Genomic DNA, 144,179 nt, shown 5'->3' on the forward strand with positions numbered 1-144,179 from the left:
GGAGAAGCTGTGGCAAGGACAGGAAGCAGGGCCAGCGAGGGAGCCGGGTAAGTATTTTATTAACAGCGGGGGGGCGCACAAGGGGTGGGAGGGGGTTGGGGACAGGGATCTTTATTTTAAACACCCAAAAAAAAAAAAGATTTTTCATATCTTCTCTCCTGCGAATGATGCTGGAGAGAAAAAAATGAATAGCGGCTTCAGCACCACGCTGGTGGGACAGCGCTTACTGTAGCGCTGTCTCCTGCACAGCACACGGACTGCACACGGACAACATCCGTGTGCGGTACGTGTTTTACACGGACCCATTGACTTTAATGGGTCCGTGTAATACGTGCGCTCCCACGAACACTGATATGTCTCCGTGTTTTCCAAACGGACACACGGTCCATGAAAACACGCTGACATGTGCAGAGACACATTGATTTTAATGTGTCTACCTCACGTACAGGAGCCACTGACGTGTGAAACCGGCCTTACACTGTAAGATAATCGGTAACAAGCAGAGATTCAAGATCATCTTGCCATGTAAACAGGCTTTCCATCTCTGACTGAACGAGCAAAAATGATAAAATGATCTTTTGCACAGTGTAAAAGATCATTGCAATCTAGTATAGATCTAGTATAGATCACTTAGAACCCGTCACTCACTTTGGTCTGCCTTTTTTTTTTTACCAATCTGCAGTAGTATCATGCCATTGATTGGGATCCCACCTAAAAGATTGCTACTAAAAATTAGAATGATGGGACTAAGGGAGGATATGGATTTACATTTGGATCAGTGATAAGAAACCAAAGATGATTTTTAAAGGGATTGTCACGCAATGAAATAATTTTTTAGGTATTTATTTTTTTAAACCATTACATTTGTGGATCCAGCATAGGCCACACCAAAGTCCTACCCCAGCTCTACAAGCAGTATCTACTCTGTTGAGAAGTCAGCAGGACCACTGTAGTCTGAGATTGGTTTTCTTTGAAACCACAGGATATTATTAAAATTTGATCTTGATAGAATTGTGTCCTCTTCAAACTTAATAACTACGTAACTTCATTGAAACAATACTGCTCTACCTAGCACAGCCACTATTGTATTGGAACACAGCACCTGCAGCGGATGACATTGGATATTTTGAACCTGGAAAATTCTTTTAATCCCTTAATGACCGCCAATACGTCTTTTAACTGACCTGAGATATAAGAGACTAGCCTCTCCATACAGGAGACAATCCAGCAGCTGTCAGCTGTACTCTATAGCTGACAACTTGCTGCATCAGCCATGATCAGTGTTTGCACCGTCCAAATCTGTTTAACCCCTTAGATACTGCTGTCAATAGTGACTACATCATTATAAATGGTTAACAGAGTGTGAGGGCTTCCTTTTTATCCCAATTGATGCCCTCAGATCTTGATTTTGTGGTCCTGATGTTTGCCATGGCAATTCATGACCAATTAGCGGCCTTAGAGTCTGACGGCTGTTGTAACCTGTTCAGAAGTTAGCGACATTAAGGTGGTAAAAATACACATTTTCATTTCTGTTATGCCACTTTGCATTCATTCCTGAAAAGCACCTGAAGGGTTAATAAACTTCCTGACCGCAGTTTTCAATGTGTTAGGGGGTGCGGTTTTTAAATTGGTATAACGTTTGGAGTTTTCCCAATACATGGCAACCCTAAAGTCACTTAAAACATGGATAGGTCCCCCAAAAAATAAATTTTGCAAATTTCCTTGAAAAAATGAAAAATTGCTGCTACATTTTTAAACCTCCTAAAATGCTATAAAAATAAAATAACATTTTACAAATGGTGCTGATGTAAAGCAGGCATGAGGGAAATGTTATTTATTAATGGTTTGCAGTGGTATGACCATCTGGATTAAAGTGATAATCATTCAACGTTTGAAAATTGCTAATTTTTTAATTTTTTCTCAAATTTCTGATATTTTTTATAAATAAGCACAAAACATATCGACCTAAATTTATCAATATCATAAAGTATAATATGTCACGAAAAACAATCTCAAAATCACTGGGATTTGTTGAAGAGTTCCAGAGTTATTACCACATAAAGTGACTCTGGTCAGATTTCAAAAATTTGGCTCCGTCACTAAGGGGTTAAATGTCCTCTGCAGTACCGTAATCTATTCATTTAAAAATATCTGCACTGGTTGTTTTTATGATCTCATCAGCTAGAACTGCACTAAAAGGTGTGTTGTGATATGGTCACTCCGATAAAGAATCAGAGATATTGTCATCAGATCTGTAGAAATGCAGTTACAATTATAGGTAGTCAGTATAAAAGGGAATTTCCAGATGTGAACGCTAAAATAGGAAAACATATTATGAATATACTCAGCAGTGTAAACACAATCTCATTTCGCAAACAGTATGTGTCATACGGTAGATAAGACAGACAGTGTTTATTGGTCAGATTTATGATGTTACCAAAAATGTGACTAATAGATTAGGTTGTTTGAGAATTACTCATTTTTAAACACTGCCATTAGGCACATTAGAGAAAATATCCATTGAAATGACCTCTGCCAGGGAGATTAACATTATGTAGTTTCAGGCCACGTTCACACGTTCAGTATTTGGTCAGTATTTTACCTCAGTATTTGTAAGCCAAAACCAGGCGTGGGTGATAAATACAGAAGTTGTGCATATGTTTCTATTATACTTTTCCTCCGATTGTTCCTCTCTTGGTTTTGGCTTATAAATACTGAGGTAAAATACTGACCAAATACTGATTTTGGGAACATGGCCTTAACTTAAAGGAAAACTGTCAATTCAAAATAAGAATTTTAACCTGCCTGTTAGGCTACTTTTACACATGCCAGATTTTTTGCGGCCCATTTTTTTGTGGCCGCAAATAACCTTCTCAGATCGCAAATACAGTGTACCGCAAAAACAACCTTCTGTCGTTTTTGCAGTACCATAGTTTTAAATGGAGGCCGTGTCCGTGAGCCGTGAAATCGCAATATTTTTTCACGGCCATACCGGACACGGCGCTACGACGTACTTCTGAGGGCTGTTTTTGCAGCCCCATAGAAATCTATTGGGGCCCGCAAAAACGGCCCACAAAAAACCCGGCAGGTGTAAAAGCAGCCTTAGGGTATGTTTCCACGTTCAGGATTGCATCAGGATTTGGTCAGGATTTTTCATCAGTATTTGGAAGCCAAAACCAGGAGTGGAACAATTAGAGGAAAAGTATAATAGAAGTATATGCACCACTTCTGTATTTATCACCCACTCCTGGTTTGGGCTTACAAAAACTGATGGAAAATCCTGACCAAATCCTGATGCAATCCTGAACGTGGAAACATACCCTAAGACTATGGTCAGGGCATGGTTTAACAGGCTTCTGTTAGTGCAGTATGGACAGGTATAATGGCATTGCAGTGCTGGTGCAATGCATTGATACAGAGATTAGACTAAGTTCCATAGAGGGACTAGGTAAAAATGTAGAAAAAAAAGTTGTAAAAAAAAAAAAATTAAAATAATTTAAAAATTAACCCCTTCACGACCCCAGCTTTTTACAGTTTTGTGTTTTCATTTTTCGCTCCCCTCCTTCCCAGAGCCATAACTTTTTTATTTTTCCATCAATATGGCCATGTGAGGGCTTGTTTTTTGCGGGACAAGTTGCACTTTTGAATGACAACATTGGTTTTACCATGTCATGTACTAGAAAACAGGAAAAAAATTCCAAGTGCGGTGAAATTGCAAAAAAGGTGTAATCCCATACTTGTTTTTTGTTTGGCTTTTTTGCTACGTTCACTAAATTCTAAAACTGACCTGCCATTTTGATTCTCCAGGTCATTATGAGTTCATAGACTCCAAACATGTCTAGGTTGTTTTTTTATGTAAGTGGTGAAAAAAAATTCCAAACTTTGCTAAAAAAAAGAAAAATTGCGCAATTTTCAGAAACCCATAGTGTCGTTATGTTTCGTGATCTGGTGTCGGGTGAGGACTTATTTTTTGCATACTGAGCTGACATTTTTAATGATACCATTTTGGTGCAAATACGTTCTTTTGATCACCCGTTATTGAATTTTAATGCAATGTCGTGGTGACCCAAAAAACGTAATTCTGGCATTTTAAATTTTTTTCTTGCTACGCCGTTTAGCGATCAGGTTAATCCTTTTTATTATAGATAGATCGGGAGATTCTGAAAGCGGCGATAGCAAATATGTGTAGATTTGATTTTTTTATTGTTTTATTTTGAAAGGGGGATGATTTAAGCTTTTATATATTTTTTATTTTTTTCATATTTGTTAAAACTTTTTTACTTTTGCCATGCTTCAATACTCTCCATGGGAGGCTAGAAGCTGGCATAGCTTGATCGACTCTGCTACATAGGAGCGATGTTCAGATCACTCCTATGTAGTAGAATTGCTGTAGTGCTATGAGCGCTGACCACAGGGTGGCGCTCACAGCAATCTGGCATCATCAACCATAGAGGTCTTCAATAGACCTCTGGATGTCATGCCGATGCATCGATGACCCCCGATCACGTGACAGGGGTCAGTGATGCACGCATTTTTTGCCCGATGGCCAGAAGTGCTAGTTAAATTCCACTGTCAGCATTTGACAGCGGCATTTAACTAGTTAATAGCGGCGGGTGGATCGCGATTCCACCCGCTGCTATTGCGGGCACATGTCAGCTGTACAAAACAGCTGATATGTGCCGGCTTTGATTCAGCTCACCGCCGAAGTCCGCATGAAAGCGGGGGTTCTGACCTTGGACGTACTATCCCGTCAGAATGGGGTTAAAAGGTAAAAATTTAAACCAATACATAGGTATATTTATGTTAAAATAATATACTTGGTAACGACGCATTTGGAATGACCTGACCTATAACACTTTCATATTATTTAACCTCTTCAGTGAACTCCGTAAGAAAAAAAAGAGGCATAAAAAATGTGATTAAAAAGTCATGTGCCCAATAAAAACATCAACTTATTCCGAAAAAAACAAGCCCTCACATGAGTTTGTTGGTCGAAATATATAAAAATTAGAACTCTCAAAATATGGTGATACAAAACTTTATTTTGTAAAAAAAAGGTGTATTTTAGTGTGTCAAACATAAAAAACTATATGAATCTGGTATCACTGTAATCACACAGACCCAATGAGTAAGTCTGTTCAAACACTTATACAGTGGGAAAAATGAATAAAACAAATCTTGACCTGCTGTTGATAAGTTTATCACAAAAATTGCAGTAATGCTCAGATCACATTTATGCTAAGCTCTGCACTGAGAGAATACATTGGGATTTCCAAGTAAATCTCTGAAATATGTGATTCAAACAAATTCTATGACAGAAGATTCTTTAGAATAAGGCAAATACAGACACTTTGAATACCATCTGGACTATGATCCTGCAGTGTTCATCCTTTTAACTGTGCATAAAAGCATGCTAGGCCATAGTTTTGTGCAGCTCTAAAAAGAAGGACAACGCTGAACAGAGGCCAGATGGAGTCCATAGTGTTGTCTGAATCCCATCATTAGGAGAGTTAGATGGAAACCTTGATGCAAGTGCTCAGTGTAGAGTACAGGATAAATGTGATCCAGAATGTGACGTAAAATATTGCCAATAAAAGCTTCAACTCAATCCACAAAAAAACAAGTCCCCACTCAGGTCAATCATGTGTCAATGGAAATATAAGGAACTTCCACATTACTGATAGTAACTGGTACTAATTATCTATTTTGTGTAATATAACTATCTGGTTTCAGGGCATAAAAATAAAAAAAATTAAATTGCTAAATTTTCGACAAAATTCTGATATTTTCACAAATAAACAAAAAAAAACTGCCTAAATTTACCACTATCATGAAGTACTATGTGTACTGAAAAACTATTTTAGAATCACTGGGATATATTGAAGTGTTCCAGAATTATTCTAACATAAAGTGTAAAACGTGGCCTGATCAGGAAGTTGAAAACAGGCTCGGGGTGAAGGGCATAAAAATAAGGTTTTTTTACGCATTTGCTAATGTGTCATCCAGGATATTTATAAATGTATATACAATTACTGGTAGTTTGGAGGGCATGGGGGATCGGACATATTCCCTTTAAATTGTTTACTTTTGCCCCTCATGGGGAGAATCAAGGCAAACTTGAACAAGCTGTGTCCTTTTCTCTTGCATAATCCGTGTCTGGAGAGCGAAGCCCAGATGACTATAAAACAGCCCGTGTTATGGTCGCTTTCGCAAGACACATGGTTACATAACTCTTTAAATGTTAAATACTGTCTTCTACAGCAGGTCTACTGCTAGTGTTGTGCAGTGAATGCTTTGGGTTTACAGATCAAAACAGTGTGGAAATGTAATGTTTCATCATTTTCTGGGGAGCTTTCATGTTTACAATTTTTTTTTTATTTAATTTAGATGCTGAAAGTGAACTTCATCAGCTGATGCCAACAATTTTAGTTCAATGCCCCAAAAATCTGATTTCTATAGGCATCGACATATAACTCCACTGAAGGTCTTGCCTGATCAATTCTTATAAAGAATATAATCTGATGAAACTCAAGTTTATGTATTGTAATTTCAAAAAAAAATATTCATGTAATGAATTTGCACGATAACCTCTTACTCTTTTTCTGCCTTTAGCTAAAAGTTTACTATCAAAGTTATACCTTGTTATTTTTTTATTACATTATTCTTTCATAAATCAATATTATCTTAGCTATATCCCTAAGCCCAACTGCAGCGCTAAGCCCAACCATAGCCTTAAATCTAACTCTAGCCATAACACTAGTAAGGTTAAAAGAGTGTAAAAATGAAACAAGCAAATCAGTTCTTAGTAAAAGAATGAAGTCAATTTTGAATCATGAACTGCACAGAAACTTTTACTCCCCCTTGGGAAACTGCCCCATGGCTTCCCCGATGCTATGCCAATGCTGTAAGATTTTGTATGAACGTATTTATTTGATCTGCTTTGTTCTCATTTTGGTGTTTTAAAGCAGATTTGCCCAATCCCTTATAAAGCTATCTATGGGCAACACAGGATCGCATGAGACACTGAAGGCCTCCATATATATTAGATGAAAGACAGCTGAACAAACCAATTTTCACAGGATGGATGGTATTTATGGGACCTCCTGACTCTCCCCAGACAGATGCTGTTGGGGGAGAGAAGGATCAGGCTATTGAAATTTCAACAGCTCATAGTTTTGTTTTCAGGGTACTGAAGCTGCTGTCAGAGGTCTCCTTCAGCATTTTTCTCCTCTCCACCCATGAAAACCACAAGAACGTTTATAGTCATGTTTATAATAGGGTTGATATCTGTCTGCTGAACAAGTATTTGGCCAACAGCTATCTCATATGTATGGCCAGATCAACTTAGAAGTGTAACGTTTCATATTAAAAGCTGTTTCCATGCTATAAGGGTTAGAGAAAGCCTGTCAGCGGGAGTGCCGCTACTCAGGTAAATGCCCTTATATTCATATAACTTGCCCTGACAGCGCTATTACCCGGCTGTACTCTGACCCTAACAGCATGCCTACCTTTTATATCCACAACAGGTCACCAGCATTTCTAGCAGCCAGCGTTAAATGTATATAGTCCGTCCACGTAGGTGCTTCAACGTAAATATCTGGATCATGTGCATTAATTCCACTCTTTTCTACAGCATCCCCTCTGAGGGTCATCTAGTTGTGGTTGGATGGAATTTATGCTTTTATCACCAAATGATAACTAAGTACCTCCTGTTTTTTACACATGTAGCAATAGTGGAATTTATGCATGCATTGTTTGCAGTGTGTAGATGCAAAGTGTATATATACATATATATATATATACATATATAGATATATATATATATATATATATACCATATATATGTTTGTATATTGGCAGCAGTGTATTTGTGCACCTGATTATTAACTTAATACTAAAGGTGTACGGGACCCTTTTTTCCACAATGAGAATGGCTTCATGTTAACAAAAGTCCCTAAAAATCTACCAGCAGAATACTAATAAACATGATATTGTTAGAAGAATCTCTGCGGCAAGAAGTCGTGTATACTTGTGTATCACTTCCTGAATAGTTGTTTAGAAACTTTGTAGCCATAATATGTTTTGTTACTCCTTTTGGCTGCATGGAATGTGGGGAATTCTACCATCTTTCACAGACTCACTGCTATATGGAAGTTGTTGTGAAGCACTATTAAAAAAAAAGATTTGTTTAATTCAGTCTTTTTATTGGATTTACAGCTTTCTTTGACTATTAAAAATGAAAAGACAGATGTAACTCCTATAGGGTATGAACTGGTCAAAGATGAATCATTGGCAGATGTTTGCACTGGGTGGATAATCTCTTAACGGAGGCTCATTTCGCTGCTATGTTGCAAAGCAGGATTGATCACCCTGGTATAAAAGGTCATGCAAGAAAAGATTAGACTTCAAAAAGGTTTTTCTAAAGGCCACCACTAAACTAGAGAAATAGCCATTTTCACAGAACATATATTATTTACTAAACAATAAAGCACAATTAATATTCATAAACCATATGATTACCCTAAGTCAAAATCTTAAAGAGATGCCTTATTTTTTCCTCTCTATTCAATTAGCATACATTTGAATATTGTCATAAATATACATTTAAATCTAATGTGGACATCTAACAAATTAGTAACTTTATTCTTCCTTTATGGTGCAGCTGGTAAAGCTTCAACTATGGCCATAGGGGGAACATATTGTACAATGACCAAACAAGGGAACATTTTACTGTATTGAAGCCAGAATAGAAGATATTATAATATGGAGGCTACAAAGGGGCACATTGTACAGTGTGGGTGCCTTTGAGAAGAAGGATATTTTTTGTTTTTGGGCACAAGACGGACATTACTACTGTACAAAGGCCAAAAAGGTATTTTACTATTGTACGGTGACCATAAAAGGCAACATATAAATTCAACCTACTGTATTTTCTGGCGTATAAGACAACTTTTTAACCTTTGAAAATCTTCTCAAAAGTCGGGTATCGTCTTATACGCCAGGTGTCGGTATATGAGGGCCACAGAGGAAGCTATTTCTGACGTGGTGGGTAGAAAGGGGAACATACAGTGACTTGCAAAATTATTCACCCACTTGGCATTTGTTCATTTTTGCTACCTCACAACCTGGAATTTCAACGTTTTTATTGAGGGTTTACATCAGTTCATGTAAAGAATATGTCTACAACTGTGAACATTTGTTTCTTTTTTTGTGAAACAAACAACAAATAGTGCAAAATAACTGTGTCCTGCACTCCCTCATAAATACATACCTCATCCTCCCTTCTATGGGCACTGCATTCAGGGAACTTCTGAGCACCTCCGGTGTGCATGACGATAAGGTGCTCTCCCCTCTTCCTCCCTGCATAGCCATCGCTATGTACACATGATTCTAGAGATGACTATGCAGGAAGTAAGTGGGTAAAGGATATAATTGATGCACACACTGGAGGTCCTGCGCCTGTGTCCTGCACTCCCTCATAAATTCATACCTCATCCTCCCTTCTATGGGCACTGCATTCAGGGAATTGCTGAGCAGGTGCCGGTGACTTCTGCTCCAGCGACCGCCGGTGTGCACGACGATAAGGTGCTCTCCCCACTTCCTCCCTGCTTAGCCATCGCTATGTACACATGATTCCAGAGATGACTATGCAGGAAGTAAGTGGGTGGAGGATATTATTGGTGCGCACACTGGAGGTCACAGTGACTCAACGGCACTTGCACAGAAGATCCCTGAATGCAGTGCCCATAGAAGGGAAGAAGAGGTATTGATTTTTGAGACAGTGCATGACGCAGGCATGGAATTCCGAAGCCATAACTGACGTGCATGGTAGGGGGATAGTATTACAGGAGGCACAAATTTCTTCCAGGTACCGTATGCCCCAAAGCCTGGAAGAAATCATTAGCATACAGAAAAAATATAACATTTCTCAACATCAAGACCATTAATATGAGGCATACAGGTAGGACTAGTGTAACCTTTCTATTACCTGTATGCCCATATTAATAGGTCATATACGTCCCAGGGGTGAAAGATTTTCTTTAAACACAGCTTGTAGTTTAACAAAATAGGTAAAAATCAAGGAGGGGGTACTTTTTGAAGCCACTGTACATCCATACTTTCATATTAAAATAGTTCTCAACATAGATTGTTGATATGTACAACATAACAGCGTACTTTTCATAACAACTAGTGGGTGAGCTAAAGTTTCTTAGTTCTTACAAATTATTTCCCATATTACACATTTTACTGAACACATCAGACTGTTTCTATAATATAATCTATCTCTGTTTTCTGTACTAGGAACGGGCTCCTGATATGTTTCTCAATATAAATAGCAAATGCAACAAACCATATGAAAATAAGAGCAACTTTGACACCAATCCAGAAAATTGTAATGTTCATTATCAAGTTAACTGGCCTTTGGCATGAGATGATCGTTGGTTCGTGTCCAGGTCTCGAAATCCTAAGACACGGCAACACAAACAGCTTTTGTTTATTGATGTTGAACAAATTCCTCTTAGCAAACATCATCTGCAATCCAGATAAAATAGATTTAAAATTGCATAAAGATGGACCCGTGCCTCCCGTATGTGGGGAAAACAATTACTACAGGACAGAAATGCATGACAGTAATATTTCAGTTATTTGTACAGCTGTAAGCATCGTACGGAAAGATAGGGATGATCCAGTTAAGAAAATAAATCTTAATATTGTATTACCTAGGTAAAATATATACTAAATTCATCTTCTCTGTGATTTTGACGACTATAAGTGGGGCTAAGGCAAGATTTTTACACTAGGATTTGCTACTTCTTGGAATCATCCAGGGCCTTAATGCCTAGCACAGTTCTTCCATTATATTTTTTTCAAGCACTGATAAAACACCTATAATTTTTTTAGACCTTTACATGATTTTTCCATCTTTATTTTCATAATAATTAGGATATTTTTATTTTTTTATTACAATTTTAACCATATCGCAGATGCTTTACATTGAAACATTGACATTTTGATGTAAGATTTTTTTTTTTTAGGAATTAAAATAAAGATCCTAAAGTAAAACTTGGGTAACAGGCAAAAACCTGATACACATTCTCACGAATGCGCAGATCTAGTATAAGAACCCATAATTACTGCCAAAATGTAGCGTGGTCATTAAAGGATTATTTATGGTGTTTTCTTCAATGTTCTACCTAGTCAAATACCTAGAAAGCGGCTAGTTGGTGTTAAGTTGTTATAATAAGAGGAAGGCAATCTACTGTAGTCTATAACAATAACCTGGTTACATCACGAGAGAAAAGTCATCCATCATTTTGTCATTAGTCTATGGGGCAGATATAGATCAAGTGTTGTGAAAAACATTATTCAGATATAGGTTACTCATTAATCAACAGGTATCTTTAGGAAAATACGGTTCAGAAACATTATCTTACCAAATGGTTGTGCAATATATGAATACAATAACTCCATTCACTGCTTTCATCCTTTATGCTATTATATACATGAAGAAATGCTGTCAGTGCTTGTTTTACTCCAGATAAACAGGTTAGTAGACATTATCTATAACCTTACAAAGCCATAAAGTGCAGGCACACACTGTATCATGAAATAAACAACATTCTCCTTCTCCAGGCTAAAATGTTGGGTTCTGGCCAGCAGATTAATATCTTAAGATTTCCTGGCAAAACCTCTTTTTTGATTGTTTCTGGCCAGCGACACTGTTTCCAATAGAAAAGCTATGACAAGAGCAAACAAAAGTATCACATGTAAAAAATAAGCTACAATGAACAGTTTGCACTGCAGGTAAACTGTTCCTTTAGGTTTACATTTAATTGTACTAACACTCTAAACCTTTCATAGGTAAATGGATTATAAAGCTCCAAATTAGGGATTCTTTCAAATTTAAATTACAGAATGGGGTTATCAGAAATACCCTAATACAGGCACATAGTTTGAATGAGAATCTGATGATATGCGAGACAAAGTCACTGCAATTTGCTGTAATTAAAGGTGCTGAGTGTATTTGAAACACGACAGCCTGTAAAAAGCATGTGATCCAGTTTGTGTAGATTTCAATTGCACTTCTTTAATAAATAACTGTGAAAAATTGAAATACTTAAATAGATTGACCAGAACTATGACATTGATGACCGATCCTTGGGATAGGTCATCGATGTTAGATTAGTGGGGACACTGGGGAGTGATGAGCGAACATGCTCGGATAAGGTATTAGCCAACCATGCTCATGTGCTAACCAAGTGTCTTTGACATGCTCAAAAAATATGTCTTACAACAGTCAATCCATTCATGTGTTGTGGCTCGAACAGCCGCGAGGCATGCAGCTGCGGGGACTTGAACATTGTTTTCGAGCACGTCGAAGACACCTGGTTAGCACACGAGCACGCTCAGATAACACCTTATCTAAGCACGTTCCCTCATCACTAATGGGGATCCAACAGACAGCAAGCACCCTCAACTGTTAACAGCTCAATACAACTTAGAAGTTGGATAGAGCAATAAAATGATTGTGAGCATCAATCTTACTTGTGCATTTACAGTGGGTATGGAAAGTATTCAGACCCCTTAAAATTTTTCACTTTGTTTCATTGCAGCCATTTGGTAAATTCAAAAAAAATTATTTTTTCGCATTAATGTACACTCTGTACCCCATCTTGACTGAAAAAAACAGAAATGTAGAAATTTTTGCAAATTTATTAAAAAAGAAAAAACAAAATATCACGTGGTCATAAGTTTTCAGACCCTTTGCTCAGCCACTCATATATGTCACATGCTGTCCATTTCCTTGTGATCCTTCTTGAGATGGTTCTACTCCTTCATTGGAGTCCATCTGTGTTTAATTAAACTGATAGGACTTGATTTGGAAAGGCACACACCTGTCTTATAAGACATCACAGGTCACAGTGAATGTCAGACCAAATGAGAATCATGAGGTCAAAGAAACTGGCCAAAGAGCTCAGAGACAGAATTGTGGCAAGGCACACATCTGGCCAAGGTTACAAAAGAATTTCTGCAGTACTCACGGTTCCTAAGAGCACAGTGGCCTCCATAATTCTTAAATGGAAGAAGTTTAGGACCACCAGAAGACTTCCTTGGCATGGCCATCCAGCCAAACTGAGCAATCGTGGGAGAAGAGCCTTGATAAGAGAGATAAAGAAGAACCCCAAGATCACTGTGGCTGAGCTCTAGAGTTGCAGTAGAGAGAGGGGAGAAAGTTACATAAAGTCAACTATAACTGCAGCCCTCCATCAGTCGTGCCTTTATGGCAGAGTGGCCAAACGGAAGCCTCTCCTCAGGGCAAGACACATAAAAGCCCGCATAGAGTTTGCTAAAAAACACATGAAGGACTCCCAGACTGAGAAATAAGAATCTCTGGTCTGATGAGATGAAGATAGACCTTTTTGGTGATAATTCTAAGCAGTATGTGTGGAGAAAACCTGGCCACTGTATATGTTGTGTTACAGTTTATTGCAATACTATATATATATATATACATATATATATATATATATTGTAATGTGACTACCGGACAGATAGTTGATGGGAAGTATGTATCATGGAGGTGGTGTCCTTTAAAAGGCTTTTTTTGTGCATGTGGGCCAACTTTACTGTCATAAACTAAATAATAAGTTTTAATATTAATATATTTGCAATATGAGGCCCTCAAATTGGTAAGACAAAACTAACACACACAAAACAAAAAAACATATAGTATTGTCAGCGATAATCCAAGCACACTGGTTTATAAAATCAATAGCTAGACATATTTAAAGTATAGACAATTGATAATCAGTATACCAGAAGTAATATTATTATTATTATTTATTACTATAGTGCCATTTATTCCACGGCACTTTACATGTGAGGAGGGGTATACATAATAAAAACAAGTTCAATAATCTTGAACAATACAAGTCACAGCTGGTACAAGAGGAGAGAGGACCCTGTCCGCGAGGGCTCACAATCTACAAGGGATGGATGAGGATACAGTAGGTGAGGATAGAGCTGGTCGTGCAGTGGTTTGGTCGATCGGTGGTTACTGCAGGTTGTAGGCTTGCCGGAAGAGATAGATCTTTTTGAAGGTTTCAATGGTAGGAAAAAGTCTGATATGTTGTGGTAGAGAGTTCCAGAGTAGGGGTGATGCGCAAGAGAAATCTTGTATGCAATTGTGGGAAAAGGAGCTAAGAGGGGAGTAGAGAAGTAGATCTTGTGAGGATTGGAGGTTGCGTGCAGGAAACTACCGGGAGACGAGGTCACAGATGTATGGAGGAGACAGGATGTGGATGGCCTTGTATGTCATGGTTAGGCTTTTGTACTGGAGTCTCTGGGTAAAGGGGATCCAGTGAAGGGATTGACAGAGGGGAGAGGCCGGGAATAGTAGGGGGACAGGTGAATTAGTCAGGCAGCTGAGTTTAGAATAGATTGGAGGGGTGCGAGAGTGTTAGAGGGGAGGCCACAGAGCAGGAGGTTAAAGTAGTCGAGGCGGGAGATGACGAAGGCATGGACAAGGGTTTTTGCAGATTCTTGGTTTAGGAATGTACGGATCCCTGAAATATTTTTGAGTTTAAGGCGGCAGGAAATGGAAAGGGCTTGGATATGCGGTTTGAAGGAGAGATCAGTGTCAAGGGATTACCCCGAGGCAGCAAGCTTGTGGGACTGGGGAGAGTGGGCAGCCGTTTAATGTAATGGATAGGTTCATTGGGGGGGTCACTTGAGATGGGGGAAAGACAATGAATTCTGTTTTGTCCATGTTACGTTTTAGAAATATAGAGGAGAAGAAGGATGAAATAGCGGATAGACATTGAGGGATTCTGGTTAGTAGGGAGGTGATATCTGATCCAGAGATGTAGATCTGTGTGTCATCAGCATAGAGATGATACTGAAAACCGTGAGAATCTTTGAGCTGTCCCAGGCCAAAAGTGTAAATGGAGAAGAGCAGGGGTCCTAGAACTGAACCTTGTGGGACTCTGACAGATAGGGGGAGAGGTGAGGAGGTGGTGTGTGAATGGGAGACGCTGAATGTTCGGTCAGTTAGGTATGACGAGATCCAGGATAGGGCCAAGTCTTTGATGCCAAGGAATGAGAGGGTCTGTAGTAATAGGGAATGGTCCACTGTTTCAAAGGCAGAGGACAGGTCCAGGAGGAGGAGGATAGAGTAGTGTTGCTTGCTCTTAGAGGTTAATAGGTCATTGGTGACCTTAGTTAGGGCAGTTTCAGTGGAGTGGTGTGACCGGAGGCCTGATTGTAAGCGGTTGAAGAGGGAGCAGGAAGATAGGTGGGGGGATAGTTCAAGATGGACGTGTTGTTCCAGTAATTTTGAGGCATAGGGGAGAAGTGATATAGGGTGATAGCTAGATACAGAGAATCGGTCAAGAGAGGGCTTTTTGAGGATAGGTGTGATTGAGGCATGTTTAAAGCTTGAGGGGAAAACACCAGTTGTTAGTGATAGGTTGAAGAGATGGGTTAGAATTGGGATGAAGACTGTGGCGAGGTTGGGGATGAAGTGGGAAGGGATCGGGTCAAGTGCACAGGTGGTGAGATGCGATCTTGAGAGTAGAGTGGAGAGTCGATCTTCTGTAATGGTGGAGAAGTTGGTTTTGAAGGTGGAGGGCTGGGTAGTTGGGAGGAAGGGCTCTGGGGGTTGTCGACTAAAACTGTCTCTGATGTTCTCAATCTTCTGCTTGAAAAATGAGGCAAAGTCTTCAGCTGAGATGAGTGGGGAGGGAGGAGGTTCTGGGGGACAGAGGAGAGAGCTGAAGGTGTTGAATATCTGTTTAGGGTTGTGAGACAGGGAGGATATGAGAGATGAAAAGTAGGTTTGTTTTGCTGTGGCGAGTGTGGTCTTGAAAGTAGTGATGGACTGTTTGAATGCGATGAAGTGCTCGTTGGAGTGGGATCTTTTCCATCTCCGCTCAGCAGCCCTGAAAGCTCGCCTCAGTTCTTTGGTCAGGCTGGTGTACCAGGGCTGTCTGTTGATTTTGCGAGCTTTGGTATGTGTGAGAAGGGCAAGAGATTCCAAAGCAGCAGCTATTGTGGTGTTATATAGAGCGGTAGCGTCATCCGCATTGTATAGGAAACTTATGTCTGTGAGTGGGAGGAGGGATTCAGAGAGTGAGTGTAGATCAAGGTGTTTAAGATTTCTGCGAGGGTGTGCAAGTTTGTGGGGTGGGGATTGTAGACAAGGAGTGGAGTAAATAGAGCATGTCATAATATAGTTTTTGCTCATTAAATATTAGGGTCCCAATAATCATACAGTGGTAATGTAGTTAAGATGTGTGAAATGGAACGATATCACCCAGTTTAGATGTCCAGAAAAGTTCCCTTCCTATGGGTTTCATGCCACACATGACCCTACCAACAAGAAGACTTAGTATGATCCATGTAGTCTGTACCCCTTATTGCTTATTGGGAGACAGTCCTCAGACAGTCATGGCCGAAAGTGTTGGCACCCTTGAAATTGTTCCATGAAATTGAGTATTTCTCTCAGAAAATTGATGCAATTACTCATGTTTTGTTATACACATGTTTATTTCCTTTGTATGTATTGGAAAAAGCACAAGAAAAAAAACAGAGAAAAAAAGGCGAATTGTACATAATTTCACACAAAACCTCAAAAATGGGGTGGACAACTTAATATTTGGTTGCATACACTTTGAAATAAATAACTGCAATCGCTTCCTATAACCATCAGCAAGATTTTTACACCTCTCAACTAGAATTTTGGACCACTCTTCTTTTGCAAACTGCTCCAGGTCTCTCATATTTGAAGGATGTTTTTTCACAACAGCAATTTTAAGATCTCTCCACATGTGTTCAATGGGATTTATATCCAAACTCAATATCCTGTTGGAAAGCCCATGACCTAGGACACAAACCCAGCTTTCTGACACTGGGCACTACATTGCAACTGAAAATACTTTGGTAATCTTCACATTTCATGATGCTTTGCACACAGTCAAGACATCCAGTGCCAGAGGCAGCAAAACAACACCAAAACATCTTTGAATCTGCACCATATTTGACTGTAGGTACTGTGTTTTTTTGTATGCTTCATTCAGTAGAAAGATGTACTTTACCAAAAAGCACTATGTTGGTCTCTTCTTTTCAAAAGATGCTTTCTCTGAAAGATTTTGCCTTACTCAATTTAGCTTACTCACAGACATTTTGGCAAACTGCAATCTAGCTTTTTTTGTGTGTGGCAGCAGTGGGGTCCTCTTGGGTCTCGTACTGTAGTGTTTTGCTTCATTCAAATGTCAATGGATAGATAGTAATGACACGGATGCACTTTGAACCTGCAGGACAGCTTGAATTTCTTTGGAACTTGATTGGGGCTGATTATCCATCATCCTGCATTGCAACCCTTCATCAGTTTTCTCTGCCGTCCATAGAGATTAGCTACAATGCCATGAGTTGTAAACTTCTAGATTATGTTGCGCATCATGGACAAAGGAACGTCGAGATTCCTGGAGATGAAATTGTAACCTTGAGATTGTTCCTATTTTTCAACAATTTTGGTTCTCAAGTCCTCAGAAAGTTCTCTTCTCCTCTTTCTGCTCTCCATGCTTAGGCTAGGGTCACATTGCGTTATGTGACTGCGTTTAACGGACTACGTTACACCACGGCATAACGCGGTGTAACGTAGTCCGTTAATGCTGCCATTGCCTGTAATGGCGAACGCATCGCTAGCGCACACCGACATTGGGCGTTCGCTAGCGATGTGCTGTCATTTGCAGCATTCGCGGTCCGTTCCTCGCTAGCGCAGATCGGGGATCTGCGCTAGCGGGATCAGCTAACGCGATCCCTTTTGGGACATTGCATTAGCGCAGTCCGTAGCGCTATGCGCTAAACGGACTGCCCTAACGCAATGTGACCCTAGCCTTAGTGTGGCACACACACACAGACACACAAAGCAAAGATTGAGTCACCTTCTCTCCTTCTTATCTGGTTTCAAGTGTGATTTCCATATTTTCCTCAACTGTTCCTTGACACAGGTGAGTTTGAACGTGCATCTTATGCTTGAAACAGAGTGGTTTATTTACCAATATTTTTCGAAAGGTGCCAACAATGTTGTCCGGCCAATTATTGGGAGTTTGTGTGAAATTACACAAATTACATGTAATATTTTGTATGACCCACATGATTTTTAAGGACAGTGCTATGTTTTTCAAGGCGTGGAATAAACAAATTGGCGACATATTGCAACATCTATCTTTTCCATTTTTCAAGAATGACCTCTTTTAAAGCCTGGATGCTGGATGGAGAGTGATGACAACTTGTCTCTTCAAAATTCCACATAGGTAGTGATGTGTGAACCCAGACACCCATGATCCTCACTGTTCAGGTTTGGCAGCCCAAACAAAGCTTATTGAAAGACTACAGCAGAGCCAATCAATTGTTTTTCCTTTTTGGCTACTTCTAGCCAAATCACAGCCATGTAGGCATGGAATTTCTCATGCTCGTGTCTGCCGCTGACCGCGAGCAACCCTTTTGAGCCTCGTTAGGAGAAAGTACTCAGAATGAGACTCCATAGAATCTGATGGATGGTGTGGGACATTACACTCTTGGATTACTGTTGGAACTTCCTTGATTTATACTTAGTTCATAAATTGGTAAACAAGGGAATGGGGGAATCTTTATTCCTTATTGGATTTCCGTCGGAGCTTCGTGGAATGTGGTATTTTTTTTTCTGGGTGTATATTTATTTAACTATTCAATCTTTATTCATCAGTCTGGCACTCGCTCTGCCCTTGTTAGAGCCAGCCGCTCTGAACTGAGGTAAACTTATTGACATCACCACTGTTCACATCAGCTGGGCCTCGCATAGAGCAGCACGAGATCCGTCAGTGGCTGCTGCTCCAGTCTAAGCAGTTGCTTTCTCTGAATGGAGCTCCATACACTGGATGAGGAAGACAAAGAATGCCGTTGGACCTTCATTTGGATTATGGCGGACCCTGTGGATTATTTATTTTTAAAAACAGGGCAAAGAGGGAAATTGTTGTTGGGGAGTTTTTTTCAACTAAATACTTTTTTCTGTGTTTATTCTTCTCTTTTTACTTACAGACAGACACCTCTCCATTCTAATCTGTGGGCTTGATGTCCACAGACATTACACAGCTTACATCAACCCCACAATCCCATTACCGATTGCCAACGCACAAGGGCAATCGAGAAGAGCCGAACCTAAAACTGAGGGCTGGTCTTATTAGGCTGGGAAGTAAATGTAGATGGCCCTTCACATCCTATTATTATCAGCCCCCAGCTGTCTGCTTTTCCTTAGTTGGTTATTAAAAATAGGAGGGACCTCATGTAATTTTTTTTAGGGTCCCCCATTTTTAATAACCAGGAAAGGCAAAGCAGACAGCTGGGGGCTGATATTAATAGGTTGGGAAGCTCCATGAATATTGGCCACTTCACAGCATAATAATAACATCTCGCATCTGTCTGCTTTTCCTTGGCTGGTTATTAAAAATGATTTTTGGGCCATTCCCAAACTACAAATATCAGCCTGCAGCGTCCCCAGAAGTGCTGCAATATATGTGATGCACCCATTCTGGCACGTAGCCTCAGCTCTCCCTGATTGCCCTGGTGGCAATCAGGGTAATTTTGTTTGGGGTTAGTAATGGAGAGGTATCATTCAGACACCCCCATTGCTAAACAAATAGTAGTAAAAATAAATGAACACACACTCACACAGAAAAAACCTTAATTTGAATAAAGACTCCCTCACACTAGCACTCGCTCACCAATTTAATAGTGAAATGATCCCACAAAGTAATCCATGTTCATCTTCTCGGTCTCCGGCGCCTGTGAATAGCAGTAAAGTTACTACTATGTACAGGCGCCGGCTGATGACTACTTTCATCAGCGACACCTCTTCTTGCTGCTATGAGCTAGACAAAGTGCAGGATGAGCAGGATGATGACAGTAGTAGTCATCAGCCAGGGCCTGACCGGCGGTAACCTTGTCACTGCCGCTCACAAGCTGTCCTCTGTGTGACAGTGTGGGAACCCACAGCAGTCCTCGACTGTCACAGGCAGTGACTTCAGTAAGGTTACTGCTGGTCAGAGCTGCTGTTTCCCACACTGTCACACAGAAAACTGCATGGGAGCCACCGGCTGTTTGAGCCACCCACTGACTTGAATGGGGTTCAAGATTGGGATCAAGTTCAGGTACCGTTCTGATAGCTGAACCAAACATTTTTCTAAGGTTCGGCAGAACCTGATGGACCCTAACATCCACAGATTTACCCATCCCTACTCATAGGTTTTGATTGAGTTTAGATCAGGAGACATACTTTGCCACTGAACAACTTTCATCCAAGAAAACTGCCACCCCCATGTTTCACTTTAAAAACCATGTATTTTTCTTAATTCAAGGTGCTTACATGGAAACATGGTGGTGGCCATGTCCTTTTGTGGATCTGCATGAGTACTGCTGGCTTTGGGAAGCCATATTTCATTGATGGCATTATGCTTTCACAGATGCACAGCTCTTTATAAAACTATGCTACCATCACTCTGCAAGCATTCTTACTTTGAGGCATTATATCCACAACTGCCTAAAAAGTTTGCACACTACTGTTCATGTCAAATTTATGATTTGAACAAAACTTGCTAACAATTGTTGCTGTTGTAAATATAAAATAAATTGCTCAGTAAATAGTGAAGTATGAGGTCTGATCCCATTGTTGGTGTGTGCTATAGGAACATGCAAGAAAAAACAATAACACAGTGTGTTATACATAGGAAAGGGAATAAAATGGAAGTGAAGTCCATGATTTCTATGATCTATATGTTATTTACTGGATGATGAATATTGTATTAAATTGGTATCATGACAGATTGTAAAACTTATGCTTTTCACCACTACATTTTAAAGCCTCCATTTAACTTATATCCTGGGTAAAAACTGCAGAAGTGTATGTAATTGGAGGGTTTGATGGGTGCCTAGACTGTTAAATCAATTTAACAGATAAAATATTTGCTTTCTTCCGGATGCATTAAAAAAGTTATCTATTTCATGTTTTTCCATTGTGGTTGTCCTGAAGAAGAAGATTATATACTTCGAAACACATTGACAAATAAACCACTTATACTTGGATTGGCATTCTTCATCCTTCCTACATGACAGCGCAGAATTAACCCATTTGGTTCTCCATTAGCTGCACTTTTATCCTTTCGTGGGCCTGCAGCAGCCTTAAGTGTTACTACTAACCAGTAGTTGTGTGCACCCAACTCAACCAGATGAGCAGCACCATTATGCAAGTCCTTTAACATTGTTACCCAGATAAGACCCTATTTTATGCTTTGTGTCCTTCCAGTCTTTCTTTTCTATGGAAATGAAGTGAGCATGATAGTGCACGAGCCATTGGTCATGTCCTTTTAATTTGAAATTAATCTTTTTTTTAAATATAGCAACTAAACCACAAAACTCTGTACTACATGTGTACATTCCCTGACAGAAGTTATGTCGCTTATCCATGTTATGTAAATAAAAGCTTATAACCTGACGTTAAATTCATCCATTGGTTAAGTTAGTTAATAGACACAGAATGGTCAGATTTTGGCAAGACAAAAGTTTTGTCTCTTGGTCATATAATGCACCCAATCCTAGTTTACATCCTCTTTGTGCTCAGTAAATGATCAGTTAATTAGTGTGTGTGTATAAAATGAAATCCAGCACCCCAGACCCCAGACCTTCACTTGAACTGCAACTTGAGCTCTGGCAACATGTCAAAAATCCACCCTGCGACCAAAGCCTGGATTATCAAAAGGCTGAAGACCAGATCCACTGCCGAGGAGGCTATAACCTTTAATGTGTCTCAGCGTCAAATACAAAGAATTAAAAAAAGATTTGAAGAGACTGGAGATGTGTTTGACAAGCCCAGTTCTGGCAGACCCCGCAAGACAACTGCTCAGGAGGAACGTTTGTTGGTTAGAAAATCCAAAGCAAGCCCCTATTTCACTGCAGCAGAGCTCCAACAGGCCTGGTCACCTCAAGTCCCTGTGTCAACGAGAACAGTTTGTAGGATTCTGTCTCGAAATGGCCTCCATGGTCGAATCAGTGCTCAGAAGCCACCACTAAAGAAAAGGCAAATAAAAATATGCGTGGCATTTGCAAAGTCCCACAGCCTGGTAATCAGATGGATGCTGGAAGAGTGGCAGAAGGTGGATTTCTCTGATGAATCTTCAGTAGAATTACACCACAGCCGCCGCAAATACTGCAGGAGACCTACTGGAGCCCGTATGGATCCAAAATACACCCAGAAAACAGTTAAATTTGGTAGCGGAAAGATCATAGCCTGGGGTTACATTCAGTATGGAGTGTGCAAAACATTTGCAAGGTGGAAGGCAATATCAATAGCCTAAAATATCAAGAACTATTAGCTACCTCTTATATTCCAAATCATAAAGGGGGTCAAATTCTGCAGCAGGATGGTGCTCCATCTCATACATCCATCTCTACAACAAAGTTCCTCTAGGCAAAAAAGATCAAGGTGCTCAAGGACTGACCAGCCCAGTCACCAGACAAGAACATCATTGAGCATGTTTGGGGTAGGATGAAAGAGGAAGCTTGGAAGACAAAACCAAATAATCTAGATGAACTCTGGGAGGCATGTAAGACTGCATTCTTTGCTATTCCTGATGACTTCATTAATAAATTGTATGAATCAATGTTGAACCGCATGGATGCAGTCCTTCAAGCTAATCGAAGTCACACAAAATATTAAATATGACTCTAATAGCACCACAACCTCATTCACCAATGTTATGCAACATATATTTGTATTTTAAGTTAATTATTTATATGAATATCACATTACTTTCTGTGGGCGACAAAACTTTTGTCTTGCCGAAATCTGACCATTCTGTTTCCATTAACTGATCATATTTCTGCATTGATGCCAATTTATTTTCTTAACCTATACCATATTTCCAAGGGTTTCAGCTGTCAGAATAATTTATACAACCAATGGATGAATTTAACGTCAGGTTATAAGCTTTTATTTACATAACATGGATAAGCGACAAAACTTCTGTCAGGGAGTATATTGTTTTAAGTTCCCTACACACTTGTATAAGTGATTTAGTTAGTGTTATGGGGGTGATGGACTCCCTTTAAAATAACCTTTCAGCTCAATATAAAAAATTTGAAAAGTGCTGGCATAGGGAGTCCAAAATACCCACATCTAAGCACTGTTGACATAATTCAATGCCTGTATCCTGACAGAAAGCTGTCCTGACATACCAACAGAAACAATGGAAAATACAGATGCCACTGATGCATATCAGTATAGCCTATTCGTAGGGAAACACCCTATAATGGACATGAACAATAACAGGGAACAACTCCACTATGCGATAAATCCTACAGAAAAACTACGGAGTATCAAAGAACCCATCAAACGTAACAATCTAAAAAACGTAACAAATTTTATTGAATGTCATAATCACATAAAAATAACAGATATCACAAACAAGGGACACGTATAGTACATGTACGACAGACAACTACCACTGCAAGTAACACCTCGGGTATAGAGAGGGCAATAGCTCAGCAATGGCTATAAGAAGCACATAAGTCCATAATTAACTTGTTAATAAAGTGCATAGTGCTCCTAAAGTGCATACATGTACCTCATATCGCCATATACATAAGTATTAATCAAACCTAAAATAGGTGAATATAGAAGTAACCAAGGCTCTGCCCATCTTACCCAAAAACAGGTGGTGCCACGGGCACCACCTGTTTTTGGGTAAGATGGGCAGAGCCTTGGTTACTTCTATATTCACCTATTTTAGGTTTGATTAATACTTATGGATATGAGGTATATGTATGCACTTTAGGAGCACTATGCACTTTATTAACAAGTTAATTATGGACTTATGTGCTTCTTATAGCCATTGCTGAGCTATTGCCCTCTCTATACCCGAGGTGTTACTTGCAGTGGTAATTGTCTGTCGTACATGTACTATTCGTGTCCCTTGTTTGTGATATCTGTTATTTTTATGTGATTATGACATTCAATAAAATTTGTTACGTTTTTTAGATTGTTACGTTTGATGGGTTCTTTGACACTCCGTAGTTTTTCTGTAGAAACAATGGAAAAGTTGAACTTTTAAAATTATAGTAAGTCAGGCATGAGCAAAAAATCAAGTTGGCAAATAGTTCTCAAGAAAAGGAATTCTTACATGTAACTGTTGGGAGGAGTATGAGTTTTGGATCAATCCTTCTGCATGTTTCTTACAGCCTGGGGGGATTCAGGTTATCACATGCAAGGTTAAAATCTAAGGTCAGTCACCTTTTATCTAAAGGCAAAGACACAATGGCATTTTCGTATCATAATTGCTATGATCTCTACTTTAAAGTACCTTTATCTGTCATTTACAAATTCTTTGCATTACTTACTACCATGATTACTAAAAATGCCTTAATTTATCTTAAATAATAAATGTGGCATGTAGACCCCATGGGACTGCTTTTCCCTACCTAGAGTTATGGAAAAAATGTGCAAAAAATGAATGCACAAACAAGTAGAACCTTAATCAGGGCCAATCATAAACACCTGATATACAAACAGGAAAACTCTTCTGTAGCCTGACATTGGTGTACCTGCTGTGGGCGACATATGACGTCACTGCCATGGGCCATCTGCCGACGCCAGCTGCCGGTCTTTGATTGGTCGGCCGTGTGTACTGCATTGCTGTGACCCAGTGGGTCACTAGGTTGCAATGCATTTCAAATTACCGTATTTTTCCGACCATAAGACGCACTTTTTTTCCTCCAAATTTGGGAGGAAAGTGTGGGTGCGTCTTATGGTACGGATGTAGCATGTGGGGAGGGGGGCAGCAGTGAGTGGGATCGCACTGTTATCCCACTTCAGGATGTCCCGACTGCCCAGAATCAGTGCTGGGGAAACCATGTGGTCCCGATGATTAAGTGCAGTGAATATTCATTAGCGGCTCCCCGCCCACCTATCAGCTGAGCTGTGAGCCAGGAGCAGCAAATGAATACCGCACTTAAGCAGGGACACACATGGCTTCTCCAGCGCTGATTCCTGCTGCAGCTGGGGAGGTCTGTGTGTCCGGGGGAGAGGAGGCAGCAGCAGCAGGGTCCAGAGGAGAGAAGAGATCGCTGCATACCTGCCTGCCATGCCTGGGCAGGAGCTGAGTGCTGTGCACAAACAGGACCTGTTTTATGTCAGGAGTGGGCGGGCTGGAGCATCACATGGCAGCTCAGAGCCCTCCCTCTTCTTGACATCATCACAGGTCCTTCAGGCTCTCCACTAGAATCTGCAGCTTCCTCATAACCTGTGCTGTGGAAAGGAAACGAGGGAAGGCTCTGTGTACAGTCATGGGATGCTTTTACCTCACCACAGTGTGGCTGGCTGCCACATTTAAGAGGTTAGTCTTTACAAAACACAATAAAGCACTCTGCCACTCCTTTGGTGAACTATAACTCCCAGCATGTCATAGGATCTGCAGGACATGCTGGGAGTTATAGTTCTCCCATGGTATTTTAAAGCAGCACTCCAGTTTTATTTTGCAGTGCTGGAGTGGTGCTTTCAATATAAGCCCTGTGCCCCCATTCTTATACTCACCCTCCAGCATCTTCATATAGTACTGTACAGACACCACACTGGTCCCGCAGCTTCCAACATAATAAAATAATATTACATATAATAACACCACATATAATAGTATGTTATTTATGTTATTAAATATTTTACCACATTTTTTTGCTTCAAATATTTTTTTTCCCTATTTTCCACCTCTAAAACCTGGGTGCGCCTTATAGTCCGGTGCGTCTTATAGTCCGAAAAATACGGTAATGTGCGTCTGCGGACACACATCAAGCTACGATAGCAAATGATCCAAGCATAGAAAAAGACCCCCAAAACACTCAAATGCAAAAACAAATATCTTTATTTTTACATATAACAATACCTAAAAACAATAGAAACACATATACAGGGATAATGAATCATAAAAGAACAATATGCTGGATAAACTATACCATCCCATAGGTGCGGTCCAGTTTCTGGTTTCTAGTCATATATATATGATCCTAATTATGTAGATACATCAAAACAACTTCACGCACTGATGCACATACACCATAAATTCATGTGCCACAAAATGGTACAATAGTAAGATGCAATATTAGATCAATGCTGATTCCAGATGTGGTGTAGGGGAATCAGTGCACAATGATCAAGGATATCATCCATGATGGTGGGAAAAATACAGCTGCAAAAAGAAGCCTAGCTCATAAATGTAAGTCAAAAGCAAATATGCAGGTTTATTTTGTGCTTTTTTGGCTATAGTTATTTTACAAAAGTGCTGTGTCTTTGCCGTCCATCGCCACCAAACTCAAGGCTTGATATCATTTCATCATAGCTGAAACTCTGCAAATGAGACCTAAAATGTAACATTATTCTGAGCTGTTAATAAGAGATTTGTTATAATTGTGATCAAGTTTCACATATTTACAACCCTCAGTTTCCTGAAAACTAGTATTCAAAATTCTTTTAATTGGGTGCAAAGCTAAAGCAGTGCATTTAAGGGGTTATCTGGTCCAAACTGATAAATCTGCAGTCACTCTGTGTGATTACAGATTAATGAATCCCCCCAACTCATGCATGGACCGGAGCGTATGTATGAGCTTTACATATTCCCAGGCATACTGATTAGTGTGAGTGGCCTCGCTCCATACACTTGCGTAGAGCGAGGCCAAGCCCCATTTCGTGATGCACCTTGTAGTTGACGTGGCCGAGTTGAGCAGCCTAGTAGTGGGCATGGCCTCTCTCAAGGCAAGTGTAAGGAAGGGAGGCCGCATCCAGTGGCCAGGAATATGTATAACTCATACATACGCTCCAGTCCCGGCTCAGAAAAGTGCGTGTGCTTGGGGAGATTCATAAGTATGCAGTTACACAGAGTGACTGCAGACTAATTAGTTTGGACCGCACAACACTTTTAAGACATTATTAAGATGTCAGTGATTATTCCCATACACAATTAATTGTCTGGATTTTCCTCAGTGTTTTGGATCCAATTTTCAGCAGTGTTTGGTCAGAGTATTCATTTTTACCAGCAGTGTTTTAGCTGAGATTTTTTCTTATGCAAAAAAATGCAAAGCCTCTCATAGTCATTGCACTATTAAAAACAAACAGCACATGGATTTCACAGGATGCATTTTCACAAATCCTTAAGCTGTATGGAGGATTTTTATCTGTGACTTGGCTCTGAAGCAGTCTTGTCATCTTGATTTTTATCTAACAACTGAATGAGGCATAAGACCATTTCCACACATCCGTGAAACACTGATGGTTCTTGGATCTGAATTCCCAGTCAGGGTGGCTAACACGACTTTTTATTTTTTCTCGACAGCTTATCAAAAAATCACAGACAGACAATATTTTTTTATGGACCCATTGGAAAACCTATCCTAAAACTTAGGACCAGGCCCAAGTGCTGGGTCTCTTGACGTGAGCTAGTTGCCTTTGAAGCCATAAGTTAAGGTCGGGAGACTCGCTGATCAGGCCAGGTTTTCTAATGCTAAAGAGGTCTGGGTATAATGAATGTGTGAAATTTACCTAGGGTTGAAGTCAAAAGTATCCAGAAGTAAACAAATCTGTCTAACAACTTGCCTTTAAATACAAAGTATTTGCCTAGAGCTGCACAGATTAGGGGGTCAATCAGATTATGTTTACGGTACAATTATTGGTTTTCAATATTCTTTGCGCTGCTTTTGTCGAAGATTCAGGCTAATCATTTGGGGCTGTGGTCATTTACTGATGGCGTTGTTATCAGGGGTGGATTAAGGGTAGCTACGGCCCCGGGCTGTTCACACACTGTGGGCCCCCCCGGTCGTGTGACGGGGGTCGTGTGACGGGGGTCGTGTGATGGGGGTCATGATATACCCGAACCAGATTATTCCAGAAACATGGCCGGGCCCTACTCTACTGTAACCTATTAAATATTTGTTAAAATCTGCAATACAATTTAGGTATATCTTGACCAATAATATCACATACAAGGAACAAATACCACCGCACCATGTCAAGACCACATATTACCACTTGGTGACCAAATAGCACATACAAGGGACAAATACCGCAACACCATTTCCAGACCACATATTACCACCACATAGTGACTGAATACTACAATACTGATCAGCAATAAAAAAAAACAAAAAACACAATACTATCACCATAAGTGCCAGTATTCACAGGAGATCTGTATTTAGTATGCAGTGTCTGTGTAGAGGTAATACAGTGATCACTGGTTACATTATACACAGGAGCTCTGTATATAATGTATAGGTAATACAGTGATCACTGGTGACATTGTACACAGGACCTCTGTATATAGTATACAGTGTATAGTGTCAGTGTATAGGCAACACTGACTCACCAGTGACATCTCTAGGTGAAGTCCTTCATCTTTCATCCAGCACAGACTGCCATCATTTCTTCCAGCCAGGACTCGTTTCTGCAGGAAATAACTAGCTCCGCTTGCAGAACACATTACTTAATTTTTCACAACTTCTACATTACACCACATGAAGAAAAAAAGGCGATATAGTGTCACTCTGCACAGTAACAGGACCGCCCCACCATTTAAAACAGTATACTCAAAAAATAAAATAAATACATCACTGCAGTAATAATATCCCTTAATTATCCCCTATGGTAATAATATTCCCGATCCTGGCCCCGTGTGTCTCATTCCTGGCTCCAGCCATATGTTCTCCCATCCTGCACTCATGAGTATCCATTCTACACCATATGATCTCCCCATCCTGCCCCATCTGTCTCCATTGTATCCATCCTGCCCCATGATCCAATCCTGCCCCATGTCTTTCATTCTACACCGTGTCTCCAATCATGCCCCGTGTCTACATTCTGCCCATGCCTCCAGTCCTGCCCCCAGTGTGTCCAGCAATCTGCCCCAGTGTGTCCAGCATATTACCCCCAGTGTGTCCAGCATATTACCCCCAGTGTGTCCAGCAATCTGCCCCAGTATGTCCAGCATATTGCCCCCAGACAGTGTGTCCAGCACTCTGCCCCAGTGTGTCCAGCATATTACCCCCAGTGTGTCCAGCAATCTGCCCCAGTGTCACCAGCATTGCCCCAGTGTCTCCAGCATTGCCCCATTGTCTACAGCAATCTGCCCCACTGTCTCCAGCAATCTGCCCCACTCTCTCCAGCAATCTGCCCCACTCTCTCCAGCAATCTGCCACACTCTCTCCAGCAATCTGCCCCACTCTCTCCAGCAATCTGCCCCACTCTCCCCAGCAATCTGCCCCACTCTCTCCAGCAATCTGCCCCACTCTCCAGCAATCTGCCCCACTCTCTCCAGCAATCTGCCCCATTGTCTCCAGCAATCTGCCCCACTGTCTCCAGCATTGCCCCACTCTCTCCAGCAATCTGCCCCACTGTCTCCAGCAATCTGCCCCACTGTCTCCAGCAATCTGCCCCACTCTCTCCAGCAATCTGCCCCACTCTCTCCAGCAACCTGCCCCACTCTCTCCAGCAATCTGCCCCACTCTCTCCAGCAATCTGCCCCGTTGTCTCCAGCAATCTGCCCCACTGTCTCCAGCATTGCCCCACTGTCTCCAGCAATCTGCCCCACTCTCCCCAGCAATCTGCCCCACTCTCTCCAGCAATCTGCCCCATTGTCTCCAGCAATCTGCCCCACTGTCTCCAGCATTGCCCCACTGTCTCCAGCAATCTGCCCCACTCTCTCCAGCAATCTGCCCCACTCTCTCCAGCAATCTGCCCCACTGTCTCCAGCAATCTGCCCCACTCTCCCCAGCAATCTGCCCCACTCTCTCCAGCAATCTGCCCCACTCTCTCCAGCAATCTGCCCCACTCTCCCCAGCAATCTGCCCCACTGTCTCCAGCATTTCCCCAGTGTGTCCTCCAGCATTGCCCCCTAGTGTGTCCTCCAGCATTGCCCCCCAGTGTGTCCTCCAGCATTGCCCCCCAGTGTGTCCTCCGTTAACAGATCCAAGAAAAAAAACAGTCTCCTAGACCTCACCTGTCCGTGCTCCAGGCGGCGAGCTCCCTTCAGCAGCGCACACTCGCCGGCGACTGACAATGACGTCAGACGCCGGCGATGTGTGCGCTGCGGCCGACTTCAGCTGCCAGCCTCCAATTGGCTGGCGGCTGTTGTTGTTAACTATTGACGTGCGCCCGCACATCAATAGGAAACCGCCGCAGCGCCGGAAAGGGCCCAGTGAGCAGATGAGAAGGGGCCCAATGCGGGCCCCCTCTCTCTGCCCACCGGGTCCGGGGGCACTTAAATGCCGGCGGGCATTCACAGACGATTAGCAGAGGGTCAATCTGTGCGGTAGCCCAGGGCCCCCCCAGACCACTGGGCCCTGGGCTACCGCCCATATTGACCCTCTGATAATCCGCCCCTGGTTGTTATAGCCCTGAGCAGAGACTGGGATTTCACAGTTTATTTTATAGCTGATTCTTTCATTGCTCACAGAGGTCGCATATCTGTGTAAATTCTCTGACAAAAAGGAAATTCCATGAAATCCAGAAAGTTGCAGAGTTTACATCTAAAACCAGATGTTTATTAAACCAAAGCGGGAAGGATTCACAGACCTTATACTTGTTGATTTGCCGAAAGCGAGCAGAGGAACACTTTTGGACTTTTGCACAGTCTTGTGGTGTAAGAAATGACAATTAGAATATGAATCAAAGGAAAAGAAATTAAGAAACTGTCAACAGCTTGGTCACACTCCCTTTGTCTTGTGAAAATATATCTATGCCCTTTAACACAATACTGGCATGAGATCCGGCGGTTGTGCAACGAGCTCAGTGAGGACATAAATATTCGACATGTTGAGATTGTACAGATGAAGCTTAGCTCTTGTTCTGTTTACTAAACTGTTAAGAACCAAGTAACATCTATAAACTAGGCTTAATAGAGAAACGAACACTTACTGCATGAAAGTGTGTTTCTAAATATTGCTTTCACGACTGTAGGATTCCTTATACGTCAGAGCAAATTCTCAGTGATTTTTTTTCAAATGATACCTGTACTTGTAGCATGCTCAGAGCGGTGGCCTTGGAGAGGGACATTTACTGAAAGAAATGTTTGAACATGTAGCACTTACTGAACAATGCTCAAGACCTGAGACACAGAGGTGATAAGACCGACAAGACCAGTTTCATTGACTGGCAAACAGGACTATTGTGGAAGGCCCATAATTTCAAGGTGGGGTGGGGAGGACGAGGATCCTCAAGGATGTAAACTTCAGGAGTAACTTGAAGGTGAACGTAAAAATAACCCTTCTTCGTTCTCTTCTGAACCAGTTTAACATGATTTATGGTATTAACTACAGCAAGATACCCATAAATACAATATGAAAAAGGAAAAACTTGAAAATCTAGTGCACAGCAAAAGGAGCAGGAACAAGCCAAAAAGTATATAATGCCTAATAAAACAGATTTTATTCAATCACTATAAAATATATATCATGTAACAAATGGTAACAGGGTAGCTGCTAACCAAGGGACAGGGACTGCAATAAAGCACTATACAGAGTGTTCACACTGTATTAAGTAAAGATAAAGCCTACTATTATTTGCCCTTCCGATGGGATATACTTTTCCCTTACTATACCTGGTTTAGGTGATAATGTATAGAAAGTAACACTTACATAAACAGATCACCTGTCGGTATGACGTCCCTACTGCCCCAACACATGTTTCGCTTCTTTGTCAACTGGTTTTTGCTATTTTGTCTGAGAGCAGCATGATGTAGGGACAGAGACACCGAAGGGATATATGTATCAGTAAATTTATGTTAGACTGTGAGCTGTAGTTCTCAATACAATCAGTATTTAATCAGAAGGAGATTATCACTGCCGGACTAGGTCTCATGTGCAGACCAGTCAGGCTCATCTGTGGAACCCCATTTTCCACCATTGATTGGCAGCTTGCTGATATTGTGCACTGCACACAGGATGCCACCAGTCAGAGGTGTGGATGAGGTTGTACATAGCCAAGAGGTCTTCGCTTTGCTGCTTCTACATCTGACAAAACAGGGATTCTATCAAAACTACACCAAGCAGCCCAGTAAGTGATACATCACTGGAATCAGGCTCTCTGTTCAAACACCCTGCTGTTATGAGATTAAATAGCAATAACAGATTCCTTTTGAAGAGAACAAACATTTTAACTCGAATCTAAATAGCGTCCTCTTGAGAGACAGTAGTTTTATTATCTACAGTAATACAGTAATATATTTTTTCCACAATTATTAATGCAGCTGGAAGTCACAAAATCAAACACGATGATGGCAATAGAATATTGCTCAGGGGCATATGCTCAGCAGCACTGCAAAATATATAAAACTAGCTATTGAACCCGTTCTACGCCCGGGTGGCGAGCATTTATATTGGTATATGGTCTCCATCCTGGTATGTGCTGCTCCATCCTGCGTCCCCATCCTGTCATGTGCTGCTCCATCCTGCGTCCCCACCTGTCATGTGCTGCTCCATCCTGCGTCCCCATCCTGTCATGTGCTGCTCCCATCCTGCACCCCCATCCTGTCATGTGCTGCTCCATCCTGCATCCCCATCCTGTCATGTGCTGCTCCATCCTGCGTCCCCATCCTGTCATGTGCTGCTCCCATCCTGCGCCCCCATCCTGTCATGTGCTTCTCCATCCTGCGTCCCCATCCTGTCATGTGCTGCTCCATCCTGCGTCCCCATCCTGTCATGTGCTGTTCCCATCCTGCGCCCCCATCCTGTCATGTGCTGCTCCATCCTGCATCCCCATCCTGTCATGTGCTGCTCCATCCTGCGCCCCCATTCTGTGATGTGCTGCTCCCATCCTGCGTCCCCATCCTGTCATGTGCTGCTCCCATCCTGCGCCCCCGTTCTGTCATGTGCTGCTCCCATCCTGCACCCCCATTCTGTCATGTGCTGCTCCCATCCTGCGCCCCTGTTCTGTCATGTGCTGCTGCCATCCTGCGCCCCTGTTCTGTCATGTGCTGCTCCCATCCTGCACCCGTTCTGTCATGTGCTGCTGCCATCCTGCGCCCGTTCTGTCATGTGCTGCTCCCACCCTGCGCCCGTTCTGTCATGTGCTGCTGCCATCCTGTCATGTGCTGCTCCCATCCTGCGCCCCCGTTCTGTCATGTGCTGCTCCCATCCTGCTCCCCTGTTCTGTCATGTGCTGCTCCCATCCTGCGCCCCCGTTCTGTCATGTGCTGCTCCCATCCTGCTCCCCTGTTCTGTCATGTGCTGCTCCCATCCTGCACCCGTTCTGTCATGTGCTGCTGCCATCCTGCGCCCGTTCTGTCATGTGCTGCTCCCATCCTGCGCCCGTTCTGTCATGTGCTGCTGACATCCTGCGCCTGTTCTGTCATGTGCTGCTCCCATCCTGCGCCCGTTCTGTCATGTGCTGCTGCCATCCTGCGCCCGTTCTGTCATATGCTGCTGCCATCCTGCGCCCGTTCTGTCATGTGCTGCTGCCATCCTGCGCCCGTTCTGTCATGTGCTGCTGCCATCCTGCCCCCGTTCTGTCATGTGCTGCTCCCATCCTGCGCCACCATTGTATGATATGCCCCCCATAAGACGCTCCAGTGTGTATGCCCCCGTATGCTGCTACCATATAAAAAAAAAAAAATACCATACTCACCTATCGTCCGGCTCCACTGCAGGTGTCTTCAAGAAAATGGCGCCGGAAAGCGCGGACTGCGCAGGCGCCGATTCCGGCAGCAGGAATCGGCGCCTGCGCAGTCCGCGCTTTCCGGCGCCATTTTCTTGAAGACACACCTGCAGTGGAGCTGGAGTGTGTCTTCAAGAAAATGGCGCCGGAAAGCGTGGACTGCGCAGGCGCCGATTCCGGCAGCAGGAATCGGCGCCTGCGCAGTCCGCGCTTTCCGGCACCATTTTCTTGAAGACACACTCCGGCTCCTCTGCCTGTGACTGGTCAGAGGGCGGCGCCGGCGCGCATTAAGCGCGTCATCGCGCCCTCTGAACTGTCACAGCAGAGGAGCCGGGAGACGGAGCCGCACGCAGCGCTGGAACGGGGAAAGGTGAATATACTTACCCTCCTAGCGGTCCCTGACTCTCCGGTGGAGATCGCGGTGTGCGTTCAGTGTTTACGCATGCCGCGATCTCCTGGGCGCGTTACTCTGTGGGGGCCAGACTGCGCCGGCGCTTGCGCCTGCGCAGTCTATAAAGGCTTCGGACAGAGTGACGCTCCCAGCGTTATATTATAGATATGGCCTCATTTGATCGAAGTTTGTGAGCACATCTACCAATCTCAAGACAATATATTTTTTAGATGGAACCCCGGCATGAAAGACTCCCCTTTATCTCTAGGTTTCACATGAAATAGGTATGGCATCCAGCTATATATGCTGCTTTAGTGAAAAACAGTCTTGGAAAGATGGGTGCATATAGGATGCAAGACAATTGGGTCAACCTATTGCAAACTCTCCCACCACACAGGTGTGTAATTATGCCCTAATGTACTGTGTATTCAGTGCACAAAAAATAACATCTGGCATCTCTTCTTAGATAAAATATCAATAATTATTAAGTTTCAAACAATATTTGAGATAGTTTTAGAATTAAAAAATATGTTTTGCCCATAGCTTGTGGTCTTTGCCCTACTCAGTATAGTGTTATACTAATTGGAACCAAAATAAAATCTCACCAAAAATGTCAAAAATTTGGAATTTAGAGTGTCGATCTTCTCAAAGTAGTGGGCAAATAAACAGACTATATAGAGGAGTATAAAATCTACCTCTGAAAAAACAAGTCTGTTTTAGGTGGGACTTCAAAAAAAGGTTTTCTTAGAAAGTATAAACGTATATAGTTCATGAAAAAATATAAAGTGTCACATAATACACATTTATAATACATCCTCAGAATAAGTGAGCAGGGCTTACAAGCTCCATGGTTTTCCCACTGCGTGACCATAGTGTGGAGGTAATGAATGGGATCAGTGGTCAGGCATGCGCCTTGCTGATCCATTCAACGTCTAGTGGGTTGAGGGAAACTGCTGAACTTGACTTTCTTCTTCAGTCCTAAAACTTTGAAAGACATCAATGAGCACAAAATGACTGTTTAAACCAAACACCTTTGTCATGGCCGAACAGTTCAGTGTACCTTCCCACCTTCATCTTCCTTGATTGACAGCTCCGACGTTACAGGCGCACTAAACTGTTTGCCAACACCAAGAATGCCTGTGTTTGAACTAAACAGTCATTTTGCGTTCATAGACTCCCTTTAAATAACATAGTAACATAGTAACATAGTTAGTAAGGCCGAAAAAAGACATTTGTCCATCCAGTTCAGCCTATACTCCATCATAATAAATCCCCAGATCTACGTCCTTCTACAGAACCTAATAATTGTATGGTACAATATTGTTCTGCTCCAGGAAGACATCCAGGCCTCTCTTGAACCCCTCGACTGAGTTCGCCATCACCACCTCCTCAGGCAAGCAATTCCAGATTCTCACTGCCCTAACAGTAAAGAATCCTCTTCTATGTTGGTGGAAAAACCTTCTCTCCTCCAGACGCAAAGAATGCCCCCTTGTGCCCGTCACCTTCCTTGGTATAAACAGATCCTCAGCGAGATATTTGTATTGTCCCCTTATATACTTATACATGGTTATTAGATCGCCCCTCAGTCGTCTTTTTTCTAGACTAAATAATCCTAATTTCGCTAATCTATCTGGGTATTGTAGTTCTCCCATCCCCTTTATTAATTTTGTTGCCCTCCTTTGTACTCTCTCTAGTTCCATTATATCCTTCCTGAGCACCGGTGCCCAAAACTGGACACAGTACTCCATGTGCGGTCTAACTAGGGATTTGTACAGAGGCAGTATAATGCACATGGAGCACTGTCTTGCATGTTTAGTTGATGTTCCATGCAATGTTCTTCTTGTGAGTCGGAATAGCTAAGGGACCTCAAGCAGTCAGATGTTGATAACCAACATTTATATAGGTGACAAATGTCTCTTATGGGAAAACTCCGATAACATTGACTTATTTAGTCCTTACAATGATGTTCGTGCATTAGCTGTAAAAAAAGATGGCTACATTTCTGGAATATATTTGCACAAATATTTAGATTTTACATATAAAACATACCGGATATATTTATTATGAAGTCATGGAAATTTGAACTGTAATTTTATACCACAAAAAAAATTCACATCACTGTTATAGTGTGCAAAAGTAAGTCAACCCACAATGCATAAAAGTATCAGATCAGCCTCTGAAAACAGCACATCTACGCTGTGCCTGTATGTGTGGGTGTGACGAAGCATATGTCCTGCTGCAACGGACAGAGATGCCACCTTCTGGTGATAAAGCAGTAGCAATCCTCGTCTTATGGCAATGATTATCAGATATGCATAATTTTATAGCTAATCATTCTTTGACTGCATATACTGTGAGGCCGACAGGCTCCACTGCAATAATGAATACTTTATACATAATAATAATAATAATAATAATAATAATAATAATAATAATAATAATATAATTAATTTATACTTGATACATTATAATATAATATTAATAACGAATAGCAGCAAAAGGGCTGTGTTCCATTAAATTCATTTATCTTAAAAGGCCTCATGCACATGCAGAGGTGAACATATCATTGGTGCAACCTGAGCAGCCGCACAGGGGCCCAACAGGTAAGGGGGACACTTTTATCTCCAAAGCAGGTGAAATTGTGCTTTATGTTAAACTACTGGAGTCCAAAGGGCCCATATACTGTTTTTGCACAGGGGCCCTCATCTGTCTGTGTTTACCAGTGTGAAAAACCAATAGACGCTGTACTTCTAGCAGGATTGCCGGCAGCACATGACAGACATACTAGGGACCTATGTGTCCTCTGTGCACTGCAGGACAGGCTCTGCTTTCTGCAAAAGGTCAGAGGGTTATTGATTCTAAACACAATTCTGTTTTACATCTCTTATATATGTAGAGTTGATCCCAAAATCCTAAGCATAAGATAGAACAGTGGCGCACAGCATTTTCTTTGTTTCAATGGCCACAACGCCACACTGAACCAATCCAAAGAGCTGCAATTTTTTTGTAAATGGGTAGTTACATGAATACGTCACCAAAACCACCAATAGTGCATTAATACATCCCCAAAATCACATTTTGAATATTTGAGAAGGATGTGGAGAGTTTTTGAACAGTGTCTGCTCAAGAAAAATCAGCGTGGACATATGCTAACTTAAACTGAATTTTTTGGAGCAGAAACTCGCCAAATCCTTCTATTAATCTCAAATCGCTAAGTTTTGACACTTTTTAAGTTTAAAAATAGCCATAAAACAGGTTATGGATTGCTACATGTGTATAAGATCAGAATCAGTGTCAGTACTTGAATGCAGCACCAGAACCAACAACAGTACAAGAATGCAGCACCAGAACCAGCATCAGTACATGAATGCAGCACCGGTAATAACATCAGTACATGTATGCAGCGTCAGAAACACCATCAGTACATGAATGCAGTGACAGAACAACCATCAATACATGCTCCTCCAGGTTGCCCCTCTATAAAATACCCTCCACTTACTGCCCTTCTGAAAAATATGCCTCCACTCTGACCATCTGTATACTGTCCTTCCACACTGCCTCTCTCCAAAATATCTCCCACACTGCCCCTGTATATAATTTCTCCCCCTCATAATATCCCCCACATAACTCCCGTCTCTATCCAAGTCTTCCCACTCTACTATCCTTTTGCTATAATATGCCCCCTATCACAACCCCCCCGAATTGTTGCATAATGTCCCAAATTGACCTATTATGTCCTAAATTACTCTAGAATGTCCCCCATAATATCCCAAATTGCCTTATAATGCCCCCATAATGTCCAAAATTGCCCATAATGTCCCAAATCACTTGATGTCTCAAATAGTCACATTATGTGCTGTGTAAATAACATCACATTTAATCTTCGGCTCCTCCATAGGATGCTTACCAGTGCTCAGTGCTCAGGCACTGGCGCCTGCAGCAGTGTGGTGACATCAGCAGCGTGCTGACCTAATCACTCTGCTGCACATTGGGGAGGGAGCTGACAAGCATTTTCTCTGCCCCTGTCCACATGCTGCAGTGTTCAAATGTATGTGCATCTGAAAGATGTGAATACATTTGAATATGGGAAGAAGGAGCTGTTGCATCTTGAACAGCCACACAACATCCTTTTCGCGGGCCATATGTTGTGCAGGCCTGGGATAGCTCACTGATTACTGGGAATCTAATTCCTGAGACTCCAGAGTGTGTGTGTTAATGGATCCCAGGGACAAAACTCTGTAGAGGCCCGTTCTTGAGTGGAGCTTTGGTGGGCGTCCTTGACCTCAGCTTTAGTCAATCTCTTAGGAACTTCCAGAAATAACCAAGCATAATACTTTGTACAGCACTTTTCCGATTACATCCCTATTACAAAAAAATGGCCAAAATTTGCATAGGTCATGTTTATCAGCTGTATTGTATAAATTGTATAAACATATACTCAAAGGCCCTGGAATAGGTATATCATTGAGTGTAGATGTGGGGGCTTTTAGTATGCAGCAAATCATTTGTACTTATCCTTTAGGCCTCTTTCACACTTCCGTCTTTCACCTCCCGTCATAATCCGTCGATGTTTGAGAATGCAGGATCCTGCCAAAAATTTTCTCATAGACTTGTATTAGCGACGGATTGTGATGGATGGCCATCCGTTTCATCTGTCGTGCACTGGATCCTGCGTAAAAAGAAACGGTCCGTCGGGCAGAGAAAGCGTTCAGAGGAACGTTTTTTCTGCACATTGGAAAATTGGTCAGCGACGTATCCTGCGCTGCCTGTCACTAGCTACAATGGAAGCCTATGGGCGCAGGATGCGTCGCTGACTGTGAAAAGCAGGAATCCAGCGTCGGGTCCCGTCTTTTCAAACTGGGCATGCGTGGAAGAATTTCCCGTCAGGGAAATTCTCTCTCGCTCTCTCTCTTTCTCTTTTTACTATTGATGCTGCCTATGCAGCATTAATAGTAACAAGATATAATGTTAAAAATAATAAAAAACGCAAAATTCTCACCTACTGGCATTCCCATGCAGCATCACTGATGCTCCCGGCAGCTAGTGTTCCTAGTAATACATTGCAAAATCTCACGAGAAGTCGCGGTCTCGCGAGACCACGACTTCTCACGAGATTTCGCAAGGTATGACTATTGACGCTAGCAACCGGGAGCATCGCTGCGCGGGAACGCCGGTAGGTGAGAATACTGCGATTTTTAATTTTTTTTTAACCTGGTTTGTGTTGTGTATGTGTTTTTGCAGCGGAAAACCACTGCGAAGAAGCATACACAACAGATGCACATAGCCTCGACGGGTCCGTCAGAAAGACGGGCCCAGTGCACACGTTTCCATAATCTGCACAGGATCCGTCATTTCAACGTCTTGACGGATCCTGTGCAGATTTGGAAGACGGAAGTGTGAAAGAGGCCTTAGTTGACTGCAAAATAGTTGTGAACGAGTGTTGTTAAAAATGCTCTTTCATTGGATGAAGCGATCTTTTGTGCAGCTTAAAAAATCATGGTTCTCCACGGTGCATCGTGCTCACGCTGACAAGAACTGGCAGCCTATGCTTTCATATGTCCAAAATGACCACCAGTCGGAAAATGTTTACCGAACAAGGGTTGTATCGTGTTGCCGGTCAGTCTATGTAGACGGGCCCTTAGTTTCTTATGTCCTTCTTACCACCACCAAATTCCACTACTAAATCGTTTAGTTGTTGATCACATTTTGATCTCCTAACCGCCAGAATATCATTGAATATTATGTATCTTTAATGGCTGTCAGTATAGTCCTCTGCTGAGTCTGATGTTCCGGCACCTCTTACTCCTTTCAGACATCGGTTTTATTTATAAGCCAATCTCACTTTCCAGTTGTCTTTCTGTCTAATGTAAGAGCAGATGAGGCACCATACATCGCATCCTGTCAGCTGGTTGTGCAGGGTTAGTGTCACTGTCAGACTGCTGCTCTCCGCCTGTGCTAACACAACAGCACATGGCATGGAAGCAGGAGGGAGGGGGATAAGGTTGCAATGACAGGAAAAACACAGGACCAGCTGCCTGGAAGGGATATAGAGAAGCTCTGAAGCTTATCTGCTTCCTACATCCTAACAATAATTATAGCACCAGGACACTGCTGTTCTCTGCCCCACTGAGGCTGACAAGTCTGTGTCTGCGACCTGTTTGTTAAATACATATTGAACATCAGCTACATCAGGACCTAATTAACCATAAAACACAATCAGTCCCTCTCCAATAGTAGCATATAGGCAAATAATGTTACTGGTGAAAAGCAGTGATAACATCCAACACTTCAAATGGCCCAGGAGAGGTAATTACATGATATAAACACTCAAATAATAATGTTACGATATCTAATCTATCATTCAAAACCATGTACAAATGCAAATAAGCTTAAATATTTTCTAATTTAAAAAATACAAGGAAATATTCAAATTTATTTGCATTTGGACGCGTTCCGCATAGTTCTTGAACAAACTCAGAAGGTAAGTTGTTCCAAACATCTGCACAAGCCTACATCCAGAGAAGATCTGTGGTTAGTGCTAAAAAATGTTTAGCAAAACCTCCCTGACGAGTTCCTTCAAAAACTCTCTGCAAGTGTACCTTGAGTGTTTATGCTGTTTTAAAGGAAATGTGTGATCACCCCAAAAATAGATCTGATTCACACTTCTCTTTAGTTAATTCACTTTGTATTTTGTAAATTGGCATTGATAAAAATAGACGATTAACATTTTCTGTTTTAGAAAACATATCCCTGCAGCATTTTTTCCATACCTGCTTGAAAGGTTTGCACAGTGCTGTAAATATACATTTATATATATAAATAGTTTGTGATATTATTTATTTTTAGAGCACCATTTGATTCCATGATGCTGTTTATGAGGAGGGGTTACATGAAGAATACAAATGTTGATTACAGTGAATAAACTAACAATGATAGATTGGTACAGAGGGGAAGAATCTACAAACTAATGGGGAAAAAGACAGTAGGTTGCGGGGTTGCAGCAGTTACGGTGGAGGTGAGGTGTATCATTGCAAGCAATAAACTTTCTTGAAGAGAGGTGATTTCAAGTTCCACCTGAAAGTTCTGAATGTGGTGGATAATTGGATGTGTTGAGGCACAGAATTCCAGAGAATGGGGGCTACTTGGAGGAAGTCTTGGAGTCAATTGGGTGAAGAATGTATAAGTAGGGAGGAGGGAAGGAGGTCCTTAGAAGATTGGAGGTTAAGTGTTGGAAGATATCAGTAGATATTAGTTTGGAGATATATATGGGGTAGAAATATTATGGACAGTTTTGTAGGTTAGTGATAGAATTTTGAACTGGATACTTTGGAAAATTAGGAGGCAATGAAGGAATTTACAGAGGGGAGAAGAGGAGAAGTAACATGGAGTTAGGTGGATCAGTTGGACAACAGAATTAAGGACAAACTGGAGAGGTGTTAGAGTGTTTGCAGAGATGCCACAGATATTGATATTGCAGTAGTCGAGGCGGGAAACGATAAGGGCATGCACTAACATTTTAGAAGATTCAGGATTGAGGAAAGGATATATTCTGCAAATATTTTTGAGGCGGCAGGTGGTGGTAAGAGCTTGGATGTGTGGTTTGAAGGACAGAGCAGAGTCAAGGGTTACTAAAAGGCAGCTGGAATTCCAGTACAGGGGATAGATAGCGTGATGTCATTTATTGTAATAGAGTGGGTTAGATGAGATGGAGAAAAGATGATGAGTTCACTTTTGTCCCTATTGAGCTTCAGGAACCGTGATGAGAAGGAGGATATGGCATATATGACACTGATTCTGGACAACAGATAGGTGACGTTTGAGCCAGAGCTGTAGATCTGAGTGTCATCAGTGATATATATACAGTTAGGGCCAGAAATATTTGGACAGTGACACAATTTTCGCGAGTTGGGCTCTGCATGCCACCACATTGGATTTGAAATGAAACCTCTACAACAGAATTCAAGTGCAGATTGTAACGTTTAATTTGAAGGGTTGAACCAAAATATCTGATAGAAAATGTAGGAATTGTACACATTTCTTTACAAACACTCCACATTTTAGGAGGTCAAAAGTAATTGGACAAATAAACATAACCCAAACAAAATATTTTTATTTTCAATATTTTGTTGCAAATCCTTTGGAGGCAATCACTGCCTTAAGTCTGGAACCCATGGACATCACCAAACGCTGGGTTTCCTCCTTAATGCTTTGCCAGGCCTTTACAGCCGCAGCCTTCAGGTCTTGCTTGCTTGTGGGTCTTTCCGTCTTAAGTCTGGATTTGAGCAAGTGAAATGCATGCTCAATTGGGTTTAGATCTGGAGATTGACTTGGCCATTGCAGAATGTTCCACTTTTTGGCACTCATGAACTCCTGGGTAGCTTTGGATGTATGCTTGGGGTCATTGTCCATCTGTACTATGAAGCGCCGTCCAATCAACTTTGCAGCATTTGGCTGAATCTGGGCTGAAAGTATATCCCGGTACACTTCAGAATTCATCCGGCTACTCTTGTCTGCTCTTATGTCATCAATAAACACAAGTGACCCAGTGCCATTGAAAGCCATGCATGCCCATGCCATCACGTTGCCTCCACCATGTTTTACAGAGGATGTGGTGTGCCTTGGATCATGTGCCGTTCCCTTTCTTCTCCAAACTTTTTTCTTCCCATCATTCTGGTACAGGTTGATCTTTGTCTCATCTGTCCATAGAATACTTTTCCAGAACTGAGCTGGCTTCTTGAGGTGTTTTTCTGCAAATTTAACTCTGGCCTGTCTATTTTTAGTATTGATGAATGGTTTGCATCTAGATGTGAACCCTTTGTATTTACTGTCATGGAGTCTTCTCTTTACTGTTGACTTAGAGACAGATACACCTACTTCACTGAGAGTGTTCAGGACTTCAGTTGATGTTGTGAACGGGTTCTTCTTCACCAAATTAAGTATGCGGCGATCATCCACCACTGTTGTCATCCGTGGACGCCCAGGCCTTTATGAGTTCCCAAGCTCACCAGTCAATTACTTTTTTCTCAGAATGTACCCAACTGTTGATTTTGCTACTCCAAGCATGTCTGCTATCTCTCTGATGGATTTTTTTTCTTTTTTTTCAGCCTCAGGATGTTCTGCTTCACCTCAATTGAGAGTTCCTTTGACCGCATGTTGTCTGCTCACAGCAACAGCTTCCAAATGCAAAACCACACATCTGGAATCCACCCCTGACCTTTTAACTACTTCATTGATTACAGGTTAACGAGGGAGACGCCTTCAGAGTTAATTGCAGCCCTTAGAGTCCATTGTCCAATTACTTTTGGTCCCTTGAAAAAGAGGACGCTATGCATTACAGAGCTATGATTCCTAAACCCTTTCTCCGATTTGGATGTGGAAACTATCATATTGCAGCTGGGAGTGTGCACTTTCAGCCCATAATATATATATAATTGTATTTCTGAACATGTTTTTGTAAACAGCTAAAATAACAAAACTTGTGTCACTGTCCAAATATTTCTGGCCCTAACTGTATACACATATATTCAGATACTTAGTGGGTATATATAATGACTAATTATAATATTAGTAAACATAAATAAGGTTATAGACACAGTAGGCTTTACAGTGAGCAGAAAACATTTTATTAAAGTGCTACGAACATACACTTCAGTAATATGTAGCAAAATGCTGTTACAGTTGCCCCTCTGCAATTAATTCTCATTAAAAAAATAATGAACTGTGCATTAGTATGATTAATTAATATTATGTTTATGTATTGTTGTTTAGGTCTACACTTAAAGTATTAGGTTGCATTCTCTCACCATAAATGGTCACTTCCTGGGGGGAAATCAACTCAGCAGGCAGCCTTAAAAATCTGACATTTGTTCTGCCTGTTGTGTCTAAAGTATCAAAGGTGAGAGGTCAAGGAACAAGATTAAATGCAGCTGCACACATGCCATTGTCACTACAAGCTGTGATGTCAATGTCCTATACTTCTCCTATTGTCTGTAACCATCAATAGACAGTTAGGAACTAGTTACATATCTCATACGATGTGGTCAAGTTTACACCATTTCTCTTTCCTGTTGGCTCATCATTTTCTTTGTTCTTGTTCTTATATCAGTAATACAGTTGCATACAGAGCAAATTTTTCTGTTTTTAAGTGGGGCGGGCACTCTTCCTTTAGTGACAGTTCTGGTGAGAAGAGCTGTAGTGTTAGTAGAATCAGGGCTGCCACTAGAAATTTTGGGGCCCTATACTGGCAAATTTTTCAGGGCCCCCAGAGACTCCGCCCAGGCTCCACCCCAGCTCCGCCTCCACACTCCACCCCTCGAACTATCCACAGTCCCACTGTTCTCTCTTGGAAAAACTCCACTTCTCACCTATCACACATTAAGGGTATGTTTCCACGTGCAGGAAACACTGCGTGTTTGACGCTGCATAGAGACGCAGCATCAAACACGCAGCGACCAGATGTTGCAGCATAGTGGAGGGGATTTAATGAAATCCTGTCTCCACTATGCGTGGTAACACGCACGGGGCAGCCCTGCGACTCCGGACATGCGGTGCATTTTTTAAGATCGCAGCATGTCCGTATACCTTGCGGCACCGCAAGGTTTAACACAGGGCCATATGTATGGGGTGCGAAGATCCCGGATGTGTGCTATGAACACATCCGGCATCATCGCGTCCCAGAAGGGGGTGGAGCTTAGCGCAGAGCGGGTTTGCCGCTCTGACTAAACCGCCGGCCATCCTGAAGGTGGACACATACCCTAACAGTTCCCATCACCAGATCACACATATAGCGGGCAGCTTTTGTTTTGGCCAAAAGATTTTTTAAGCCGCCACCATAACATGGTAGACACTTTTGGCCAAGCCCTACTCTGCTGTAACCTATTAAATATTTGTTAAAATATGCAATACAATTTAGGTATATTTTTATTTATTTTTCAATTTTTAAAATGACCAATAATATCACATACAAGGAACAAATACCGCTACACCATGTCAAGACCACATATTACCCCCACAGTAATCGAATAACATCACATACAAGGAACAAATACCACAACACCATGACCAGATACCATATTATTACCACATAGTGACCAAATAGCAAATACAAGGGACAAATACCACCGCACCATGACCAGACCACATATTACCACCTCAGAGTGACCGAATACTACAATACTGATCAGTAATTAAAAAAACAATACCATCACCATAAGTGCCATAATACACAGGAGATCTGTACTTAGTATGCAGTGTCTGTGTACAGGTAATACAGTGATTACTGGTGATATTATACACAGGAGCTCTGTATATAATGTATAGGTGATACAGTGATCACTGGTGACATTATACACAGGAGCTCTGTATATAGTATACAGTGTATAGTGTCAGTGTATAGGTAACACACTGACTCACCAGTGACGTCTCTAGGTGAAGTCCTTCATCTTTCATCCAGCACAGACCGCCATCATTTCTTCCAGCCAGGACTCGTTTCTGCAGGAAATAACACAGTTTTCTCAAGCTCCACTTGCAGAACACATTACTTAATTTTTCACAACTTCTACATTACACCACATGAAGATAAAAAGGTGATATAGTGTCACTTGCACAGTAACAGGACCGCCCCCCCCATTTAAAACAGTATACTCAAAAAATAAAATAAATATATCACTGCAGTAATAATATCCCTTAATTAGCCCCTATGGTAATAATATCTTCCATCCTGGCCCCCGTCTGTCTCATTCCTGGCTCTAGCCATATGTTCTCGCATCATGCCCTCATGAGTATCCATTCTGCCCCATATGATCTCCCCATCCTGCCCCATATGATCTCCCCATCCTGCCTCATATGATCTCCCCATCCTGCCTCATATGATCTCCCCATCCTGCCCCATGATCCTGAACAATCTGTCTCCAATCCTGCCACAGTGTCTCCAATCATACCACATGTCTTTCACTCTGCCTCGTGTCTCCAATCATGCCCATATCTCCATTCTGCCCCCAGTGTCTCCAGCATTTCTGCCCCCAGTGTCTCCAGCATTTCTGCCCCCCAGCGTGTCCAGCATCTCTGCCCCAGCGTGTCCAGCATCTCTGCCCCAATGTGTCCAGCATCTCTGCCCAGTGTGTACAGCATCTCTGCCCCAGTGTGTCCAGCATCTCCGCCCCAGTGTGTCCAGCATCTCCGCCCCAGCGTGTCCAGTATCTCCGCCCCAGTGTGCCCAGCATCTGCGCCCCAGTGTGTCCAGCATCTCCGCCCCAGCGTGTCCAGTATCTCCGCCCCAGTGTGCCCAGAATCTCTGCCCCAGTGTGTCCAGCATTTCTGCCCCAGTGTGTCGAGCATTTCTGCCTCAGTGTGTCAAGCATCTCTACTCCAGTGTGTCCAGCATCTCTGCTCCAGTGTGTCCAGCATTTCTGCCCCATTGTGTCCAGCATTTCTGCCCCAGTGTGTCCAGCATCTCTGCCCCAGTGTGTCCAGCATCTCTGCCCCAGTGTGTCCAGCATCTCTGTCCCAGTGTGTCCAGCATCTCTGCCCCAGTGTGTCCAGCATCTCTGCCCCAGTGTGCCCAGTATTTCTGCCCAAGTGTGTCCAGCATTTCTGCCCCAGTGTGTCCAGCATTTCTGCCCCAGTGTGTCCAGCATTTCTGCCCCAGTGTGTCCAGCATTTCTGCCCCAGTGTGTCCAGCATTTCTGCCCCAGTGTGTCCAGTATCTCTGCCCCAGTGTGTACAGCATCTCTGCCCCAGTGTGTACAGCATCTCCACCCCAGTGTGTACAGCATCTCCGCCCCAGTGTGCACAGCATCTCCGCCCCAGTGTGTCCAGCATCTCTGCCCCAGTGTGACCAGCATCTCCACTCCAGTGTGTCCAGCATCTCTGCCTCAGTGTGTCCAGCATCTCAGCCCCAGTGTGTCCAGCATTTCCTCCGCAGTGTGTCCAGCATTTCCGCCCCAGTGTGTCCAGCATTTCTGCCCCAGTGTGTCCAGCATCTCTGCCCCAGTGTGTCCAGAAACTCTGCCCCAGTGTGTCCAGCATTTCTGCCCCAGTGTGTCCAGCATTTCTTCCCCAGTGTCTCCAGAATTTCTGCCCCAGTGTGTCCAGCATTTCTTCCCCAGTGTGTCCAGCATTTCTGCCCCCAGTGTGTCTAGCATCTCTGCCCCAGCGTGTCCAGCATTCTGCCCCGGGGCCCCCTGGATCACTGATCTCTAAAAAATAAAGCACGAGTTCTTACCTGACCACGCTCCTGCGGCGGGTGAAGCTCACTCCCTCCACCCAGGTGAAGCGCGCACTCGCCAGTGGCTGACAATGATGACAGACGCCGGTGAAGTGCGTGCTGCGGCTCAAGTCACCTGCCAGCCTTCGATTGGCTGGCGGCTGTTAACTATTGACATGCGGGCATGGGCCCGCACGTCAACAGCATGCCTCAGTGCCTGTAGGGGGGCCCGGTGAGCAGATGAGATGGGGCCTGATGCCGGCCCCCTCTGCCCACCGGGTCCCATACACCAGTTAGAGCAGTAATGCCCTGATGGCGGCCCTGAGTAGAACTATAAAGCTCAGCATAAGTTCTGCTGTAATGCATTCCCCTATCATTGGTTTGTTCTGAGTTTACACTATTAAGACAAATTAAATGAAGATGATAATACCAAAGAATTTGTGTTTGCAATCATTTTCAGGAAGAAACTGAATATCATCTGACAGAATTGCAGGGGTGTCAATACTTTTGACCACAACTGTATATATAAAGATAAAAGGGAATTAGAACAAGTACATGGCCTAGTAAAACCTATGGTTAGGAGATCTGCTGTCACGACTTGGTTGTCGGGTGACCCGAGACCAGGGGCTCCTGCCCTGTCCCTAATGCTAGGGGGTGCCCTAGCTTGCCCTGTTCCCCGAGTTACTTCTGAAGGTGAAGATGCCAGGACCACATACCTTGCCTTATCTCCTGTATCTGCCCTCCATCTGCACCCCTCCCCTACCCAGGGAAGAAGGGAGCAGCTATACACCACAGTACACCAACCAGATGAACAAGACAACATGAACAGGGGTAACTGAAAATACCAGGCATACAAATATTCACTCACATATAACAGAGGAATGCACCAGGGAGTGGAAGATAGGGTAAAACCAAAGTAGGAGAAGGAAAGGGAATTATCACACTTACTAAACCAAGCAATAGTCCCAGATAAACAAACCAAACACCTTCTCATATAACCACCAAACAACTTATCTCCCAGCCATGCAGCCTAAGCTAGCTCCGATGATGTGTGTCAATCAGGACCCAGATTATATAGCGGATAGGAGTGGCTAACCACGCTTAGCTGTCCAAACTCCCAGAGGTCTCAACATGGCCAATTAACCCCTTTACTGCTAAAAGAAATTTACAGCATTTAAAAAGTAGGTAAAGTGCTTCTTTTCCACGCAGAAGTAGGAGCAATCAGATAATGTGGTCTTCTGGCTCCTCTCTGCTGCGGTAACCCCTTAAAGGGAACCTGTCACCTGAATTTGGCGGGACTGGTTTTGGGTCATATGGGCGGAGTTTTCAGTTGTTTGATTCACCCTTTCCTTACCCGCTGGCTGCATGCTGGCTGCAATATTGGATTGAAGTTCATTCTCTCTCCTCCATAGTACACGCCTGCACAAGGCAAGATTGCTTTGCGCAGGCGTGTACTATGGAGGACAGAGAATGAACTTCAATCCAATATTGCAGCCAGCAAGCAGCCAGTGGGTAAGGAAAGGGTGAATCAAACACCCGAAAACTCCGCCCATATGACCCAAAACCAGTCCCGCCAAATTCACGTGACAGAGTCCCTTTAACATCTGCTTTGAAAGCTGCTAATGATGAGGGCTGCTGGTTTTGCAAGTTTTATAACAGAGCTGAGAGGGAGGAGCGCAGAAAACTATTGTATAGAAATCCATTTGTTGGAAAGAGCTGACTGGTATGCTAGGAGTTAACGCCTTTGCTGTAATGTAACCACTGCACACGCTCAGGCGGGCACTAGTAGTTGAGCTCTATGGAAATAAGCTATACACTATGAAAGATATATTATTGAAAGATGAAAGAGAGCAGGTAGAAAAAACACTCAAATTGCTTATTTTCATGCTGTCTAATTAACTAATGCAATTTAATAACAAAAATACCCATTTGAGGAACTATAAGTGTATCTTCCACTGTAAGTTAAAAAAAAATATATATATATATATTTGTATATATATATATATATATATATACAAATATATATCTATATATCTATATATCTATATATCTATATATCTATATATCTATATATCTATATATATATATATCTATATATCAGTGTGGATAGTGGCCAGGTGCCTGTGTCCGGCCACATAGATGTCCCTGAAATATGCTAATTGGACAAAGACCTCCTCGATCAATGACTTTTTAATGTATGCCTAGAAATTAGAACTGGAACAAAAAACAAGAAAAATCAGAGACTGACAGGAGAAACATTAGAGTCAAAACTGGAATACAGAACGCTCAGTCTGGCTGCTGCGTTCATGATGGATGAAATGGATGAACTCCTAAGGCTTGGAAAATGAAAAGAAACAAATTAGCATAATTACATGTTGTACATTTGTAAGATTGCATATGTTACCAGCTACATTTTCCTGTTTGCTTTTATTTTTGTGAATCTTTAATGTAAATATATTTAAAAACAGGATTTACATAAATCAAACAATCATAAACATACATACATCTGCTACTATTATTTAAATCCTTATATTTTTAAAGGTTTTTAATCCATTGTCTACACAGACAACAGTGTGCATATACAATTTTGGTGTCATTAGCATGGGAGATATGCCAGAATTCAGGCATACTTGCCATCCACCACAATTAATACATGTTTTAGTCACTTCTCTAAAGGCAATCTGTCACCCCCTAGACGATTTTTATCTATTACTATGAGCATACAGGTAATTGAATGGTTAAACCAATCCTACCTGTATGCCTCATAGCTGTAGTGTAGACATTGAGAAATTGATTTATAATTTTGACAGATCCTACAACCGTAACACGTGTATCTAGCCCAGACAGCAACCGATCTCCAAATTCCATTGGCACCAGGACCTTAGCAATGGATCCTCGCCCCTCAATGTCACTGCACCAACTCTTTCCTAAACATATGTCTTATTGTTCTCCCTCTCCTGGGATCAGGCACCTGGATGGGCAGACGTGTTCACACACTCCCCTTTCAAGATTTGATATTAGCTCAAAGCTGGGGGCTGATGTTAATAATCTGGGAAAGGGACAATATCCCAAAAGCTTCCCATGCTATTAATAACAGCTAACAACTTTATTTCACATAAAGGATTTTATTCTAGCTGTTTGTTTCAAAATTTACAATGGTGTTAGTATTGGGGGCTTCTTATAGACTCCACTGTGTTACTAACGCTTGGGCTTGATGTCAGCTGACAATACAATGCTGACATCAACCCCGACCCCATTACCTCACTTTCCACTGTCACAGGGCAAATAGATAGAGTAAGGTTAAGAGCCAGATTGGGGTCATCTTATGGATTCACAATCTTTTGGGTGGCTTAGGGCTGATGTTGGTAGCCTGTGCAGGGGGCAATTTCCATAGCCCCTTCCCAGTCTATTAATATCAACCCACAGCTGTCTGTTTAGCTTTTCAGGGTTTGAATTTATAGGGGGACCCTATGTCATTTTTTTTCTGGGGTTCCCCATTAACTAACCAGTAAAGGCTAAGCAAACAGCTGTGAGCTGTTATTAATAGCCTGGGAAGCTTTGGGAATATTGCCCTTTTTCCCAGATTATTAACATCAACCCCCAGCTGTGGGATTTCCCTCTGCTGTTTATGAAAATTACACAGGAGCCCACACCATTTTTATAATTTAATTTTTAATTTTACACAGGATGTACACAGCTACTGCTGAATACAACTCCCATGATCATCCTCTGGTCACGTTGATCACACGGAGACCAGGAGAAAATTATAAGAGGTGCTTTCAGCAGCTGTCATCTGTTAACAGTGTGAACTGTATTGCTTTTCCAAGGTGCCAGTACATGTGACATGGACAGCACACAGATGTATGGACTGCAAACGGATACACAGATGTTACACGGATGTCACATGCGTACATACGGATATCACATGGACACGGAACATGGATCTCATCAGTACTGTTTTTTTCTGTACATAAATCACCAGGACATGTGAAAGAGGCCTTAACACCAGTTTTTTGCCATGTAATCTGAGAGCAGCCTGAAATAGGGGCAGAGACCTTGATGAAAACCAAGGAAAATATGCAAAATAAGGTAAAAAAAAACAAGAAAAACCAAAAGAAACCTTATATCATATTGATGTTATAGATAAAACTTAATATTTATTTAGTCACTTAAAAAGATAGAATACAGACAACCATGCTAAACTAATATATCCCTCAAACTTAAATCCTGATTGGAACTGCCTATCAGCGGAGGCGGTTTTTGACATCTGATATGATGAGACCCTGAGGCCAACAATGTGTCACTTACTTGTCTGTGCTTTGTTGTTTCAATAAAATCAATGTTTTATCAGCAGAAACTTATCACTACAGGACAATTCGCCTAGTGCCTCCTGGTTAAACCACGCCCCAACACTGATTAGCAGCTTTCTCTCACTATACAATGTACATAGAAAGCTGTGGTGTGGATGAAGTTATACACAGTTCAACAACTAGGTTAAGTAATACATTGCTGGAATCAGGGTCTCTGACCCTACATCATGCTGCTGTCTGATTACTTAACAAAAGCCTGCTGACAGATTCCCTTTAAGGATTGACTTGACTTTTAAATTACTTAGCCTGGCTTCACACTTGCGTTTTTATCTGCAGCGTTTGTACCGCAAAAAAACGCATGCGTTTTTTTCCCTATGTTTAACATTAAAAAGGCATGCGGTTTTTTTATACGCGTTTGGTCGCATTTTTGAATGCATGCATTTTTTGCTGCATGCGTTCTTTTGCAGAAATGCAACATGTAGTAATTTTCAGAGGCTTTTTTTGACGCAAAAAAACGCATGCGTTCGTATGCGTTTTTTTTGCGGCAAAAAATGCATTGGAGTCAATGGAAACGCATGCGTTTTTAAGCACATGCATTTGTTTGCATTAAAAACGCGTGCGTTTTTATAGAAAAAAAACAGAAAACACTGATATGCCACCCCCCACTATAAAGGTAATAAAGGGATCCTAACCCTAACCCTAAAGGGATCCTAACCCTAACCCGACCCCTAACCCTAACTCTACCCCTAACCCTAACCCTAGGGATCCTAACCCTAACCCTAGGGATCCTAACCCTAACCCTACCCCTAACCCTAACCCTACCCCTAAGCCTAACCCTAACCCTAGGGATCCTTCTTCTCAAATTCCTTTTTCATTTGACAACAATTTTCAGATATTGTTTGGAGGAGTGTGTTTTCATTGTGAAAACTTATTGGACAAAGGAGTCCACAAATGGGTGTCAAAGATAGTTTTGAGGATTAAATCCGACGCCCAATTCATGAATTCTGTAATTGGTGAATAAGCTAGGACATAAAAGAACATTTCTGGATATGCATGAGAGAGGACGTCTGAAAATGTCTGAGGAAGCAATATGCAAATTACCTATTCAGAGAAAAAGAGGACTTGAACTCTATAGCGCCACCTGTTGGAAGCAGCGATCCTACAAGTCACAATCAACCCTTTAACGAGTCGTGCAATGTGACTTAGGATAAAATGCCAAATCAGTATCTCAAATCACAGACTCTGTGTTTTGGGCTGTTGGCCCTCGTCAGTGCAAAGCATGAAAACTGATTTGGCTAGGTGAAACGTTCTGGACTGAGGTCTAGGGGGTAAGGTTTCTCCTTGTGGAGAGTGACATACCAGCTCTGGCTTGTCAAGGTAAGGAGGCTTATTCACCGTGCAATGCTCCTATGGGAAATTTAATATGCAAATTGCCTCTTCAAAGAAAAAGAGGACCTTCACACTGACGAGGGCCAACAGCCCGAAATACCGTGTCTGCGAATTGAGATACTGATTTGGCTTTTATCCTAAGTCATATTGCATGACTCGTTAAAGGGTTGATTGTGACTTGTAGGATCGCTACTTCCAACAGGTGGCGCTATAGAGTTCAAGTCCTCTTTTTCTCTGATGAGGCAATATGCATATTAAATTTCCCAGAGGAGCATTGCACGTTGAATAAGCCTCCTTACCTTGACAAGCCAGAGCTGCTATGTCACTCTCCACAAGGATAAATCTTACTCCTTAGACCTGAGGAAACAATGCAAGATGTGAAACAGCGACTTCTGGCAACTCTGCGTAAATCGTTGTATAGGCTTTCCCATGAGACAGGCATGTCATATTCCACATGTCAACGAGCGGCCAAAAAAGGCCATGTCACTGTCATTCAGGAATTGAAAGGGCCCAATCATGAGAAAAGAATTTGTTATTGCCAGATTTCTTTCCTTTGGGGCCGTTTGAAAGGTTGGGTATACAGTAACAAGCCACAAAGATTGCAGGCAATTAGAGATTAGAGAGAACATGCAGCAAGAAATTCAGGCTTCGACCCCAGGCACCCTGAGGAATGCATTCAACAATAAGAAACGGTGCGTGCAAGTGTGCTTTGATGGGTATGGTGGACATTTTCAACACCTGCTTTAAAACATTTGTTTCACATGAATCAAGATATGTATACTTCAAATTTCAGTACGGTTGACTGTCTCTTTTTTTGGAAGTTACAGCAATTTTTCCTTGTAAAGTAACAAGTGTCTCATCCTGTATAATGCTTAGAGTTGGTGATCTGCTGCACATGAGCTCTTAATCTGATTATCTCACTACACCTATATATCCCCTGCAGATCAAGCATTAACACTTTAATATCCAGTGCAAGAGGTATTGCTATTTACACTCCACTATAATTAGAGTGCAAATAACAGGATCTGGCAGTAAAAGCCAGACAGCTTATTGAAGGTTCTTAGGTGGCAAAAGATGCCATAATAAGCAGCTTTCTTGTGTGCATGATATGGTTTCATTTAGTTCAGCCTTTAAATACTACTCTGAGAAAGTATACAAATGTCCGTGGTAATGAATCAGAATAATTTGTTTTACCTGAAGTTCCTGGGAATTTTCAAATAAATTGTTATATACCATGACCAGAAAAAAACAAAGTTAACTCTGTTTGCATGACAATTAGATATGAACGAGCCCTAAAATGTTCGGATGCTCGTTACTCTAACTGAGCAAATTCTAATGCTCAGGTGCTCGTTTCGAGTAACAAGTATAACGGGAGTTAGTGATGAGCAAGCATGCTCGAATAAAATGCTATCCGAGCACGCTCATGTGCTAATAAAGTGTATTTGGCGTGATCGACAACTATGCCTGAATTGCCATGGCTGCATGTTTAGCGGCTGTTTGACAAACAGGCAATCTTTGCACATGTTTCGGCTGTCGAACATGCATAGTTTTCGAGCACACCAAAGATACTCTATTACCACACAAGTGTACTCAGATAACATGGGAAATGACAAGAAATTGGAGATTACAGGAAAAAAAAATTTAAAAGCATTTTTCCTGTATAATGACTTGTATATAAGGAAAAATTAAAAAGTATTTTTTATTATAATTGAAATAGACTTAAATGTATTATTTTATTAAAAAATTGGAAATGTCAGTGTAATTTATGAAGAAAGCAAAAAGTGCCAAAAATTTGGGACTCAGACACACCCTGCAGTAGACATACAGTATGGCCTCATACACATTCTGTTCAAACTCATAAAGATTATGCGCTAAGTGCAAACCCTAACCAAAATTGCAAGCAGGGTCATCCATACACCCTTGAAGGTACCAACTGTCCTGCCTTATTCATATATTGTGAACAAAGTGTAATTGTGTTACTCTGTTACTCCTACACTCACAAAAGATCTGTTCCCAGTGCAAAGTCTGCCAATAATTACACGCAGGGTCATCCATACACCCTTGAAGGCACCAACTGTAGTGCCTCATAAAAAAATTAAGAAATTAAGAAAGTATAGTTGTGGTACTTCTACAATCAGGAGAAAATTATAAGTTGGGTCATCCAGTTATCCATAGACCCTAGATGGCAACAACTGGCAGGCCTCATTCAAATATTGAACATTAAAAACACTTTATGTGGTCCTGTCATCTGATGGTGTTGAAAAGTCGGGTCTAATCCAGGCTTTGTTCATTGTTATCAGAGTAAGCCTGTCAGCACTTTCTGTTGACAGGCAAAAGCACTGGTCTGTTATGACCCCCTGGTGGCACTAAACACCAGCTCAGACAAGACGCCAGCAGCAAGACAGCACAACAGTTCCAAGGCATAGAGCAGTGTTTCTCAACTCCAGTCTTCAAGACCCACCAACAGGTCATGTTTTCAGGATTTCCTTACTACTGCATAGGTGATGGAATTAATGCTTGGGAAGGTGATGAAATTATCACCTGTGCAATACTAAGGAAATCCTGAAAACATGACCTTTTGGTGGGTCTTGAGGACTGGAGTTGAGAAACATTGGCATAGAGGGACTGCTCATGACATGTGTCCAGCTTTGAGATCCAATAGCTGAAGGTCACAAAGGAATTAGGGAGTACGCTGAATTTGTCAGTCAGGTATTGCGTTACCATCTTTAAAAACTTTTCCCTCGTCAAAAATACCTGGTCATCAGGGCATGGATGCTGGGAGGATGTCATGAAATTGGCCCAGGCCTTTGACAATGTACCTCTGCCTCTGCTGTGTGTCTCTATCGCCTCTCCTCCTTGGTTGGCCAAGGAAGCTTGCCCCATGCCGCTAGCGTTGTCTGATGGGACTTTTTTCAACATGTTTTTGACAATGACCTCCTGGTATAGCATTATTTTAGAAGACCTCTCTGCCTCAGGAAGAAGATATACAAAATTCTCCTTGTTGTGTGGGTCTAGCAGGGTAAACAGTACTCTTTTTTTTAGCCTAGATGAATTGAATGCGAGAGTCACGGGAAAAGCAGCGGTATATAAAGTTAGCCATATATGCCAAAGTCCCTACAGCCAACACTTCCCTGTCTCCATCATAATGACTACTCTCCATCTTCCTCATTCCAATCCTCAGTCCACCCACGTAGCAGAGATGGGACAAAGCTTGGTGGGTAGTAGTCTCTTTTGCGCAATCACCCAGCTCCTATTCCTCCTTCTCCTCTTCCTCAGCTTCCACCTCCTCATTGTTATCCACTCTGTGCTGAGCAAATGAGATAAGACTAGGGTGGGTAGTTCATGTTTCATTGTCAGCAGCAACTGTTTTAGTAGGCACCAAAGTGAGAGTGTTGTGCTGGTGATGACGTCATTGCTGCTCACCATCTTTGTGGAGTTGTCAAAGTCTTGGAGAACCACACAAATGTCAGACATCTATAACCACTCTTCAAATGATATGTGTGGAGGATGACCAGAATACCGATCGGCATGTTGGAGCTGGTATTCCACAACTGGCTTCTGCTGCTCACAAAGTTTTCCAGCATATGCAGTGTGGAATTCCAATACATGGTCACATCACACACCAGTCAGTGAGCTGGCACTTGCACGCGCTGCTGCAGCATTGCCAGAGTGGTGGGATCTGTAGCTGGCTTGCCTAAATGGGCGCTGACACAGCATAACTTGACCAAAATCTGTGGCAAATCTGGGAAGGTTTTCAGAAACTGCTGAACTACAAAGTTGAATGACCTCGGGGAGATCAAAACATCCAACACCGCGGAGACACCATTGCGTGTTTCTCAACGCAGTAATCCAGAACACTGCCCCCATCCCTTGTGGGAAATATGCAAATGCATGTAGAAAAGCCGTGGAGACACCATCACGTGTTTCTCAACGCAAGCAATAAATAGCCAGGTCTTTCACCGGGAAGGAACAACCACGGGAAGGGCAGCATCCAAAAAGGAAAAGCACCTATGCCAAAACATGGTATCCATCCACAGACAGCTGTTTTGGGGTATTTGCCTCCTTATGGGAGGTGAGGTTTTTTTGAACGTTGCGAAAATAACATTAACATTAGTGCACACTGGTAAAAGTGCAAACATTGAGGTAGCAAGGTGCATTGACCAGTCCTGGTCCACGCTGAGCCATGCAGGTTTGCTCCAATCCTGAAAAGCAAAACGGGTACATATATATGCAATCCTGCTCACGCTACCAGCGTGCGGCAATATCAAAAAGGGGCACCAGAACTGGTGCCAAACTATTTATAAAACAGTTCTCAGGTATCACTGTCTATTTAAACTGTAAAGAAAAACATCAAAATAACATATTTACAGCATCACTTTCACGCATGTGAATGTCTCTTTAATTCTGTTTCTTCTAGGGCAGGTCCTGGCGTGTGTAGCTTCCTGACTGGGGAAGTTCATTAACACTGGGCTCAGCAGGTGACTCCTTAGAAAAGTGTTCACATGTGGTCTGGGTAGCCCAGGTTTGTTGTCCACTTGCAGTGGCTACACGGGTATTGCCATACTGTGTTGGGCACCGTTTAACATATAGGGCATAATATCCCCTTTCTCCATGGTGCCGGGTATAGGTCACATTGATTCCAGGGAATAAGTCACGATCAGGGTGTCCTCTTAGGAGGTGTGATTCCACATCTCTGCGGTTGACGAATAGTTCTGTGTCCTATGTGTTCCCTGATAAATCCCAATCCTTTGTCCAGGTTGAAGGAAATAACAGTTCTTGTTCTAATATGCCCTCTATTCGCAGGTTTAGCTGAGCAGAACTGGGCTTTAGCTGACAGGTTCTTTTTCCCCATAGCTTCCCATTTGGTTTTGTGCTGTTTCTCCTCTGCTGAAAGTTTTAGTATTTGCTGTCTGCAGTAGTCCTCTGTTTCAAAGATATTAACGCTATTTGCCGCAGATTGGGCCTCTATAGGGAATCCCATAAGGTCTGTACTAGGGTGCCTCCAATGAACAGTTTCTTTAGGTCTGCATACCTTCAGGGGTGATGGTTCAGGTGTCTTTGGGGTAGTTAGGGTATCTCCTATGTCAGTGATACGGTCTCAGGTTATGGCAGTTGTAATCTGTCTGAGCATTAAAGTTGGCAGGGGTGCTAGTGGTCCCACTAGGGTGTCTTTAGCTACCGGGGCAGTTAATGTACCTGTTTTGCCAGTGCCTGTGTCTTGTTCCGTCTCCTCCACTGGGGTCAGGATTACTTGTTGCTGCGCATAGTCCGCAGGTTGCAGTGCCTGGTGCTGCGGCATTGTCGTCTCTATTTTCTGCGTCTCGCTTTCCGGCCGTGCTTTACTTTCTGGCTCCATTGGGGCCACAGGCGCGAGGTCCAGGTTCCCCGTCGGCGGTGTCACCTTTTCCAGCATTGTGTTGCTTTCCGGTTCCACTGAGGTCAAAGGTACAGGTTCCGCCGGGGCTGGGAACGCGGCTGGTGAGTATCGTCATTGCGGCTGGGCAGTCATTCTCCAGACCAGGGATTCTTTCCAGGTGGCCACCGCTGTCATCTGGGTAAGTAGAAGTTGCTGACATCCATTTCCACAGTGAGGAGCTCCGGGTCTCTGGTAGGCTTCAGGTCCGAGGTTTCATGCCACTGCGGACCGGGGTCATCTCCACAAGTGTCGGTAGATTCTGGCAGCCCTTCACAGCTATCCGCCAATGTCTTTTTCAGGTAGAGTGCAGCCATGCTGCTGCCACGCTCTCCCGCGTCTTCCTCCATCATGCTTCCAGGGCGTTCTCGGCAGTGTCTCTTCCTCTTTCCAGCCAGCCATCTCTGGGGGTGGATCCGTCCTGGTGATGGACATGTTTTCTTGGCATCAAAGTCACTGTAGTAGGTGGATCCAACTTTCTCGCCGGCTCTTGAACTCCACCCATCGCAACACATCTTCTTCCTCCTTTATCCACCTCATGGTGCAGCAATGGCGGCCATAATACAATTTCGCACAGTATAACACAGTCCATTATAGTCCGTGGCACACAGGACCCATTTCAATGGGTCGGTCCATCCTGTTCGTGATGCCAAGTTGGAGCGCCCTACCAGGGCAGCAGGGTACTCGGTACTGGGTCCGGTCTTAAAGGGGATGTCACGGTGGCTGCGACCTGGTCCGTGGCCCTGGGAGTCCAATTAAAGGGGAAAGGTCTTTTAAGGGAAATTGTGATAAAGTCTGTCGTGACGCCACCTGTGGTGCTCGGTCAATAGGGGGACCAACGCTGCTTTAAAGAGGTCCTCTGGGGGACTTTGTTACAGCAATGATGGTGACGCTTCCAACAGGTGAAGCGGGGTCCCCAGAGCTCCCAAGGTGTGTGGCAAGGGTGTTGTATGCCGACAAATAAGTGTAGGACACAGTATGATAAGCCTTTACCTGATTTACTGTAGATGTAACAGGCCTCAGTCCAAGGTACCAAGTACAGGTGTAGATAGGGTTCAGCTGGCTTGGAGGCAATAGGGAACTCCTCTCCCCAGTTGAGGTCCATAAGCCTTTCCTACCAGCGCTGTTGTATGTGAGGTTCCTGCTGCTTGAAGCTTACTAGCAAAGTCCTCTTTTCCCCTGTCATTGGAACAGGTACCTGCATGAAGGGCAGCTTGAGCCGTTTTACAGGGACTGTATCATGCCCCAGGTTCCTCAGGTGATGCTACATGTCAGATGTGGTGTGGGCTGATCACTACAGTTCTTAGCCCTCCAGTTCTGACAAGAGTCCTACAGTTCCACTAAGGCCTCGGGCTCCCAGTACCCGGCTTTCGCACTATAGTTCTGATGGTGTCCTCCCCGCTGTTGCCTTCTGAGCCCTTTATTTCTTCACTGCTCCTTTCCTCTGTAGCTCCACCACATTCAACCCTTTAGGTTATCGCTCTTTCCAGAGGCTGCAGCTCCCACGCGGCTGCCAGGCCTCTCTGTCTGTTTCAGACGTCCTTCTGTCTCAGTGTCTCTCTCTAACTGACCCAACTCCTCCTCCAGACCAGGACACTTAAAGCTCAGGGAAGCTCCCCTGAATCCGGGTCCTGAGCTCCTCTCCTGGCCTAGATTTGGAATGTGTTGCATGTGAGTGCCTTACCTGGTAAAAAGGAAATTCCCATTCCCTCCAACCATGATATCACCCTCCCCGAAAGGAATGCAACATCACTGTAACAGCTGGTCCCCTGGGGTGTTATAGCTGCATCCACATGTTACAGCATAGTGGGTGGGATTTCAAGAAATCCCATCTCCGCTATGCGCGCTGAGACGCCTGGGGATCACCCGTGGAGACGGACATGCGGCGTATCTTTCCAGATCGCAGCATGTCAATTTATCTTGCGGAGATGACTTAATAATAGATTTAATAATATTCAAGTACAAAAACTCTTACAATATAAATTTTTATATTAATTGTAACACTACATTTGTTGTGTATCTCATTTCTCATTACATGCAACCTACAATATGTGGACTGCACAACAGGTTTATAATATTCACGTACCTGTGCATTTAATGTGGTGGATGCTGAGATAGGTCCCTTTCCCCCTGTGACTAGACAGGATATGACATACTGTATGATGCGCATATGTTTTTACTTATTTTTATGCAATGATTAAGGATGATGTGTCTGAATCGTGGTCCTTTAGGTGGTGTAGCGGCAATTGCTTTTAATGCTTTTTGTATTAAAGCTTTTGGATTTTTTATGGATGATCCTTAAAGCTGTATACTTATGGATCTTTCTCCTAACGCTCTGAGCAAAGTCTACTTACCGTATTTTTCGGATTAAAAGACGCACTTTTTCCCCCCAAAAAAAGGGGGGAAAATGGGGGGTGCGTCTAATAGTCGCAATGCAGTCTTACCTAGGTGGCAGAGGTCCGGTGGCAGAGGTCCGGTGGCAGAGGTGCGGTTGCGGGGGTGTGGCGGCAGAGGAGGCGCAGTAAGCGGGGTCCCTTTCCCCGGTATGGTGATGCAGCAGGCCCGGTATGCAGCAGAGCCGGGTGAATCCTCTTGTTATCGGTGGTGGCGGCCATTTTCCGGAGGCCGCGCGTGCGCAGATGGAGCGCTCTGCTTCCCGGGGCTTCAGGAAAATGGCCGCCGCGATCTCCATCTGCGCACGCGCGGCCATTTTCCTGAAGCCCGGGAGCAGAGCGCTTCATCTGCACACGCGCGGCCTCAGGAAGATGGCCGCGCCCACCGATAACAAGAGGATTCACCCGGCTCTGCTGCATACCAGGCCTGCTGCATCACCATACCGGGGAAAGGGACCCCGCTTACTGCGCCTCCTCTGCCGCCACACCCCCGCCACCACACCTCTGCCACCGGACCTCTGCCACCGCACCTCTGCCACCTAGGTAAGCCTGCATGGTACGCCAGGGACCCCTGTCACGCCATACCTCTCACTGCACCTCCTGATCCCAGCACCTCCTGATCCCAGCACCTCCTGATCCCAGCACCTCCTGATCCCAGCACCTTCTCATCCCAGCACCTTCTCATCCCAGCACCTTCTCATCCCAGCACCTCCTCATCCCAGCATCACCCCACCTCTGCCGACACCTTGCCTCCTGTGACCCTGCTCTGCCACCGCCATAAGATACTGTAAATTCGGACAATAAGACGGACCCCCATGTTATAAAAAATCTTTTTTTCTGCAATTTTCACCCCAAATTTGGGGTGCGTCTTATGGTCCGAAAAATACGGTACATTAATCAGTCCATTTTTCTCTTACAAAAAACTGATATCTGACTGAGCTCTAATAGATAATGATCAATTCTTCTTCTAGTTCCTTGGGTTACAGGTAATGATCTTCAGATGCCTACATCCTTACAGTACATCTATTAACAGTATTATAAATTCTTCTTTAAATATTGAGAACTCTCTCAAACACAGAAATGATCTTTTAGATTAGGTCAGCATGCTAAATAAATGGTAGAAACGTGTGCACTACTGGTGGTGGTGCAAAGGTAGGTTCCCACACCTTACAGTATAAATAAAAAGAAACCTTGCACTCAACTTATGCTCTTTGTAAATTTTTAATGTAGTACCAAAATAAACGTTTCGGTCCAACACACCGGACCTTCATCAGTTACGTACTGTATGTGAAATAACGAAGAGAGACAAAAAAGTGTCTCAGGGCACACCAAGAGAGCGGCGTCTGAGTAACAGACAGGGGAAAGATAAGTTCCACTTATGTAGGAGAGAGGAATAGTGTGCCTGGAAAAGATGCGGAGTCCTCCAAAGACGAGCGGAGGACTCCGCGTCTTTTCCAGGCACACTATTCCTCTCTCCTACATAAGTGGAACTTATCTTTCCCCTGTCTGTTACTCAGACGCCGCTCTCTTGGTGTGCCCTGAGACACTTTTTTGTCTCTCTTCGTTATTTCACATACAGTACGTAACTGATGAAGGTCCAGTGTGTTGGACCGAAACGTTTATTTTGGTACTACATTAAAAATTCACAAAGAGCATAAGTTGAGTGCAAGGTTTCTTTTTATTTAGCATGCTAAATAAAAACTTGTTAACTACTAAAGAGTGAAAATGTCATTGTTTTCTTAAGTTCTGCTCAGTTGTGCTCTACTTAATGTTGCATTTGTTCACTTGACTGTTATCAGAGGCCTGGATTAATTTTAGAATTTCTATAAAAACTAAATCTTTTGCCCATACACAGTAATGTTCTGAGAACAGAACACCATGCTCTTTAAAGTTTAACTGTGTAAGTAACAAAATTTGTCAAACTTATTTTAAACCATGCAAAACATTTACTATACTCGTGTCAACATGTATTATCTTAAAAAAAAGATATTTTAAAGGAATGCCTGTCATTATAACTGTAGTTCCCCAAAATAACACAGCCCAGTTGGGTGCAAAATGCCAACAACCTTGGTTAATGATGTTATATGAGGACAATGTCAGTACAGATGTCACACACAGTGTTGGAAAGACAAAGGGATGAAGGAAGCCCAAACACTAGGGAATGGGGGAATGGAGTCCCTAGGCAGATCGTATAACACCTTGCCTCCCCTACCATCCCTAAATTGGTCCACACCAATTGCCCAATCTAAGCCCTGTATATTTCTAGAGCTCTGCCCTTGATAGGGAGGGGGGATGAGCACTGGTCAGTAGCCATTGATAACTAAAGACAACAAGGGAAACAAACAAGGAGAGAGGAACTTAGCTTGAGCTGACTCCAGAGAGATCACACCAAACGTCCTCTAAGAGCAACAGAAAGGAAGTTAGCCGAGGGCTACAGCTCCAAGCCTTCACAAAGGAAAAAGTGAATATCACCGGTGACTCCCTGAAGCAGACTGGGAGTTTATAAACACCAAGGCCCAGGTGTGTCAATTAGAGCTGGAGGTAGGTTGCCACTGGGTCCAACAGTCAGTTAAGAAGGCATCTGCAATGCCAAACACAGAGATCTTCTGCAGTCAGAATTAGAGTGACTGTCTGTTGCATCTGAGACACCCATGACAACGGAGGAGCGAGTGTGCTCAGTGATATTCAGTTATCACTCGAGTATCTGGGTGCTCGGATGTGCGCAGCACTTGACGAGCATTGTCTGGTGCTCAGATGTAATGCTCGAATCCCCGCCCATCATGTGTGGCGCATTTTACACAGCCAATAAATATGCGGAAATAGCCTGAGAGTCACTGCAAATTCGTAGCCATCTTGGTAGTGGCATTAGCGTGAGTGGCTGCATGACCTGCCATTATAATTCTCCAGGTCAGTTTGCAGATACCAAACATGTATAGGTTCTTTTTTATTTAAGTAGTGAAAAAAAAAATCTAAAATTTGTAAAACAAAATAAAAAATATGGCGCCATTTTCCGAGACCTGTAGTGACTCAATTTTTTGGGATCTTGGTGAGGGCTTATTTTTTGCTTGCCAAGCTGACATTTTGATTGACACTATTTTGGGGTATATATGATGTTTTCATCTCCTATTGTTGCATTTTATTGCAAATTTGCAGCAAAAACAACTAAGGCTACTTTCACACTAGCTTCGTACTCGGCCCGTCGCAGTGCGTCGGGCCGATGTACCGACGCATACTGTGGAAGCGCCGCACAATGGGGGCAGCGGATGCATTTTTCCAACGCATCCGCTTCCCCATTCTGAGCTGCGGGGAGGAGGGGGTGGAGTTCCGGCCGCGCATGTGTGGTCGGAAATGGCGGACACAACGCACCAAAAAACGTTACATGCAACGTTTTTTGGTGCCGACGGTCCACCACAACACGACGCAACCGTCGCACGATGGTTGCGACGTGTGGCAAAGCATCGCAATGCATCGCTAATGTTAGTCTATAGAGAAAAAACCCAACCTGCAAGCAATTTTGCAGGATGGGTTTTTTCTCCAAAACGACGCATTGCGACGTGCGTCGTACGACGCTAGTGTGAAAGTAGCCTAAATCAGACTTTTTTTGTTCTTGTTCCGTTGTTTGCCAATCGGATTATTTATTTTTATATTTTGATAGATCAGGCGTTTCTGAATGCGGCAATACCAAATGTGTATTTTTTATTGTTTTATTTTGAATGCAGCGAAACAGGGGTGTTTTGAACTTTTAGGGTATGTACACACGTTGCGGATTTTGCTGCGGATCCACAGTGTTTCTGCAGCTGCAGATCCGCAGCAGTTTCCCATGAGTTTACAGTAAACCTATGGAAAACAAAATCCGCAGTGCACATGCTGCGGAAAAAAATGCACAGAAACGCAACGTTTTATTTTCCGCAGCATGTCAATTCTTTGTGCCGAATCCGCAGCGTTTTTACACCTGCTCCAATAGAAAACTGCAGATGTAAAACCGCAGCGGAATCCGCAATAGAAAACGCGATAAATCCGCAGGAAAAACTGCAGCAGTTTTGCACTGCAGATTTATCAAATCCGCTGTGGAAAAATCCACAGAGGAGCTTTCTATGTGTGCACATACCCTTATATTTTTTTTCTAAGGAGATTTGAAGCTGTGATCTTCTGATTGTTTATGCAACACAGATCCCCAGTTGTCCTACTAAGGCCGGCGTCACACTCAGCGAATGAAAATATGGTCCGTTATTTACATCCGTAATATGCAGAAAAGTCCCCAAAATACTGATCCTTATGTCATCCGTAGGCAGAGTGTGTCAGCGTATTTTGCGCATGGCATCCTCCGTATGTAATCCGCATGGCATCCGTACTGCGAGATTTTCTCGCAGGCTTGCAATACGGACATACAATGGATCCATGGGCTCAAATAATCGTAAAAACATATATACTGCCTATATATATTATATATATATATATATATATATATATATATATATATATATATATATATATATATATATGTCAGTGAGATATATATATATATATATATATATACAGTTAGGTCCATATATATTTGGACAGAGAAAACATTTTTCTAATTTTGGTTCTAGACATTACCACAATGAATTTTAAACAAAACAATTCAGGTGCAGTTGAAATTCAGACTTTCAGCTTTCATTTGAGGGTATTCAAATTAAAATTGGATGAAGAGTTTAGGAGTTTCAGCTCCTTAACAAGTGCCACCCTGTTTTTAAAGGGACCAAAAGTAATTGGACAATTGACTCCATGGCTATTTCATGGAAAGGTGTGGGCAATCCCTTCGTTATGTCATTCTCAATTAAGCAGATAAAAGGCCTGGAGTTGATTTGAGGTGTGGTGCTTGCATTTGGAAGGTTTTGCTGTGAAGTAAACATGCAGTCAGAGGAGCTCTCCGTGCAGTTGAAACAAGCCATCCTTAAGCTGCGAAAACAGGAAAAAACCCATCCGAGAAATTGCTACAATATTACGAGTGGCAAAATCTACAGTTTGGTACATCCTGAGAAAGAAAGAAAGCACCGGTGAACTCATCAATGCAAAAAGACCTGGGCACCCACGGAAGATAACAGTGGTGGATGATCGCAGAATAATCTCCATGGCGAAGAGAAACCCCTTCACAACAGCCAACCAAGTGAACAACACTCTCCAGGAGGTAGGCGTATCAATATCCAAATCTACCATAAAGAGAAAACTGCATGAAAGTAAATACAGAGGGTTCACTGCACGGTGCAAGCCACTCATAAGCATCAAGAATTAAAAGGCTAGACTGGACTTTGCTAAAAAACATCTAAAAAAGCCAGCACAGTTCTGGAAGAACATTCTTTGGACAGATGAAACCAAGATCAACCTCTACCAGAATGATGGAAAGAGGAAAGTATGGCGAAGGCTTGGTACAGCTCATGATCCAAAGCATGCCCCATCATCTGTAAAACACGGCGGAGGCAGTGTGATGGCATGGGCATCCATGGCTGCCAGTGGCACTGGGTCACTAGTGTTTATTGATGATGTGACACAGGACAGAAGCAGCCGAATGAATTCTGAGGTATTCAGAGACATATTGTGTGCTCAGATCCAGCCAAGTGCAGCAAAACTGATTGTCCATTTGTAGTATGAAACGACGACCAATGACCAAAAACATAAAGCCAAAGCAAACCAGGAGTTTATTAAAGCAAAGAAGTGGAATATTCTTGAATGGCCAAGTCAGTCACCTGATCTCAACCCAATTGAGCATGCATTTCACTTGTTAAAGACTATACTTCAGACAGAAAGGCCCACAAACAAATAGCAACTGAAAACCACCGCAGTGAAGGCCTGACAGAGCATCAAAAAGGGGGAAACACAGCGTCTGGTGATGTCCATGAGTTCAAGACTTCAGGCAGTTATTGCCAACAAAGGGTTTTCAACCAAGTACTAAAAATGAACATTTTATTTAAAATTATTGAATCTATCCAATTACTTTTGGCCCTTTTAAAAACAGGGTGGCACATGTTAAGGAGCTGAAACTTCTAAACCCTTCATCCAATTTTAATGTGGATGCCCTCAAATGAAAGCTGAAAGTTTGAACTTCAACTGCATCTGAATTGTTTTGCTTAAAATTTATTGTGGTAAGGACTATAACCAAAATTAGAAAAATGATGTTTCTGTCCAAATATATATGGACCTAACTGTATATATATATATATATATTAATATATCATACAGCGCTAGATAGCAGAAAAGCCGGTAATTCAATTGCCGGCTTTGCCTATCTCCTTCTGAAACCCAACATGATATGAGACATGGTTTACATACAGTAAACCATCTCATATCCCTTCTTTTATTACATATTTCTCTTTAGTAATGGAAGAAGTGTCTGTATGTTAAATTTGGTGGCTCTAGCTATTAAAATAAAGGGTTAAATCGCGGAAAAAATTGGCGTGGGCTCCCACGCAATTTTCTCCGCCAGAGTGGGAAAGCCAGAGACTGAGGGCAGATATTAATAGCCTGGAGAGGGTCCACGGTTATTGGCCCCCCTGGCTAAAAACATCTGCCCCCAGCCACCCCAGAAAAGGCACATCTGGAAGATGTGCCTATTCTGGCACTTAGCCTCTCTCTTCCCACTCCCATGTAGCAGTGGGATATGGGGTAATGAAGGGTTAATGTCACCTTGCTATTGTAAGGTGATATTAAGCCAGATTAATAATGGAGAGGCGTCAATTATGACACCTATCCATTATTAATCCAATAGTATGAAATGGTTAAAAAAAACACACACACTGTTAGGACTGGCGGAACGCACCAAGACAGATGATAAAGGTGCGTTCGCAGTCCGGGGTCCACCGTGCAGGTGAGAACCTGCTGCTAGCAATTTGCAGACAATATGGCGGTACACTAAAGTATACACGCGTGGGTTAAACCTCACCCAGCGTGAAGAAAGCGATCCTGTTAATTCACAGGACCGCAGTACCGCACTAGTGCGCGAGCAAGTGGTCAGCGGACTTAACCCCAGAAGGGATTGAAGCCCGATTAGACCCTTGCTGGCGTAACACCGCAACTGGGTGTGTAGAGAACCTTAAGAAATATATGTGCACAAGAGTGCGAGCGATGCCGCACTAACGGACGCCACTAACCACCCAGACTCGGGTATGGAAAGCGCAAGGCAGGTGCACGGCGCCGTACTGGCAGGCACAGCTACAGGACGCTGAGATGTGTGTTTAGTGCTGTAGGCTAAGTCGGGCGCTAGATAGCAGCCATACACCTTCCGCGAACAGACATTCAATAGGGTAGGGGTTTCCAAGGACGACTTGCACTCACAACATACACACATAAGCAATTGTAAGATAATACTAGCGCATGGCCGTGCGGTCATGCGCAGTTTATATAGCAGCAGCACAGGAAGAGGCCACAGCACCTTTGCCCTTCCAGGGCCTGCAAAGAGGACCAATGGAATGTGCTGCAGAGCCTGAGCACATGACCCTCGATCTCCAACGGGAGACCTTATGCTGGGCATGCTCAGTACGTGCAGACAAGGACTTAGTCCCAGGGAAGTCCGCTCGCTGCTGACCAGCATTGACTTTAATGGCAGAGACTGGAGAAGCAGCAGTAACTCTCAGAACAGAGTGAGGATGAGCAAGACGCTGGGACCGACGTCTTTGCTGAGCAGACTCCACTGCGGCTGGACAAGAATGGGAGACCGCAGCGGAGGCGGCTCGAGATTCCCCCTGTGCAGAAGCGGGAACTCGACCCCTAACACACACATTATTACTAAGTATTTTAATGAAATAAATACACAGGTTTTTGTAATATTTTATTATACTGGTAATCCACCTGAAGACCCTTGTCACCTGAAACAAATGTAAACAAAACAAACAACAATATTCCATACCTTCCGACGATCAGTCTCGTCCCACGCTGTAAATCCATCTGAAAGGGTTAACTAATTTTACAAGCAGAAGCCTACTAATATGCAGCTGCCTGTTGTGAATACCGCTCTTGGGCTCCCTCCGGTGGTTGTAAGTGGCACTTTTGTGAGTTCTGCTCTTGGGCTCCTTCCGGTGGTTTTAAGTGGAATGGCTGCTCCTTGGATTTAGCAGTCAGCAGCTGCTTCCACTAATTGTCTTTTCTGCTCGGCTATTTAGCCTGGCTCTCCCCTTCAGCTTGTGCCACTTGTCAATGGTTCCTGGTTGGATTCACATCTCTCTTGGTTTTCCCTGATGTCCTGACCAGTTCAGCAAAGATAAGTCCTTGCTTGCTCTTTTCTGTCCACATGTTGTGGACTTCATTGTTCGGCACATTCTATGTTTTTGTCCAGCTTGTCAGTATGGATTAATTCAGTGAAGCTGGAAGCTCTGGGAAGCAGATTTACCCTCCACACCTTTAGTCAGGTGTGGAGATTTTTGTAAACTCTGTGTGGATTTTTTTGTAGTTTTTATACTGACCGCACAGTATCCTGTTCTGTCCTATCTATCTAGCTAGTATGGCCTCCTATGCTAAAATCTGATTTCATTTCTGCGTATGTTATTTCCCTCTCCTCTCACCGTCAATATTTGTGGGGGGCTATCTTTCCTTTGGGGATTTTCTCTGAGGCAAGATAGGTTTCCTGTTTCTGTCTTTAGGGGAAGTTAGATCTTAGGCTGTGCCGAGGGGTCTAGGGAGTGTCAGGTACCCCACACGGCTATTTCTAGTTGCGCTGCTAGGTTCAGGGTTTGCGGTCAGTACAGAGCTTGTCCCATGTTGCTCCTAAACCACCAGATCATAACAGTACAAGTGGCCAAAAATGAATTAAATGCATCTCAAAAGAAGGAAAAAGAAATTCTGAGCCATTTTTTTTTTGCACTCTGTTTTGTCTTTTTTTTTCCTCTTGACTTCTGGGTGGTTCAGGATTCTGGCGCTGGCATGGATGTTCAGGGTTTGTTTTCTCGTGTGGATCAACTTGCTGCAAGAGTACAGAGTATCCAAGATTATGTTGTCCAGACTCCGGCTTTGGAGCCTAAAATTCCTACTCCTGATTTGTTTTTTGGGGACAGATCCAAGTTTTTGAACTTTAAAAATAACTGCAAATTGTTTTTTGCTTTGAAACCCCGTTCTTCTGGTGATCCCATTCAGCAAGTTAAAATCATTATTTCCTTGCTGCGTGGTGACCCTCAGGACTGGGCATTTTCCCTTGAATCAGGGGATCCGGCATTGCTGAATGCAGACGCATTTTTCAAGCGCTCGGATTATTGTATGACGAACCTAATTCTGTGGATCATGCAGAAAAAACCCTGTTGGCCCTGTTTCAAGGTCAGGAAGCAGCAGAATTATACTGCCAGAAATTTAGAAAATGGTCTGTGCTCACTAAATGGAATGAGGATGCTCTGGCTGCAATTTTCAGAAAAGGTCTTTCTGAAGCCCTTAAAGATGTTATGGTGGGCTTCCCTACGCCCGCTGGTTTGAGCGAATCTATGTCTCTAGCCATTCAGATTGATCGGCGTCTGCGCGAGCGCAAAGCTGTGCACCATATGGCAGTGTCCTCTGAGCAGAGTCCTGAGCCTATGCAATGTGATAGGATTTTGACTAGAACAGAACGGCAGGAATTCAGACGTCAGAATAGGCTGTGTTTTTACTGTGGTGATTCTGCCCATGTTATTTCTGATTGCCCTAAGCGTACTAAGAGGGTCGCTAGGTCTGTTACCATCAGTACTGTACAGCCTAAATTTCTCTTATCTGTGACCCTCATTTGCTCATTATCGTCCTTTTCTGTCATGGCATTTGTGGATTCAGGCGCTGCCCTGAACTTAATGGACTTAGAATTCGCCAGGCGCTGTGGTTTTTCCTTGCAGCCTTTGCAGAGCCCTATTCCTTTGAGGGGCATTGATGCTACACCATTGGCCAAGGATAAACCTCAGTACTGGACGCAAATGACCATGTACATGGCTCCAGCACATCAGGAAGATTGCCATTTTCTGGTGTTGCATAACTTGCATGATGTTGTTGTACTGGGTTTTCCGTGGTTACAGGAACATAATCCGGTGCTGGATTGGAAAACTATGTCTGTGACAAGTTGGGGTTGTCAAGGGGTGCATAGTGACGTTCCTTTGATGTCAATTTCCTCTTCCCCCTCTTCTGAGGTCCCTGAGTTTTTGTCGGATTTCCAGGATGTATTTGATGAGCCCACATCCAGTTCCCTTCCACCGCACAGGGATTGTGATTGTGCTATTGACTTGATTCCTGGCTGCAAGTTCCCTAAGGGCCGACTTTTCAATCTGTCTGTGCCAGAGCATGCCGCCATGCGGAGTTATGTTAAGGAGTCTTTGGAGAAGGGGCATATTCGGCCGTCTTCGTCACCATTGGGAGCGGGTTTCTTTTTTGTTGCTAAGAAGGATGGCTCCTTGAGACCCTGTATAGATTATCGTCTTCTTAATAAGATCACGGTCAAATTCCAATACCCCTTGCCTTTGCTTTCTGATTTGTTTGCTCGGATTAAGGGGGCTAGTTGGTTTACTAAGATTGACCTTCGAGGGGCATATAATCTTGTTCGTATCAAACAGTGTGACGAATGGAAAACTGCATTTAATACGCCCGAAAGCCATTTTGAATACCTTGTGATGCCATTCGGGCTCTCTAATCCTCCATCTGTGTTCCAATCCTTCATGCATGATATTTTCCACAATTATCTTTTTCATTTATGGTCTCCTTTATACTGTATACACTTGAGATTTCAGCAGACAGGCCGGAGGCATTTGAACAGTTTATTACAGGCCCTAAACAAATACTGTAGGCGATTTATGGTCTAATGTTATAAAATCTTTAGGAAATTTAGCCCAAATACTGTTATAGGCTCACATGGTGAGATTACGGTAATTCTTTGAACTGCAGGTCAGGGTGGAAAACACAGACCAAAGGCAATGGCCCAGCAGGTAGGTCTTGCCAGATGGTACATAGATCAGCGTAGACCAAGGCAGCAGGATAAGCAGGAATTCAGGCAAACAAGTATCGCAGAGAACAGAAGACACTGAGCTAGAAGTGACACACACAGGAACTGACAATGCACAGTACAGTCAATTAAGGACTTCGAGCAGTGGTAGTGTGAACAGCGCCAGAGAAAAGTTCATTAGTTACCGTAACAACAGAGAAAATAATCAGCAAACAAATGGATAACCATAGGCAACAGTGCTGAGCAGGTAAACTTGTTTGTAGAGATGATACACTTTGATACAGAAGTGTTGTAGTGTGGACAAGTCCAAAGATGAATTTGATATACTTACAGGTTATGGAGGGTTAGCTGCAGTTCTGAGCCAGGAAGTAAATTCAGATTATAGAAACAAACCAAAGTTTGCTGAAATGATTGCCGACTGAGAGCACTATCGAGACAAACTCGAAGGCATATGGTAATTGAAAACAAAGCTTGCATAATGCTCAGACATGTGTCAAGTGACAAAGTCGGTGTTAAAAAAATTAGGATGATGATGTTACTGCATATTACCAATTTATGAAATATAGCACCAGAAACCTGGTTATACAGGTACTATACAGATGATCAGGTTTTTAACCCCTTAGCGACCGCCGATACGCCTTTTAACGGCGGCCGCTAAGGGTACTTAAACCACAGCGCCGTTAATTAACGGCGCTGTGGAAAAAGTCCATAGCGCCCCCCAGAGGCCAATTTTCTCCGGGGTCTCGGCTGCCGAGGGTAGCCGAGACCCCAGAGAACATGATTCGGGGGGTTTTTAACCCACCCCGCATTTGCGATCGCCGGTAATTAACCGTTTACCGGCGATCGCAAAAAAAAAAAAAAAGCGATCTCTTTTTAATTTCTCTGTCCTTCGATGTGATCGCACATCGGAGGACAGAGAAAAGGGGTCCCAGGTGGCCCCCCAATACTCACCTAGCTCCCCCGATGCTCCTCGTGTCTCCCGGTGGGCGCCGCCATCTTCAAAATGGCGGGCGCATGCGCAGTGCGCCCGCCGGCCGGCACCGGGAGAATCTTTGGGGTCTCGGCTGCCGGGGGTAGCCGAGACCCCAAAGAGCACGATCGGGGTCGGTATTACCGACCCCTGTTTTGCGATCGCCGGTAATTAACTGTTTACCGGAGACCGCAAAAAAAAAAAAAAAAGTAAAGTGTAATTCTCTGTCCTCTGATGTGATCGCACATCAGAGGACAGAGAAATAGGGGGATTCGGGGACCCTAGCATACTCACCTAGGTCCCTGGATCCTCTTGCTGCTCCTCCTGGCCGCCGGCAGCAGAACATGGTGGACGCATGCCCAGTGCGCCCGCCATCTGTCTCCATCTGCCGGCCGGCAGGAGAACAGCAGTTGGGGCTAAAATTAGGGGTAGGGTTAGGGTTAGGGTTAGGGTTAGGGGTAGGGTTAGGGGTAGGGTTAGGTTAGGGTTAGGGTTAGGGTTAGGTTAGGGTTAGGTTAGGGGTAGGGTTAGGGGTAGGGTTAGGTTAGGGTTAGGGGTAGGGTTAGGTTAGGGTTAGGGGTAGGGTTAGGGGTAGGGTTAGGGGTAGGGTTAGGGTAGGGTTAGGGGTAGGTTAGGGGTAGGGTTAGGGGTAGGGTTAGGTTAGGGTTAGGGGTAGGGTTAGGTTAGGGGTAGGGCTAGGGTTGGGGCTAAATTTAGGGTTAGGGTTGGGGCTAAATTTAGGGTTAGGGTTGGGGCTAAACTTAGGGTTAGGCTTCTTTCACACTTGCGTCGGTACGGGGCCATCGCAATGCGTCGGCCCGACATACTGACGCACGTTGTGAAAATTGTGCACAACGTGGGCAGCAGCTGTAGTTTTTCAACACATCCGCTGCCCAATCTATGTCCTGGGGAGGAGGGGGCGGAGTTACGGCCACGCATGCGCGGTCAGAAATGGCGGATGCGACGTACAAAAAAACGTTTCATTGAACGTTTTTTTGTGCCGACGCTCCGCCAAAACACAACTGATCCAGTGCACGACGGACGCGACGTGTGGCCATCCGTCACGATCCGTCGGCAATACAAGTCTATGGGCAAAAAACGCATCCTGCGGGCACATTTGCAGGATCCGTTTCTTGTCCAAAACGACGGATTGCGACGGAATGCCAAACGACGCAAGTGTGAAAGTAGCCCTAGGGCTAGGGTTAGGGTTGGGGCTAAAGTTAGGGCTAGGGTTGGGGCTAAAGTTAGGGTTAGAGCTGGGATTAGGGTTAGGGTTTGGATTAGGGTTGGTATTAGGGTTAGGGTTGGCATTAGGGTTACGCTTGGGATTAGGGTTAGGTTTGGGATTAGGGTTAAGGTTAGGGTTGTGATTAGGGGTGTATTGGGATTAGGGTTAGGTTTGAGGTTAGGGTTGAGATTAGGATTAGGGGTGTGTTGGATTTAGGGTTTTGATTAGGGTTATGGTTAGGGTTGACATTAGGGTTGTTTTGGGGTAAGGGTTGTGATTATGGTTAGGGTTAGTGATTAGGATTATGGATAAGGTTGGGATTAGGGTTAGGGGTGTGTTGGGGTTAGGATTGGAGCTAGAATTGGGGGGTTTCCACTGCTTAGGTACATCAGGGGGTCTCCAAACACGACAGCCAATTTTGCGCTCAAAAAGTCAAATGGTGCTCCCTCCCTTCTGAGCTCTGCCGTGCGCCCAAACAGTGGGTTACCCCCACATATGGGGCATCAGCGTACTCGGGATAAATTGGACAACAACTTCTGGGGTCCAATTTCTCTTGTTACCCTTGTGAAAATAAAAACTTGGGGGCTACAAAATCTTTTTTGTGAAAAAAAAATATTTTTTATTTTCACGACTCTGCATTCTAAACTTCTGTGAAGCACTTGGGCATTCAAAGTTCTCACCACACATCTAGATAAGTTCCTTGGGGGGTCTAGTTTCCAAAATGGGGTCACTTGTGGGGGGTTACTACAGTTTAGGTACATCAGGGGCTCTGCAATCGCAACATAATGCCCACAGACCATTCTATCAAAGTCTGCATTCCAAAAAGGCGCTCCTTCCCTTCCGAGCTCTGCCGTGCGCCCAAACAGTGGTTTACCGTCACATATGGCGCATCAGCGTACTCGGGATAATTTGGACAACAAATATTGCAGTCCAATTTCTCCTGTTACCCTTGTGAAAATAAAAACTTGGGGGCTACAATATCTTTTTTGTGGAAAAAAAATATTTTTTATTTTCACGACTCTGCATTCTAAACTTCTGTGAAGCACTTGGGCATTCAAAGTTCTCACCACACATCTAGATAAGTTCCTTGGGGGGTCTAGTTTCCAAAATGGGGTCACTTGTGGAGGGTTTCTACTGGTTAGGTACATCAGGGGCTCTGCAAACGCAACATAATACCCGCAGACCATTCTATCAAAGTCTGCATTCCAAAACGGCGCTCCTTCCTTCCGAGCTCTGCCGTGTGCCCAAACAGTGGTTTACCCCCACATATGGGGTACCAGCATACTCAGGACAAATTGGACAACAACTTTTGGGGTCCAGTTTCTCTTGTTAGCCTTGTGAAAATAAAAATTTGGTGGCTAAAAAATCTTTTTTGTGGAAAAAATTTTTTTTTTATTTTCACGGCTCTGCATTATAAACTTCTGTGAAGCACTTGGGCATTCAAGGTTCCCACCACACATCTAGATAAGTTCCATGGGGGGTCTAGTTTCCAAAATGGGGTCACTTGTGGGGGATTTCTACTGTTTAGGCACATCAGGGGCTCTCCAAACGCGACATGGCGTCCGATCTCAATTCCAGCCAATTCTACATTGAAAAAGTAAAACGGCACTCTTTCTCTTCCAAGCTCTGCGGTGCGCCCAAACAGTGGTTTACCCCCACATATTGGGTATCGACGTACTCAGGAGAAATTGCACAACAACTTTTGTGGTCTAATTTCTTCTGTTACCCTTGTGAAAATAAAAATTTGTGGGCAAAAAATCATTTTTGTAGAAAAAATGCAATTTTTTTTTTCACGGCTCTACGTTATAAACTTCTGTGAAGCACATGGGGGTTCAAAGTGCTTGCCACACATCTAGATAAGTTCCTTAAGGGGTCTAGTTTCCAAAATGGTGTCACTTGTGGGGGGTTTCCACTGTTTAGGCACATCAGGGGCTCTCCAAACGCGACATGGCGTCCAATCTCAATTCCAGCCAATTCTACATTGAAAAAGTAAAACGGCACTCCTTCTCTTCCAAGCTCTGCGGTGCGCCCTAACAGTTGTTTACCCCCACATATTGGGTATCAGCGTACTCAGGAGAAATTGCACAACAACTTTTGTGGTCTAATTTCTCCTGTTACCCTTGTGAAAATAAGAATTTGTGGGCAAAAAGATCATTTTTGTGTAAACAAAAGCGATTTTTTATTTTCACGGCTCTACGTTATAAACTTCTGTGAAGCACTTGGGGATTCAAAGTGCTCACCACACATCTAGATAAGTTCCTTAAGGGGTCTAGTTTCCAAAATGGTGTCACTTGTGGGGAGGTTCCACTGTTTAGGTACATCAGGGGCTCTCTAAATGTGACATGGTGTCCGATCTCAATTCCAGCCAATTCTGCATTGAAAAAGTCAAACGGCGCTCCTTCACTTCTAAGTTCTGCGGTGCGCCCTAACAGTGGTTTACCCCCACATATGGGGTATTGGCGTATTCAGGAGAAATTGCATAACAAAATTTATGGTTACATTTCTGTTTTTACACTTGTGAAAATAAAAAAAATGGTTCTGAATTAAGATGTTTGCAAAAAAAAGTTAAATGTTCATTTTTTCCTTCCACATTGTTTCAGTTCCTGTGAAGCACGTAAAGGGTTAATAAACTTCTTGAATGTGGTTTTGAGAACCTTGAGGGGTGTAGTTTTTAGAATGGTGTCACACTTCATTATTTTCTATCATATAGACCCCTCAAAATGACTTCAAATGTGATGTGGTCCCTAAAAAAAAATGGTGTTGTAAAAATGAGAAATTGCTGGTCAACTTTTAACCCTTATAACTCCCTAACAAAAAAAAATTTTGTTTCCAAAATTGTGCTGATGTAAAGTAGACATGTGGGAAATGTTATTTATTAACTATTTTTTATGACATACAGTGGGGCAAAAAAGTATTTAGTCAGTCAGCAATAGTGCAAGTTCCACCACTTAAAAAGATGAGAGGCGTCTGTAATTTACATCATAGGTAGACCTCAACTATGGGAGACAAACTGAGAAAAAAAAACCAGAAAATCACATTGTCTGTTTTTTTATCATTTTTTTGCATATTATGGTGGAAAATAAGTATTTGGTCAGAAACAAACAATCAAGATTTCTGGCTCTCACAGACCTGTAACTTCTTCTTTAAGAGTCTCCTCTTTCCTCCACTCATTACCTGTAGTAATGGCACCTGTTTAAACTTGTTATCAGTATAAAAAGACACCTGTGCACACCCTCAAACAGTCTGACTCCAAACTCCACTATGGTGAAGACCAAGGAGCTGTCAAAGGACACCAGAAACAAAATTGTAGCCCTGCACCAGGCTGGGAAGACTGAATCTGCAATAGCCAACCAGCTTGAAGTGAAGAAATCAACAGTGGGAGCAATAATTAGAAAATGGAAGACATGCAAGACCACTGATAATCTCCCTCGATCTGGGGCTCCACGCAAAATCCCACCCCGTGGGGTCAGAATGATCACAAGAACGGTGAGCAAAAATCCCAGAACCACGCGGGGGGACCTAGTGAATGAACTGCAGAAAGCTGGGACCAATGTAACAAGGCCTACCATAAGTAACACACTACGCCACCATGGACTCAGATCCTGCAGTGCTAGACGTGTCCCACTGCTTAAGCCAGTACATGTCCGGGCCCGTCTGAAGTTTGCTAGAGAGCATTTGGATGATCCAGAGGAGTTTTGGGAGAATGTCCTATGGTCTGATGAAACCAAACTGGAACTGTTTGGTAGATACACAACTTATCGTGTTTGGAGGAAAAAGAATACTGAGTTGCATCCATCAAACACCATACCTACTGTAAAGCATGGTGGTGGAAACATCATGCTTTGGGGCTGTTTCTCTGCAAAGGGGCCAGGACGACTGATCCGGGTACATGAAAGAATGAATGGGGCCATGTATCGTGAGATTTTGAGTGCAAACCTCCTTCCATCAGCAAGGGCATTGAAGATGAAACGTGGCTGGGTCTTTCAACATGACAATGATCCAAAGCACACCACCAGGGCAACGAAGGAGTGGCTTCGTAAGAAGCATTTCAAGGTCCTGGAGTGGCCTAGCCAGTCTCCAGATCTCAACCCTATAGAAAACCTTTGGAGGGAGTTGAAAGTCCGTGTTGCCAAGTGAAAAGCCAAAAACATCACTGCTCTAGAGGAGATCTGCATGGAGGAATGGGCCAACATACCAACAACAGTGTGTGGCAACCTTGTGAAGACTTACAGAAAACGTTTGACCTCTGTCATTGCCAACAAAGGATATATTACAAAGTATTGAGATGAAATTTTGTTTCTGACCAAATACTTATTTTCCTCCATAATATGCAAATAAAATGTTAAAAAAATAGACAATGTGATTTTCTGTTTTTTTTTTCTCAGTTTGTCTCCCATAGTGGAGGTCTACCTATGATGTAAATTACAGACGCCTCTCATCTTTTTAAGTGGTGGAACTTGCACTATTGCTGACTGACTAAATACTTTTTTGCCCCACTGTATCTCTCTGATTTAAGGGCATAAAAATACAAAGTTTGAAAATTGCAAAATTTTAAAAATTTTCGCCATATTTCCGTTTTTTTCATAAATAATCGCAAGTAATATCGAAGAAATGTTACCACTAACATGAAGTACAATATGTCACGAAAAAACAATCTCAGAATCAGCGGGATCCGTTGAAGCGTTCCAGAGTTATAACCTCATAAAGTGACAGTGGTCAGAATTGCAAAAATTGGCCTGGTCATTAAGTACCAAATTGGCTCTGTCACTAAGGGGTTAAATACATCAGATAGGGATTATATACATTAGTTAGGACTGCTCTATATGGGTATACCTTGATGATTGGTGGAGCAACTTAGTATACATTTTTTTGCAAAAAAACGTATAAACTAAATACCCTGTTTTTTCCCATCTTTTGACTAGCACTTGCTTATTACTGTGATTTTTTTTTACAACAGAGTATTTTTGACCTCACTGTGCTCTTTTGTGTCTTCAAGTTTCTTGGTGGTGTGAACATGTTCCTACAGACTTGTTCAATGTGCAAGTAGCCCATGTGTTTCTGGTTTTATAATTGTTCTCTTGTTTCTACAAGACCAGGGAGTCCACCACTCCTTTGTGGGTCATTTTCACTAAAGCTGTTCCATCTAGCAGGTCCACATGGATATTCTCTCTCTGAACCCTGCTTATACAGGTACTATACAGATGATAAGGTTTTTAAATACATCAGATAAGGATTATATACATTTAGTTAGGATTGCTCTATATGGGTATACCTTGACGATTGGTGGAGCAGCTTAGTATACATTTTTTTTTGCAAAAAAAGTATCAACTACAGTACAGACCAAAAGTTTGGACACACCTTCTCATTTTAAAATTTTTCTGTATTTTCATGACTATGAAAATTGTACATTCACACTGAAGGCATCAAAACTATGAATTAACACATGTGGAATTATATACTTCACAAAAAAGTGTGAAACAACTGAAATTATGTATTATATGCTAGGTTCTTCAAAGTAGCCACCTTTTGCTTTGATGACTGCTTTGCACACTCTTGGCATTCTCTTGATGAGCTTCAAGAGGTAGTCAACGGAATTGATTTTCACTTCACAGGTGTGCCCTGTCAGGTTTAATAAGTGGGATTTCTTGACTTATAAATGGAGTTGGGACCATCAGTTGTGTTGTGCAGAAGTCAGGTGGATACACAGCTGATAGTCCTACCGAATAGACTGTTAGAATTTTTATTATGTCAAGAAAAAAGCAACTAAGTAAATAAAAATGAGTGGCCTGTTTTTTCCATCTTTTGACTAGCACTTGCTTATTGCTGTGATTTTTTTTTTACAACAGAGTATTTTTGACCTCACTGTGCTCTTTTGTGTCTTCAAATTTATGAAATATGACTTGGAGCACAGCAAAGGGTGGCACTCATAGGGGAAGGAAGCAAAGCCCGACCCTGGAGCCGAGAAATGTGCATCATGAGAAATACATTTCTGTAATGAAGCTGTCATCACTGTATGTTACTAATAGGACAGCCAATCCCTGCTTCAAATGAAATGAATGAAAGGCTGTCAAAGCCTAATCTATGTTACTAAATATGCCCAAAAAGTTTTCTTTTTATGAGGGTTTTAGGTAACTGTTAAAAATCTTTGAATGTTTAAATTGAACTTACCATTTTAGATATCTAAGGCAAATCTATAGGATATTATATGCCATAAAGGTTTCAGAGATAGGGTTCTCACACATATCACAAAAAGGGAGTCCATAACTCACAAGGCTCATTTCAGGGGCTGCACTAAAACAATTAATGAATATACATGCACTACTGTCACCGTCAGACATTTGTTGATGTGAGTAAAGATGATAATAATGTTTGGATGGACATACCCCTAAGATAACATAGGACCTGCAGTAAGAATATAGGAAATATTTAATTGCTTTTAATTCACCACTGTTCTTTATATCGCTGTCCATCTGATTTATTGTAGATCAATCTTTTTTATATTAGTGTGAAACTTCTGCTAATCGTTTAAGGCTTGATCACAACATTTCAAAACTAACAATATTTTTTTTCTCCAATTAATTTTGGCTAACCTTTTTACACATGCAACTATTGTTATCTTAAGTACCACTCAAGGCAGAGGATTGTTTTCTCATCCCAATTAGTTATGTTTACATGGCTGTAATTATCAAGTTCTTGCTCACTGCATAATTATTACCAACATCCTGTTCTGATGCCAGCTTTTGTAATGGATCTGCGCACTTACGGGTATCAGTGGCTGCTGGCACATTTACGCTTGGTTTAGAGTTCTACGGAAATCTAAGTTGTGATTCAATTATTAGAATTATATGCTATTGTATGACTGTTTAGATCTAGCCCGACACTTGGAGGTCTTTCAGTTGTTCCTGTTCAGAGGAGTGAAAAAGACTTAAATTGTGGTGATTGAGATTAACGTCGTTAACTTACTGGACTTGTCAGATTTTATAATTGAGCAAGCGACAAAATCATTTCAAGTTTAGATTTACCAGGTTCTTCAAGTATTATCAGGAAATGTAACTTTGCATGAATTGTAAGTGCTCCTAAGCCTAGAATTGCCATGAGACACCATGAATGACACTCTGAGGTTTCCTTTGAATGTTGCCAACCCCTTCTGATTCCTTAAGGGTACGTTCACACTAGCGTTGCGCCGCCCTGCGTCGGCGACGCAACGCGCGACGCATCGAAAAACGCGCGCAAACGCGCGCAAAAACGCGCGCGTTTTGCGACGCGTGCGTCGTTTTTGACCAAAATCGGACGCACAGAAAATGCAACTTGTAGCGTTTTCGTGCGTCCGACGCCAGCGTCGGAAACGACGCACGTGGCGAAAAACGCAACCAAAAAGACGCACGCGTCCCCTATGTTAAACATAGGGGCGCGTCGCCGCTGCGTCGCCGCTGCGTCGCCGACGCAACAGCGGCGCAACGCTAATGTGAACTTAGACTTAGCACACACACAGCCTTAGTAATTTCACAGGACCTCAATGTTTTGGGTAAATGGATGATAACTCATGGTACCCGACAGCCTGTTGAATAATACACTACAGACTTTTTATGCTTTAAATTTGTAAAAAAATTAGATGTCTGTTACGTTAATGGTTATACACAAATCTATATGAAAAAAAAAACCTTGTCTTTTTATCAAGTGGTGGTTCAAAAATGATCCCTTTTTGAGAAATAGAAACAGGTTTATTGCTTAATCCCTTCACCCTCAAGCCATTTTCCATTTTTTCATAACTTTTTTATTTTTATGTCAATGTGGCCATGTGAGGAGTTGTTTTTTGGGAGGCGAGTTGTACTTTTAAATGACACCATTGATTATACCATATAATGTCCTGGAAAAGAGGAAAAAAAATACAAGTTAGATGAATTTGCAAAAAAAAGTGCAATTCCACAATTGTTTTTTGGGTTTTTGTTTACCATGTTCACTAAGGCTACGTTCAGACTAGCGTTGCGCGCCGCTGCGTCGGCGACACAATGCACGACGCGTGCGTCGTTTTTTGCCGAAAATCGGACGCAAGAAAAATGCAACTTGTTGCGTTTTCTTGGTCCGACGCTAGCGGCAAAAAAGACGCAAGTGTTGCAAAACGCAACACACAAAAACGCATGCGTCCCCCATGTTAAACATAGGGGCGCATGACGCGTGCGTCGCCGCTGCGTCGCCCGACGCTAAGGCGACGCACACTAGCAGAACGCTAGTGTGAACGTAGCCTTAATGCTAAAACTGACCAGTCATTCACAGATGCCAAACATGTATAGATTCTTATTTGTTTAACCCCTTCCCGACCCATGACGCCACGTAGGCGTCATGAAAGTCGGTGCCATTCCGACCCATGACGCCTATGCGGCGTCATGGAAAGATCGCGTCCCTGCAGATCGGGTGAAAGGGTTAACTCCCATTTCACCCGATCTGCAGGGACAGGGGGAGTGGTAGTTTAGCCCAGGGGGGGTGGCTTCACCCCCTCGTGGCTACGATCGCTCTGATTGGCTGTTGAAAGTGAAACTGCCAATCAGAGCGATTTGTAATATTTCACCCATTATAACGGGTGAAATATTACAATCCAGCCATGGCCGATGCTGAAATATCATCGGCCATGGCTGGAAATACTAGTGTGCCCCCACCCCACCCCTCCGATCGCCCCCCCACCCCCCCGATCTGGCCGGTACACTGCTCCGGCTCCCCTCCGTCCTGTGCTCCGCTCCCCCCCGTGCTCGTGCCCGCTCCCCCCGTGCTCCAATCACCCCCCCGTGCTCCAATCACCCCCCCTGCACTCCGATCCACCCCCCCCCGTGCTCCGTTCCACCCCCCCGTGCTCCATTCCAGCCCCCCCGTGCTCTGTTCCACGCCCCCCGCGCTCCGTTCCACCCCTCCCGCGCTCCGATTCCCCCCCCCCGTGCTCCGATCCCCCCCCGTGGTCCCCCCCCACCCTATCATACTTACCGATCCAGCCGTGGTCCCGTCCGTCTTCTCCCGGGCGCCGCCATCTTCCAAAATGGCGGGCGCATGCGCAGTGCGCCCGCCGAATCTGCCGGCCGGCAGATTCGTTCCAAAGTGCATTTTGATCACTGAGATATAATCTATCTCAGTGATCAAAATTAAAAAAATAATAAATTACCCCCCCCCCTTTGTCACCCCCATAGGTAGGGACAATAAAAAAATAAAGAATTTTTTTTTTTCCACTGTTAGAATAGGGTTAGGGGTAGGGGTAGGGTTAGGGTTAGGGCTAGGGTTAGGGTTAGGGCTAGGGTTAGGGTTAGGGTTAGGGGTAGGGGTAGGGTTAGGGGTAGGGTTAGGGTTAGGGGTAGGGTTAGGGTTAGGGGTAGGGTTAGGGGTAGGGTTAGGGGTAGGGCTAGGGGTAGGGTTAGGGGTAGGGTTAGGGGTAGGGTTAGGGTTAGGGTTAGGAATGTGCACACGTATTCTGGTCCTCTGCGGATTTTTCCGCTGCGGATTTGATAAATCCGCAGTGCTAAACCGCTGCGGATTTATGGCGGATTTACCGCGTTTTTTTCTGCGCATTTCACTGCGGTTTTACAATTGCGATTTTCTATTGGAGCAGTTGTAAAACCGCTGCGGAATCCGCACAAAGAAGTGACATGCTGCGGAATGTAAACCGCTGCGTTTCCGTGCAGTTTTTCCGCAGCATGTGTACAGCGATTTTTGTTTCCCATAGGTTTACATTGAACTGTACACTCATGGGAAACTGCTGCGGATCCGCAGCGTTTTCCGCAGCGTGTGCACATACCTTTAGAATTAGGCTATGTGCACACGGTGCGGATTTGGCTGCGGATTCGCAGCAGTGTTCCATCAGGTTTACAGTACCATGTAAACATATGAAAAACCAAATCCGCTGTGCCCATGGTGCGGAAAATACCGCGCGGGAACGCTGCGTTGTATTTTCCGCAGCTTGTCAATTCTTTGTGCGGATTCCGCAGCGTTTTACACCTGTTCCTCAATAGGAATCCGCAGGTGAAATCCGCACAAAAAACACTGGAAATCCGCGGAAAATCCGCAGGTAAAACACAGTGCCTTTTACCCGCAGATTTTTCAAAAATGGTGCGGAAATATCTCACACGAATCCGCAACGTGGGCACATAGCCTTAGGGTTAGGGTTGGAATTAGGGTTGTGGTTAGGGTTAGGGGTGTGTTGGGGTTAGTGTTGTGGTTAGGGGTGTGTTGGGGTTAGGGTTGTGATTAGGATTATGGCTACAGTTGGGATTAGGGTTAGGGGTGTGTTGGGGTTAGTGTTGGAGGTAGAATTGAGGGGTTACCACTGTTTAGGCACATCAGGGGTCTCCAAACGCAACATGGCGCCACCATTGATTCCAGCCAATCTCGTATTCAAAAAGTCAAATGGTGCTCCCTCACTTCCGAGCCCTGACGTGTGCCCAAACAGTGGTTTACCCCCACATATGGGGTACCAGCATACTCAGGACAAACTGCGCAACAATTACTGGGGTCCAATTTCTCCTGTTACCCTTGTGAATCTAAAAAAATGCTTGCTAAAACATAATTTTTGAGGAAAGAAAAATGATTTTTTATTTTCACGGCTCTGCGTTGTAAACGTCTGTGAAGCACTTGGGGGTTCAAAGTGCTCACCACATATCTAGATAAGTTCCTTGGGGGGTCTAGTTTCTAAAATGGGGTCACTTGTGGGGGGTTTCTACTGTTTAGGCACACCAGGGGCTCTGCAAACGCAACGTGACACCCGCAGACCATTCCATCAAAGTCTGCATTTCAAAAGTCACTACTTCCCTTCTGAGCCCCGACGTGTGCCCAAACAGTGGTTTACCCCCACATATGGGGTATCAGCGTACTCAGGAGAAACTGGACAACAACTTTTGGGGTCCAATTTCTCCTGTAACCCTTGGGAAAATAAAAAATTCTGGGCTAAATAATTATTTTTGAGGAAAGAAAACGTATTTATTATTTTCACGGCTCTGCATTATAAACTTCTATGAAGCACTTGGGGGTTCAAAGTGCTCACCACACATCTAGATAAGTTCCTTTCAGGGTCTAGTTTCCAAAATGGGGTCACTTGTGGGGGGTTTCTACTGTTTAGGCACATCAGGGGCTCTGCAAACGCAACGTGACGCCCGCAGAGCATTCCATCAAAGTCTGCATTTCAAAACGTCACTACTTCAATTCCAAGCCCCGGCATGTGCCCAAACAGTAGTTTACCCCCACATATGGGGTATCACCGTACTCAGGAGAAACTGGACAACAACTTTTGGGGTCAAATTTCTCCTGTTACCCTTGGGAAAATTAAAAAATTTTGGGCTAAATAATTATTTTTGAGGAAAGAAAACGTATTTATTATTTTCACGGCTCTGCATTATAAACTTCTATGAAGCACTTGGGGGTTCAAAGTGCTCACCACACATCTAGATAAGTTCCTTTGGGGGTCTAGTTTCCAAAATGGGGTCACTTGTGGGGGGTTTCTACTGTTAAGCCACATCAGGGGCTCTGCAAACGCAACGTGACGCCCACAGAGCATTCCATCAAAGTCTGCATTTCAAAACGTCACTACTTCACTTCCGAGCCCCGGCATGTGCCCAAACAGTGATTTACCCCCACATATGGGGTATCAGCGTACTCAGGAGAAACTGGACAACAACTTTTGGGGTCAATTTCTCCTGTTACCCTTGGGAAAATAAAAAATTGCAGGCTAAAAGATCATTTTTGAGAAAATAATTTTTTTTTTTATTTTCATGGCTCTGCGTTATAAACTTCTGTGAAGCACTTGGGGGTTCAAAGTCCTCACCACACATCTAGATTAGTTCCTTTGGGGGTCTAGTTTCTAAAATGGTGTCATTTCTGGGGGATCTCCAATGTTTAGGCACACAGGGGCTCTCCAAACGTGACATGGTGTCCGCTAATGATTGGAGCTAATTTTCCATTTAAAAAGCCAAATGGCGTGCCATCCCTTCCGAGCCCTGCCGTGCGCCCAAACAGTGGTTTACCCCCACATATGGGGTATCAGCGTACTCAGGACAAACTGGACAACAATATTTGGGGTCCAATTTCTCCTATTATCCTTGGCAAAATAGGAAATTCCAGGCTAAAAAATCATTTTTGAGGAAAGAAAAATTATTTTTTATTTTCATGGCTCTGCGTTATAAACTTCTGTGAAGCACCTGGGGGTTTAAAGTGCTCAATATGCATCTAGATAAGTTCCTTGGGGGGTCTAGTTTCCAAAATGGGGTCACTTGTGGGGGAGCTCCAATGTTTAGGCACACAGGGGCTCTCCAAACGCGACATGGTGTCCGCTAACAATTGGAGCTAATTTTCCATTCAAAAAGTCAAATGGCACGCCTTCTCTTCCGAGCCCTGCCGAGTGCCCAAACAGTGGTTTACCCCCACATATGAGGTATCGGCGTACTCGGGAGAAATTGCCCAACAAATTTTATGATCCATTTTATCCTACTGCCCATGTGAAAATGAGAAAATTGAGGCGAAAAGAATTTTTTTGTGAAAAAAAATTACTTTTTCATTTTTACAGATCAATTTGTGAAGCACCTGAGGGTTTAAAGTGCTCACTAGGCATCTAAATTAGTTCCTTGGGGGGTCTAGTTTCCAAAATGGGGTCACTTGTGGGGGAGCGCCAATGTTTAGGCACACAGGAGCTATCCAAACGCGACATGGTGTCCGCTAACGATGGAAATAATTTTTCATTCAAAAAGTCAAATGGCGCTCCTTCCCTTCCGAGCCTTACCATGTGCCCAAACAGTGGTTTACCTCCACATGTGAGGTATTGGTGTACTCAGGAGAAATTGCCCAACACATTTTAGGATCCATTTTATCCTGTTGCCCATGTGAAAATGAAAAAATTGAGGCTAAAAGAATTTTTTTGTGAAAAAAAAGTACTTTTTCATTTTTACGGATCAATTTGTGAAGCACCTGGGGGTTCAAAGTGCTCACTATGCATCTAGATAAGTTCCTTGGGGCGTCTAGTTTCCAAAATGGGGTCACTTGTGGGGGAGCTCCAATTTTTAGGCACACGGGGGCTCTCCAAACGTGACATGGTGTCCGCTAAAGAGTGGAGCCAATTTTTGATTCAAAAAGTCAAATGGCGCTCCTTCCCTTCCAAGCCCTGCCGTGCGCCAAAACAGTGGTTTACCCCCACATATGAGGTATCAGCGTACTCAGGACAAATTGGACAACAACGTTCGTGGTTCAGTTTCTCCTTTTACCATTGGGAAAATAAAAAAATTGTTGCTAAAAGATAATTTTTGTGACTAAAAAGTTAAATGTTCATTTTTTCCTTCCATGTTGCTTCTGCTGCTGTGAAGCACCTGAAGGGTTAATAAACTTCTTGAATGTGGTTTTGAGTACCTTGAGGGGTGCAGTTTTTAGAATGGTGTCACTTTTGGGTATTTTCAGCCATATAGACCCCTCAAACTGACTTCAAATGTGAGGTGGTCCCTAAAAAAAATGGTTTTGTAAATTTCGTTGTAAAAATGACAAATCGCTGGTCGAATTTTAACCCTTATAACTTCCTAACAAAAAAAAATTTTGTTTCCAAAATTGTGCTGATGTAAAGTAAACATGTGGGAAATGTTATTTATTAACTATTTTGTGTCACATATCTCTCTGGTTTAACAGAATAAAAATTCAAAATGTGAAAATTGCGAAATTTTCAAAATTTTCGCCAAATTTCCGTGTTTATCACAAATAAATGCAGAATTTATTGACCTAAATTTACCACTAACATGAAGCCCAATATGTCACGAAAAAACAATCTCAGAACCGCTAGGATCCGTTGAAGCGTTCCTGAGTTATTACCTCATAAAGGGACACTGGTCAGAATTGCAAAAAACGGCAAGGTCTTTAAGGTCAAAATAGGCTGGGTCTTGAAGGGGTTAAGTCATGAAAAAAAAAGTCAAAACTTTGGTAAAAAAACAAAGTGTCACCATTTTCCAACACCAGCAGCATCTTCTTGTTTTGGGATCTGGGGCTGGGTGAGGGTTATTGTTTGCTAGGCCATCTGACGTTTTGATTGATATAATTTTGGGGCAGATACGATGTTTTGATCGCCGGCTATTGCAATGTTGCAGTGACCAATAAAACGTAATTCTGGTGTTTTGAAATTTTTTTCTTGTTACGTTGTTGTTTTATTTTGAATGGGGCAAAAGGGGGTGATTTGAACTTTTATATTTAAAAAAAAAAAAATTAAATATTTTTAAAAGCATTTTTTGCTACTTTTTACTTGCTTTAATAGTCTTCTTAAGAGACTTGAAGCTGTGATCTTGTGATAGCTTGTGCTACACATAACAGGGCTTCAGCCCTGCTATGTGTAGCAGAAATGCTCAACTGTTATGAATGCCGGCCACTGTGTATTTTTAGGTTCGGTTTTCTAGAATAAAACATAAGTGTCCACTGCACTGTTTAAAATTGCACAATCTCTCATCTGACAGAGGATGCTCCCCATACTGAAGCTCGTCCCATTCATCTGAAAGGGATGAGCTGCATTGCTTCTGCAGGCACCACCTCTCTTTCTTTGTTAACATTAGTATAGTGGCTCTTCCATACCAGCTCTTGGCCTGGTTCCACAGCCAGTTCCATTTAAGCCCTTAACATCCAATGACGGATATATCCGACATTGGATGCATCCCCGTTTGGTACGGGCTCCGGCGATGAGCCCGCACCTTTTCTGGCACATGATAGCTGATCTGATCAACTGTCATGTGCCCCTTACAGTGGCAGGTGGAATTGCGATCTACCTGCGGCTGTTAACATGTTAAATCCCGCTGTTAAACTCTGACAGCGGCATTTGACATGCACGCACAAGAAGTGCATCATTACCTCCTTCCATCGGCACCTGTATCACATGACCATGGGTCACCAATGGGTTGACATTGCAACACGGGGTCAGCAGGAAACCCCTGTGGTTGTCATAGCCATATAGCTGTGAGTGCCGTCCAGAGGTCGGCACTCATAGCAAGTGAGCATTTCTGCGATTGAATGTTTGCAACTTCTAGTCTCCTATGGAGACTATTGAAGCAGGTAAAAAGTAAAAAAAAGTTTTAAAAAATATAAATTTTTTTTTAAAAATATATAAATGTTCAACTCACCCCCCTTCCCCCCATTCAAAATAAAACAATAAAAGAAAATCAAATATACACATATTTGGTATCGCCGCGTTCAGAATTGCTTGATCTATCAATATAAAAAAAAATTAATCCAATCGGTAAACAGCGTAGCGAGAAAAAAAATTGGAACATTGCAATGACGGGCTATGAAAAGATCGTACACACACCAAAATGGTATCATTAAAAATTTCAGATCGGCACACAAAAAATAAGCCCTCACCTGGCCCCAGATCCCGAAAAATGGAGACACTAGGTCCTGGTAAAATGACAACTTTTTTTTTACGAACTTTGGATTTTTTTTCACCAATTAAATAGACAAAAGAACCTAGACATGTTTGGTGTCTGTGAACTTGTAATGACCTGGAGAATTATATTGGCAGATCAACTTTAGCATTTGATGAACATGGTAAAAAAAATCCAAAAAACAATTGTGGAATTTAACTTTTTTTGCAATTTTACCACATTTGGAATTTTTTTCCTGTTTTTCAGTACATGATATGGTAAAATCAGTGGTGCCATTCAAAAGTACAACTCGTCCCACAAAAAAAGCCCTCACATGGCCATACTGATGGAAAAATAAAAAAGTTATGGGGGTGTAAAGAGGGGGAGCAAAAAATGTAAATGCAAAATAAGGAAATACCCCTGGTCCTTGATGGGTTAAACTTGTGTCAGAAACAGTAGTTCATACAGTTGTTAACAATATAAAAATATAGTTTGCTAATACTATGCAAACTACCATTGACATTATTTCCATGGATCTTGTCCTGTAAAACCCCACAATCAAAAGACAAACTGATAGCCTTTCCTAAGTGTAAGCCAAACATTCAACAGTTCTAGAGAAATAATATCAAAATATAATGTACCTCCCACAGAATATAATACAGCCCACCTCCCAATAGAATATAATATACCCTCATAGAATATAATACAGCCCGCCTCCCCATAGAATATAATGTACCCCCATTGAATATAATACAGCCCACCTCCCCATAGAATATAATGTAGCCCCCCCACAAAATGTAATACATCCCACCTCCCCATAGAATATATTGTACCCCTATAGAATGTAATACAGCCCACCTCCACATAGAATATAATACAGCCCACCTCCACCTAGAATATATTGTACCCCCATAGAATATAATACAGGCCACCTCCCCTTAGAATATAATGTGTACCCCCCATAGAATATAATACAGCCCACCACCTAGAATGTAATGTACCCCCCATAGAATATAATACAGGCCACCTACCCATAGAGTATAATACAGCCCACTTCCCCATAAAATGTAATGGTCCCACAGTCCAGTACTAACTGATATAAACAAAACAAAACAAAAAACCCACAATCCTCACCTCTACTCGTGCCCCGCGCTGCTCCAGGCTAAGCTCCGGTTTCAGATGCTGCACTGACTGCCCGGGCCCGTGAATAAAGTGATGTCATCATGCACGCGCAGTGTCAGAGGCAGGGGGGTATGATGGGAGAGGGAGCGTCATCTGATGCTCTCTCCTCCATCATTGCTTTGACCTGTAACGGCATAATAGATGCCGATATAGTTCAATGCGGAAGTGGGGAGAGTCAGCTCTGGTGGTAGGCGTGCACCCTGTGCCAAGGGCCCCATAGTGGCTGCGTGATGTGCCCCTATTAGCGACATGCCACTGAATGGTGGCCCCTGGGGGAGCGGGGGCCCTCGGCAGCTGCATGGTCTGCTTGCCGATAACGCTGGCCCTGAGTACCATAGAACAGGGGTGAGGAACGTCCGGCCCACAGGCCTTATACAGCCCGCGATATCATCTGATGCGGCCCACAGCCACTTTGCCTGGTTTTTGGCCACAGGCCCTTTAATTCTTCAGAGGTGCGCGCTGTATTGTGTCCGACGTTCTGTGTGTCATAGAAGAATGAATGATGCCGCAGAGACTACAATTCCTGGCATGCCACGCTCCGGGAAGGCTTTGCTTGGTGAAAGGCTGTAGGCTGCTGTAGGAGGACTCAGCATTGGAAAGAGAGCAAGCAAGATGGAGAGAAGGAAGTCTGCAGGTATGCTGATGGGCTTGGGAGGGCAGCCGGATTACTAGCTGAACACAACTGGTGCCCTGCGGCATGTAATGGAGCCAAGCCGCCGGTTCTGTAGGGTGTGCTGAGCTAATTGTGGCAATGACTGCTCGGTGCGGAGAGTGGCTGGTCCACAGAAGATGGATCATCTGTACTCGGCCCCTCCTTGTATCCCTGCTATCACTGAGGTCATCCAGGGAAGGCCACGCTGCTGGTAGTAATTGGGGGGCACCTTATACTCCAGAAGAAATGGTCATGATGATGATGATGGAGGTCTGTTGTGAATTCTGTGGCTGAATTCACTCCTGTGGTCACAAGTGGTACTGCAGCTTCTGAGCTTCCTCCCTCAGGTGTTCTGGTGAGCTCGTTAACTGCTTCATTACTTAACTCCGCCTGATGCTGCTATCCTTGCTCCTTGTCAATGTTTCAGTGTTGGATCTGAGCTTCTCCTGATTGTTCCTGTGACCTGCTGCTCTGTATAGCTAAGTGCCTTTTGCTTTTTTGTTGCTTTTTTTCTGTCCAGCTTGTCTTTTGTTTTGCTGGAAGCTCTGAGACGCAAAGGGTGTACCGCCGTGCCGTTAGTTCGGCACGGTGGGTTTTTTTTTTGCCCCCTTTGCGTGGTTTTGCTTTAGGGTTTTTTGTAGACTGCAAAGTTCGCTTTACTGTCCTCGCTCTGTCCTAGAATATCGGGCCCCACTTTGCTGAATCTATTTCATCCCTACGTTTTGTGTTTTCATCTTACTCACAGTCATTATATGTGGGGGGCTGCCTTTTCCTTTGGGGAATTTCTCTGGGACAAGTCAGGCCTATTTTTCTATCTTCAGGCTAGCTAGTTTCTTAGGCTGTGCCGAGTTGCCTAGGTAGTTGTTAGGCGCAATCCACAGCCGCTTTTAGTTGTGTTTAGGATAGGATCAGGTGTGCAGTCTACAGAGTTTCCACGTCTCAGAGCTCGTTCTTGTATTTTTGGGTATTTGTCAGATCACTGTGTGCGCTCTGATCGCTAAGCACACTGTGTTTCTGGATTGCCTTCATAACACCTGTCATTAGCAAACATAACAGTACAAGGAGCCCCACTAATGATTCTCAATAGAGGGAAAGAAAAAGTTCTGACATCATTTTTTTTTTTTCCTGCTCTGTGTTCACTTTTTTTTTCCCCCTAGACATTTGGGTGATTCTGGACACAGGTGTGGACATGGATATTCAGGGTCTGTGCTCTTCAATGGATAATCTCGTTATTAATGTACAAAAAATTCAAGATACTATTGATCAGAAATCTATGTTAGAACCAAGAATTCCTATTCCTGATTTGTTTTTTGGAGATAGAACTAAGTTTCTAAGTTTCAAAAATAATTGTAAGCTATTTCTGGCCTTGAAACCTCATTCTTCTGGTAATCCTATTCAACAGGTTTTGATTATTATTTCTTTTTTGCGCGGCGACCCTCAAGACTGGGCATTTTCTCTTGCGCCAGGAGACCCTGCATTGAGTAGTGTCGATGCGTTTTTCCTGGCGCTCGGATTGCTGTACGATGAGCCTAATTCAGTGGATCAGGCTGAGAAAAATTTGCTGGCTTTGTGCCAGGGTCAGGATGATATAGAAGTATATTGTCAGAAATTTAGGAAATGGTCAGTACTCACTCAGTGGAATGAATCTGCGCTGGCAGCTTTGTTCAGAAAGGGTCTCTCTGAGGCTCTTAAGGATGTCATGGTGGGATTTCCTATGCCTGCTGGTTTGAATGAGTCTTTGTCTTTGGCCATTCAGATCGGTCGACGCTTGCGCGAGCGTAAATCTGTGCACCATTTGGCGGTACTGCCTGAGGTTAAACCTGAGCCTATGCAGTGCGATAGGACTATGACTAGAGTTGAACGGCAGGAATACAGACGTCTGAATGGTCTGTGTTTCTACTGTGGTGATTCCACTCATGCTATTTCTGATTGTCCTAAGTGCACTAAGCGGTCCGCTAGGTCTGCCGTCATTGGTACTGTACAGTCCAAATTCCTTCTGTCCATTACCTTGATATGCTCTTTGTCGTCGTTTTCTGTCATGGCGTTTGTGGATTCGGGCGCTGCCCTGAATCTGATGGATTTGGATTATGCTAAACGTTGTGGGTTTTTCTTGGAGCCTTTGCGGTGTCCTATTCCATTGAGAGGAATTGATGCTACACCTTTGGCCAAGAATAAACCTCAATACTGGGCCCAGCTGACCATGTGCATGGCTCCTGCACATCAGGAAGTTATTCGCTTTCTGGTGTTGCATAATCTGCATGATGTGGTCGTGTTGGGGTTGCCATGGCTACAAACCCATAATCCAGTATTGGATTGGAATTCCATGTCGTTATCCAGCTGGGGTTGTCAGGGGGTACATGGTGATGTTCCATTTTTGTCGATTTCGTCATCCACCCCTTCTGAGGTCCCAGAGTTCTTGTCTGATTATCAGGATGTATTTGAAGAGCCCAAGTCCGATGCTCTACCTCCGCATAGGGATTGTGATTGTGCTATCAATTTGATTCCTGGTAGTAAATTCCCTAAAGGTCGATTATTTAATTTATCCGTGCCCGAACACGCCGTTATGCGCAGTTATGTGAAGGAATCCCTGGAGAAGGGACATATTCGCCCATCGTCATCACCACTGGGAGCAGGGTTCTTCTTTGTAGCCAAGAAGGATGGTTCGCTGAGACCGTGTATTGATTACCGCCTTCTTAATAAGATCACTGTTAAATTTCAGTATCCCTTGCCATTGTTATCTGACTTGTTTGCTCGGATTAAGGGGGCTAGTTGGTTCACTAAGATAGATCTTCGTGGTGCGTATAATCTGGTGAGAATCAGGCAAGGAGATGAATGGAAAACTGCATTCAATACGCCCGAGGGTCATTTTGAGTATCTAGTGATGCCGTTCGGACTTGCCAATGCTCCATCTGTGTTTCAGTCTTTTATGCATGACATCTTCCGTGAGTATCTGGATAAATTCCTGATTGTTTACTTGGATGACATTTTGATCTTCTCAGATGATTGGGAGTCTCATGTGAAGCAGGTCAGAATGGTTTTTCAGGTCCTGCGTGCTAACTCTTTGTTTGTGAAGGGATCAAAGTGTCTCTTCGGTGTGCAGAAAGTTTCATTTTTGGGGTTCATCTTTACCCCTTCTACTATCGAGATGGATCCAGTTAAGGTCCAAGCCATCCAGGATTGGATTCAGCCGACATCTCTGAAAAGTCTGCAAAAGTTCCTGGGCTTTGCTAATTTTTATCGTCGCTTCATCTGTAATTTTTCTAGCATTGCCAAACCATTGACCGATTTGACCAAGAAGGGTGCTGATTTGGTTAATTGGTCTTCTGCTGCTGTGGAAGCTTTTCAGGAGTTGAAGCGTCGTTTTTGTTCTGCCCCTGTGTTGTGTCAGCCAGATGTTTCTCTTCCGTTCCAGGTCGAGGTTGATGCTTCTGAGATTGGAGCAGGGGCGGTTTTGTCACAGAGAGGTTCTGATTGCTCAGTGATGAAACCATGTGCTTTCTTTTCCAGGAAGTTTTCGCCCGCTGAGCGTAATTATGATGTGGGCAATCGAGAGTTGCTGGCCATGAAGTGGGCATTCGAGGAGTGGCGTCATTGGCTTGAAAGAGCTAAGCATCGCGTGGTGGTATTGACTGATCATAAGAACTTGACTTATCTCGAGTCTGCCAAGCGCTTGAATCCTAGACAGGCCCGTTGGTCGTTATTTTTTGCCCGCTTCGACTTTGTGATTTCGTACCTTCCGGGCTCTAAAAATGTGAAGGCGGATGCTCTGTCTAGGAGTTTTGTGCCCGACTCTCCGGGTTTATCTGAGCCAGCGGGTATCCTCAAGGAAGGAGTCATTGTGTCTGCCATCTCCCCTGATTTGCGGCGGGTGCTGCAAAAATTTCAGGCGAATAAACCTGGTCGTTGTCCAGCAGAGAAACTGTTCGTCCCTGATAGGTGGACTAATAAACTTATCTCTGAACTTCATTGTTCGGTGTTGGCTGGTCATCCTGGAATCTTTGGTACCAGAGAGTTAGTGGCTAGATCCTTCTGGTGGCCATCTCTGTCACGGGATGTACGTACTTTTGTGCAGTCCTGTGGGATTTGTGCTAGGGCTAAGCCCTGCTGTTCTCGTGCCAGTGGGTTGCTTTTGCCCTTGCCGGTCCCAAAGAGGCCTTGGACACATATTTCGATGGATTTCATTTCTGACCTTCCCGTTTCTCAAAAGATGTCAGTCATTTGGGTGGTCTGTGATCGCTTTTCTAAAATGGTCCATCTGGTGCCCTTGGCTAAATTGCCTTCCTCCTCTGATTTGGTACCTTTGTTCTTTCAGCATGTGGTTCGGTTGCATGGCATTCCTGAGAATATTGTTTCTGACAGAGGTTCCCAGTTTGTTTCAAGGTTTTGGCGAGCCTTTTGTGGTAGGATGGGCATTGACCTATCCTTTTCCTCGGCTTTCCATCCTCAGACTAATGGCCAGACTGAACGAACCAATCAGACCTTGGAAACATATCTGAGATGTTTTGTTTCTGCAGACCAGGATGATTGGGTGTCCTTTTTGCCGTTGGCTGAGTTCGCCCTTAATAATCGGGCCAGCTCGGCTACCTTGGTTTCTCCATTTTTTTGCAATTCTGGGTTCCATCCTCGTTTCTCTTCAGGACAGGTTGAGTCTTCGGACTGTCCTGGTGTGGATTCTGTGGTGGATAGGTTGCAGCAGATCTGGACTCAGGTAGTGGACAATTTGATCTTGTCCCAGGAGAAAGCTCAACTTTTCGCTAATCGCAGACGCCGTGTGGGTCCCCGACTTCGTGTTGGGGATCTGGTTTGGTTATCTTCTCGTCATATTCCTATGAAGGTTTCCTCTCCTAAATTTAAACCTCGTTTTATTGGTCCGTATAGGATTTCTGAGGTTCTCAATCCTGTGTCTTTTCGTTTGACCCTCCTAGACTCCTTTTCCATACATAATGTATTCCATAGGTCGTTGTTGCGGAGATACGTGGCACCTATGGTTCCATCTGTTGAGCCTCCTGCCCCGGTTTTGGTGGAGGGGGAATTGGAGTATATTGTGGAGAAGATTTTGGATTCTCGTGTTTCTAGACGGAAACTCCAGTATCTGGTTAAATGGAAGGGTTATGCTCAGGAAGATAACTCCTGGGTTTTTGCCTCTGATGTTCATGCTTCCGATCTTGTTCGTGCCTTTCATGCGGCTCATCCTGGTCGGCCTGGGGGCTCTGGTGAGGGTTCGGTGACCCCTCCTCAAGGGGGGGGGGTACTGTTGTGAATTCTGTGGCTGAATTCACTCCTGTGGTCACAAGTGGTACTGCAGCTTCTGAGCTTCCTCCCTCAGGTGTTCTGGTGAGCTCGTTAACTGCTTCATTACTTAACTCCGCCTGATGCTGCTATCCTTGCTCCTTGTCAATGTTTCAGTGTTGGATCTGAGCTTCTCCTGATTGTTCCTGTGACCTGCTGCTCTGTATAGCTAAGTGCCTTTTGCTTTTTTGTTGCTTTTTTTCTGTCCAGCTTGTCTTTTGTTTTGCTGGAAGCTCTGAGACGCAAAGGGTGTACCGCCGTGCCGTTAGTTCGGCACGGTGGGTTTTTTTTTGCCCCCTTTGTGTGGTTTTGCTTTAGGGTTTTTTGTAGACTGCAAAGTTCGCTTTACTGTCCTCGCTCTGTCCTAGAATATCGGGCCCCACTTTGCTGAATCTATTTCATCCCTACGTTTTGTCTTTTCATCTTACTCACAGTCATTATATGTGGGGGGCTGCCTTTTCCTTTGGGGAATTTCTCTGGGGCAAGTCAGGCCTATTTTTCTATCTTCAGGCTAGCTAGTTTCTTAGGCTGTGCCGAGTTGCCTAGGTAGTTGTTAGGCGCAATCCACAGCCGCTTTTAGTTGTGTTTAGGATAGGATCAGGTGTGCAGTCTACAGAGTTTCCACGTCTCAGAGCTCGTTCTTGTATTTTTGGGTATTTGTCAGATCACTGTGTGCGCTCTGATCGCTAAGCACACTGTGTTTCTGGATTGCCTTCATAACACCTGTCATTAGCAAACATAACAGAGGTCCTGCTGTAGCCACTGCATGATATCTAGTACAGCAATTCAGCTGCCTAGGTGTAATATATACATATGTACTGGAAGCAAACTACTAATATACTGCTACTTTGAAGGGATGTACCACCCATGTGCTGTATACCTCAGGCACTGTGTACCACCCATGTGTTGGATACCTCAGGCACTGTGTACCACCCATGTGCTGTATACCTCAGGTACCATATACCACCCATTTGCTGTATACCTCAGGTCCCGTGTACTCCCCATGAGCTGTATACTTCAGGTCCCGTGTACTCCCCATGTGCTGTATACCTCAGGTCCCGTGTATTCCCCATGTGCTGTATACTTCAGGTCCCATGTACTTTCCATGTACTGTATACTTCAGGCACCGTGTATCACCCATGTGCTGTATACTTCAGGCACTGTGTACCACCCATGTGCTGTATACCTCAGGCACATGTACTCCCCATGTGCTGTATACTTCAGGTCTCGTGTACTCCCCATGGGCTGTATACCTCAGGTCCTGTGTACTCCCCATGTGCTGTATACCTCAGGTACCGTCTACCACCCAAGTGCTGTATACCTCAGGCACCATGTACCACTCATGTGCTGTATGCCTCAGGTGCCGTGTACCACCCATGTGCTGTATACTTCAGGCACCGTGTACCACCCATGTGCTGTATACCTCAGGCACAGTGTACCACCCAGAACCAGAAACACATGGGCTACTTGCACAATGAACAAGTCTGTAGGAACCTGTTCACACACCACCAAGAAACTTGAAGACACAAAAAAGAGCACAGTGAGGTCAAAAATACTCTGTTGTAAAAAAAAATCACAGTAATAAGCAAGTGCTAGTCAAAAGATGGAAAAAACAGGGTATTTAGTTGATACTTTTTTTGCAAAAAATGTATATTAAGCTGCTCCACCAATCGTCAAGGTATTCCCATATAGAGCAGTCCTACCTAATGTATATAATCCCTATCTGATGTATTTAAAAACCTGTTCATCTGTATAGTACCTGTATAAGCAGGATTCAGAGAGGGAATTTTCATGTGGACATGCTGGATGGAACAGCTTTGATGCAAATGACACATAAGGAGTGGTGGACTCGCTAGTCTTGTAGAAACAAGAGAACAATTACAGAACCAGAAACACATGGGCTACTTGCACAATGAACAAGTCTGTAGGAACCTGTTCACACACCACCAAGAAACTTGAAGACACAAAAGAGCACAGTGAGGTCAAAAATACTCTGTTGTAAAAAAAGATCACAGCAATAAGCAAGTGCTAGTCAAAAGATGGAAGAAAACAGGGTATTTAGTTGATACTTTTTTTACAAAAAAATGTATACTAAGCTGCTCCACCAATCGACAAGGTATACCCATATAGAGCAGTCCTAACTAATGTATATAATCCCTATCTGATGTATTTAAAAACCTGATCATCTGTATGGTACCAGTATAAGCAGGGTTCAGAGAGGGAATATCCATGTGGACCTGCTAGATGGAACAGCTTTAGTGAAAATGACCCACAAAGGAGTGGTGGACTCCCCAGTCTTGTAGAAACAAGAGAACAATTATAGAACCAGAAACACATGGGCTATTTGCACATTGAACAAGTCTGTTCACGTTTCGGCAATCAGCCTTCTTCTGGTTGAGAAGAAGGCTGATTGCCGAAACGTGCGTAGGGGCAGGCGTCGGCACCCACCGGAGGTATCTACTTACAGATTGATATAGGTAACTGCTCTTGGAGGTTCTCTATGATTAGTGATTCTTTTTGATATCATGCTTACAGACCTACCATGTGCACCATTTTGGTCCATTTAGTTTTCTGTGAAGTGCCTCTTTATTGAGTATGGTGGGTTCCTGCGCCGTTTTTGGTTTCCCACTCTGTGCCACCTACCAGGTTTAGTATTTTGTTGTTTTGTATGTTACTGTTTTTTGTGTTTTTTCTTTAATAAAATTTGTATTTTTTATACTTTGTTCTTGTGTACATTTTTTTATCGGATTTTCATATTTTTCTGTACTGAACAGTTATTGTGTCCATCTAATGGGTAAAATAGGATTAGAACTAGGTTATTATCATGGTTTAATTAGATCTTTATTTGGTATGTGTATACCCCTATTTTTATTGACCCGATTCCTTCTGTTTTCAGCAATAGAAAAACGTACAACAAAAAAATATTCTAAAGAGTGGCTCTCTAAACTTGTTGCTGTTCCCATACAGCTATTTACACAACTGCATAAAGTTGGCAACCTTATTTGATATTGAAAATCACGTGACTACAGAAGGGCGCCAAATTTAAAAGTTAAGTTCATTATTATTTATAATCTGTAACAACTGATTTTAGTTTTTAGTTGTGGAAGACCCTGGATATTATAGTTTCAGACTTTTGACCAATATTGGTATTTTCAAGTACTGCACTTGGTTTTGGTATAATTGTATGGTAGCACTGTTTTGCAAAGCTCTCCCCTAAATCTAGTTTAAGAAATAGAGATGAGTGGACCTTCCCAAATTCCATTTTTCCCCAAAAATTTGATTTGTGTCAATCTCAATACTGGAAAGCTTATAATTGCACAAAAAATACATGTGAGGGAGAGGACAGAGAGAATCTTGAACTCTGCTGACCATAAGAGCTTATTCTCTACAGAAGAGAGACAGTGAGGACTCAGGTGGTCATGAGAGCTTACTCTCTACTGGGGAGAGAAGGAAAGACAGAGAAACCTGCTGACCATAAATAGATGTGCACACGTCCGGATTTTTAGCGTTTTTTTGCAGAATTTCGCTATAAAAACGCTATAATTCCGCATCAAAAATGCTAAAAATATGCATCCTATCATTTAGAATGCATTCTGGAATATTTGTTCACATGGATGCGTTTTTTACCGCAAAAAAAACGCATGCCGCAAAAAAAATGGACATGCTCATTCTTTTTGCGGATTTCTAAGCCAAAATGACTTTCAGGAAAAAAAAAAAAATTCAATTGTCCCCTTAGGGGACTTGGAGCTGAGATCATCTGATCGTTTGTGCTATAGAGTGCATGTATAGAGAAAATCACGATATTCTATGAATGCCAGCTAAACGCAGACCTCCATCAGTCGTGGCAATCCATCGGCCCCGCGATTACATCACTGGCACGCCAATGGGCACGTGGAATGATGCACCCTCCTGCTAGGGCATATTAAATGCTGCTATCAGAGATTGACAGAGAAATTTAACAGGTTCCATTCTACCCATGGCTGTTAAAGGCACATGATCGCTCATTAAAAATAAAGATTATTGTTATTATTATTATTAAATCAAATCAGCCATTATCTGCTGGAAAAACTGCAGGCTCAGCAGAAATCAAAGATAGTGAAGGGGTTAAAAATAATCAAATTGTAAAATTAAAAAAAAAATACTTGAATAAAATTTATCATTGATTGTTATGGTATAGAATCTGTGTTTCATAAACCTCTCCTATCATGTACTGGATATTCCCTACATTATACTGTACATATTAACTAAATACACTGCTAAAAAAATAAAGGGAACACTTAAACAACAGAGCATAACTCCAAGTAAATCAAAGTTCTGTGAAATCAAACTGTCCACTTAGGAAGCAACACTGTTTGACAATCAATTTCACATGCTGTTGTGCAAATGGAATAGACAACAGATGGAAATTATTAGCAATTATCTAGACACAATCAATAAAGGAGTGGTTCTGCAGGTGGGGACCACAGACCACATTTCAGTACCAATGCTTTCTGGCTGATGTCATTTTTTGGTCATTTTTGAATGTTGGTTGTGCTTTCACACTCGTGGTAGCATGAGATGGACTCTATAACCCACACAAGTGGCTCAGGTAGTGCAGCTCATCCAGGATGGCACATCAATGCAAGCTGTGGCAAAAAGGTTTGCTGTGTCTGTCAGCATAGTGTCCAGAGGCTGGAGGCGCTACCAGGAGACAGGCCAGCATACCAGGAGACGTGGAGGAGGCGTAGGAGGGCAACAACCCAGCAGCAGGACCGCTACCTTAGCTTTTGTGCAAGGAGGAACAGGAGGAGCACTGCCAGAGCCATGCAAAATGACCTCCAGCAGGCCACAAATGTGTATGAGTCTGCACAAACGGTTAGAAACAGACTCCAAGAGGATGGTCTGAGTGCCCAACATCCACAGATGGGAGTTGTGCTCACAGCCCATCACTCTGCAAGATGATTGGCATTTGCCACAGAACACCAGGATTGGCAAGTTTGCCACTGGCGCCCTGTGCTCTTCCCAGATGAAAGCAGGTTCACACTGAGCACAGACGTGACAGAGTCTGGAGAAGCCATGGAGAGCGATCTGCTGTCTGCAACATCCTTCAGCATGACCGGTTTGCAATTGGGTCAGTAATGGTGTGGGGTGGCATTTCTTTGGAAGGCTGCACAGCCCTCCATGTGCTCATCAGAGGTAGCCTGACTGCCATTAGGTACCAAGATGAGATCCTCAGACCCCTTGTGAGACCATATGCTGGTGCAGTTGACCCTGGGTTCCTCCTAATGCAGGACAATGCTAGACCACATGTGGCTGGAGTGTGTCAGCAGTTCCTGCAAGATGAAGGCATTGAAGCTATGGACTGGCCCGCCCGTTCCCCAGACCTGAATCTCATTGAACACATCTGGGACATCATGTGTCGCACCATCCACGAATGTCACATTGCACCACAGACTGTCCAGGAGTTGGCGGATGCTTTAGTCCAGGTCTGGAAAGAGATCCCTCAAGAGACCATCCGCCGCCTCATCAGGAGCATGCCCAGGTGTTGTAGGGAGATCATACAGGCACGTGGAGGTCACACACACTACTGAGCATCCCTTCCTTGTCTTGAGGCATTTCCACTGAAGTTATATCAGCCTATAACTTCATTTTCCACTTTGATTTTGAGCATCATTCCAACTCCAGACCTCCGTGGGATATTAGTTGTGACTTACATTGATCATTTTTATATTTTATTGTTCTCAATACATTCCACTATGTAATGAATAAAGATTTACAACTGGAATATTTCATTCAGTGATATCTAGGATGTGGGATTTTAGTGTTCCCTTTATTTTATTGAGCAGTGTATATTCAGTCCTGTATCTGCTATGAGAAATGTGCACTAAAGACTGTAGTTAATAATTATGTGTTTCTTCCTACTGATTTTAAAAATTACCTGCATGAGTAGGTGTCAAAAAATACAAAAATAAAGTTATTAATTATTTCAATTTTAGCAAAGAAGATAAGCAACTGAACCATGCTGTATATGTAGAGTAATTGGTGTGTGGGATGCAATCCTTGAAAGGTAATGACATAACAGAAAAGTATGGAGGAACACAATTTTACTTGAAAAGTCCTTTATAACTTGCTGAATATAGCACACATGACAATTTAAGTAAGACCAAGTGTTCATGAGCCCTGAAGATTAATGTAAAGAAGTTTTTTGCGTAAGTTGAAATGGCAGTAGATTTTCTCATGTGGCATTAGGCATATCACACTCTGATCACACTGGTCATAGTTTGATCAGAGCGTGATCATAGTGTAATCCAATTTTCGAATGAGGAGGATATGGAGAAAAAATGTCTCTATTTTCTTTACTCTTGTCAGCCCTTGGCAATCAGACTCAGATGTCATCCGAGCACAGCCTGATGTTTTCCAGCGACTCATTTACTTGCATGGCCAAGCGTGATCCAAATATTGAATCAAACTCGGGCATGCAGCAATGTTTTCCTTGAACTGAGGTTAGTTTGACCAGAACTGATAGTTTGGGTTACTTTGGGTCATAAAACCCACTGTCAGTCTGGAACTCGCAGCCGATGTACAAGCTGTGAGGCAGTGACTCCTGTTACAGCTAGGGGCACTGTTTGTTCTCCCCAGGATGCGCAAGAGGCATAGTGAGGCCATGAGAGGGCATTGCAGTCACAGGTGTAGCTGTGATTACAATTGTTAAAAGCCCTGTAGTATAGAGAGGTTTTAGAGATGAGTCTGAGGAGTTTCAGGTGTGTCAGGGCCAGTGTGAGGCCTGGCAGCCCACAGCATACACAGTGGTGCTGTCCACGATGACTGGACATGGATGTGGACAGGGCTTGTGCCCGGACGTGAACCGGAGGCAGACTGTCCTGTGCTCGAAGGAAGGACTGGCGTGTGTCACAGCTGCAGACAGAAGGATGTCAAGGCCTGTGTATGGCTGTGAGTAGAGACTGTGATACAGCGGTGCAGGAGACCCACGGGAACTAGTCAGAGGAGGACTAACGTGTGTATTGACTGCAATCTAAAGGATGCTGTTATGAACTGTGTGAATTTAACACTGAAGTTATATGCACTGAAGTTATATGCATTTGTGTGGATTGGAACCTTTTCTGTGTGAAGATAACATATTAAAGAGACTTTTTGTTTGAACTTAGTGGGTCACTGCCTCATCACTGGCTACCGCTGCACTAATGAGATCGCAACTGAGTTTGTAATTTATCAGAGCTATTATTTATATGGAACCTATATAAACCATCGCACTTTAAAGATTTTCACCTTTAAGGCCTCCTTCCATTCAGAAGTCTATGATTTTTCTAGAACATAAAAAGATAGAACGTTGTTCACCAGTGTTTTGGTTCAGATCAGTGTGTTCATCAGTGTTTGGTCAGTATTTCATTTTTACCATCAGTGTTTGGTCAGTATTTCAGTTTTCCCAGTAGTATTTCATCAACGATTTTCACTAATGAGAAAATAAATTTAAAAAATGCAGCTTCTCCTATATAATGCTCATTATGGACATGGATTGCAAACGGATACCATCTTTGTGCTGTCTGTGACTTTTATGGACCCTTAGACTTGTATTAGTAATTTTGATCAGTGATTTGGAGCAAAAATGGGCATGTCTTTTTGATTTTGTGTGAATTACTAAGTCCAGAATGTGTGAACAGTCCTGTAGAATATTATAGACATGTGTTCCATTTGTGAAAAACACACTTAGAACCCATACGTGAAAAATGAGGCCTAAATGTTGTGATGACACAATGTGTTATCCAATATAGGACTTCAGGTAAACCTATTACAGTATTCGAGAGAGGGAGAGTTACCACCACAAACAATGCCGCCTTTCAGAGCGAAATGTTAAGCCGTGCTTTGAGACCTTCTCATCTCAAAATAACTAGGATTGTTATGGTCCAGTAAAACATCTTTTGATAAGCCATTTGGAAAGAAATGTGGGTTTTTGTATGTTATTTGTGCAACAAGTGAGCTGTGCACAGTTCCTGCAGCGTTTTCTCCAAGCAGCTTGTGACTCTTCATTTTTAAATGCAGGTAGATTAGCGTTTCCTTTTACAGAAGAGATAATACCATCTTAGACTGCGTTGCCAGATTTAACCTTTGATGTTGATGTGCTCTCGATGTTAAAGGAGAAGCACATGGAAACAAAGAAAAGAGTTTTCATTTTTTCTTGTTGCAAATTATTTTGTCTGAAAATTACACATTTTGGGGGGAAGCCCTTTGTACAAATGTAACAACATAGGGGTCCATACACAGACATATTACATGACCTGTAGACATTGCTACCGTAAAGGGGTTGTCCGGTCAAAATCGATAAGATGTGTTTTGACCAGACAACCCCTTTGATAATGTCTCTGTCCCCTTGTGTCTTTTATGACACATGTACAGTAAATAGCTATGGACCATCCTACACATGTCTTACACTTACTGATCAATTGTGATTTTCTAGAGACTCATATTTTTTAACTAGCACCTCATCATCACATTATAAATTGTAATTTAAGTAGCCCATAATCTGTTCTTGCTTGGTAGCCCTCTGTTGTTGCTGATGTTGAAAATGGGCTTGAGTCAAGAAAGCTGCCGTGACATGCAAACTGTGTTTCCACCTGGATGTGATATGACATTACAAGTGTGTTTCTTTCCAAAAGATAAATGGTTGGCACAATATCCATTACCATATCAATTTAATTTTTTTCTTTTGAACTTCAGTTCAGTTCATTATAAAAAAAATAAACAACGTTCAGCAATTTATGTGAATACAATATAAATTACTACTGGCAAGAGTAGCCAAAAACAAAAAAGCCGAATATTGGAAACATTCCGGTTCTACCAGACATGGTTTACACTGGAATTCTGCAACAATAAAACGTATGTCAGAAATGTGGATACTGATGCAAAGTAATAAATGACGTGAAGAAAAAGGAGACAATTTATATTTCTATAATCCTATTGACACAAAATTAAAGTAACACAAATATTCCACAATTAGTTTAGATATACAGTACAAACCAAAAGTTTGGACACACCTCATTTAAAGATTTTTCTGTATTTTCATGACTATGAAAATTGTAAATTCACACTGAAGGCATCAAAACTATGAATTAACACATGTGGAATTATATACTTAACAAAAAAGTATGAAACAACTGAAAATATGTCTTATATTCTAGGTTCTTCAAAGTAGCCACTTTTTGCTTTGATGACTGCTTTGCACACTCTTGGCATTCTCTTGATGAGCTTCAAGAGGTAGTCACGGGAAATGGTCTTCCAACAATCTTGAAACAGTTCACAGAGACGCTCAGCACTTGTTGGCCCTTTTGCCTTCACTCTGCGGTCCAGCTCACCCCAAACCATCTCTATTGGGTTCAGGTCTGGTGACTGTGGAGGCCAGGTCATCTGGCGCAGCACCCCATCACTGTCCTTCTTGGTCAAATAACCCTTACAGAGCCTGGAGGTGTGTTTGGGGTCATTGTCCTGTTGAAAAATAAATGATGGTCCAACTAAAGGCAGACCGGATGGAATAGCATGCCTCTGCAAGATGCTTTGGTAGCCATGCTGGTTCAGTATGCCTTTAATTTTGAATAAATCCCAAACAGTGTCACCAGCAAAGCACCTCCACACCATCACACTTCCTCCTCTATGATTCACGGTGGGGAAACAGGCAAGTAGAGTCCATCCGTTCACCTTTTCTGCGTTGCACAAAGACACGGTGGTTGGAACCAAAGATCTCAAATTTGGACTCATCAGACCAAAGCACAGATTTCCACTGGTCTAATGTCCATTCCTTGTATTCTTTAGCCCAAACAAGTCTCTTCTGCTTGTTGTCTGTCCTTAGCAGTGGTTTCCTAGCAGCTATTTTACCATGAAGGCCTGCTGCACAAAGTCTCCTCTTAACAGTTGTTGTAGAGATGTGTCTGCTGCTAGAACTCTGTGTGGCATTGACCTGGTCTCTAATCTGAGCTGTTGTTAACCTGCGATTTCTGAGGCTGGGGACTCGGATGAAGTTATCCTCAGAAGCAGAGGTGACTCTTGGTCTTCCTTTCCTGAGGCGGTCCTCGTATGAGCCAGTTTCTTTGTAGCGCTTGATGGATTTTGCAACTGCACTTGGGGACACTTTCAAAGTTTTTTTTGGACTGACTGACCTTTATTTCTTAAAGTAATGATGGCCACTGGTTTTTCTTTACTTAGCTGCGTTTTTCTTGCCATAATACAAATTCTAACAGTCTATTCAGTAGAACTATCAGCTGTTTATCCACCAGAGTTCAGCTCAACACAACTGATGGTCACAACCCCATTTATAAGGCAAGAAGTCCCACTTTTTAAACCTGAGAGGGCACACCTGTGAAGTGAAAGCCATTTCCAGTGACTACCTCTTGAAGCTCATCAAGAGAATGCCAAGAGTGTGCAAAGCAGTCATCAAAGCAAAAGGTGGCTACTTTGAAGAACCTAGAATATAAGCCATATTTTCAGTAGTTTCACACTTTTTTGTTAAGTATATAATTGCACATGTGTTAATTCATAGTTTTGATGCCTTCAGTGTGAATTTACAATTTTCATAGTCATGAAAATACATAAAAATCTTTAAATGAGAAGGTGTGTCCAAACTTTTGGTCTGTACTGTATGAAAGATAAAAAAAAATACTCCCAACATAATAGGATATTACTTCACTCCCATGTATGCTCTGCATTTGTTCAATTCCATTTTATTCAGTAGTAGTGATGGCTTGATCCAATGGTGGCGCTCTACACCATAATTAAGGGATTTGAATTAGCCAACCTACAGCCATTAAATGAATGCAGATCGACTACATGGCATTCTGCAAGCATGCCTACAGGTAACTATGACATAGTGGGAATAACCGAGACATGGTTAGATGAAAGCAATGACTGGGCAGTTTACTTAGAGGGTTACAGTTTGTTTAGAAAGGATCGTAAAATCAGAGAGGAGGAGGGGTTTGTCTTTATGTACTTTAACCTCTTTACCCCCAAGGGTGGTTTGCACGTTAATGACCGGGCCAATTTTTACAATTCTGACCACTGTCCCTTTATGAGGTTATAACTCTGGAATGCTTCCATGGATCCTGGTGATTCTGACATTGTTTTCTCATGACATATTTTACTTCATGATGGTGGTAAAATTTCTTTGATATGTTTTAACTTTATTTGTGAACAAAACCAGAAATTAGGCGAAAATTTCACAATTTTCCAACTTTGAATTTTCATGCCCTAAATCACACAGATATGACACACAAAATACTTAAGTAACATTTCCCACACATCTATTTTACATCACAATTTTGGAACTAAAATTTTTTTTGTTAGGGGGTTGTAAGGGTTAAAAATTGACCAGCAATTTCTCATTTTTACAACACCATTTTTTTAGGGACCACTTCACATTCAAAGTCACTTTGAGGGTTCTATATGATAGAAAATATCAAAACGTGACACCATTCTAAAAACTGCACCCCTTAAGGTGCTGAAAACCACATTCAAGAAGTTTATTAACCCTTCAAGTTGATCTACATTAATTTTTGAAATGTTTAAAAAAAATGAACATTTAACTTTCTTTTACAAAAAATGTACTTCAGGTCCAATTTTTTTATTTTCCCAAGGGTAACAGGAGAAATTGGATGCCAAAAGTTTTTGTTCGATTTGTCCTGAGTATGCCGATACCCCATATGAGGTGGGAACCACTGTTTGAGGTCACAGCAGAGCTCTGAAGGGAAGGAGCACTGTTTGACTTTTTCAATGCAGAATTGGCTGGAATTGAGATGGGACACCTGTTGTGAATTCTGTTATCGAACTCCCTCCTGTGGTCATGAATGGTACTTCGGCGAGTTCTGTCCATGGACTCCCTCTGGTGGCTGTGAGTGGTGCTGCTGCTTCTGAGGTTCCTTCCACAGGTGACGGAGTTTATTCGTTGGCTGGCTGCTCTATTTAACTCCACTCAGATCGTTACTCCATGCCAGCTGTCAATGTTCTTGTACTGGTTCAGTTCGCTCTTGGATCTTTCTGGTGACCTGTCTACTCCAGCAGAAGCTAAGTCCCTGCTAGTTATTATTTGTTCATTGTTTTCTGGTCCAGCTGGATATCATGATTTTGTTTTGCTAGCTGGAAGCTCTGGGATGCAGAGTGGCACCTCCGCACCGTGAGTCGGTGCGGAGGTCTTTTTGCACACTCTGCGTGGTCTTTTTGTAGTTTTTAGTGCTGACCGCAAAGATACCTTTCCTATCCTCAGTCTGTTTAGTAAGTCGGGCCTCTCCTTGCTGAAACCTGTTTCATTTCTGTGTTTGTGACTTTCATCTTTACTCACAGTCAATATATGTGGGGGGCTGCCTTTTCCTTTGGGGAATTTCTCTGAGGCAAGGTAGGCTTTATTTTCTATTTCTAGGGCTAAATAGCTCTTAGGCTGTGAAGAGGCGTCTAGGTCGTGTTAGGTACGCTCCACGGCTATTTCTAGTTGTGTGATAGGATTAGGGGTTGCGGTCAGCAGAGTTCCCATTTCCCAGAGCTTGTCTTGTGTGAGTTTAACCATCAGATCGTTCCTGGTGCTCCTAACCACCAGGTCCATAACAGACACCATGTTGCATTTGAAGAGCCCCTGATGTGCCTAAAGAATGGAAGCCCCCCAAAATTCTAACTCCAACCCTAACCCCAACTCACTTCTAACCCTATTCCCAGCCATAAACATAACCCTAACCACAAACCTAACTCTTACACACACCTAACCCTAATCCCAACCCGAACCCCAATCCAAACCCTAACTCTAAATTTAGCCCCAATGCTAATCCTAACTTTCGCCCCAACCGTAACCCTAACTTTAGCCCAAACCCTAACCCTAACTTTAACCCCAACCCTAACTTTAGCCCCAACACTAACCCTAACCCTAACGGGAAAATGGAAATAAATAAAATGTATTTTATTATTTTTCCCTAACTAAAGGGGTGATAAAGGGGGGTTTGATTTACTATTTATATTGGGGTTTTATATCGGGTTTTTATGTTTGGCAGCTGTCACATGTTAAAAGATGTTTTTTTATTGCAAAAAAATAGTTTTTGCATCACCACATTTTGAAAGCTATAATTTTTCCATAGTTTGGCCCACAGAGTCATGTGAGGTCTTGTTTTTGCGGGACAAGTTGACATTTTAATTGGTACCATTTTTCGGAACATGACATTTTCTGACCGCTTTTTATTCTGATTTTTGGGAGGCAGAATGAACAAAAACCAGCAATTCATGAATTTGTTTTGGGTGGGGCATTTAGGTGTGGTAAAATTGATAAGGCAGTTTAATTCTTTGGGTTAGTATGATTACAGTGATAACTCATTTATATCTTTTTTATGCTTTGGTGCTTTAATACAATAAAAACAATTTTATATAAAAAACAGTTGTTTTTGCATTGCTTTATTCTGAAAGTTATAAATCTTTTATTTTTTTGCTCATGAAGCTGTATTGCAGCTCATTTTTTGTGGGACAAGATGACATTTTCAGCGGTACCATGTTTATTTATATCTGTCTTTTTGATCACGTGTTATTCCACTTTTTATTCAGCGGTATGATGAAAAACATTGGTTTTTGCCTAGTTTTTTATTTATTTTTTACGGTGTTCACTGAAGGGGTTAACTAGTGGGACATTTTTATAGGTCAGGTCGTTACGGACGCGGCTATACTAAATATGTGTACGTTTATTGTTTTTTTTTTATTTACATAAAGAAATGTATTTATTGGAACAATATTTTTTTTTCTTTATTTAGGAATTTTAAAAAATATATTTTTACACAGTATAATATATATATTTTTTACCTTTTTTGCATTATCCCAGGGTGGAGCATCACTGTATAAAGTAAGATCGCTGATCTGTCACTTTGTACAACACTGTGTCAGATCAGCGAATTGACAGGCAGTGAAGGAGGCTTGCCGGTGCCTGCTCTTAGCAGGCACTGAGAAGCCACCTCCCTGCAGGACCTGGAGGGACTGGCCATCGTGGATCCGGGGGTCTACAGGCAGGGAGAACCTCAGAACAACGTGATCACATCGCCCCCTCCCTGCGCTAAGCTTCTCTATGCCACTGGAATGCTGCGATTTTGCTTGGTCGCAGTGTTCCAGGGGTTAAAGTGTTTGGAGTGGTCCGTGACCGCTCCTGGCACTTAGTGCTGGGTGTCAGCTGTGAGAATCAGCTGACACCGAGCCAAGATTGGCCTCTCCCCCCCCATGAGTGTGGCTGATCGAACGTGACATACTATTCTGTCCATAGGAATTAAGTCCCAGGTCACATGGACAGAATAGTACGTAGAATGGCAGAAAGGGGTTAAGGGAGGATATTAGTGAAGGGAATGTCGAGTCCATATGGGTGAAAATACATGGAGGAAAAAATAGTAACAAAATTCTCATTGGGGTCTGTTAAAAAACCCCAAATATAACAGAAATCATGGAAAGTCTACTACTAAAGCAGATAGATGAAGCTGCAAACCCATAATGAGGTTGTTATTGGGGACTTTAACTATTCGGATATTAAGTGGGAAACAGAGACCTGCAAAACGCATAAAGGCAACAAGTTTCTGCTAATAACCAAGAAAAATGATCTTTCACAATTGGTGCAGAATCCAACCAGAGAAGCAGCACTTTTAGACTTAATACTATCTAATAGACCCGACAGAATAACAAATCTGCAGGTGGTCGGGCATCTATGAAATATCGACCACAATATTGTACAGTTTCACCTGTCTTTCACTAGGGGGACTTGTCAGGGAGTCACAAAAACACTGAACTTTAGGAAGGCAACGTTTGACGAGCTTAGGCCGGTTTCACATTTGCGGTTGTGTCTGCAGGGTTTCTGATGCATACATCCGCATGCGTCTTGATTATATATCTTTTACATTGTGGACGCAGGTTCATGCGTTTGAATGCGTTCGCTTGCGTTTGCTTACGCATGCGTCGTTTCACAGTGTGCAGCTGAGCGCGGCTAACGTACCATGTTGCAATTTTTGAGGTGTCATATTTCCACCGCCATACGCATGAGGACGCTTGCGGAAGGAGTGCTTAAAATAGCATTACAGTCTATGTGAACGCATTGGTACACAAGGATATGCGTACGATTGCTGCTACATACGCATGCGTTTTTATGTGTAAACATGTCTAGGAACTGGTTTTAAGCCACCCCCCAAACAAACCTTATAAAAGAAGGTATGGGCAGTGGAAGTCCATTACTCTCAAGACTCTAGAAGCGATACAAGCAATGCAGCATCCTTTTTGGCAGACTCTGACTATCAAAATGTGAGTATACAAGCTACATGTCTGCCTGTTTTTCTCCCTGCAGTCTGTAATCATTTCTGTCTCTCTTGCAGCATTCCTCATCATGTCCACCTGTGCAGAGCAGACCTCACAGAGTGGACAGGAGACTGAAGTGAGTACATTTGCTACTGATTGGTAAGTATTCACTGTCACTATTACACATGTGGCAAAGTATTTATTTTTCTTTCCAGAACCATTCCAGTGCAGGTGAGCAGGAGCAGCAGACTCAGGCCCAAGTTCCAGTGACAAGACGGCGTGTAAGTATTCTTGACTGTTTTTGGTTATTCTTGACTATTTTTGGTTTAAGTGTTTTATTCTTGACGGTTTTTGGTTATTCTTGACTATTTTTGGTTTTAAGTGTTTTATCTTTACAACATTAATATCTTTCTTTCATTTCTAGGCTCCACAACGGGAGGAAGCAGCCATTGATAATGACCTCCTCATTACACTTGTGCAGGAGCAAGTTGCGTTGTTGGACACCCGGGAGCAGCAGCACTGGGACGCTGTGGTGATTCGGTGGCTGTGGAACGAGGTGGTCGAAGCGCTGATTGATGACTGGAACAAAGTCACGAGTCAGAAAGGAATTTCGTAAGTATTGCAATGTGGTCTGATGCGGCAGTGAACCTGAAGGCCATAAACTCCTGGAATGCTGTAGATAAGCCCCCGATGTATCCTAAAAGATGAGTAAAAGACGTTAGATTATACTCACCCAGGGGCGGTCCTGCTGTTGGTCTGGGTCCAGCGCCTCCCATCTTCATCAGATGACGTCCTCTTCTGGTCTTCACTCTGCGGCTCCAGCGCAGGTGTACTTTGTCTGCCCTGTTGAGGGCAGAGCAAAGTACTGCATTGCGCAGGCGCCGGGAAAGGTCAGAGAGGCCCAGCACCTGCGCACTGACAGGTTCCCTGTAATGATAAACTTACCTGGAGCAGCCAGTGCCAGGCAGCAGCTGCCAAGGTAAACAGGATCACGGGGTACATTAAAAGAGGTCTGGATACACATGATGAGAGCATTATACTGCCTCTGTACAATCGCTGGTTAGACCACACATGGAGTACTGTGTGCAGGTTTGGGCATCGGTGCTCAGGAATGATATAATGGAACTAGAGCGAGTACAAAGGAGGGCAACAAAATTAATAAAAGGGATAGGATAACTACAATACCCAGAGAGATTAGCAAAATTAGGATTATTTAGTCTAAAATAACGATGACTGAGGGGCGATCTAATAACCATGTATAAGTATATAAGGGGACAATACAGATATCTCTCCGAGGATCTGTTTATACCAAGGAAGATGACAGTCACCAGGGGGCATTCACTGTGTCTAGAGGAGAGGTTTTTCCACCAACATAGGTGATTCTTTACTGTTAGGGCAGTGAGAATCTTGAATTCCTTGCCTAAGGAGGTGGCAATGGCGAACTCAGTTGAGGGGTTCAAGAGAGGCCTGGATGTCTTCCCGGAGTGTAGCAATATGGAATCTTACAGTTATTAGGTTCTTTAGAAGGACGTACAGTAGATCTGGGGATTTATTCTGACGGAATATAGGCGGAACTGGATGGACAAATGTCTTTTTTCGGCCTTGCTAACTATGTTACTATGTTACATAGAAGTCGATTATCTAATGGCAGTCATTTAGGCAGGCCAACTGCACTTCCATGTGCAGAGAGAACAATTGTTAGCACAATTATTCTTTGTGAATAAACTGCTAATCTCTGCAGCACATGTCCTGTTTATACAAGACTAGCTATTGAACCCGTTCTACGCCCGGGTGGCGAGCATTTATATTGGTATATGGTCTCCATCCTGGTATGTGCTGCTCCATCCTGCGCCCCCATCCTGTCATGTGCTGCTCCCATCCTGCGCCTCCGTTCTGTCATGTGCTGCTCCCATCCTGCGCCTCCATTCTGTCATTTGCTGCTCCCATCCTGTCATTTGCTGCTCCCATCCTGCGCCCGTTCTGTCATTTGCTGCTCCCATCCTGCGTCCCCGTTCTGTCATTTGCTGCTGCCATCCTGCGCCCGTTCTGTCATGTGCTGCTTCCATCCTGCGCCCGTTCTGTCATGTGCTGCTGCCATCCTGCGCCCGTTCTGTCATGTGCTGCTGCCATCCTGCGCCCGTTCTGTCATGTGCTGCTGCCATCCTGCGCCCGTTCTGTCATGTGCTGCTGCCATCCTGCGCCCGTTCTGTCATGTGTTGCTGCCATCCTGCGCCCGTTCTGTCATGTGCTGCTGCCATCCTGCGCCCGTTCTGTCATGTGCTGCTCCCATCCTGCGCCCGTTCTGTCATGTGCTGCTGCCATCCTGCGCCCGTTCTGTCATGTGCTGCTGCCATCCTGCGCCCGTTCTGTCATGTGCTGCTGCCATCCTTCGCCCGTTCTGTCATGTGCTGCTGCCATCCTGCGCCCGTTCTGTCATGTGCTGCGGCCATCCTGCGCCCGTTCTGTCATGTGCTGCTGCCATCCTGCGCCCGTTCTGTCATGTGTTGCGGCCATCCTGCGCCCGTTCTGTCATGTGCTGCTGCCATCCTGCGCCCGTTCTGTCATGTGCTGCGGCCATCCTGCGCCCGTTCTGACATGTGCTGCTGCCATCCTGCGCCCGTTCTGTCATGTGCTGCTCCCATCCTGCGCCCGTTCTGTCATGTGCTGCTCCCATCCTGCGCCCGTTCTGTCATTTGCTGCTCCCATCCTGCGTCCCCGTTCTGTCATTTGCTGCTGCCATCCTGCGCCCGTTCTGTCATGTGCTGCTGCCATCCTGCGCCCGTTCTGTCATGTGCTGCTGCCATCCTGCGCCCGTTCTGTCATGTGCTGCTGCCATCCTGCGCCCGTTCTGTCATGTGCTGCTGCCATCCTGCGCCCGTTCTGTCATGTGCTGCTGCCATCCTGCGCCCGTTCTGTCATGTGCTGCTGCCATCCTGCGCCCGTTCTGTCATGTGCTGCTGCCATCCTGCGCCCGTTCTGTCATGTGCTGCTGCCATCCTGCGCCCGTTCTGTCATGTGCTGCTCCCATCCTGCGCCCGTTCTGTCATGTGCTGCTGCCATCCTGCGCCCGTTCTGTCATGTGCTGCTGCCATCCTGCGCCCGTTCTGTCATGTGCTGCTGCCATCCTTCGCCCGTTCTGTCATGTGCTGCTGCCATCCTGCGCCCGTTCTGTCATGTGCTGCGGCCATCCTGCGCCCGTTCTGTCATGTGCTGCTGCCATCCTGCGCCCGTTCTGTCATGTGTTGCGGTCATCCTGCGCCCGTTCTGTCATGTGCTGCTGCCATCCTGCGCCCGTTCTGTCATGTGCTGCGGCTATCCTGCGCCCGTTCTGACATGTGCTGCTGCCATCCTGCGCCCGTTCTGTCATGTGCTGCTGCCATCCTGCGCCCGTTCTGTCATGTGCTGCTGCCATCCTGCGCCCGTTCTGTCATGTGCTGCTGCCATTCTGCGCCCGTTCTGTCATGTGCTGCTGCCATCCTGCGCCCGTTCTGTCATGTGCTGCGGCCATCCTGCGCCCGTTCTGTCATGTGCTGCGGCCATCCTGCGCCCGTTCTGTCATGTGCTGCGGCCATCCTGCGCCCGTTCTGTCATGTGCTGCGGCCATCCTGCGCCCGTTCTGTCATGTGCTGCTGCCATCCTGCGCCCGTTCTGTCATGTGCTGCTCCCATCCTGCGCCACCATTGTATTATATGCCCCCCGCTCCAGTGTGTATGCCCCCGAATGCTGCTGCCATATAAAAAAAAATAAAATACCATACTCACCTATCGTCCGGCTCCACTGCAGGTATGTCTTCAAGAAAATGGCGCCGGAAACCGGGGACTGCGCAGGTGCCGATTCCGGCAGCAGGAATCGGCGCCTGCGCAGTCCGCGCTTTCCGGCGCCATTTTCTTGAAGACACACCTGCAGTGGAGCCGGAGTGTGTCTTCAAGAAAATGGCGCCGGAAAGCGCGGACTGCGCAGGCGCCGATTCCGGCAGCAGGAATCGGCGCCTGCGCAGTCCGCGCCCTCCGGAGCCGGGAGCAGAGGAGCCGGGAGACGGAGCCGCAAGCAGCGCTGGAACCGGGAAAGGTGAGTATACTTACCCTCCCTCCTGGCGGTCCCTGACTCTCCGGTGGAGATCGCGGTATGCGTTCAGTGCTTACGCATACCGCGATCTCCCGGGAGCGTCGCTCTGTGAGGCCCAGACTGCGCCGGCGCTTGCGCTTGCGCAGTCTATAGAGGCTTCGGACAGAGTGACGCTCCCAGCGTTATATTATAGATGTGCTGCTGAAAAAAATAATTTTTAAACTAGCTTTAAAATCATTTGCCCCAATGAATAACTGTTTTGCTCATTCATTGGTGGATTACCAGGCTGTTTAGAACGCTCATTCCAAATAATCGGCCAGTATAAATGCTCCCTAAATTTAAGTTAGGTAAGCTCACTATGTACCACCAAATTAGCAGTTGAAAATCAAGGACGTTTCTGTTCTGTTCTTATATGACTCTACCCAGAACGTAATATTGAAGTTGTATAAGGATCCAGAAAACATTGTACACATATTGAAAGCATGGCTGATCATGATCTTAAGGCCTGCCATATAAATTTGACTACTATTGACAGGTTCCACTGACATTCAAATGAAGATGGGGGCACCCTGAAAGATGATTGTTGGGGGAGATAAGGTGCTGGTTTGTGCAATTTTAGGCTGGTAATCTATTTGTTCTCTAAAAGATAATCATCCAGAGGAGTCTAGCAGCAGATCGTATTCATCCCATGTTTGAGAGAGTCAGACGAGATAGCTGTTGGCCTAAAGGTACCGTCACATTTATTGACACTGCAGCGATCTAGACAACAATGCCGATCGCTGCAGCGTCACTGTTTGGTCACTGGAGAGCTGTCACATAGACAGCTCTCCAGCGACCAGCGATCCCGAAGTCCCCGGGTAACCAGGGTAAACATAGGGTTACTAAGCGCAGGGCCGCGCTTAGCAACCCGATGTTTACCCTGGTTACCATTGTAAATGTAAAAAAAACAAACACTACATACTTACATTCCGGTGTCTGGTGACGTCCCTCGCCTTCAGCTTCCCGCACTGACTGAGCGGCCCTGCGCTTAGTAACCCGATGTTTACCCTGGTTACCAGTGAAGACATCGCTGAATCGGTGTCACACATGCCGATTCAGCGATGTCAGCGGGAGATCCGGCGACTAAATAAAGTCCTGGACTTTCCCCAGCGACCAACGATCTCCCAGCAGGGGCCTGATCGTTGGTCGCTGTCACACATAACGATTTCATTAACGATATTGTAGCTACGTCACAGAAAGCAACGATATCATTAACGATATCGTTATGTGTGACGGTACCTTAACTATCTTTCAACAGACAGCTATCTTCTGTGTATGGGGGCTTTATTGAATCTAATTCCATGGCAGAAGTGATCTACACTGCTCCAGAAACTTATGGCCTGCTATGTTCTAAAGAGATCTACTATTTGAATGATGAAACTAAAGGTACCTTCACACTGAGCGACGCTGCAGCGATACCGACAACGATGTCGGTCGCTGCAGCGTCGCTGTTTGGTCGCTGGAGAGCTGTCACACAGACAGCTCTCCAGCGACCAATGATTCCGAGGTCCCCGGTAACCAGGGTAAACATCGGGTTACTAAGCGCAGGGCCGCGCTTAGTAACCCGATGTTTACCCTGGTTACCAGCGTAAACGTTAAAAAAACAAACACTACATACTTGCCTTCAGCTGTCTGTCCTCCGGCACTCTGCTTTCCTCTGCACTGTCAGCGCCGGTCAGCCGGAAAGCACAGCGGTGACGTCACCGCTGTGCTTTCCGGCTGGCCGGCGCTGACACAGGATGCAGGAGGAGTGCAGAGAAGCAGAGCGCCAGGGACAGACAGCTGAAGGTAAGTATGTAGTGTTTGTTTTTTTAACGTTTACGCTGGTAACCAGGGTAAACATCGGGTTACTAAGCGCGGCCCTGCGCTTAGTAACCCGATGTTTACCCTGGTTACCAGTGAAGACATCGCTGGATCGGCGTCACACACGTCGATCCAGCGATGTCAGCGGGAAGTCCAGCGACGAAATAAAGTTCTGGACTTTCCTCAGCGACCAACGATCTCCCAGCAGGGGCCTGATCGTTGGTCGCTGTCACACATAACGATTTCCTTAACGATATCGTTGCTACGTCACAAAAAGCAACGATATCGTTAACGATATCGTTATGTGTGAAGGTACCTTAAGTTCAAATGACAGCATCTGTCAGTGCAGGGTCAGTTTTAGAGTTAAATTCCAACTTTGGAATAGACAACCAGTAATATCAACTTTCCAGTATGTAAATGATTTTTATAGCTACTCTTCTGTTTACTATGAAGAACCATGAATAAATAATGACTTAAAAGAAAATTCCAATTAGAAATAAATGCATTTCACCCTTGGTCAACATTTGAATTTCCATTTTACCTTTGTGTGACCTAGTATGCTGCTCATAATGAACATCTTAAGCAGGCAGTGACATGCCAGATTGCTGGAAACTACCAATCTAGCCATCAAGAAGCAAATCTCATGCTCAGAGACCCTACTACAATGGTTTTCTGAAGATCATATCTCCCTCCTGCTAGTAATGACACAGTTAACAAGATAAGCCTTCAGGATAGGTTTACATATACAAACTGCATTTAAAAAGATTTTTTTTTTTTTGTGGATATTTATTTTGTCCAATGTGAGTCACTTTCCAGCGTAACTTGCCAAGTAAAAATCAGCCAGGAAAGGAGTTTCCTGAACAATAATCCCATTATGTCAATCACACAAAAGGTGCATGTTAAATTCAAATATCATTTAATAACCTGCTATATCACATTACTAAATTGTGATAATATCACATCTGCTCTTTTGTCCAAAAATATTAGTCTGACCTTACAGTGGTGGCCTATGGGGTTGTCCCATGTGTATGCATCCAATATTTTCTCATATTTTTGTTTACTACAGCTCATGGTAATATCATCTCTATCATTGCCTTTATATTCACTTAAAAAAAGAACTTTCACTGGTTTAAGCATTTTTGTATTGCCAAATTAGGGAGTAATGGCTACAGAGCTGAATAAAAAGTAGTTTTTATTTATTAATTTCTCATCTCCATTGAGGAGATATGATCTTGCAATGTTTAGATTCATATTTATGCTAAGACGAGTGAGGCGTTAGCAGATATTCATCTCTAGGGAAGTGTACTTTTTCTACTTCATGGCGTTGACCAATCGTTAGTTGGAGGTGTCATGCAATGGAAAAGAGGAACAGCCCTTCTCCATGATCTACTGTGTAAAATAGAGCAGAGCTATGTGTCATTACAAACACCTCTTGCAGTCTTCATCTCATGAAAGTCAGTGGGAAAGAGACAGAGTAGAACACAGCTAAAAGTGCTCTGAAATGAAAGCTGCAAGAAGTGTTTCTAATGACATATAGCTCTGTCTACTTTCCTTCCCCCATACTAACTGCCATGAGATGAAAGCTGCAAGAGGTGTTTGTGACACATAGTTCTGCTCTAATGAACAGAGTATACACCAGCAGTCAGATCATGGAGGAGAGCAGGGCTTAGATTACATGTCTCACAGGAGAAAGTCTGTTCTAAGCTTCTCTGGGAGTGTGCTCTTTTTCCACTGCATGATGTATCCTGCTTATGATTGGTCAAGATCATACAGTTGTAAAATTACATGCACCCAGGGAAGAAACTCTGCTAATGCCCCCTTGGTATTAGCATAAATTAAAATCTAAAACTTTAGAAGCTAATATCTTTTCATAGGAGATGAGAAATTAAAAGGTCACCTAAAGGAACATTACACCTAAAATGGTTAATGCAAGTTAACAGGCTATACAATGGCTCACAGTTTGGTACATCTGGATGTTTTCATGTTTCTGAAACAAACAACGTAAAAAACACCAATAGCAAAAATGCAAGTCAATAAAATCAATATAACCTTTATTAATATTAAATAGAAACAAACACAAAAACATGATAAATACAGAATGTAAAAACACAAGTAAAAAAGAAACCAGGGGATATCAACATAATAAAAATAGAGACATAATGGAGAACCTTTGCTGAATGAAAAATAAATATATGGTCACATATAGTATATTTGTTGTGAATAATTAACTGTATAATATAGACTGTTAGGTCGACCTAAAGTATACAAAGATAAGGGTAAAATAAGTGTTTTTACTGCAAGTGACTATAATATTACTTTAGTAGGGCAGTGTGAAGTATACATTAGGGTGAGTAAATATATACAAATAGGCTTGAGCGAAACGGATTGTACAAATTCAAAAGTCGCCGACTTTTGGCAAAGTCGGGTTTCATGAAACCCGACCCGATCCTAGTGTGGGATCGGCCATGCGGTCGGCGATCTTCGCGCCAAAGTCGCGTTTCCTATGGCGCGTTTGGCGCCATTTTTTCAGCCAATGAAGGAGCGTGGGCAGAGTGATGACATAGGTCTTAGGGGCGTGGACGCCTATCGCCATCTTGTCGCTTGTGCGCTGTAGCGATTTGCAATGTGTAACACCAGCTTTTCTGTTCAGGGACGGAGGAGAGAGAGAGAGAGAGAGAGAGAGAAGAAAAAAAAAAAGATTTCCCATTGACTTTGCATTGGGTTTCGTGTTTCGGTCGATCCCCGACTTTTCGCCATAATCGGCCGATTTCACTCGACTCGACTTTTGAGATAGTCGGGTTTCGCGAAACCCGACTTGACCCTAAAAAAGTAAAAGTCGCTCAACCCTATATACAAATACTAGTAAGACGCCCATCTATAGTGGGGAAAAGAAACATTTGATACATTGCTTATTTTGCAAGTTTTCCAACCTATAAAGAATTGAGAGGTCTGTAATCAGGTGTCGGACTGGGGCACCGGGACACCGGAGAATTCTCCGGTGGGCCCGCGCCCCGCCCCAGCTCCTGCCTCCTTCATTCATTCCTGCTCTGCTTGCTAATAGTGTGCTCCAAGCAGTGCAGGCTTTATTGTATAGTTGGCAGCAGGCTGCACAAGGGATGTGATGGGAAGTGCAGGGGCAGCTCCTTCACATCACCTGCCGCCACCACCGGCTTCTATTACCCTGCCAGGAGAGCTGTGTGTGCATGCGTGCCATGTCAGAGACACAGCTGAAGCTGAGTCACTCAGAGAAGAGTCATCCCCGCACTGAGCAGCTGAACTGCAGTCACCTGTTTCCTGTGCTGCATCTCTTGGCTCCTCTTCCACAAATCCCTGGACAGCAGTGGAAATGCTGATTGGCTGCAATTCAGCCAATCAGCATTAGTTTTCTTTGTGTGACCTCACAGCACAGCTCAGGCAAGGAGCTGTGCTGTGATTGGTCAAAGTCCTGTCAAAGCATCACAGCCATATATTGTACAGAGGAGCAGAGGCTGATGGCTGCAGTGCAGTGTGACTGTAAGTAAATAAATATATGATGCCTGCCTAGTTCTCCAGCCACTGAGGCAGTTAAGGGAGGGGGCCCCCATGCAACCTAACGGTGACACAGGGGAGGGGGCCCATAGTACACTTATAATTTTCTGTGGTCCTCTCATCCATCGTATCAACCTCCGCTATTTTACTGTGGGACCCTTTCCCACAGTGAGCAGGAAAATAGAGGTGAACCAGTGGGGGAGGGGGCCCAGAGAATGTTGGGTGACACAGTGGGGGAGGGGGCCCACAGAAAAATAGAGGTGAAACAGTGGGGAAGGGGGACCACAGGATATTGTGTGACACAGTGGGGTAAGGGGGCCACAGGATATTGGGTGACACAGTGGATAAGGGGATCTTCAGGTATTTAACACCTTTATGACATCCGCCTTATATGTATGGCGCATGCTAAATGCCACTGTCAATCTCTGACAGCATCATATAACATGTGCCAACATGCGTGCGCATCAAGCCCTCATCGGCGTGCCCATGACATGATCGCGGGTCACAGATGGGTTGTCATGACAGCCTGGGGTCAGCTTCCTGTGGCCAGACTTCAAAGAAGTCTGTGGTTTCTGCTATATGCAGCGATGCTGTGGCATCACTGTATATAATAGCACATGCGATCAGATGATCGCATCTTCATGTCACCTAAGGGGCGAACTATACCAGTGAATAGTAAAATAAACTAATATTTAAAAAAATTACTAAAAGTTCAAATCACCCCCTTTTATCCCCATGAAAATAAAGATATTTAAAAAAAAAATACACATATTTGGAGCCAGGCTTGGAGACGATGACTCCCTTGGTGTTCCGGCTACCGGCTTCTCCGCCTCAGAAAGGAGGCAGCCTTTTTACAGGGCAGAACTCCTTCTGGTTTCCTCTCCTTTTGCCATGACTTTGTTTCTCACTCTCAGCAACGCAATTCCCTTCAATGTCTCTTTCTTTGAATGCTGCCGCATTGGTAAGCAGGCGCAGCTCCGTGTCCTTCTGACTAAGCCTCTGACAGGATCCCACCCCTGTCAGGGACCCAGTACCTGAGAGGAGCTCAGATAGCAGCTCACTGGGTGAAGCCCAGCTCACTTCTGCCTAACTTCCTGTCCAAACCACCAATTTTACCTAATTGTGAGGAGAGCCCTAATAAATAGAAGCATGGCTCCCCCTGGCGACCTGGAGTGTGAAGAGTGTTGTGTGGTTTATGATACCTGGTAAAGAGATCTCCTTTTTTGCCTTCGGACGTAATATCACTCCCCCTGGTGGAAGAATGACATTACTGCAATGACCAGGACCCTGGGGCGCTGCATATAGAGGATGTGTCCCGTGTGGTGTATTGTATAGAGAATGTGTCCTGTGTGATGTAGAATATAGATGATGTGTCCCATGTAGTGTAGTATATAGATGATCTGTCAGCTCTCATGCGTAGTGCAGTATATAGGATCGATCCTGCATGGTATTTTTACATAACTGCATGGTGGGCCCCAAGGATGATTTTTCTCTGGTGGGCCCAAGGTACTCCAATCCGACGCTCTCTGTAATTATTATCGTAGGTACACTTCAACTGTGAGAGACAAAATCTTTTTAAAAAATCCATAAAATCACATTGTATGATTTTTAAATAATTTGCATTTTATTGCATAAAATAAGTATTTGATATGATAGAAAACAGAATTTAATATTTGGTAAAGAAAGCTTTGTTTGCAATTACAGAGGTCAGACATTTCCTGTAGTTCTTGATCAAGTTTGCACACACTGCAGCAAGGATTTTGGCCCAGTACTGCATACAGATCTTCTCCAGATCGTTCAGGTTTCGGGGCTGTCACTGGTGTCGCGAAGTGACTATCCTAAAGTGACACGACCTGACGAGAGGTCGGTCACAAAACGGCGAAACACACAAAGGTACACCAGGGACAATTTAACAATGGTGGGCCCTGTCAGTAGGGAACGGGGAATGGACACCACCTGCACTCACCTGAAAATGTGCCCTGTTCTTACTAGCATCACTATACGGGTTCTTTCAACCCGTCGCTGAGCAGGATACCTAGTCCCTCACTTGCCCTGCTCTTATCCCTAAGTAGGGAACTGGCAGGTGAGAGCACTGTTCCCACCGCTGCACTAATACAACACAAGGTAAGGTAAGACAAACACCACAGGGAAAATGAAACACAAAACAACATTTAGCTTTTCTCTGCTGAAATGCACCACACAGCAGAGTAAGGCACCAAATTACTGCATTCAACTGAAGAACCACTGCACTCAGCAAGCTCCTGTCTTCAGCTAGGTTGGTCTCCAAAAGGACCTGTATAGCTAACAGTCAGCTAATGTATCAGGTGACCTTTTGAAGGAAGGTGAGAGTGGTCACCAACACATCAGCAGACTAGGCAGCAATGTAATTACACCAGAGGTCACCAGGGGGAAAAACTGCATTAACCCCTGATAACCTGAAAGGAAAAAAGTTTTAATCTGAGAGGCCAGATCTGCCACAGATCCAAACATGGATAGTGACAACTGGGCAACATTGTGTTTCAACTCCCTCCAAGATTTTCTTTTGTGTTCAGGTCTGGAGACTGACTAGTCTACTCGAGGACCTTGGAATGCTTTTTATGAAGCCACTCCTTAGGGTACCGTCACACAATGCCATTTTGATCGCTACGATGGTACGATTCGTGACGTTCCAGCGATAGCCATACGATATCGCTGTGTCTGACACGCAGCAGCGATCAGGGACCCTGCTGAGAATCGTATGTCGTAGCAGATCGTTTGGAACATTCTTTCGTCGCTGGATCTCCCGCTGTCATCGCTGGATCGGTGTGTGTGACACCGATCCAGCGATGCGTTCGCTTGTAACCAGGGTAAACATCGGGTTACTAAGCGCAGGGCCGCGCTTAGTAACCCGATGTTTATCCTGGTTACCATCGTAAATGTAAAAAAAAAAAAAACACTACATACTTACATTCCGGTGTCCGTCAGGTCCCTTGCCGTCTGCTTCCCGCACTGACTGACTGCCGGCCGTAAAGTGAAAGCAGAGCACAGCGCGCTGTGCTGTGCTTTCACTTTACGACCGGCAGTCAGTCAGTGCGGGAAGCAGACGGCAAGGGACAGACACCGGAATGTAAGTATGTAGTGTTTGTTTTTTTACGCTGGTAACCAGGGTAAACATCGGGTTACTAAGCGCGGCCCTGCGCTTAGTAACCCGATGTTTACCCTGGTTACCCGGGGACCTCGGCATCGTTGATCGCTGGAGAGCTGTCTGTGTGACAGCTCTCCAGCGACCACACAACGACTTACTAACGATCACGGCCAGGTCGTATCGCTGGTCGTGATCGTTGGTAAATCGTATAGTGTAACGGTACCCTTAGTTGCCTAGCTGTGCGTTTTTGGGTCATTGTCATGATGGAAAACCTATTCTATTTTTGTCTCATCTGACCACATGACCTTCCCCCATGCCTCCTCTGGATCATCCAGATGGTCATGGGCGAACTTGAAACAGCACTGGACATGTGCTGATGTGAGTAGAGGACCTTGCATGCCTTGCAGAATTTTAATCCATAATGACGTAGTGTATTACTAATGGTAATGTTTGAGACTGTGGTCCCAGATTTCTACAGGTCATTGACCAGATCCTCTAGTGTAATTCTAGGCCGATTTCAGAGCTTTCTCAGAATCATCCTTACCTCACAAGGCAAGATCTTGCATGGAGCCCCAGACCGATGAAGATTGACAGTCATATTGTGTTTCTTCCATTTTCTAATAATTGGACCAATAGTTGTTGCCTTCTGACCAAGCTTCTTGCCTATTGTCCTGTAGCTCATCCCAGCCTTGTGCAGGTTTACAATTTTGTTCCTGGTGTCCTTAGACAGCTCTTTCGTCTTGGCCATGGTGGTGAGGTTGGAGTGTGATTGATTGAGTGTGTGGACAGGTGTCTTTTATACAAGGAATGAGTTCAAACAGGGGCAATTAATACAGGTAATGAGTGTAGAGTAGTAGGGCTTCTTAAAGAAAAACTAACAGATCTCCAAGAGCTAGAATTCTGTCACGGGGTAATGGGTAGACTAAAGCTGATTACCCGGGCCCCTGCGATATCCCTCAGACTAGGGAAAACCCTGTCTGTCCCTCTCCCAGAATTTACACTGATGGTGTGCTTGTCTGGGCCGCCAGGCCTGACCCTGACTCCTGTTTCAGCCCTATGCTGAAACCTCCACCCGTTACCCAGTGATAAGACCACACACCAACCTACACAGAAAGTACAGACAGGGAAAACTAAAAACGCACCTCACCGCAGACACACAGGAAAACACTATAATGTGCACAGGGCAAAAATAAACACAAATATAGGAAGGAGAAATATGACAAAGGATAATACACCACCAGATACGATACTTCAACTCCTAGACCACCACTCCAGACCGAGATCACCAGGCACAAGACACAAGCTATAATCAGCGACGCCCAAAGTCCAGAATGACTATTTAAAGGCCACGGGCGTGACCCAGCCTCCAACCAGATTACCAGCCAGATTAACCCTGGATAACCTGGATAAAATCTAGCCGGCGCCACTGAGCGTATAGTGGACAAATGTGGAATTACCGCTGTCTGTCGGACGCCCTAGTGTGAACAGCGTCTGACATGACAGTACCCCGCCTTCTACGAGGGACCCCAGGGCCCTCACGACTCATAGGACCCGGCTTGTCCAGATGGCGGCAGTGAAACATACTGAGCAGCCGGTCCGCATGTATGTCCGAAGCTGGTACCCAAGACCTCTCCTCTGGCCCATAACCATGTCAGTGTACCAGGTACTGTAATGTGCGGCGCACTATACAAGAGTCAACCACCTTAGAGACTTCAAACTCCAAATTGCCATCCACCAAGACTGGAGGTGGCATCGGCGCCGCGTCCACGGAATGCACCACCTTCTTCAACAGAGATCTGTGAAACACGTTGTGTATTTTATATACCGTAGGAAGCTCCAATCGGTAGGCTACCGGGTTAGTGATGGCGGCAACCCTAAATGGACCAATAAACCTTGGACCCAATTTCAGGGATGGTACTTTGAGCTTTTTTTTTTTTTGTTGACAACCACACCCAATCACCCACAATCAGGTCCGGACCTGGCACACGTCTACTGTCAGCCACTCGTTTGTACCTAGCACCCAGGCTCAGCAAGCGCTGTTTCACTCTCCTTCAAACAGATGACAGTTGTGCTCCTAGCTGGTCCTCCTCAGGAACGCCAGCAGAGCCACCCTGACGCAGAGTACAAAATTGAGGATGGTACCCGTAAACACAAAAGAACGGGGACTCCCCAGATGATTCCTGGCAGTGATTGTTAATGGCAAACTCAGCTAAAGGAAGGCACTTTGACCATTCCTCCTGGTTGTCAGAAACAAAGCAGCGTAAGTACTGCTCCAAATTCTGGTTCATATGCTCGGTCTGACCATTTGACTGAGGATGAAACGCCGAAGAATGCGACAACTTGATCCCCAGTCGTGAGCAAAAAGCTTTCCAAAACTTCGCCACAAACTGAGTACCCCTATCAGACACTATGTCAGATGGGACCCCGTGAAGTCTGACCACCTCCTGCACAAAAACCTGAGCCAGAGTCTTTGCGTTAGGTAACGAAGGCAAGGACACAAAGTGCGACATCTTTTAGACCCGATCAACAACCACCAAGATGACCGTGTTCCCAGCAGAGGAAGGTAGGTCTGTAATAAAATCCATGGAGTAGTCCATGGCCTACTGGGTACCCCTAGAGGATGTAATGAGCCAGCAGGACGGAAGCGAGGCGTCTTAGCCCTAGCACACGTGGTACATGCTGATACATACGAGACCACGTCCTGTCGGATTTTGGGCCACCAAAACCGACGCGACACCAACTCCAAGGTACCCCTAACCCCTGGATGGCCAGCCAGAACCGCATCATGATGCTCACCCAACACCTTTAGGCGAAGATGAAGCGGTACAAATGATTTGTTAACAGAAGCTCTGGTGGTACTTCCTCCTGAGCCTTGGCAATCTCCGCCTCAACCTCTGTCGTGAGAGCCGAGACCACTACACCCTTTTGGAGGATGGGTACCGGATCTTCCCGAGGTTCTCCCCCGGGAAAACACCTGGATAAAGCATCTGCCTTAGTGTTCTTAGACCCCGGATGGTACGTGACAAAAAAGTTGAAATGCATAAAAAACAATGCCCCGCGAGCCTGCCTGGGGGACAGACACTTGGCTGACTCTAAATAAAGCAGATTTTTATGGTCGGTGATAAATGTAACCTGGTGGACCAAGAAGTGTCGCCACTCCTCAAAAGCCAACTTGATAGCCAACAACTCCCTGTTGCCGATATCGTAGTTACGTTCGGCGGACGACAGCTTCTTGGAAAAGTAGGCGCATGGACGCAACTCGCCCAAGGATGAGCCTTGTGACAGCACCGCCCCCACTCCAACCTCAGACGCATCGACCTCCACGGTAAATGGTTTTGATACGTCCAGTTGCACCAGAATGGGGGCCGAAGCAAAACTGTTCTTCAGAAATTCGAATGCGCGCACAGCAGCCTCTGGCCAGGCGGAGAAATTGGTACCCTTTTTCGTCATGTCAGTAAGCGGTTTAGCAATGGTAGAAAAATGTTTGATAAATTTTCTATAATAATTAGAAAATCCAAGGAACCGCTAGAGTGCTTTTAGGTTATCAGGCCGTTCCCAATGCAGCACCGCTTGCACCTTAGCAGCGTCCATTTTAAACCCTGAAGCAGACACAATATAACCCAAGAAAGGCAACTCCTGAACCGAAAAAACACATTTCTCAAGTTTTGCATAGAGCTTATTTTCTCTGAGTAGCTGTAACACCTGCCTCACATGCTCTAAATGAGTATCACGGTCGCATGAATAAATGAGAATGTCATCTAGGTACACAATAACGAATTTTCCCAGTACATGCGAGAACACATCATTTATGAAATGTTGGAATACAGCAGGCGTGTTTATCAACCCAAATGGCATCACCAAATTTTCAAAATGACCCTCAGGAGTATTAAAAGCCGTCTTCCACTCATCACCTTGACGGACTCTTATGAGGTTGTATGCCCCCCTGAGGTCAAGCTTGGAAAACCACTTAGCACCAGCCACCTGGTTGAACAAATCAGGCATCAGTGGCATAGGGTATGGATCACGAACTGTAATCTGGTCTAACTCCCTAAAATCCAGACATGGGCGTAGTCCACCATCCTTCTTCTTAACGAAGAACAACCCTGCTGCCACCGGCGAGGACGAAGGCCTGATGTGCCCTTTGCTCAGACTCTCAGCAATGTAGTCCTTTAGGGCTTGCCTCTCAGGACCAGATATGTTAAACATCCTAGCTTTCGGCAACTTGGCCCCTGGTTTAAACCTAATAGTACAGTCATAGGGTCTATGTGGTGGCAATTCAGAGCAATCCTTCTCAGAAAACACATCTGCGAAATCCAGCAGTGACTCAGGAATGCTGGAAGTCACAGCAGACACACATGTGGCCAGGCAATTCTCCTGGAAAAATCCGCTCCACTGAATTATATACTGAGTTTTCCAGTCAATCACCGGGGTTGTGCATAGACAACCATGGAAAACCCAGAACCATTTGTGCAGGAAGATTACTGAGCACCTTACATGTAACTTGCTCAGAATGTAGGACCCCAATGTGGAGTTTAACCTCAGCCACAAACTCAGTAATCTCCCCCTGTGTGAGTGGAGTAGCATTGATGGTGACCACCCGGATAGGATGAGGCAGTTTATCGACCATGAACCCGGCCGTGCGTGCAAACTCCGCATCAATGAGATTAGTGGCCGACCCACTATCCACAAAAACAGTGATTGGCAGCTCTTTGCCAGCGACCGTAACTCTGGCAGGGAGCATACATTGAGAGACCCCCATGGAGGATATGCATAAACTCCGATTGGCCTCCTCCACACCCTCTGAGCTTAGAAGTTTTCCGCCGTTGTGCTTGTCTTAGAAAACAGAGGACAAGCATTTACATAATGCCCTTTTTTACCACAGCAAAACAGGCTCCCTGCTTCCTGAGTGAGGAGGCAAGATGATGTGACACCCCTGCGATTTGCATAGGCTCCGTGGGCTCACCTGCAGCAACCACACGTGCGCCTACGTCCTCCCCCATAGGCGGCGTCTCTTGCATCCCCTGACGCAAACGGCGATCAATGCGGACAACAAGACTCATGGCAGACTCTAGAGAAGCAGAAGTCTCATACATAAGGAGGGCTTGTTTAACCCTCTCGAAACCCCATGTACAAATCGACTCCGCTGTGCAGGGTCATTCCATTGCATGTCCACAGCCCAGCGGCGAGATTCAGAACAGTAATCCTCCGCCATTCGCTCCCCCTGGCGGAGAGCGCGTATTTTAGACTCTGCTAGAGCCAGTCTGTCAGGATCATCATATATGAGTCCAAGAGCAGAAAAAAAATCTCCACTGAGTTAAATGCAGCTGAATCAGATGTTAATGAAAACCCCCATGCTTGGGGGTCTCCGTTCAGTAACGACAATACCAGGCCCACACACTGAGCCTTATTACCTGAGGAAACCGGGCGCATGCGAAAATACAATTTGCAAGCTTCACGAAAAACAACAAATTTACTGCGTTCCCCAGCAAACCTCTCAGGTAAAGGGATCTTTGGCTCTGCGACTCTAACTGCAGTTTCAGCTTGCACATTAGATACTACCAGACCTTGTTGCTGAACTGCCCCCTTCAACTCAGTGACCTGTAAGGACAGCGCCTCCAACTGGCGGGTTATGGAAGTCATGGGATCCATGGCATCCAAAATTTATTTAGGCCGATTATAATGTCACGGGGGTAATGGGTAGACTAAAGCTGATTACCCGGGCCCCTGCGATATCCCTCAGACTAGGGAAAACCCTGTATGTCCCTCTCCCAGAATTTACACTGATGGTGTGCTTGTCTGGGCCGCCAGGCCTGACCCTGACTCCTGTTTCAGCCCTATGCTGAAACCTCCACCCGCCACCCAGTGATAAGACCACACACCAACCTACACAGAAAGTACAGACAGGGAAAACTAGAAACCCCCAAAGTCCAGAATGACTATTTAAAGGCCACGGGCTTGACCCAGCCTCCAACCAGATTACCAGCCAGATTAACCCTGGATAACCTGGATAAAATCTAACCAGCGCCACTGAGTGTATAGTGGACAAATGTGGAATTACCGCTGTCTGTCGGACGCCCTAGTGTGAACAGCGTCTGACATGACAAATTCTTGCCAGTTGGTAGGTGATCAAATACTTATTTCATGCAATAAAATTCAATATAATTATTTAAAAATCATACAATGTGATTTTTTGTTTTTTATTTTCAGATTCTGTCTCTCACAGTTGCAGACCTCTCCATTCTTTGTAGGAAAACTTAAAACATCGGCAGTGTATCAAGTACTTATCTTCCCCACTGTATATGAATAATCCAAAAAGGTTGCATTATAAACCCACGTGGCTCCAGTAGTGCAGCACCAAGGTCACAAGGCAATATCCCACTACACCCAATGCACATTTCACAAAAAAAAGCTTCGTCCAGACAGCAAGTCAGTCGTACATTGCAGTGATGAAAGGAGAAGGAAACAGGTTTCTAATGATGGGTTGCATCTTATGAAAACAAGAAAACACAGATTTAGTAGATGCTTTGTTACACTTCTCAGGAGAGCTTTAAAATAGAGCAATGTGGGATGGAAATTATATGGCAAGGAAAAAGTATGTGGCTAATGAATTCTTTTGATAACCCTGCTACTAAAACTGGAAATAAACTACAAAGACAACAAATTCTGACTGAAAATAGAGAAGCATGAGAAACCGACTACAAACTTAAATGTGTCTATACAAATGCACAGAGCATAGGAAACAAGGAGAATTGGAGATGATAACACAGGAAAAGAGATAGGACGTCATGGACATTTCTTACACTTGGTGGGATGATACATACGATTGGAATACAAACCTTGAAGGCTACAACTTATTTATAAGAAACAGTCTTAACAAGAGGGCAGGAGGTGTTGCACTGTATGTTAGGAAAGCATTTATCTCCACAGAGATCCAAGCATCTGAGAATGGTAGCTCTGTAGAAATTGTTTGGGTAAGAAAACAAGGGGAAAATAACAGAATGGACACTATTGTAGTTGTTTACTATAGGCCACCTGGACAGACAGAAGATATGTATGAACTCTTTTAATATTAGATGTCTTTGCTCTTAAAAAAAATTATGACATACTGATCATGGAGATTTTAACTATCCAGATATTTGTTGCTAATTTCTCTCAGACAAAAGTAATGGGTCCAGAGAATTCTTCTCTGACAACTTTATCTTTCAAAAGGTAGAAGCGAGAACGAGAGTATCTACCTTCTTGGACCTAATTCTGACCACCATGGAGGACATGATTGAGAAAGTAAAGTTTGCTGGGAATTTTGGAGGCAGCTGTCATGCTATCTTCAAATTTTGGATTACGAGAGGAGTAAGACCCCCGAGGACTCAGACTTTTAGGTTGGACTTCAGAAAGGCAGATTTTAATGGACTTAGAAGTTCTAAAGGACAGAAAAGTCCAAAAAGGATGGGAAATTTTGCTAAATGAAATTATCACTGCACAATTAGTAGCAATCCTGAAACAAAAAAGAATTGGAAGCATTTATAAAGACCAGGATAGATGAACTTAAACACTTGCTAAAAAGGAAAAAAGAAATGTATATCAAATGGAAAGAGGGGGGCATATGTAAAGAAGGATATAATGCTGTCTGTAGGGAATGCAGGGCAGGAGTTAGAAGAGCTTTAGCCAGTAATAAAGTGAGGCTCGCAAGCAGGGCCAGCATTAGGGGCAGGCAGACCAGGCATCTGCCTCGGGCCCCCGCTCTCCCAGGGGCCCCAGCTAGCGGCAAGTCACACAGCCGCAATGGGGCCCCTGTGAGGCAGGGGGGCCCGCCTGTTGCCAGCGCCGACTCCCCCACTGCATTGAACTATACTGGCGTCTTCCGGTACAGTTCAAAGCAATGATGGAGGAGAGACCATCACCTGATGCTCCCTCTTCCATCATTCCCCACTCTGCCTCTGACACTGCTGGTGTGCGTGATCGTGCACTCACTGTGTGCCAGGCAGTGTGGCGGCAGCTGCCGAGACAGGAGCAGGGAGCAGGCAGCGCGGGCACGAGGAAAGGTGAGGAGCTTGTGTTTTTTTTGTTTTTTTTTTACTGTGTGGCCATTCTCGGGAGGGGAGGGCTGTGCTGTATACTACTGTGTGGGCAGTGTTGCATACTACTTTGTGGGCTCTTCTATATACTACTGTGTGGGCTGTGCTATATACTATGTGGCTGTGCTACATATTACTATGTGGGCTGTGCTATATACTACTATGTGGGCTGTGCTATATACTACTATGTGGGCTGTGCTGTATACTACTGTGTAGGCAGTGCTGTATACTACTGTGTGGGCAGTGCTGGATACTACTGTGTGAGGTGCGCCATATACAATGTGGCTGTGCTATATACTACTATGTGGGCTGTGCTATATACTACTATGTGGGCTGTGCTATATACTATGAGGGTACACATGAGGCGCACTCACTGTTTGCCAGGCAGTGTGGTGGCAGCTGCCGAGACAGGAGCAGGGAGCAGGCAGCGCGGGCACGAGGAGAGGTGAGGAGCTTGTGTTTTTTTTTTTTTTTTACTGTGTGGCCATTCTCAGGAGGGGAGGGCTGTGCTGTATACTACTGTGTGGGCAGTGTTGCATACTACTTTGTGGGCTCTTCTATATACTACTGTGTGGGCTGTGCTATATACTACGTGGCTGTGCTACATACTACTATGTGGGCTGTGCTATATACTACTATGTGGGCTGTGCTATATACTACTATGTGGGCTGTGCTGTATACTACTGTGTGGGCAGTGCTGTATACTACTGTGTGGGCAGTGCTGGATACTACTGTGTGAAGTGCGCCATATACAATGTGGCTGTGCTATATACTACTATGTGGGCTGTGCTATAAACTACTATGTGGGCTGTGCTATATACTATGAGGGTACACATGAGGCGCACTCACTGTGTGCCAGGCAGTGTGGTGGCAGCTGCCGAGACAGGAGCAGGGAGCAGGCAGCGCGGGCACGAGGAGAGGTGAGGAGCTTGTGTTTTTGTTTTTTTTTTTTACTGTGTGGCCATTCTCGGGAGGGGAGGGCTGTGCTGTATACTACTGTGTGGGCAGTGTTGCATACTACTTTGTGGGCTCTTCTATATACTACTGTGTGGGCTGTGCTATATACTACGTGACTGTGCTACATACTACTATGTGGGCTGTGCTATATACTACTATGTGGGTTGTGCTATATACTACTATGTGGGCTGTGCTGTATGCTACTGTGTGGGCAGTGCTGTATACTACTGTGTGGGCAGTGCTGGATACTACTGTGTGAGCTGCGCCATATACTATGTGGCTGTGCTATGTACTACTATGTGGGCTGTGCTATATACTACTATGTGGGCTGTGCTATATACTATGAGGGTACATTCTATTCTATGGGGGAGGCTATGTTATATACTATGTGGCTGTGTTATATATCTGGAGGTACATTGTACATTATATACTATGGAGGAGGCTGTGTTATATACTATGGGAGGCTGCATTATATTCTGGGGGGGCTTTATTAGATTTTATGAGGGATGAGTGCATCATACCCTTTGATGGGGCTACATTATAATCTATGGGGAGGAGGGTTGTATTATATCCTGTTCGGGGCTACATTATATTCTATGGGGGGGCTGTATTATATTTATATTCTATGAGGGGTGATTGCATCATACTCTATGAGGGGGCTACATTATACTATATGGGGGGGCTGCATTATATTCTATGGGGAGGTTACATTATACTCTGTGAGGGGTTACATTATATTCTGTGGGGTGGCTGCATTATACTCTGTGGGGTGGTGGCTGCATTATACTATATGTGTGCTGAATTATACTGTATCGAGGACTATGGGGAATATATTATACTATATGGAGCACGGTGAGGAGTGTATTATGCTATATGGAGGACTGGGGAGTATATTTTAATATATGGAGGACTATGAGGAGTGTATTATACTATATGGAGGACTATGGGGCACATTATATTATATGGAGGACTATGGGGTGTGCATTTTACAATATGGAGGACTGTGGTGCTCATTATAATATATGGAGGAGTATGGGGTGTATTATACTAAACAAGCAAAATGCTGCATATTCATTGGGTGATTAGATTGTTTATGCCGGATTAAAAATCATTGCTCTCAGCAGGACATCGCCGTTGGAAGCAGTAGATGTGCTGCTGATAACACAATACTGTATCGTGATCTGTTAGTGATCTATTAGTGATCATTCTGTCCCATCATTCTTTCTCAGACGGTGAAAAGAGGCCGGGAAACAAGCATCCAACGACTTCAGTATTGTTGATCACACTCGTTTAGCAGCCTGAGATCAGCGCATGTAAATACAACTGAAATGCTTCTGTGTGATGTGCAATATGTTAGCATTTGGGGCCCCATTTTAAAAATTACCTAGGGCCCCACTTTGCCTAAAACCGGCCCTGCTCGCAAGGGAGACCAAAAGCAATAAAAAAGTATTTTTGAGGTATGTCTGAAGCAAAAGAAAAGTCAAAGATGCTAAAATTATGCTTAGAAGGACGAACTTTCAAACTCATATTTAAAATTGGTGTTTTCTATATAAGCAAATGAAACATCGACTGGTCTTCACTGTGCTATCGAAGGAAAAAAGAATCCACGTTATCTTTAGCAGAGAGATAGTGAGGGAACACTTAGCTAATTTAAATCTCCTTGACCAGAAGAATTACATAATAGGGATTTCAGAAACGCTAGTCAAAATCTTAGTGCATTCCTAGAGAACAGGAGAAGTCCCAGAGGATTGGAGAAGGGCAAATGGTGTCCCTATCTTCATAAAAAGGAAAGAAGATAGAGTCAGAAAATTATAGGTCAGTGAGTCTATACCAGGAAAGATCTTTGAACAAATTATTAAACAGAATGTATGTAAGTACTGGAATAAGAAGAATAATAAGAAGTAATTAACCAGAGCCAGCATGGGTTTGTAGCAAACAAGTTGTGCCAATTTCCTTCTATGATGGAATCACCAACTGGGCGGATCAGGAAATCGCAGTAGACATAGTATATCTCGACTTCAACAAAGCATTTGATAAAGTATTTCATACTACCCTTATTGAAAAATGACCAAGTATGGGATTGAAAAGACTATGGTTAGGTGGATTCATAACTTACTCAGTGATCATACGCAAAAAGTTGTAATAAATGGTGGCACATCCAATTGGAAGAGTGTTTCAAATGGGGTACCACAAGACTCTGTCTTGGTCCCATTGTTGTTCAACATTTTTATAAATTATCTAGATAAGGGAACTGAAGATAAACTAATCAAATTTGCAGACGATGCAAAGCTAGAAGCGATAGCTTACACTAGAGAAGACAGAAAGAATTCAGAAGGATCTAGATAAGCATAAGCAAAGGGCAGCCTCTAATTGAAATGTATTCAACAGGGAGAAATGCAAGATTCCACATCTGGTCAATAAAAACAAAAATTACATCTGCAGAATGGAGGAATAGAACTAAGCAACAACATGTGTGAAAAAGACTTGGGTATACTAATAGATTACAGACTGCAAATAAGTCAACAGTGTGATGCAGCAGCAAGAAAGGTAAACAGTCCAGGAATATATTAAGAAAAACATAGCGTTTAGAACACGTGAAGTATTAAGTCCCCTCTACTCCTCCTTGGTCAGACCTCATCTGCAATACTGTGTCCAGTCCTGGACACCACATTTTAAAAAAGACATGAAAAAACTGGAGCAAGTTCCGAGAAGAGCTACCAGGATGGTGAACGGACTGCAAATTTTTTTCTATTTTTTCTACAAGAAATGGTTAAAGGATCTGTAAATGTTTGGCTTGCAATACAGAAATCTAAGAGGAGACTTAATAGCTGTCTGCAAATATCTGAAGGGATGTCACAGTGTAAAGGAATCATCTTTATTCTCATTTGCACATGGAAACACGAGAAGTAATGGAATGAAACTGAAAGGGAGAATATACAGATTAGATATTAGAAAAAAAAAATTTTTACAGTGAGGGTGATCAATGAGTAGAGCAGGCTGCCAGGAGAGGTGGTGACTTCTCCTTCGATGGAAGTCTTTAAACAGAGGATGGTCGGACTTCTTTCTGAGATGGTTTAGTGCATCCTTGACTGAGCAAGGGGTTGGACATGATGACCCTGGAGTGTTCTTCTAATTAACATTCTATGATTCTATAATTCTATGTGACACTCTTATTGTAGATCCTACTGGAATTGTGAATATCATTTACTCATATTATACCTCTCTGTATGCTTCTTACTAAAACTGACAGCTAGTGGATTCTTCTGTGACATCATTAGTATGGTTCCATCTGGTATCCCTCTGTGACATTAAAATTGTGATTTCATCAGGTAAGTTGATGTGACATCACAACAATGTTTCCATCAAGTAATCTTTCATGATTTCATAAATGGGTCTCAGGGAGTCACACTGTCAGATTCTGTGATATTCAAAGTACGTTAAAGTAAAAAAAACAATTCTGACATCACAAAAGAGTTTCAAACAGGTAATGTGCTAAGACGTTGCATATGTTTATTACTCTTGTAAGTTACTGTTACACCACAATTTATGGATTTAAATTGGCAAACCAAATTTTCATGTGCACAGAACAGTCAATAACGTGATTGTTCTTTGTGCATAGAATGTTGTTATTCTTAGCAGCAACAAAAAACTGACTGCCACATCCAATCTAGTCTGAATAGGTGCATACCTGGAGCAGCTACCTCCATGTGCAATGTGCAAAAAAGGTTGCATTTTATCATGCTAAAGCATGGCAATGTGAAATATATGAAATATGAATAGCAATGTCTTTTGAATATTAGGAAAAAATGAATGAGACGCTTTGCACAAAATTTGGCCATATAATGTCTGCCCATCAACCAACTGATGGGTCTCATAAGACTAATGGGATAGCTGCTCCCAGCATGCACCTATTCAGACTAGTTTGGATATGCCAGTCAGTTTTTTGTTGTTTCTATATTAGCTTACTGACCAAGCACTCCACCTTTCACCATGTGGTGATTTCAATTACAGCATGTTCCTACCTACCCATAAATGCAGGCTTCACTGAGAGAGGTGTCCACATTCACCCAGGAATTCAGACATCAGCCTAAGAGAGGTATTCACATTGGATAGGGACCCATCAGTGTTATGAGACCACCTTGACGTTGGTTGCTGGGCAGACATTATTTGTCCAAATTTTGTGCAAAGCATCATTCATTTTTTTCTAATATTCAAAAGGGTATGTGCACACGATGCAGATTTAGTGCAGAAAAATCTGCTGCAGTTCTGCACTAAATCTGCATCTCCTGGCAGAATCTGCAGGTGCGTTTTTTATGCGTTTTTGATGCGTTTTTTTATGCGTTTTTGATGCGTTTTTTATGCGTTTTTGATGCGTTTTTTTAGCACAAATCTGCACAAAAAACGCATGAAAGACGCATGAAAAATGCATGGAAAAACGCATGAAAAACGCATCAAAAACGCACCTGCAGATTTCTATTATGGAGGGGTGCAGAAACGCTGCAGAACTGCACAAAAGAAGTGACAGGCACTTCTTTGAAAACTGCAGCGTTTCTGCGCAGATTTTTCTGCACCATGTGAACAGCTTTTTTTTTCTCCCATTGATTTACATTGTACTGTGATCACAGTGCAGTTCTGCAGCGTTTCTGCTGCAGAAAAATCTGCAGCAGTTCTGTACTAAATCTGCATCGTGTGCACATACCCATATTGCTCTTCATATTTCATATATTCAACATTGACATTCTTTAGCACGATAGAGTTCAACCTTATTTTGTATGTTATTCTTAGCAGCACATGCCCTGTGTAATGCTGGAGGGTGAAAGTACCGCTGGTGGATGTGGACCCACTGTGCCATGGGTTGGGTTTACCCAGGAGGGGCATGGCTTAACAATTACCAGTTTTTGCTAGAGCCTCTGGTGGTAAGCATAGGTTTACAAGATGTAGTTGCCAGGTACTACTTTAGAGCAGTCCCCGGGACTCCAAAATCTGACCGGAGGGTCAGAGGCATGAGAACGCTGTACAGCAGGTCAAGACAAAAATGTGGTCAGACGTTATGTAACCTGAACCTGTGCTGCTTGCCCAGACCTCAGACCAAGGTCAGGAGCGAAGAGGTCAGACAAGATGGGTGCCCCTGACGGGTAAGAAACGGAAGAAATAACCAGGACTCTAGCTGAACAAATTGACTAGAAACCAACGTTGGGGCAAAAAGTGATGTGCAGCTGGCAGATATATATCCTGCTGACACAGGATTGGCAAGGGAACCTAATCTCTCCAGGACACAGCAGGTTTAAATTCCTGAAGAGACCGGCCATGCCCCACTAAGGCAATATGGAACCCAACCTAAAATACAGCAGTGCTGCAAGAGGCAAAACTGAGTGAGCCACATGATGACCACTATGAGTAGGGCGGCGCCGAGGAGGCATACAAGCTACCGCCATGACATCCTGTTTACACAAGACATGTGCTGCAGGTAAAAACTATTTTTAAACAAGCTTTAAAATAATTTTACTCGATGAATACGCATTTTGCACATTCATTGGTTGACTGGCAATTGGGAATGTTCTGATTGTATTCAGTTCTACTAATAAGGCCGGCGTCACACTACAGTGTTTTACAGACATAAGAGAGGTGCTGAAAATACAGATTGCATGCATACTGCAATGCTCTCTATGCCCCAGCTCCTATCAGCCGTATTTTACTGATCCGTATTATACGGTCTTCTACGGCCGTAGAGAATCGCAGCATGCTGCGTTTGTCACCATATTGTGCAAATAATACGCCAATGAAAGTCTATGGGGGCCAGAAAAATACGGATTACACACGGACCAGCAGTGTGACTTGCGAGAAATACGCAGCGGTGTTCTATAGAAAAGACGGCAATTCAGCGCGGTGTACAGTAAAATCACACTGACAGGTTAGAATAGAATAGCTAAAATAAATGTCTACACATAGTATAGGGGTATATATATATATATATATATATATATATCAGTGAGACACATATGTATATATATTAATATTTCATACAGCGCTAGATAGCTTAAAAGCCGGTAATTCAATTGCCGGCATTTGCTATCTCCTTCCTAAACCTGACATGATATGAGACATGGTTTACATTCAGTAAACCATCCCATATCCCTTTTTTTTTTGCATATTCCACACTACTAATGTTAGTAGTGTGTATGTGCAAAATTTGGGCGATCTAGCTATTAAAGGGTTAAATCGCGGAAAAAATTGTCGTGGGCTCCCGCGCAATTTTCTCCGCCAGAATGGTAAAGAGCTTTCTGTGACTGCTCTGAGCTGGGAGAGATTGTCATAAGTCAGAATAAGTGCTTAGCCCCATAGGGAAAAATAAGTCCCAAATAAACCATTTAACCTCTTCATGACCCCAGATTTTTTCAGTTTTGTGCTTTCGTTTTTCGCTCCCCTCCTTCCCAGAGCCATAACTTTTTTATTTGTCCGTCAATATGGCCATGTGAGGGCTTATTTTTTGCAGGACAAGTTGTACTTTTGAAAGACATCATTGATTTTAGCATGTCGTGTAGTAGAAAATGGGAAAAAAATTCCAAGTGCTGTGAAATTGCAAAAAAAATGCAATTCCACCTTGTTTTTTGTTTGGCTTTTTTGCTAGGTTCACTAAATACTAAAACTGATGAGTTCATAGACACCAAACATGTCTAGGTTATTTTTTAATCTAAGTGGCAAAAACAAATTCCTAACTTTGCTTAAAAAAATTGCGCACTTTCCCGATACCCGTATCGTCTCCATTTTTCGTGATCTTGGGTCAGGTGACAGCTTATTTTTTACGTGCCGAGCTGATGTTTTTAATGATAACATGTTGGTGCCGGTACGTTCTTTTGATCACCTGTTATTGAATTTTAATGCAATGTCGCGGCGACCAAAAAAACGTAATTCTGGCGTTTCAAATTTTTTTCTCGTTACACTGCTTTACGATCAGGTTAATCCTTTTATTATTGATAGATCAGGCGATTCTGAAAATGGTGATACCAAATATGTCTATATTTTATTTTTTTATTGTTTTATTTTGTTTGGGGCCAAAGGGGGGTGATTTCAACTTTTATATTTTTTTATTTTTTTCATATTTTTTAAAACTTTTTTTTATTTTTGCCATGCTTCAATAGCCTCCATGGGAGAGCCTAATCGGCTCTGCTACATCGGAGCGATGCTCAGATCGCTCCTATGTAGTAGAATTGCTGCATTGCTATGAGCGCCAACCACAGGATAGCGCTCACAGCAATCTGGCATCAACAACCATAGAGGTCTTCAATAGACCTCTTGTTGTCATGCCGATGCATCGCTGACCCCGATCATGTGACGGGGTCAGCGATGCGTGCATTTCTGGCCCGATGTCCGGAAGCGCTAGTTAAATGCCGCTGTCAGTGTTTGACAGCAGCATTTAAATAGTTAATAGCGGTGGGTGGATCGCAATTCCACCTGCCGCTATTACGGGCACATGTCAGCTGACATGCCCTGGCTTTGATGCGGGCTCACTGCCAGAGTCCACATCAAAGCGGGGGTTCTGACCTTGGACGTACTATCCCGTCCGAGGTCACAAAGGGGTTAAAGTGAAGTTCTCATCAGGATTTTGCTAAGTAAGCTACAGGCAATGTCAGGTTGGCGCTGTTAGACTGATTAAAATAATACCTGGGATGAAGAAATTCGTCTTGTGGCTGCTGCTTAACCTATGTTTGCAGTTTTGAATTAATGAGATGCTCAAGCTCTGGGCCAGCCCTGTGGATAGGTCTATTTTTTGTGCTATGGCCTCATTATCATCCTTCTGGGCTTAATGACAGGTCACTGAACTTTCAGTGACCTGCCTCTTATTATAAATACTGCACTTGTGCAGTTAATACTGTGTCCTTAAAACAAAATAACTCTAGTCCAATTTTTTGGGGGGCTGCAATGATATGGCCATGGTGGCGTATGCGCAGTAACATCTATCTGCAAGTTATGCTCTTAATCTGGGCGGCACTTGCACAGATCGAATGCATAGCTTGCCGATAGATGCTTCTGTGCATGCGCCACTGCCGCACCATTTTGTTGGAGCAAAGACATATTTGATTCTAGCAAAATGGCAGTGGTGCATGCACAGTAGCATTTATTGCCAAGCGATAGATGCTACTGCGCATGCGCTGCCGCCGGCTCCATTTTCATGGGCCAATTTTTTTTTTTAAAGACTACAATATTAACTACTCAGTATTTAAAATAGAAAGCAGGTCACTGAGGGTTCAGTGACCTGTCATTTAAGCCCAAAAGGATGACAATGATTCCAGAGGACCAAAAAAGCCCTGCCAACAGGCCCGTCCAAGAGCACAAACATCTCATTAACTCAAGACAGCAAACAAAGATTTAACAACAACCACAAGATTGATTTCTTCAATCCAGGTACCATTTTAATAAGTCTAACAGTGCCAACCTGACAATGCCTGATGACAGGTTCGCTTTAAGTACCTGTGGATACATATTTCAAAGGACATGAAAGATGAAAGATATATATTAGCTTGAAGTTGACCCCTCTTCTACCTGAACTATTTTCCAGCTAAGTTCATGATGAAGCTGGAGGCATGTGAAAAATTATATATATCAGTTGTATGGAGTGAATATAGGTAAACTGACTGAGCAGCAATGTAGTCTGAACTGGTGCATAACCAAAAAAGACTTACGGTACATAGCAAATAGATCAATGGCTGCACTCAACTGTACTAAAGCAAGGAAATGTGCAATGCATGAAATGTGAATAGCATAATGGCTTGTGAAATCTGTGAAAAAACACATGAGATGCTTAGCACAAGATTTGGCCAAAAAATGTGAGCCCATCCACCAAACGTTAAGGTAATCTCAGATCGGATGGGTCTCTGACCTGACTGCCTAGTGTGAACACTTGCCTCTGGCTAATAACATGGTAAAGCCATAGTTTTGAACTATCCTTCATATGATGTGGAGTTGTCCCACACATCCTATCTTTTTGAGAGAGGTGGTTTACATAATCACCACAATTTATCAGGTCGCTCTTGTATCCCTATGTGTATGTATTCTTGGCTATGTGGAAGATGTATCACCACATGAATGGGTAAAGACTGTTGGTGGCAGACTTCTAAAAGCAGCAAGGAGACTATTGGGTCATCACTCGCTAGATGAGCTACCACCAACAATAACTGAATTTAAAAATAAAGTAAACTGGTTGCTGCACATGAAAGAATATGTCCATCATAAGAGGAACGTTGACTAAATATGATAAACTCTGGACTCCATGGTTAAATTAACCCAGGTTGGCTCCAGACTTACAAGAGATAAAGCTTTGTGGAACTGCTTGATAATTAATTTTGGAGAAGTCATCAGTTAGTTAGCTATAGGGAACTTTCTTCTTTTCTTCCTCTTTGCTACTACCTGATAACTGTATGCAGTTAGATTGATTATTGATATGTGCCATATTGGTGTATAAATCCAACAGAGTTGGCTGCACTGAATCATTGCCTTATTCAGCCTTGTAAAAATGAACATTCTGGTAGATTTCTTATCTAGTTTGTAACTAATAAATCCTGTGTATCCTTTGTACCTTTGTTGGCACAATACTCACAAGTGGTGGGAGGGATTTGTGTTTTCAGTTTATCTGTTTGTATATTTGAAAATCTTAATTAAATTTACAGGATCTAAAAAGAAAAAAAAGTCTAGTTTTCCAAAATATAAATTATTTGTGGTAGGCATCATAGACAAAATAATTTATACACCAGAAAGCCTGTTTTTCAGTCATCCTCAAGCCAAAATAGAATTAAAAGTTAACAAAAAGTTGTTTGTTTCCCAATTATTTTTACAAACTTCTGAATTTAAAAAAAAATATATATATATAAAAACACAATTTTAAATTTAGTATCAAACTAAATCATGTTAGCGGAACATTTTTAACAGAATAAGGCTTCTTTCACACTTCCGTCAGTACATGGCCATCACAAAGCGTCGGCACGACGTACCGACGGACGTTGTGAAAATTCAGCACAACGTGGGCAGCAGATGCAGTTTTTCAACGCATCCGCTGCCCATTCTAAAGTCCCGGGGAGGAGGGGGCAGAGTTCCGGCCACGCATGCGCAGTAGGATTTGCAGGACCCGACATACAAAAAAACTTTCCCTTGAACGTTTTTTCGCTACGACGGTCCGCCAAATACCGACGCATCCAGTGCACGACGTATGGAATGTGTGTCCATATATCGGGATGCGTCAGTAATACAAGTCTATGTGCAAAAAACGCATCCTGCTGGCAACTTTGTAGGAAGCGTTTTTTTGCACAGAACAACGCATTGCGACCAAACAACGGAATTGTGAAAGAGGCCTAAGAAACACTGTAAAAACAAACCCAAATGAATGGAAGAATTGTGTTTTTAATCATTTCACCTAATTTGACATTTTTGTCAATTTTTCAGCACATTATATTGTAAAGTGAATGGTGTCCTTCAAACCTACAATTCATACTCACAAACTCTCAAATGGCTATATTGACAGGAAGAACAAATAGTTATGACTCATGGAAGGAAATTATTAAGGTACAGAAAACAAAAATTGGCCCCAGTCTCTAAGGGAAAGATATTACCTGGTCCTTGTGAGAATCGGGTGCTTGTGCACTGCCAACAATTATCTTGCTATATCAGACTATTACTTTTAAATATATTTTTTTAAGTTAGACTATTCTTAGGTATTTGTTTTTTGTTGTTTTTATTAAAATGTGTATTATAGTAATATTTGCTAAAATACGTATATCAAACAGTACATTTATTGTATTTTAAGAAATTCTAAATACAGTACTTGAGTTTATGTTGCACTTAATCCACTTTGGAAAACTTTCATATATCTACACTGTCATTAAAATACTATCAATGGAATACAAAGCTACATTTAGTAACTAATATAGTGAT

Source organism: Ranitomeya imitator, chromosome 3 (genome assembly GCF_032444005.1).
Source record: "Ranitomeya imitator isolate aRanImi1 chromosome 3, aRanImi1.pri, whole genome shotgun sequence".
NCBI classification, from domain to species: domain Eukaryota; kingdom Metazoa; phylum Chordata; class Amphibia; order Anura; family Dendrobatidae; genus Ranitomeya; species Ranitomeya imitator.